Source organism: Chenopodium quinoa, unplaced genomic scaffold, assembly GCF_001683475.1.
Source record: "Chenopodium quinoa cultivar QQ74 unplaced genomic scaffold, ASM168347v1, whole genome shotgun sequence".
In the NCBI taxonomy this organism is placed as follows: domain Eukaryota; kingdom Viridiplantae; phylum Streptophyta; class Magnoliopsida; order Caryophyllales; family Amaranthaceae; genus Chenopodium; species Chenopodium quinoa.
The window spans coordinates 3748867-3892620 of NW_018742418.1; the positions used below are offsets into that span (position 1 = coordinate 3748867).

Sequence of the window (143754 nt, forward strand, 5' to 3'; positions counted from 1 at the left end):
CCATCTCTCTGAAGTACTCCCCCCACAGACGGCGCCAAATGTTTCGGGGTTTTCTGATGTCCTGCGGGAGAGTTACAATTCCGAGACTGGAACCGGACGCCTGTACCTGCAAAATAACGGAGACTCCTGTGAGCTCCGCCTCCAACAGTCAAGTTAGTACCTGATTAAGGAGTAATTAATGCGGAAATTAAAGTAATAAGGTCTCTCTAGGTGAGAGTGTTTAATGTAGGTAATCTGCTTTGTTAGCGAGATCAGCCGGTTATTAATGTGTTCCGTAATGTTTTTCGCGTGTCCCCTTAATGAGGATTAAGGGAGGTATTTATAACCTTGGGAAACGTGTCCATCCTAGATTTAGGTAAACCTAGGGCTGATTGGGCTTCCCTCGGAAGTTGGGCCTGGGTGGCCGGGTTCTCCATTAGGCATGGAGTATGCCACATGTCGTGACATAACAGGTCCAAGGTGGACGAATAAGCGCGTGCCACGTGGCAAGCCCTGACAGTTCCAACTAGGAGACACTTGGCAGGACCTGATTGGTCCACGTGGCGCACTCCGATTGGTAGGAGCAAAATCCCCTAATCATTAGTCAAACTGAAATTGATATAAATTAAATCTTTACATTTATATAAAATAAATCAATATATTTACCAATAAATGAAAAATTGTTGCGATAAAAAATCAAATCTATGCATTGGAATTTTTTCATCATCTCCAAAAATAACCAAAGCCATCCATATATTAAGTATACAACATCTAATCATATGTCATTACATAAACAAATAATTGTTAATTATCCTAAATAAATACAATGTAACAAATAAAATTTAAATATAAGATTTTAAGAATTACCCCGAACATTAATGACCTAAAACTAACACAAAATTACTAACACAAAATTCGCTTGATGGGGTTTTGTACTGATACGAAATTTTATTTGTGTCGTATGATGTGTTAGATCTGGATGTAAAAACATTTAGTAAATAAAACATAAACATATAATCGTTGAGTATCCCAAATTAATACAATGTAAGTAATAATTAAAAATACTAATTTAAACATAGGATTTTAAAAATTAAGCTAAAAATTACCCGGCCATTGATGACCAAAAATTAACACAAAATTCGTTTGATGGGGTTTTTTATTGATACAAAATTTTGTTTGTGTCGTATGATGTGTCAATTTATAATGGCAGGTATCAAAAATTTTAATTTAATTATAATTAACGAACAATTTGTATTTTTTATGATAAATACTATCAAAATTTATCTTATAATGATAGGTATCAAACTTTATTATAAGCGTTTATCATTTAAATATTTTTTAGTATATTTTTTTTGGATTTCTTATACTCGTAGTATTGAATTAATAAATTTATCTTTTCCTATATTTTTACTTTATAAGCGTTTATGCACGATTTTTTATACATAAAATATTGAAATCACACAAAAAAATAATTTTTGAAATTAGATCATACTCATAACATTTTGATTAATTCGCTATTGTTTGTTAAGGATAATTTTTTTTATTAATTTATGTAATTTATTCCCCATAATAAATATTTTGATAAGAACATTAAAAAAAATAACAAAAAATATTAGATACACATAATATAGATAAGAATCATTATTAAAAAATAATAAAAACATGTATTCCATTATTTATCTTCTATTTCGATTGAATCACCAATTTCATTCACAACCATATCTACTCCATATAATAAAAGTGGATAAATTGAACACAGAAATGTTAGCAAATATAAAATTGATATAAACTTAATCTTTACAATTTTATAAAATAAATCAATATATTTACCCAGAAGTGAAAAATTGTTGCGAAATTGATCTAACAATTGTAATTATTACAAAATCAAATCTATGCATTGAAAGTTTTTTTAAGGAGTAAACTTTTCGTTCAATAAATTTTGGACCTAGCGAATTAGGTCCTCCTATCTTTAAGATCAGCTTATGGATCTCAAAGGAAGCAAGCCCTATCGACAAATGAGATAAGATTGATTCCATTATGGAACACCTAAAAGGAAAAATAATCAACAATTGAAATAAGATCGATTTTATATCGAATATTCAAAAAGAAAATCATATCATATATACTCAATACAAGAGTAGGGTAGGATGCAAGGAAGTGACAAAAACACAGTTTTTGATAAACTTATTACTTATATAAGCTCAAACGAAGTATAAATTGTCTTTCAAGCATGAAATTGTAACAATTTTACATATTTGAGCTGATTGTATCTACAAAATGATAATGCATTCAAACTATTTTTTTTTATTATTAAGTTAATTGAATGACTTGATAAGCTACCTCAATCACAAAAATTTTGTTTTAATCATAAAATTAATTAATAAAAACTAAAAAGGTAAATTTAATAAATGTAAACAATTTATAAAGATATAATACGTCATCGTTTAATAGGACCATATCCAAACTTATTAAGCTATCTTGTTTGCGAAAGGTAAGTACGTCAAACAGGCGAGCGAGAAACTCGTATTTTGATTTTTCAATCATTTTTGCTCGAATTTAATACTCTAATTAAATTAGATCTGCATAAACAATATTCAGTAAACAAAACATAAATATATAATCGTTAATTATCCCAAATAAACACAATGTAAGCAATAGTTACAAATATAAATTTAAACATGGATTTTAAAAATTAAGCTAAGAATTACTCAACCATTGATGACCTAAAACTGACACAAATTACTAACACAAAATTAAGCTAACATTTGGTTTTGTATTTTGACACGAAGTTTTGTTGGTGTCATATGATGCGTCAATTTAAAATGGTACGTATCACAAATTTTAATTTCATTATAATTAAGGAATAAATTTTACTTTATTATCATAAACACTATTAAAATTTATCTTATAATGATAGGTATCAAACTTTATTGTATTCGTTTATCATTTAATTTTTTTTTTTTTGGATTTGTTTTACTTGTAGTAATGATTTAATAAATTTCTCTTTTCCTACATTTTTTTACCATTAATTTATAAAATAATTTTATTCTTAGTTTTTAATCTACTTGGCACTAATATTTTAGATATATCAAATCTAATTTGTTACTTTTATGACGACATAATTTTGTAATTCAAAAATAAAATACAAATCTTTCTTCTTATTGGTTGAAATAAGTATATTTCTTACGTGGCGCTCCGAATGCTATCCAAAAATGCATATTTTATCTGTTTTCCTTAAAAAAAAGTAAAAAAACAAATAAAAATAAGGTGAATGAAACATAGCCGTTTCCTCAAGAGGGTTTAAGAACACTCTTTGAAAACCCTGGGAAAACACTTCAATTCCTAACTTTTGGCTTTTCACTCTCAACTTTCTGGCAAAAAACCACAAAAAAAAAAAAAAAAAAAAATCCCAAACACTGAAACAATCTCGCCTTCCTTTCTCTCTCCTACTCGAGAGTAATGGAGGCGACGCAACAGCAACGAAGATTGCGAGTAAATTTCCAGGATCGTGGAATTCTAACCAAAACCCAGAAAAAATCTGGTCTCAAGCATTCATGGGTTCTTCTCAAACCCCAATTTCAGACCATTTCCGACGTCATTGCATATCTTCTTCACTCCTTTGACCTCCATCATTCCTGCCCTAATGGCATAGTTCTCTATGTATACTTTCTCTCTCCTCTTGCATGTCTTTTTTTTCCCTTAATTTTTGATGTTTTTGTGGGTTTTCTCCAATTCTTTATGTTAATTTTGAGTTGGGTATTTGATTAATTTCTTAAAGTTCATGACTTTCGTTCTTTTATCATATAATTTAATCAATGTGGTTTGATTTTTCAACTTTCCCCTTCTTGCTAATTGTCAACTACTTCGTATTTCACATTTTAGCTGAACTGAGAATCGAAAAGAATTTTTTTTTCTCAATTTTTGTACCATTGTAAATTGTATTCGTGAATTAATACTATACCATTGTATAATCAAATTTCCTTTGTTTAGGCAATTATTTATTTATTTATTATATTGACCGAAATTTTTTTGCATTATACTTTTGTTTTATGCTGAAAATGATATAAAGACAACTTTATGTAAGCCTTGTAAAGGCAAATTCAGTAATATCGTATTGTAAATCAATATGCACATTTACCATTTAACAATTGAAGTTGAAATTATACAAAAGTGAAATGTGACTTCATGTTTTGACCTTAATGAAGGTGATTCTTTGAACTTAGCTTAAATTTTGATGACCATTGGGAAATAGAAGCTCCGTGGGTACTGGGTAGCATTAATGTCGTTTTGCTAAGCTAGTGATTTGTTTATAAATGAGCTCCATTCTAACATTACAAGACTTGGATGCGGGGTGCACTAAAGTTATGAGAAATTGAAGATCAGATGTGATGTGATGTTTCCTTTTAAACCTACGGAGTTGCGTGTGTAACATGAATGATATGTTACCATATGATACTTATATGACTATCTTTTTTGTTGGGTGGTGGTTATTATTATTTCTAATGATTTCGGATAAATACTTGTCAAATTATTGGATATGGTACAAAGGTATTAAAGATGTGGTTTTTTTCCTTTCAGTTATGTTTTGTGCTACTTTCCTCATTGTAAAATGAAGGTAGTTAATAGTGATAGTTAAAGTGCACGTCTGATATGGAAAGATAGTTTTACTATTTATCTATAATCAATCATCAACAGGTAAAATTGGAGAAAATAAGTGATTAGAAGGGTTAGGCTCTTTGGCGTTGTTGCCAATGGTCGTTAATTTCAAGTAAGCTGAATTTTTGAGGGGGAGTGGAGTTGGAGGGGGGGGGGGGAGGCTGCTTGCTTGGTGTATTGTGCCCGCATAATAATTTAGATGGGATAATATGGTATGATGTTGTCAGAGTACATATTATGTTTCAAATGCATTTCGTGAAAGGCAAAGCTATAGGGTTTACCTTTCTAACTTTCTTGGTGGCATGGATTACAGTCACGATTGGGCACATGCCTTCTGTTGTTAATTTCAGGGCTGACCTTTCCTTTTCAGCTTTCATTTTTTTGTCGTATCTGCCTAAGATTTTCTGATTTCTCTTTTGAAAGTTTATAATTCTTTCTCTTTGGAATGTTTCTTATAGATTTTCTGATTTCTCTTTTGAAAGTTTATATTTTTCTCTTTGGAATTTTTCTTATACTTCTTCCTTTTCTAAAATATTCAGATTAAACTCTCTTGATCATGTTTATTTTGACATATAAAATGAAATGGATAAAAAAAAAGAGCCCAAAAAATTTCTGCTAACTTAAATAATTCATGGATGTTGTATGGCCCTGCCATTGCATGTGATGATTTTCCAATTATGTTAACTGTGGGAGTTAATAATTTGTAAAGTTGTTACGGTCTTATGAACTACAGCTCTGTTTTTGTCTTATGAGTGTCAATGTGCACATGTCTGTTATGTTTTACCTGGGATATTGCACTGATCAGATTTCAATTGCTTGTAGATGGATGGCTTTGCTCTTCCACCATTTGAGTCAACTACCATTTTGAAGGATAAAGATGTAATAAGGTTTGTTTCACAATACTTCTGTTGCCTTGTGTCTTTTCATGTTAGCATGAGAGTGTAGATTGAGGCTACTTCTTTTCCCTCTTCTTGATGTAACTGTTGCATCTGAAACATGTAAATGATTGTTCCTGAATCAGTGTGAAAAGGCTAGGGTTGGGCATTTCTGGCACGATGAAGGCAATTGAAGAGGCCAGGCCTTTCATTGAAGATGAAATAGTATTGAGGCAACCATTACCTTCTGCTGTCAGGCTTTTGGCAAACGAGGAATTCGATAAAGAGACTGGAGGCTACCTAAGCGAAATTGATAAGGATGAAGATGAAGCAGAGGAGCCTGTGCAAATTGCTCGAGGTGGAGATGTAGCTTCCAAAAAGAGAAAAGCATCCAGTAGTATTGAGAACTCTAAGTATGGCCTTGTAATTCTTTTGTTTCTATACAATATTATCTTTCTATCTTGCAACTTTTTCTTTCAATTCTATGATGTCATCCCTCTATTCCTCTCCTTTACAAACCATGTCAGTCTGTTGGGAGTCAGTGCTGTACAGATTTGATTCTCCTACCTGAAGTGGATACTGGTACCTAATATCATGACCTGCTGGTTCTTTTGGATTTTTTGTCATATGAACTTCTGTGATTGGCATTAATTCTTGTAAAGGGGGACACTGGGATATTGATAAAGGTAAATTGGTGGTTGATAAAAAGTAGCCTAAGATAAGAAATAGGTTTATACTTGGAAGTGCATTTTAATATCACTTGTATATAACTATCCGTTTATGTGCTAATTATCTGTCCAAAAATGGAGTTAAACTAATAAATTCACAATATTTAATTCGTTCTTGATTTTTCAAGCATAATTTGATATGCATTTAAGACCCGTAATGTCACCTTTAAAATCAATGTTTATACTTATGTAGTAACATGGACTCATATATATGATCTTGTAAGCCTTTTGTGGAAATTGCTGTCTTGTTATATAGATTCGTTAGTTTGTTGGAGACAAGGTAAACTTTCTTTAAAAAAAGAATGCCATTTTGGATATACTGTTTTCCACTGAATTTAACTTGGTAATTACGTACGGGTGTTTCTTGCCTGGTCCTGGTATACATGCTGGTCTACTGCTTAACTTTGAGTGATGTGCTTTAAATTTTTCAGTATTGATGCACATCTCTTCACTTTTTCTTCCCCCACCTTTTATATTTCTTTCTCTTTTACTATTGATTGTCTTATAGTAAATTCAATTATGATTCATGAAATACTTCTGTGCTGTTGCCTTACAGGAAAAAAAGACAGCGCCAGGTAACCCCCAAACGTGTTGAGAAGAAGGTTGTTGATCAGCTTACCAAAACATTACAGAAGAAAAGAAAACTTGCTAATGGGAGTAAGCATGATGGAACTGTAGATTGTGCCAAAAATTCAGATCCAATATCTAAGTCTGATGGAACTGTGAATTGCGCCAAAAATTCGGATCAAATATCCAAGTCTGATGGAACTATTAATTGCGCCAAAAATTCTGATCCAATATCTAAGTCTAAGTACGTTTTTGATCTTGCATCTTTTAGTTTGCTTCTTCCATAGGTTGTTGTCAGAAGTATCATGAGGGTCGTGCTGGATTTGTAGTTGGGTGGAAAGGATATCATTTCCTAGGAATAAGCTACTTATACTAATTTATGGGACTGATTCAACTTTTGTTATGAATCGCTCTGCTGTAGATATCCTTGGGTTTTCTTTCTTAGTTTTGAAACTGATTGGCTTGCTCTGTTGAGCTTAAGAATAATTTTTTTATTTATTCTGCTAAAGGTAGTAAAACCCATCTTTAAATGAATTGTGTGTAGTGAATATGCTAAATATCATTGATAGCACCTGTTTAAGCAGTCTGGTTAGCTTTCATTCTTTTGACTTCTATTTGGAGCAACAGCCATTCAGAGGAGTGTATATCACCTATTGTATATTTCTCTAAGAATTGTCTCATTTTGCCCCCCAACCCCCTCCCCCACCCCCAACCCATGCAGTTTGGTGTAGTGAATGAGGATCTTCCGTTGTATTGTATAATGTTTACATAATAGCTAACTTTTAGTTTTACCTTGGTATACTATGTTTCCGTATTATTATTCAATCGTTTAAAATTTTGCTTTTGCTATTGTAGCATTTTTTAATGGACATCTTGGTTTTATTGGTGCAGTGTACATGAAGAGAAAAAAGAAGAGACTGTACAAGCGTCTGGTGTGCCTAATGGAGCTAAAAAGGTAGCCTAGAACGGAATAAATATGCTTGAACGCTTGTCTATTATCCTTTGGTAACTAATGAATAACTCATAAAAATCCCTTAGTATTCTTTAAACTAAGGTTCAAATTTTCTGTAAGGAAATCAAATCTCCTTCTTAATCATATCTACTTGTCTAGGATTTCTTTACGAGATTGGGTTTTGATATGCAATGTGTTTGTGTGAAGTTTTGAGGCTTTGGACTGGAATTGATTTTCACTCAGTGTAGGCTTTCTTGTATGCTGTTTGATTCCTTGATGTTTGCGATTTTCAAGTTCGTCTTGGATGAAGATTTAATAACCTAGTCTATTTTTTCCATGCGTGCAAATTCTTTGGACATTGTTAGTTGCCTGTTTTTGTATTATGTCCCCATGATTGTGTCCCTTAAAAATATTGGAAGACATTATTTTTTTGGTTTGCAGTGGTTGTACTGTGTATCTGATAATAGGAAAGGTTAGTATGGATCATGGTTTATAAAATCCCGATTCAATCCTACAATTCTAAGATCCAAAATTGTGAGATCGATCCGGATTGTAGGTAGGATCTTAAGATCTTACTTGAATTAAAATAATGAGGGGTAGCCGGGTAGGATCTTACTATGATCCTACGATTTTTTGATCCTACATTTAAAGATAATTTGAGAAATTGTTTTATTCTTACACATTTTTTTTTTCATAAATACAGTATTCTGCATTTTATAAGCACATTTGTTAAGTATTCAATCATAGTTACTAAATAAACACAATTCAGCAAAGAAATTTACATAATTTTGTCAATTGATTACTTGGACATTAATCATAGTTATAAAGTCATCTTGACAGTGGTGAACATTATGTATCATTTAATTATTGCAGTTAAATAAATATCGAACTTAATGGAGCAAAGTAATTGATTTTAGTATTAAAATTAGTTGAAATACTTAAATTTAAGTCAAAATGTAGCATAATGTATACATTTTTTGCTTGTAACGATCCTACGATCCGATTCTATCGATTCGATCCCACCCCCTTAAAGATCCTAGTTAGGATTCTGATTCAACCTTGATGTGGATCAATTGATAACATGTTTATGCTTCTGTATGGTATATATTCAATATTCTATTCCACTTGTTGCCGTCCCATGATTGCTACTGGTCTCTTGTTGGCTGCTGAGGGTTTGTATATCAGGTACCCTATCCTTTTTTGTTATAATTATTTGTTATTGTTGTGGTCTGTCTTATCATGAAGATCAATTTTCACATGGATGTTATGCAACAGTTTTTAGTTATATAATTTTGCGTTCTTGGAATAAGACTTTTGTCCCCTTCTTTTCAGGTATCCAGAGGCACTCGGCGTAAGAGGTTGCAGAGGCAGTGGAAAAAAGTACACCCTGACAAAGCTAAAGTCGATGAGGTATGAAATCAATTGGGATAGATCTACCTGTGAGCTCTACTGCTGGGAGTGGGAAGTAGATTCCTTATTGCCTAGGTTTACATATACTATAGCCTTTAAACCCTAGTGATGCACGTAGCTAAAAAATGAAAAATAAGAAAACTATAAAAATATATGAAAATACAAATTATACTAGCCTTTCTCGATTTGGTATTAGTATGTGGCACATGGATCTTATAAAGCATATTTTGAGATTGTTTCAATGGTATGATGACTATAAAATATGAAAATACAAGTTATATATCAAGAGTAACTTTTTTTAACCCCTTTTTTTTTGTTCTGTTATGTGCTGCAGATATGTAGTATTGTGAAAGGTGGGTGAGTGTAACTGTGTAAGTAAAAGATGGAGATAGTAAGATTGAGTAAATAATTGAGGGGTGTAAGAAAAAAGTAGAAAAAGTAAGAGGGGGAGAGTGGAAAGGTGTTGATAATGTGGGGTAAGATAGTGAAGTTAGTTTGCCACAAATGAGATGAACTAGAAGTGAAAACTACAACAACAACAACCAAAAAAAAAAAAAAAAAAAAAAACTAATTAAGGTATCACTTTATATCTTGATGAATTTAGTTGTTGATGATTTTAATCAAATTATAGTAGGATTATGTCATTAAAAAGCCTACTTTAATTAACAAGGAAGGATCTAATAAAATATACTGCCTTTGTTACTTTAGAGACATAATCTAGAAAATTTAGGTGTAAGAACAAGGTGGATAAAGAGAGATGTAGAAAATTGGTTGGTGTTAAAAAAAAAAAAAGGCAGATAAAGTAAGCGATTTAGAGAGAGTGAAAAGGTGCAATATTTTAAGGCAATAACGGTATATAGTAGAAATGATTAAAAATGAAATAACGTAGAATTGAGTAAAACTAAATAAAGGTACCAAAGCAGATAGTGAGTAGAAAAAAAAAAAAAAAAAAAGATGGGGTAGTATATATGGTGAATGGGTTTTCAAAAAATGTTCTAGTAATAATACTGCTACCTTTTTTTTTACCCCTTAGAGATATTGTGGCCTTGTGGGGTAATACCTAGGATTGCTTCTATGTACTCTCTTTCCCTTTCTTTCTTTGGCAGGTGCAGAGGGAAATGTTTTGCAATTTTTTTTGGGAGGGTTGAGATATATTTTTGTTATTTTTTATGGGAGTAGAGAGATATACTTTGCATTTTTTTTTTTTTTTTTTTATTTAAGAAGATATATTATGCATTTAATTAATAGGAGAGACAGAGACAAAAGGGAAGATTCCGAGCAAGGAAAACAAATAGAAACGGATGTAAGGGCTAAGGAAATTGGAGTATAGCTGTATTACATAATTCCCTATATGCCGCTCTTATTTTCTATTTCTATTTATTAATTTCATTAATTAAACTGTGACTGGAATTATCATATATTTCCTGCATGTATTGTAAAAGTCTCCCTTTACTTCTGTATTGTGGCACCAGGGTGAGAAGCAATTGCCGGCGAAAGATTTGAATAAAGATTCAGGATCTAAAAAAGATGCAAGTACAAACATTGAACAGCTAGCTGAGGAAGATAGTGACGCAGATGGTGATCTTGTCCCTGTAGAGATTCGGCCCGGACACATACGCTTCACTCCTACTGGGAAAGGTCCGGCTACCATTATCTTTGCTTTATAGAAAAAATTTCTTTTCGACAACAAGAATTTGATTGCCATGCCCACAATCATTAAAGCATGGTGCATGCTACAAGAATTAAGATATATCCTGGATAAATTAAGTGGATTATTCTCCCCAACTCAATCCATCCAATGCAACACGAACTTGGGGACCTAGCTTTTTCTGTCCTTAGCCATTCATTCTCAGTCCTCCTTGGCCTTCTAAGACTTGTTTCTATATCGTTATCATTCCATTCTCTTCATCTTGATGTTAATAATGTGTCTGAACCAGCAAGGTTTTTTTGTCTTCATCTTATCCTTCACAGCTGCCACCTGCCACTCTACACTACTGCTAATATTATCATTGTGGATTTTATCTTCTCTAGATTTACCACCCGTCTGCCTCGACATTCACATCTCAGCCAAATTCGTCTTCCAAACTTCATTTACTTGACAATACAGTTCTGAATTTATATCATAGTTGTCTAAACAACAGTGCCGCAATACTCACTTCATCTTTAGGGGAACTTTGCAAATCACTCAGTATTGTAGATGATCCTCTATTTGAGTCAGCTGTATACATTATATGTTATGAAGTAGGGTGCTCCTATAAAAATTTCGTTTCTGATTATATATGTTAGGATACAGGATTGAAATTATGAGACTATAAAAATATTATACCTACCTAATAAAAGGTATTGCTAAATTTGTTGTAGACAATGTGCAAGTTTAGATCCCAATGATGTATTGCAAGTTGCCTTCATTAATATGAAATATCATGAATTCATGCTTCTCAGTTTTGAAAAGCTCTCCTGGAAACTCAGTTGAAAACTGTTTTTCAGATTTCAAATCTCAACCTTTAGGTGTTCTATTATTTTGGACCTCTATACTGTTGAAGATGTAATTTTTTGTTGATAATTCCTTTGATTTCTGTGCTATGTGGAAGGCCTTATACCTTGAGATTTCAATGTTCATATATATTGGCTGTAGCGCTTATTCATAAATCCACCTTATTAAACAACATTTTATTTTGTTCTTATGCTCATTGACTCACAAACGAGAATATAATGATTGTGGGCCAAAACAATAATTACCCGTACATACTTGGCCTATTGGTAAGGCATTAATTTCTCCTAAAAAAATCCCATGCATTAGTGCTCCCACATTAATTTTGCTATGTCTTGTATATTAATTTGGAAGGAAAGGGGAAAAAATTACTTGAGAAGTTGGCCTTTCCATTGTTGTCTGTATCATCTGGGATAAAGTCCTATATAAATGACAAAATCTCTAGTACATTTCTGTAAAAGATGGTCTGGAAAAGAATCTTTATAATTCTTTTATCATATGGGGGGAAGGATGTAGACATATAGTGACCTAAAATATTAGTTACAATTTTTTCCTCCGTATCTCATCTCTATGTTAAGTGGCCCTTCTGATAGGGTCTTCAGGATTTACCGTCTTTGAGAAAATGGGTTGACCGACTAAAGAAAATGGATTTACGCGTGATGGAAACCTTCCCGAATGGTTCAATCTATTAAATAATAACTTTGTGTTTCTTAATTTGAAATTTGTGGATACAACCTGTATAGTGGTGGTGGTGATTCAAGTATGGATCTTTAATTTGAGGTGCAAAATCTGTACGGTACCAACTCTCCCATTTGAGGGGGGAGGGATGGTGGGGTGCTTTGAAATTAGTTTGTCTTTATTCCCTTTCATGTATAATGGATATATCAATCTGTTTTCAATATATTTGCCATTCACGATTCAATGAAAATGTGTTGTTTCGCGCCCGTGGTCGAAGATGTTGGGGAACCTCAACACTAACCCAACCCGTTTTATTAAACGTGTCGTGTTGTATCGTTTAAACGTGTCGGAAACACTCGACACTTGTCTGCTTTTTCAATGTCCGGTTCGTGTTGTACGATGGAGTTATATTATAAATAGTTAGCCTCTTTCAAAAGATTTATCATCAATTCCAAAAACTAATTTGTTATTTTTTTTGGTGGGTTGAGTCGTGTTGGTTACGTGTTGGGAATCTCTACCCTAACCTGAACCTTTCTTGTTTAATTAAACGTGTCTTGTTGTGTTGACTCCTTTATTGAAAGGGGTTGTAAATCCTTGACACCAACCCGTTTCCTGTGTCTATTTTGTGTCATATTGCCGTGTTGTTCAGCTTTTGCCCATTCTAGAAGGGCTAGAACTTCTGTACTCATATGTGTTTTTTTAATTTATTTTTGAATCTATCATAGGGTTAAATTATGTGCAATATATAAAAAGGCTCAAGGTGCACCAAGATGATAAGGTTTTCCTTGCGCTGTAGATCCATTGAAGTGTGGTGGACTTAATAAAAGTTGAAATATATCTGAATAAAGAAGTTGTGCACCTCACTGAAATCGCCTTGCCCAGACCGAAAAGGCGCAAGGCGATGTCACCTTGCGCCTCAACACTCAGAGACACCTTTTTATACACCAATCTTGTACCCCTAACCTATACCCACATGGCCACATATAGGCTGGAGCTTTTTGATTTGTGAGCAGTTTTGGTTAATGTTTGTTGATGTCTTACTTGGTATTATGGTAATGTATGCCTTTTCTGCATTTCATTAATGGTGATAATTTCTGGCTTACAAAAGTATCCTTTGGTTGCAGCAACTGATATTCAAAAATTTCATGAAGCAAGTGGGGGGAATGTTCCATCAGTCCAAAAAAGTGCTTGGGAAGATGACACTGCCCAGAAGAATGTTTGTGATGTAAACAATAAAGTAGCGAAGGTATGGTGTGCAACTGTCTGATTCTTATTTACCTGATTTCCAATCTCGTTTCGTTGCATGTATTTATTCCAGATCATCTATTTGTTTTGGAAGTGATAGTTACTCGCGCGTGTGTGTGTGTGCGTGCAAATGGAAATTTTGTGAGTGTTGTCTGCAAATGGAAAATTTTGAGGGCTTGATTTTCTAAGTGATACATTATCAGCCGGGTGGTGGTGAGCACCAAATGAGTGGATAAACCTTAGCATTATATTTCAATACCAAATTTTACTCTGCCTTATCATGGTGATTTGCCAAATTGACCAAGGATTTTCATCATCTGCTGAACCAACATACATAGGCCTTGTTTGTTTCACCTAATAATTATAGTTTTAGGAAGACTAAGCTCAGGTAAGGGCTACCAAATTCAATTTACAACAAAAGACAAGTTTAGATTGGGTCTAGAAGTTCAATTGAGTTCAGATAAGGTCTAATAACTTAAAAAAGGGGTGCTTAGAAAGAAGAGTCAAGCCTTATGCTGATTACCACTTTGTGCTTGACATTAAAGGTGCATATATTTGCTGTTGATCCCTCCTCCCCTTTTCCAATTTCAGTGCTGTATACCTATGTTTTTAGGTGATACAAAGAAAACGCAGCAAAGAGGGTACCAATCCAGCCTCTGTACTAGGATTTTTTTTTTTTGCAATTAAGTTAAGAGAGAGAGAAAGAAAGGGGGAGGGGGGCGCACAACTAAGGGAAGAGCCATCCATGATTATCTGCGTTGTCTTTAGAAAGTGTTGCCAGTTGTGAGCTGATAATTTTCTACTTGCAAGTCTATTACAGTCACCTGGATCATGCCTTAAAGCAACATTCTGAAGACTGCCTTTCCTTTTCCTTTTATTTCCAGAAGTAAGGCTTATTAGCCGAAAAACAATTATAACCAAGTGGGAGTATATATCCAGGGACTAAAGAGGTTCAAGGGGAGGGCAGGGGGTACTGTTGGATCAGAAGTAATACTTGTTTGCTGACGTTGTGCTTTTTTTTATTTTATTTGGAAGGTGATCAGTTTTCACTTGGGCCCTTTTTGGTTGGGAGGAATTGGGAGGAAAAGAAAAGAAAAGAACGGAAAAATATGGATTCCTTTGTTTGGTTCTAAAAATTAAATGGAATTTGATTGGAAATGAAGGGAAATGGAAGGAAAGCTCCCTTCACAAAATCTTCCCTTTCCTTTCCTCCGAAAATGGAATTTGGGAGGAAAGAAACAAGTTAAATATATCAGGCTTAAAATTAGTTTTCTCTTCCCTTTCCTTCCTTTACTAATATCATACTAAACAATAGATTCCTCTCCTTTCCCTTCCTTTACTAATATCAAACCAAACATTGGATGATATATTTTCTTTCCTTTCCCTTCTTTTCCTTTTTTTTTTCCCCTTCCCTTCCTTTCCCTTTCTTTCCTTTACTAATATTGAACCAAACAAAGCCAATGCTGCTTGAAGAAAGGGTCAAGCACATGAGATTATCAAATAAACAATCAAATTTATGCATTGTCATTTGGTTTCTTGTACTGATGCAGATATAGTATTTAACTGATCATAGCATCGATTGTCCTGAATGTAGAAAGAATGCTGTAGATGGCATTTCAGTTTTTATTTGTCGGCCTTGTGGCATGTGGCTAACACAGCTATGCTTGGTTTGTTTCAATTTATGCATGTGGCATGTAGATGTCTGTTTCAATGAGACTGACTCACAGCTCAAATGGGTTGTTTATTTTGCTACTCATATATCTGGCATATTTGAGGGTTTAGGTGCATGATTGCTTTCTTGTTATGTTCTTGTTAGATGTTGGTTGGACCATAATCGACATCCTCTACAGCCGAAATATAGCTGATGATGCTTCATGTCATTATAGTAGCTAGTTTAGTTACAACTTTGTGGACTTCATTGTTATTTGAGTGATACCATAGCTATGGGACAGGTACATTTAATTACAGGCATTTAGTTAATGACATTATCCTGATGAAAATGGAGTTTTTTTTTTGAATTTTAGGCAGGTCCAATTGAATATTTTCTGCTATATGTTGGTTATTGGTTGGTATATAGAAGCTGTACAAGTTTATGGTTTTCTAGTTTCTACAACATTTAGTTCTTATGCATCTTTGCAATTTGCAAAAATAATTATGTCTGGGGCAAACAGTCTGCCTCATGTTGAACACTTGCAGGATTAGAGAAAGAGGAAGTTGGAATCACTTGCATTAAAAAAAATACCCAGTGTAGTCATCTTTCTTGAGCTATTTTAAAAGAAGATATAAGTGATCTGTTTTCATGAATACAGCCACAATTAAGTTGTTAACAGGCCAACAGGTCTCAGGACATTGTATTTTACCCCCTTTCTCCTCTTCTCTTTCAGTTCAGCTGCTTTTATCATACATTATTAACTTGTATGTTTTTTATTATGATAAATTATAAGTTAAAACAATTAGTTTCTTGCAGAGGTTATATGATTTATATCGCATCACAGCTTCTGTGCTTCCCACTATTGCTTTTGGTGTAATATTCTGATAATATGAAAAGGTGTTTATGAATTGTTACCCCCTTTCTCTTTGACAAGATTGTATTTCACAACATAGCGTCAAATGCAGGAACCATATTCCTGGAACGGAATCACAAACAAAAGGGAAGGTCAGAAATGGGGCACAGAGAACCAGCCAAACTCCTGTAAGGAATACAGAGATTATAATGGCTATTCTTCTAGTTCAAGAGCTAACAGAAACCAGCGAACCTACTCCTGGAAGGAACCAAGAGATCGTAACACATGGACTTCTAGAAAACAGCGGGCCAACGATTCGTCTATGATTTTTGAGAAGCTCGTTCCTCTAACTGACTTGCCTGAGGTTTGTTTGTTTGTTTATTATTATTATTATTATTATTATTATTATTATTATTATTATTATTATTATTATTATTATTATTATTATTATTATTATTATTATTATTATTATTATTATTATTATTATTATTATTATTATTATTATTATTATTATTATTATTATATTTATTATTATTATTTTTTTTTTTTTTTTCATATTATCTATTATCTTTGGATATCACTATACAGGCTGCCAATTCTGAAGTTTCTTCCTTCACCAAGAAAACACAGTACTCCTGCATCCATATATCAAACTTATAACATAAATTTCCTTCCACAACTATGAACATGGACAGAAATTGTAGAAGGGTTATAATTTTCTACCCGTTGCCAGCTTATCATCCAATATAAATCTGGATTACAAATTAATGTTGTATATTGTTCATTTTAACTTCAAATATAATATGGGAGAGGTAATGATCATGACATTCATAAGTCTGAAAAATTGCATGAGGGTAATGTCTACTGTATTGCAATATTTTGCCTTATTGGAAACAAAACTGGCTCTAATATTTCTTGTTTGTAGACCTGTTAATTTGTTGTTTGCTTCTCTGCTTCTGTTTATTTGTACATTGAGAACATTAATTTTTAACATTACTATGAAACTGACCTGTAGAACAAGAGTGATAGTTAAATTGATATGGGATTAAGCAATACATGTTCTGTCTTTTGTTTTCTGAGTTGTATTGCTTTCATTATATACTTGTTCTGTCTTTCTTTTTTTGAGTTGTATAACGTGTATTTCTTTCACATGGCAGGTCGGCGACGTCCTTGCATATCGTTTATTGGAGCTGTCATCAACTTGGTGCCCTGAGCTGACATCTTTTCGGGTAGGAATCCATGTATTTTCTAGCAATTCCCTAGTACTTGTTCATGCCATTTTTCTGATGAGTGCAATCGATTTCTGATGTATCATTCCCTTTTTTAGGTAGGAAGAATTACATGTTTTGATAAAGAGTCAAATAAAATCATAATGGTTCCAGAACCAGAATACCCACTTAATCTTAAAAAGGAAGAAGGTGATCACGACGATGACGATGACTCTGGACAACCTCCACAACCTTCCCTCTATAATGAAGATGGATCCTTGGAGGTATGAAATGCTGTAAAATATAAGTTATTTTTATTTCCTCCAAAGTTTCAGATCAGTGTTTCCTTTGCTGGAATGTCATATGCATAGTAACTTGGTATCAAAGCTGTGCCATCCCCTCACCCCCCTCACCTCAGTTGGCTTTCTTGTTGTGTGCACTTTGTGGCTGGGATTGGCATCACTTGAGGATCTTGCTTGAGCACATGAGATGGTCCAAGACTTATGTGAAGTTTGTTTATGATTTTCTGTCCATCCTGTCTAAATGTTCCTAGTGGATTTTCGACAGTCTTCAAACTTTTGTTTAAGTCACTATTTAATTTTTTTGTGAAAGTCAATGCTAGTATTTTAAAATAAGATTTTTACCTCAATTTCATAATATAAGGTCCCCATGCTTTTTGAGATTGAACTTAGACCTTTAGTTTTTCATGGTAAAATAATAATAAAAAAATAATTAAAAAAAAAAAAAAACACACTTTAAAACTTACTCCCTCCAATCCTAAATGTTCTTCCCTTTTGATTGTGCACATTTGCTATTTTTGACCATAAATTTCTTCAGTTCCTTGTTGATAAAAAAAATATAACTGTTTAATATTAATAAACTACTCATTGAGACAAATCAAATAAGACCCAACATGACTATGTTATGTTTTGTATTTTAAGAAAAATTAGGAAGATTCCCTCATCTTATAAATAATGTACCAAAATTCCAAATGGGAAGAACCAAAAGAATTGGAGGGAGTAGGAAAATACCATAGTAAAGCACCTTTTTAGACAATGGAATAGTTTAAATAAGACTCGTAACATATATTAAATATACAAACTCAAAAGGCATGGGGGTGCCTAATATTATGAGATAGACTGATAGAGAGAATATGTCTGTTTTGATTTGATTTTGGGTTATTGACTCTGGTTGTTTGGCTATTTCATTTAGTAAAAAGGCTTTGGTGGTTTGAAGAATTTGTAGTGTAAACAAGTTTTGTCTAGCTCCCAAACTAGACATGTTGAAATAATGTACTATGTAATAAATTATCAAAATTAAAGGGGAATTTATGGAGAGAGGGGCAACTAGAAGACAAATTGGACCAATTATTATGGTATTTTCCATGTTTTTCAACTGCTAAATTTAAGTTTGATGCTAAGTTTTGGGTGCTGGCTATGAATCTATGATGTAAAAGGAGCTGCCGCCTCTTACCAACCTGTAGCATACTCTATACTATATTTACAGATTGGACCAGCACATAGCAAAAGGCAAATTTTGTTCAAGTATCCAACAACTTGGCAGATATTATTATTATCTATTGTCTTAATTCTCTGAATGATGATGTGAATTAGTGGTATTTTGAGGGGTGATTGAGTCATTGAAAATGTTAATCCTGGAGAATGTCTACTCTTAACCAAATTCCCCTTGCAAACTGGCTAGAAAACCTAAAAATAAAAATCTTGTGTAATGGATGAACTTAATTTGCATTATTTTCTGGCCTAGTGAGTTTCTAGAATGTCATTTTCTTTCATTCATGAACCTGTTACGATTTCTAGGATTTCACTAGGGTTTATTCACCAACCACCATGATGAAAAAAAGAAAAAAAAAAAAATTGATTTCTATTCCACCTTGTTCATTTTATTAGTCTATAGTTGAATATTTTTCTGCCATGACAGATTTCACTAAAGTTGCTACTGCTAGATGTTTGATTCTTGGACTTGAGACTATTTTAGTCTCATCCTTGATATTCCATACTAGCCTGTAGCCACACTGTATCATTAGTGTATTGTATATGTGAATACCTTATCTTGCAATTAGATTCTATCTTTCTAACAGAATATACTTTTTTTTTTTTTCAATCTTTTGCAGATAGATTTCCCTTCTCTTGTTGATGTACGTATTCTAAAGCGTGGAGACCCTAGTCAATCAAAAGCCACTGGAGTCCCAGCAGTTGCTATTGGTACCTCTGCCCCTTCAGGATGGAGCAAGGGCAACAATATAGATGGTAGTAGTAATGGTGCATCAGATGTTGGCAATCAAGAACTTGGTACACCTGGTGCTTCTGGTATGATTAATTGATTACACTTTTTGATTATTTGGTTTATGGTATTCTAGATTATTAGGTTTGTGAAAGTTATTTATAAAAACCACCATTGTAATTGATGCCATTTTATCTTACCTTTTTTTTTTTTTTACTCAGGAGTGAGCGAGAGCAACAAAAAAGATGGAAGTAATGGTGCATTAGATACTAGCAATCAAGAACTACAGAAACCTGCTGCTACTCCTGGTATTGTAAACTTTTGGATTGTTTAGTTTTTGATTTTGTGGATTATTAGGATCATGAAAATCAAGTAATCCGTATCAAAGTCATTGTAATTGATTGCATGATTTTGTCCGACAGCAAACGGGAAAAAAGATGTGTGGGAAGAGATAAGTGATGCCTTGTTAGCAAAGAAATCACAGCTTTCTCAAGAGGATAGATGGAACAAGAAAGAGCCTTCGGCTAAACGGTCATGGTCATACAGAACTTTAAGAGGGAGTGCTCTTGGCCCTACTATGGCGAGGTTAAGGGCACAAAATGGTTTATGAACCATGAAAAGGTGACCATTATATTTTGGTACATAGTCTCGAAGCGTGAGCCTTGATCCTCTAATCACTTGTCACATTATTGTGGTTATTTTTCTGGCGTGTTTAAATGTATAGCCTCTTTGCACTGGTCTATTATTGTTCAGTGCAATTATCTCTTGTGGCCTTTTTAACTTTATGGTTTCATGCTACAAATTTTCGAGGTTATTATGTTCACCTTAATGTAATCTACAATCAATCAATGATATGTACAGCTAATAGATCTTGGGCACAACATTATATATGAATTTCTGCCCTGCACTGTTTGATTGAAGTATATTTTTAAATCATAATGCATGTTTTGTTTAACTTTTGACCAGAAAATTATTCGATGCATACTTATTTGAAGGTGATAATGTGAAGCTAAATTCAAAGTAATGTTGCCAACTTCGGCATTGCTATAAAATGTGCATTTCCCCTATTCTTGAGCTATTGCAATAATGTGAGTTTTCAGCACCTCAATGCTTATATGTAACCGTTAATACAATTTATCGTCAAATAAAATTAAGGATGGTTTCAAAAAAAGAAAAAAACATTAAGTATTATATTAAATTTACCTTCCAAAAATAACCCATTTTTTGAATTAATAAGTACATCCATATAAATTTTTTCTTTAAAATATCACTAAAAAGAAAAAGAAAAAGAAAAAGAAAAAGATTTTACCATCATTTACCACTCTCCGTCAAGAAAATTGTTAAATTTAATGTTTTTAATAACAAAAATCCGATTTCCATCCAAAAGCAATTTCTTTAGAAATTTTTCTTCAAATAAAATTAAGAATTAATCACCCATATAAATTGATATTTTAAAATGCCATCAAAAACAGAAAAAAAAAAAAAAAAATTACGTAAATTTCACCGCCATTTAACATTTTCCGTCAAGAAAACCTTTAAATCTAACGTTTTTAATAAAAATAATAAAATTGGGTGATAAATTAACAACAAAAGGCATTAACCAAGATACACACTATTAATTCAATAAATAATTAAATATCATCAATAATTTCTTATGAGGTTATAAGATTATGTTGGCCGACCATAGATGCACATGGCTTAAACTTAATAACATGAAAATGATAACAATCTATTTCGAACTGAGAGGTAATGATTTAGTATTACAATTGAAACTACATGTCTACATGCTGTGATTTTATCTCTCTACCAAAGCAAAAAGGGTTCTCTTATTGTACTTCATATGGCTCTAATATGCTAGTCATTAGAGTGTACAACATGGAGGTATATTTATGTACATATATATGTTCTCCAGGACCGATATGATTAGGAGCAAATATAATTCAAATTTCCCCTAACATCTCACAAGCAGAGAGAGTAAGGTCTTGGCACTGCCCGGGATGCCCAAACTTCTATTATTCCATAGTTGGTGAAGCATGAGCTTCAGGTTATAATTCAAGTTTAGACGTTCTGTGAATATTTTCTTCTCCGGTTTCTCTACTGATCTGCAACAATGAATGACACACGTTAAGTGTCCAATATCAATGTGTCGAAACAGAAAACAGTGGGTTTATGTAAACAGTAGACTAAACAAGCGGAACTTTTACAAGTAATGCATCAATTTCACAAAAGTTCTCCAAGTATATAGTAAAAGCACAACAAACTTCCTAATTAGTATACAACTAAACCTTCTCAACCACCCTCATTTAACTAGATAGCAATTCTCTAACCACTCCAAATCCAATCATGAAGACAATTGAACGATTCAAACATAAGATTTCTAACAATGATAACAACTTGGCTATTATTTACCAAAAAAAAAAAAAATATTGGCTTATATTTAAAACAACTTGATGCTTTGAAGAACACACCCAAGAGCTTTTCTATAGATATTAAAGACGATAGGTAATTGACTATTGTATGAGATAAACAATACTTAATATTTTAAAGACAAAGTATAACAAGAATCTATTGTTGCAGTCATTGACATCATATCACCAATTATCCACAAACTTTAATCTACCTCTAGTTTTAAGCTTGAAAACTAAAGAAATCTGTGATAATGCAACCATTCAACTTTTGTCATCTTACAAAATTGCCATACCCACAAAAAAATAAACGAATCACGTAATTTCATTAAATAACAGTAATTAATATTGGAAATTTACCTGCATCTAACATCAGGTCATCTGTACATACTTCACTGACCTCACCATGTTTTGGCTCGTAATGATTTTCACATTTTATCTCCTCACCCAAGTTAGGAAGAGAAAAGGACCATGATCTAACCAAGGTGCTGGAAACATGAGCTGGTGCTGAATCAGCCGTTGCCAGTAGCATCAGTGTAGGTGGATTACTGCCCCGGCGTTCAGCAATTGAAGGAGAAGTACCTTTACATGACGAACAGAAATTTGATGATTTCCAGCCATTTATAGCAGAAAATGCATCCACACATGATCTTGTATCCCCTTCTTTAAATAGACAATCTGTTTCACCCGAAGCTGAATTTCTAGTACACAGATGATCAGATAATTCCAACCCCGAAGGTGAAGGTTGTGAAGAAAGGTTAGATGAGTCTGACCAATTTGAAGAGGATGGTGAAAAGGTAAAAGGGCTGGAATAATCTGAAGTGGACGGGGAAAGAGAAGGGGACATAGAATTGAATGGAGGACTGTTGTTTGGATAAGGAGAGAAAGAGTCTGGCGAGCTACAAGGACTAGGTAATGGGAATGATGAATCAGCATGATGAGCATGCTGTTCAAACCCTTCACTAATACAATCTGTATTGGGTAAGATAGATTCTGATAAGCTATGTTTAAGGGTAGACTGCAATAAGTAGGCAGTGGGGGAAACAGGTTCTTCTCCAATATGTTGGGAGTCAGTTCCACTTTCAAGAACAGGTGGAGTATTCTGGCAAGCAATAGGTGACAAGAAAAATCCCTTCAGGATACCATTAGCGAATTTCTTCCTCAATCTACCCCATCCATTTTCCCGAGCAGGAAGATGAGTTTCACTCACAGAACTCGACAAAGTAAAGGGAGGAACAACTCCACCGGCAAGTGCCTTGTTGAAGATCTCAAAATCTTGATCGTACTCATCAACTTTCCTATTGCTAACATCACTATTGGCCATGTCTTCATCAACTATTCCACTACATAAAGTCCCGCCTTCTATAGACTCTATCACTTCAGTACCATCTTTCAAGATTTCTCCACTGGACAGAGTATCCCAAAATTCAGATGGCTCTTCACCCTCCTTTATTGGCAGAAGAGGTCCTTGTGCCCTCTCATATTTAATGACCTGCTGAGCAGCCTTCCTCGCATTATTAGACATCATTGAGCTACAATACCTCCCAATCCAAACATATATGGCAGAAGGAACATGGACAATAAATGCCCCACGGGAGTCAAGACTACGTTTACTAGGATGACGCACTAATTTGGGTACAAGATGAAGGGGAGCATATGGAGAATGTGGAGCCATCCTATACATCCTCAAAATAGAATTAGGACTAATGGGCATGGCATGAACTCTCTTCTGACATTGAAGAAGCTGACAAGCAAACCCCATGTTAGGATTAGTTACTCCTCGAGCTGCCTTCACATACTGGAAAGCATCCTCAAAGCTTTGCCCTTCTTTCCACATAAGATATGCGATGACCAAAGAGGTAGATCGAGACACCCCTTGGCAACAATGGACCAAAACCCGCCCACTTTGCTCCCTAACATCCTCAAAATAATCAAACACATCATAGAGGATACTTGTTATATCTTCTGATGGTCTGTCCTGCAACCAAAGTGTCTTGTACACAAGATCACCCTTGAAAAACTCGGGGCAAACAAAACCAACACAATTGAGCACATGAGTGATCCCATTCTGCCTCAAAACCTCGCGATTCTTAGCCACAGCTTCACTTCCTAAATATATATGCTCCACTATCCTTGAGCATTCCTTCTCATAGAAAGCAAGCTTATCCTTATTGGATTCAAACTCTCTCCCAGTAACCTCAATTTTCGAGCTCCCACTCGAATTTACACCCAACCCACTTCCAATTCTCCCTCCAGGGGTAGTAGGCAGAGGCCAAACCCCCAGATCATCCGACCCCGCCTTAGGCCACTCCACAATTCGCCTAGAAATCGAAAGGGGTTGGAGTGGCGGCAAGCAAGACCGAGCTTTATTGCTCGGTTGCGCTCTAGGGTATACAGGATTAGGCTTATTAGGTGATCTATCAGACCATGAAACTGACCTAAGATAAGTTCTCCGGGCATTAGCTTGCCCCTCTTCATCCCCTGCACCTAACATCTCACTAACCCCCTTCCCCCCTAAAATAAATCAACAAATTTCAAACTAATTGATACAAACCCATCTCAGGATTCTTCCTAGAAAGAACATACAATAACTGGGTCCTATCATAAATACTTAAAAAACATTTAAAGAAAATCAAATTATATTTTTTTTGGGGAAAATTCTAAAAAAAATCCCACCTTTTTCTAACCTAAAACCCTAGACTTGGAATTCCACAATTCAAAGGAAGAAAAATCTAATTCAGACACGAAAGACGACCCAGTAAAAGGAAAATTAAACATAAAAAAACATTGAACAAGTAAAATCAATTTCTGGGTAAGACGAAAATGTTGAAGAAAGACTTACTTACTTGTAAACAAGTCTACGAAGAATCTGGCAACAAGAAAGAGACGTTTTAGGTAAGATATAATATGAAAATTGAAATGGGTTTTTGTTATTTAATACCAAATTCACTGAAAATTGAAGAATTTAAGGAAAGAGAAAATAGAAAGTGCTGTATTTTGCTGACCACCAATCTTTTTCCCAGAAAGTGAGAGAGAGTGTGTAAGTAGTGTGCGAAATTGATGAAATGAATTGAAGCAATTGGATTTGGGAAAATGGGGAAATTGAATTATAAAAGTATTTATTTATTTAATGATAGTTGGTTGGATTATATTGATATTTTGGTGATTGAACATTGGATTTATTGACTGGTCAACTTTCAACATCTTTCCAATTTCCATGATCTGACGGTGCTTCTCATCCTAGTTTTGATCCGAATTGTAGCCGCACGTTCATTCTTAATGTTATGTACTACCGCTTACACAAGCAACCATTTCCATTTATGAGTTATATCTTGCCAAAAATCGAAATTAATCTGGCTCCTGATGATTGGATTTGATTCCAATTTAGATTCTGTTTTCTTCGCTTTAAAAAATAAAATAATAATATGTAGTAAACATTATTTTAAATCATTAAAAAATAATTTATTTTAGTAATTAAGAAATTTAAAGATTCCTTAAAATCCATGATTGAGAAATACAGATATACATATGGGGTTAGACAGAGATATAGAGAAAGAAAAGATAGTTGGTAATTATTGAAGAAATGGAGAGAAAAAATGTTGGAAAATGATGTCAAAAGTACAAAAAAATAAAATAAAAGAAAAATGATGACAACTCATAAAAAAGAGGGAATGTTGTAAAAAAAAAAGTACATTCTTTAAATAGAAATAGACATGTAATTTTGGTTTCCCAAAAAAGGAATACAGACTTGTAACAAAGGGACTGGGGGAGTAAAATTAAGTTTAGTTCAATGAAAATAATCTCATTTCATAATCAATAAATCAGTAATTTAAAAAGCAAATATAATCTAGATTCTATAATAACAAAAATAAGTTTTGATCGGTTAAAATAATTTCAATTCAGCAAAAAAATTAAATTCAACAAAAGTAATTTTAGGTGAGTAAAAAAATATCGGTTCAACAAAAACAAGGTGAAGAAAACATGACTTTAACCTTTAGGTAGTGTTCAATTCACCCGCGTTTTTATTTGATGCTATCTAAACATACAAATTATGGAGTGTTAATTTAGAATTAATCTTAATTGAACTTATTAGCAATAAATTATTTTATTTGACCTTATCATCTTGAATTTTTTACTCAAAGTAGTCCTAACTTATGAGTAATATTGATGAACATCTTTGACTAGGCTCAGCATAACTTGCTTAGCACTTAGGATTGATTGCACACATTATGATTGATGATCTAAATTGAACTGAAATTTAGAGACCTACAATTGGTTGTAACAAATTACTATTGATTGACCGAATAAATAACTCACTCTTTCTATTCTTGAAAGATGACTCTTACCATTATGTGTGTTCCCCTTTATTAGTTACATTTTAATTATTTATCAGACTAAAATAATTTTTCTTTTACACATTTTTTCGTACATATATATTTTAAATGCAGCTCTGCTCATTTATCAAAATATTTATCAACTCCCAAAACAACTAATCCTATTTACATTTTTTTTTTCTAACGTTAATTTATTGTCTTAATACTTGATATATGTGTGACATAGTGACATCTAATCATTGTTTTTTATTACCTTACTTTTCTTAATAAAAGCGTAAAATTAAGATTTTCTTAATAACAAGTAAAACTTTTAGCTTTTAACATTTCTCTCAATAATTTTTATTTTTATTTTTACTTTTTTTATTTTTTTGGTGAAAGAAAGGGGCAAGCTCTAAAACAAACAAACAAACTAAGCAAAACACAAAAATAAAAACAAACGCACAAGGCCCTCTAATAAAAAGGGCCTATGTTTAACTATTAACATTTTAAGAAAAAATAGTAATAATTAAAAAAAAAATAAAAAAAATCCCTTACTCTATCTCACTCTGTAATCTGCATTACTAGGCTCATTCAATTGTATAATGTTTTTTTAAGGGTAGTAAGTCAAGGCACAAACGCACAAGGCCCTCTAAAAAAGGGCCCATGTTTCATGTTGGGTCATGCGCTTTATGTTAAACTCTAGCCCAGCCGAACATGGCTTTTGTTGTTTGCAAAGATGAGAAAAAAGGATGAGCTACTTTGGACTTTGGGGTAAAGAGAAAGTGTAGGGGTTCACCTACACTGCTAGCATGTACTCGTACCAACTAAAATATGGGAGGAAAGGAAGGTATATTGGACATGCTATCTATAGAAGAGTATACTCCGTACTTTAGTTTTTTATGTTGCAACGTTTGCACTTTTGATTTGTACTTTAGTTGTGATGTTTTGTATATGAGATTGTGCAATAGACAATCTTCCATTTGTTCCTAACCTAAAAAAACAATCCATTTACCTTCAATATCATTAGAGTTATTCACATTTATTTCCTCTCTGTAATTTTTCACTTTTGATTCAATAAGTAATTAAGAAGTATGAATTTGAATTAAAATGGCGAATACACACGAGAGTAGCCAACAAAAAGGGAGTACCAAGGTCAATATTTTAGGTGAAAACTAAGGTTTATTTTGGTGAAGGGACACATCGATCAACTTAATTTTTACATTTTTTTTTTCAGAACAAACAGGAGGAGGGGCAATTTTTTACATTTGAGGTGTATGTTCATGCATTTAGCAATTACTTAATGTAAACATATTTTAATCTCCAAAATCATAATAGAAGAATATTTTCTATTTATTTAGTTATTTTTTTAAAGGCAATATTCATCTATCCATGGAGAGGATAGAAAACTTTTCCATCTACAAAGTTTACACTCTTCAACATAGAATTAAGATAAGCATATTAAGGCACACCAACAGTAGCAAAAAGGGAGCCAAAGAAAGATTGCTTGCCTCCCTTGCTGAACTATTATGTGATACTTTACCTTTCTATCAATCTTCTTCCTCACTTTCAGCTGTTATTCTAAGTGACAATTCTTTTTCTTTCCTTCACCACCTTCAAACACTATCTCCTTTTCTTACATTATTTAGCTCTTTACTGCCACTGCTTCGCTATTTTCTTTCACCCCTCTCTCACCATCTATATTCATGTCTCGGTATGGAGACACCAACCCTCATTTCTGGCCCGACCAGCCTGATTTTCCGGCACCACAGCATATTCAGCCAGAACCAAGGCAACCTTGGGACGGTCATCTTCATCATCCTGATAATGTTCAACAGCCTGATATGATACATGTAAGGCCTCGGCAAAGGCAGTCATCCCCTCATCCACCACCCCCCATTGCACGCCCTCCGAGAAGCCCTCCTGAACATGCCCATCAACTGCCCTCAAGCCTGCCACAGCGTCATCGCCCCCCAAGTCCACAGCGGCAACACCCCATACCACTTTCCCGCCCTGTTGAGGGGCCACCTTTGGGAAGCACCCAAGTACGGCCCAAGCCCCATTCACAGCACCCTCGCCCACACCATGTGAGCTTTGAACATGGTGCTCCCCCGCCCCGGGAGAACTTGGTGTACCCTACACCAACCAGGACCAAGCCACTAACATGGTTTGGAGCAGTCTTCTGTGTGATCCTATGGTTAGTCATAATACTGGGAGGCCTCCTGGTGCTCATAATATACCTCGTATACCACCCGCGGACCCCACACTTCGAGATATCAAGTGCATCCCTCAATGCTGCATATCTCGACATGGGCTACCTCCTCAACTCTGACATCACAGTGCTTGCCAATTTCACAAATCCAAATAAGAAGGTGAACGTAGATTTCAACTATGTGGTCTTACAGCTTTACTTTGACAAGCACCTCATTGCTAATCAGTACATCGAGCCATTCTCAGCTTTTAACACAGAATCCAAGCTTGCCAATGTGGAGTTTGTAAGCAGCCAGGTTAGGCTTCCATTGAGTGTCACACAGCAGCTCATTGCACAGATACAGAGAAATAGGATTTCACTTGAAGTTGATGGAATTTTTCATGTAAGATCGAATTTCGGAAGCCTATTAAGATACTCTTATTGGTTGTATGGCCACTGTCAAATTGAATTGACAGGCCCCCCTAGTGGTGTTATGTTAACCAGCCATTGTAGGACAAAGGACTGAAGCATTCTTAGGCAGACAGGACCAGATTTTTTAAAAATTTGTTTTTGTAAATTTTTGAGTTTGAGATTTATTAATTTTATCATTCAACCATTAATACAAATTTCCATCAATGGATAGATCTAGATTTCTGTAACAAATGATGCATTTGATTTAAATATCTAATTGTCATAACCTCATATTCACTAATTTCAGAAAAATTAAGCTAAAGTCTTCCACATATTGAAAAATAATTGTACAAGACATGCAGAAAATAATACCAGAAAGGTTTCAGGTATATTAGCACAACAAAATAGAGGGAGGAAAACAAAACCAGAAGAGGGGGGGGGGGGGGGTGGGAGGAGGAGAATAGACTAATCACATCGGCAAAAATTCAAAAGCGGCAGACTGATGCTGAAAGAAAGGTATCAGAATTTTTCTAAATCTTTGGTACTTTCCAGGATTTGCAAGATTCAGCTTAATAAGCTTCAAGATGAATTCCACTCAAAACATCCTTTTATTTACAGCTCGCAATGAAGAAGCAACTGCGCTAGAGGTATCAATCTAATGTTTTCCCACTTTTTAGGGAACAAGAGGATAAATATGCCTAATCTACTACAAACAGAAGAGGATTAGTACAAACGACAACAGTGAGAAACCATTCAGAACCTGTAGCGGTTTCTTGTAAGGAAGGGATGCCTGAGGGCTTCTCTAGCTGTCATTCTCAAGGTAGGGTCATAATGAAGAAGCCCTTGCAAGAGGTCAATGAGATCTCCAGCAGAATGATCCACATGTTGCATCACTAAGTTCTGAAAAAGGAGTTCAATTCCCACTTCAGATATGTTTTATCACACACTCTTATTCTTGCAGAGGCAGGGGAAGAAGATAAGGAGGGTATACACACCTGAAGACGAGGCAGTTTCAGAACAGCTTTGATGCTTTCCCTGGAAGTAGCACCTTCAGGCCAGTTCAATCTTCCCCGTCTAATGTATTTCTCTGCATGTCGACTGCTAAAGGAAACAAAAAGGTCCAAATATCAGTTAAAGGTCAAAAAAAATGTGTTTCCATTCAAAGGTCAAAGGAAAAAAAAAAAAAAAAAGGGGAATAGAAAGAAAAAAGTCCATTCCTAGCTATCTCTTTAACGTAACTAATGCTAGTTTAATCTGCATATCATCCCAAATAGATTTCCTAATTTCATATATCAGCTACAACCTAACGAGCTATTTACAACCAGGCTATAGTCAAACCACCTAATACAATAAGTTAGTCGAACCAATAAATAAAACCAGCTATATCAATCAGTTACCAACTAGTCCCCCTTTCTGGGACAAAAGAGACATTTACACATGTCTTGGGATTATCCATTCTTGTGATGATTTCCTGACACTTTCATACACTGTATGATTTTATCAAGTTTCTTAAAACAATTCAACCACCAAAGTTCAGGCATTTATAATAGCTGTTCAAGCATTTATAATAGCTTTTTTTAATCAAAAGGTGAAATTATTTTAAAATATGATAACCTGGCAACTGTAGCAATTCTATAATACTAGTAGTTGTCAATTATATAGGACTTTTCATGTAACCAGAATTTACAGCTTAGGACCCATCAACATAGGGCATAGACATGACAATTGATGACAGAAGTTTCTAAACTGGGCACATACTCAGCTCTTCTTAACAAGTGGTCTGGCAAGGGGCCCAAAACCCTCTCCATCATGGCTAAATGTTCCAGATTCTCATGTGTTTGGAACAATGCCTCTCCCTGCCAAAAATTTAACAAAGAATAAAAGGGCCAGTTCAGAATTTTGAAGTGTGTATACAAAAGCTATCTCAATAACATTAGTAGTAGCATGGCATACCGAGCAAAGTTCTGCCAAGATACAGCCAACACTCCATAAATCACATGGGTAACTCCATCCAAGCCCTTCATAAGGAAAAACAAGAAAAGAAAAGAAAGAGAGAAGGGAAATTTCAATACCAATGACAATTTCCTAAATGCTTACAGCAAAGAAATTATGATAATCAGCATACCAAGAATGACCTCAGGTGCACGATAATGTCTAGTAGAAACAATATAATTATGCACTTGGGTACCATGAGCTGTACTGCCAAAATCAATAACCTTTATTGCACAAGACTTAGGCAGCCTCTTTCCCTCTCTCATAGTACCCTGCAAAGGAAAACAATCAAGACACAATTATTAGTCCACATCCATCTGCAAGGGCGGAGAAACAGTCAAAATAGAAATCTAGATGAGGAAAACACAGATTAAATCTAAATGGAAAGATTAAGCAAAAACCCAATATTTATAAATACCTTATTATCTGGTATTTTTACATATTCAGAAGAAATAAAAAGTATATTTTCTGGCTTCAAATCAGTGTGGACAAGGCGCAAATCATGCATGACTGCAAGAGGAAACCAAACTAAACGTAAGGTACCGTAACAATCCCACCTGCTTAAAGACTATAAATTCCAACTGAACAAGTAAATATATAACTACACAATAGAAGACAAAACTTGGAGAAGTAAAAAAGATAGATCATCAAGTACAAGAGGTCAATGTAAACACTCGATGTAGAGAGAGACAGTGCATGAATTCATCAAAATCGTACCGATTTATAACTATAATTGCTTTAATTAAGAAAAATTACAAAATAAAAAGAGAATTAAGGTCAATAACCACAGACATGCTACACATTCCAAGAGTTGTCTCCCGATCTCGCGAACTAGGTCAACTGGAAATGATCGATAATTGTTTTTCCGAAGAAAATCAAATAAGCTTGGTCCAAGCATCTCAAACACCTGTTGAACCAATCATATTCATCCAGATGTCTTAATCCCCATTTAATATTTAAGCTGGGGAAATCATAATATCACAGACAGTTGTATACTTACAATACATATATGGTTACGATAGTCAAACCAGTTTCGTATTTGAACACAACTGCATAGATGAATTCATTTAACCCATTATCAACACGTTCACCTCAGATAAGCTAAACCTGACAACACCAAAAAAAATAAAAATGGAGAACAAAATGGAATAATATATAGAAAGGCATGTACCCATTTGCATTTCTGTTGTGTCTCCCAAGCTGCTCGAGCACCTCAATTTCTATCATTGCAGCATCACGATATTTCTTGATACTTCGGACAATCTTTATGGCAACAACCTCTCTCAATTCTCTATCCCAGCATTCTAGGACTTGACCAAAGGTGCCTGGACATAAATTACACAAAACAAATATGAGACAAGGATAGGGATATTATTATAATCATAAATTCTCCTATATGGATATTATAGGACAAACCTTCTCCGATCTTTTTAAGAATCTTATCTGCACATACAAGTAAAACAAAAAGAGTTAGTATCCATAACACTTTTAGCTTTAGCAAAATGTATCAGAAAGCCAACCAACTAGAATGCATCATTGTAGTACTAAAAGCTCTAAGTTCTAACAATGACATTGTTTCATTTGACTCATAATAATCTGATAATGTTCATAAATTTAAGGAGGAAGATATGCCAAGAACAAAAGAAAAATGTAGTTTATAAAAGGTAGTATGATTTTCAAAAGGCTATTCAATTTAAAAGCAGAAGCAAATTTTAAAATACAACAATTATTGATGTACAGACAACTTTTGAAATTTTCTGCCGCCAAGTAAATTGAAAAAGGGTCAACGAATACACAAGCTTGACAGCATATTTTCCTATCAAAGGGAGACAGGTGATGAAAGTAATGCAAATTCCACATGCAAAAAAGAGAAAAAAAAAAAAAAAAAAAAAAAAAAAAAAAAAAAAAGAAGAAGAAGAAGAAGAATGAAAGGTATGCTTGATAGCAATGCAGTATATTACAGCGAGGTGTTAAATTTTCTCCAAGCTCAAATATGTAATGCCCATCTTTGTCATCATCGCGCCATGGTGGAGAGCCTTTATGAACATTCAATCCCTTCACAAAATGACTAGGATGCTCCAAATGTACTCTTGTTGGTCCAAAGCTTGTGATATTGCCAACCTCTTGGCCACTATATAATCCTGACTGAGCCTACACACCAGTCATCGATTCATTTCTAACTTACAGAAAATCAATCTATGTTCACACTATGCCAATTCATTTATCCCTCTCAAACCACACTCATGAAGAAATCACAAGAAGATATGAAAAACCATGGTTCAAAATGATCAATCAGTAAAAATACAAAGAAACTAAACACAATGCTGCAGAAAAACTTTACAAATTTATAAACAACAAGAACTCACACTCACTACACAAAGTCAATCGATAATCAAACCCAACATAGCATCACTACCAGCTCATTATCGTACCCGAATTCACGCAAAATAAACACTATAACCTCCTCCCCCAAGGCATCAACTACTTGGCCAAAACTATAACCTCCTCCCCCAAGGCATTAGCAAAGAATAAATTGCAACTACATAATCAACACTGGGCAATTGATGATAATAGATGAACCCGTGAACCTCCAAACCAACCCACCAAGCTTGCTTAAGACCCCCTCCTCCCCCAACAAAAACCCCATCAAAAAAAAAAAAAAAAAATCTCTACTTTCAGCTGAAACCCACTTTTCAAGACTAAATTGCATCAAAATCATCAAATTCAACCTTAATCAAGAAAACCCTAATTCCATACAAACAGAAGCAGCAGCTATCAAAAATAGATGAAATTTCAACACAAATCACATACACAGTAATAATTAAACTTAGAATTAGAAGAAAAAACCAAATTAGATGAGAGAGAAAGAGGACTCACCTTGGAAGATTGTGGGGTTTCCCAGGTCGAAATTCTGGGTCTTTTTCTCGGGCGACGATCCATTTGACTATTAGGGATTTCTCGCATATACTCCATTTCCATCATCCAACAGAAAAATAGAGAAGAATTAGATCAGATCAGTGTTAAGATGATGTGAATTCATTGCGTTTTTTTTGCTAAAATTGAATTGAAAACCCTAATTTTGCGACTCTACTGTCTGTATAAATCTGGATGTTCTAAAAGTTCATATCTGGGGACGCTACCGTCATGTGCGGCGGTTCACTGGATTCACTCTGTCTCACTTCATCTCAACCGTTGATTTTCATCACAAGATGATGAGGGAGCAAGATCTTTGATATATACCGTTTGATTTTGATGAATTAATCGTGTGCTTTTGTTCTACTCTTATTAGGTTTGACGACAAATGCATTAAATAAAAACACTAAAAAAATTAAACAAAATTTTAAAAAGCGGTAAGCTAACACACACCAAAACACAAATCGGGTAAATTTTGACTGACCGTAACCCATGGCCGAGTAATCCCGGCCTGGCCAGCCACACCGTGTGGCTGGCTGACACACCACACACATCAAAACACTGACCGAGTAACTCCTGACTGACCGAATAACCCCTGACCAAGTAACCCCTGATCGATCGAGTAACTCCAGCCATACCGTGTGGTCAGCCACATATTTAAAAATGTATTGTTTTGTAAATGTAAGAATATAACATATTTTACTTTAAAAATTAAATAGGAAAAATGGAAACTAATAATCACACCTTTTGGTGGTTTTCTCTAAACAATCTCACCTTTAATTGATCTCAAAATAATCTCACCTTTGAACTTCATCTGCTGTCCTTGATGGATTGTTAACCGGTTTAATAGGTTAACTTAACACTTGTCACATTTCTATTGGTTTAGCATTTTTAATATTAATTCTAATTATTAGAAAAGCTTTCTCTCTCATACCTCCCCCATCCTATTACCCCTGCCTACTCAAAACCACCGTCGACAGCGTCTGCGCCCCCTCCGCCGTCCTTTCTTTCACCTCTCCTTCACCACTCTCGTCGTCATTAACAAACACCCCTGCACCACCAGCCTGTCTGTATCAGTGGGACGGGTTTAGAGTGACTTGGGTGGGGTTTTTATGTTGTGGGTTTTTAGTGTGAGGTAGATTTTGGTGGTGGAGGGAGGGTTGGATTTTGGGTGTTGGGGTGGGTTTTCGGGTTGGGTACGGTCTGGTTTCGGGGTGTTGGGATTCAGTGGGGTAGGTACCGTAGGACTTTGGGTGGTCCTGGTGGTGGGTTCAAGTGGCAGGAACAATCCGGTTTGGGGTTTTTAGTTTGGGTTAAGAACTTGTAAGATTCCCGAGTGGGTTTTGATGGCTGGCAAGGGGCGAAGAAGGAGGTGGCTTTGCCGGTGATGGTTGCTTGGTTGGTGAGCCCTTGAAGTCTTGGTATTGTTGGTGATGGTGGTAGTGGTAAATCTGGTAATGGTGGTAGAAGGCCCTTAAAAAAATAAAAAATAAAAAAATAAAAAAAAAAGAAAAGAAGATGATTTTAACCTTTTTAATAAGTAACCGGTAAAAAGGACCATTTTAAGAAGATAAGGTGTAAAAGTGGGATAATTTTGAGATTAATTGAAGGTGGGACTATTTAGAGAAGACCACCAAAAGGTGGGATTATTAATTTTCATTTTTCCAATTAAATATAGGTTTAAGTACCAAGTATAACAAGTTTCAATAATATATACTTCCTCCTTTTTTTTATTATTGCACCATACAACTTGGACATAATAATTTTGGTGGTGGGAAAAAAGAAGATAGAAAAAGGTTAAAAAAAATACAAAAGTGTTCATGTGTTGTAAACATAAACTAAAGAATAAGTGTGAAAAAGTAAAAGTATGTTTGGTATTTGCAGTGTGAACAGAGATAATTTTTGTCCTAAAATGAAAATAGTGCAATATTTGTGAAATTTTCTTAAAAAACTAAGTGGTGCAATATTAAAATAACAAAGGAGGTATATATCTTCAACATATAAAATTAGACTTAAACAAAAAAACAAACAAAACAAAAGATAAGTATGTGAAATTGTAAATACACTTATACACCTAGAGTATAACATGAAAAATACAAGTAAAAATTCTAAAAATAAAAAATAATGCTTTGTATAATCATTATCCTTCAATTGTTTTGTAAAAAATCTTGAAGATATAATAAATGATCTCTAAAATCGGGAGGGAAGTTCTAATTACCAGAACCATCCCTCACTCTTATGAAAAGTTTCTATATAAGTTTTAATTTATATAAAATATAAAGATTACGAGGGGTATATTAAGGCATGAATGAGATGGTTATGACTTTCGAGCACCAAGCATGTCTCCCGGGGCCTTTTTCACAACCCTAAAAAAATCACCTCAATGCATAATCTTATCGGGTCCAAAAATTTACACCGGATATAGATCTATAATACGAAGTACATGAAATTGGAGCAGTTTAATAGATTTTTGGATCGGTGTCTAAAGCTCTGAGTGATGGTAGGGGATGCATATCGGGGTCATATAATGTTATTTGGAATCATATACATTCTCTTATTGGTCATATAAAAGTCTGTGGTGACTTTATGTTAATGAAGGAAGACATGTACATAATTGATAGCTTAAACTTTAAAGATAAAACGGATGGTTTAAACCACTCAAATAGCTTCTCATGGTCTCATGGAGTCTATGGGAAGCATCACAACCACTTACCGTTTTATGCCCAAAAAAGTTCAACATTGTTAAAAAATGAATATATATTTAATGTTTCAGGGCCAATTTTAGCAATTTTTTCAAAGTAAAGTGAATGTTAAGGATTTATAACATGCCTTGGTTTGGATTTATAACATGCCTAACAATAGGTTTATTCCAAAATCATGTTATATTGGTAGTCAAATGCTGCACAAGATGGTTTCAATTACTAACTTGACATTCCGAGGCCCTATAAACATGTCAAGAATTCTTTATTTGGTTATCAAACCCAAACTCACCCCATTCATTACTCACCATAAGTCCATAACATTGTTGACGTATGCATTACATGGGTGGTTTATATTTTACTAGCACCATTATTTTCATTGTCGATTTTGACTGTTTACAAGTGTTCATCCTTATTGTACAAACTATGGCTTAGCGCACCCGACAACACCACCTTTTAACACCGATGACCCCTTCTCTGATGTAATATTGGGTCGCCATTAGTTAGAGGTAATGCTGATGTGAGCACCCAAACTATAAATTGTGTTGTTAAGGCTAGTTTTGCCTATTTTTTATAATGAGTACTATTTTCCTATGAAAAATAGAATATTACTCTTATGAGGCATTTGGTATGTGGGAATGGGAATTTGAGAAATATAAGTAGAAGTGGGAATGAGAATTGGTAAGTGGGAATTTATCGAATATTCCCAATCTCTTGTTTGGCATATAAGTGGGAATTAAATTAGAATTAAATGCCAAATTTACTATTTTATTCTTATTGTTTTGAATCTCAAGGACTCAAAATTGATATGCATTATTAAGTTGAGGGCAATCATATCTTTTATTTAGCTAGAGAATTCCCACCATTTTATTACCTACTCCTCCTAGGTAATAAAATGGTGGAAATATAGGGTATATATTCCTAAGCTTATTTCCACTCCCTAATCTAATTCCCATCAAACAAACATGGATTTATGAAGACTTCGGATTAATAATCCTATTCCCACCTCATAATCCCACATACCAAACACCCCACTATTGTTTTATAAAGCTGAAAATATACAGGGTATAAAAAAAAATAAAAAATAAAAAAAAAAAAAAAAAAAACTGATAAGAGGATGAATTTGTTTACAATTACCAACAAATTTTAAGATTATAATTGGACATCTCAAAAACATGAGACTTTATTACAGAGTACTTCTTAAGCCAAGCAGCACAGGAAAGAAATCTACCCGTGGAACTAAGGAAGACATCCTGCGCCACCCTTGAGCACTTAGCTAATCCAAGACTCAGCAAATCAAAATTGCGAGCGGGATCAAAGAGTAGCAAGAATATAGTCAAGAAGACAACAACCCATCGCTTGCCATAGATGTCATAAACAAGGAGCATACATACATTATACAAGACACCTTGTAGAAAAGAAAGTTGCAGAAAGACCTTCACTTGTTACTCAAATCTATCTGGTTACAATGCAATTATCATTTTGTTTCAAAGTAGAATCACCTGCTTCCTAGAACCTAAGTGCTGATCAGTAAACACGCTCGTTTAACTTTGATGTGTTCTATGGACAAAAACTATGAAGAATTTCAATACTATGAAGCTACAATTTCTTTTTTATACAAAGAAAATAGCCAGAAGAGATCAATAAATTGACTATAAATGTAACTCCCCAAAAAAAGAAAAATCACAAAAGTGGTTCCGACAGTTCCATTTCGTTTGGACTTTGCTGCTCTGGCATATCAATTTGCCGTCGTGTACCAACAAAGTCAATTCCAAGCCACTCCCATGGCCAGCATACATATCTCGGACGAGTGCTATTCCTGTTATCATCTTTATTGTCCAAGTTCTCAAGCTGACGAGTCAGTTCTTCCACTCTATCCCTTAATCTAGAGGCTCTATTGTCTGCCAACCTCAATGATTTTTCAGCTGCTTCTCTTGCAGCCATTGCTGCAGCAGCTGTCTCTTCCTTGAATTTGAGCTTTTTCTCCAACTCTAACATTGCTTGCTTTGTATCCTCAACTTCTTTTTTGAGGGAAGATATCTGCAGCAATAGAATAAAGGCCATTTTTATTTTTGAAGGAGAATAAAGGCCATTTAGTTGCACGCCTAAGATCACAAAATCACAAAAAAAAAATAAAAAGAGCAGAACGGCTGGCTGAAGGTAGAGGCGTATGAAAGCAATTAGGGAAAACCAAAAACCTAAATCCTTAAACCTATATCCATGCATCCACATTTTTAAGCTTATCCAAGTGCATTTAGCAAAACGAAAGAAACTAATTTATCACCGTCAAAATAGAACGAGAAGATCTAACAACCTCCATAGCAAGAAGCCTTTCAATTTATCCGATGAGAAGGCTTTCAGGCAATAAGCAATTTTCCCATCTAAAAGCCATTAGTTTAGAGTTTTGACAGAAATCTGCAAAGAAGCCTCAATTTTGTCTAAAGTCACATTTGAAGGCTCTATAAGTCATGATTTCTGCAGATATAAGATGGCCCTTACATAACAGATATAAATAGCTCCCTAAAATGAACATATGTGAGAAATGTGTCTCCAAACACCCCTGAAACAGCATTCAGAGAGCAAAGAGATAGGAGCACCCCCGTGGCATTCAAAACCTCAAGAATACGGAGTATAAAATAGTCCTTTCATAAAAAGAAATACATAGCCCCCTAACATGACCATGGATGTAAGAAAGTATCTCCAAACACCCCTAAAACAGCATATTAGACAGGATTATGACCCTAGAACACTGCCAATAATGATCATAAGTATGAGATGTTTGATGTACACCCAATTTGTCACTAGTTACCCCCCTTCCTCCGTTTTGAGGATTAAGGCCAGGGCAAATAAAAAAAAAAAAAAAAAAAAAAAACCACAAAACCCCCCTCCTGTCTCTCCTCCCACTAACATCACCTTAGCAATGCCTGTTTTGAGGATTAAGGTCAGGGGAAAAAGAAGTAGGCTAGCCCTTACAAATAGTCATAAATAACCACTAAAAGTTACCCCTGCCTTTCACTAAAAGATTGATCTCAAAAGAATTGAACTCTAACTTCTCAAGTAGTCTCAATACTCTCAACATTAAAGGCTTTGTTGTCTTCACCTTATTCTTATTGTTATTCTTGCTATCTAATTTTGTCTCGCATGGTCTGAATTTTTCTAGTCTAGTGGCGATAAAAGGTACACAGTCTAATTGTCTAACTATCAGGATTCTGCTTAATAATAGAGATTATATGAAGACAACAATTTAAACCATATCAGACCAAACCAGATATTATAACGTCTGACCATAACACCTTAAATAAGGTGAAGAGAACATTACGAAGTACTAGATAATTAAGTTCCAATAGAGTATCAAAGCATACTTCAGCATGGAACTCCTGCTCAACAGCTCCTCCAGCTGCAGCTTCTTGCTCTGCTGCCAGTTTCCATCTTGTAATTTCCTCTTCAGCAGCAGCAATATCGATCATAAGCCCTTCAATCTAAAACATGATAAGTCAGTTGAAAAGAAGGGTTCCATATAATAGTCTATACCAAAAGATTGAAGATTGGACAAATTAATGATAAAGAGAAGCTTAAATCCCTCAGATAAGGTTTCTTGAATAAAATTCGAACAATGTACCAATCACATCAAGTAAGAAAAAAATTACGTTTTCATTCGCTTGTCGTTCCTTCTCTTCAAGTTCCTCTATACGATGCTTTCTTTGGCTGAGCTCCTTGGATTGGGTCTCCAGATGTTCTTTAAGTAAACTTGACTCTGCCCTTAAGCCAATAAAAGAGAAGGCAAATCAGTAAACTAATTCAGCATTAAACAAACAAAACTCCTTTCAGAAACCACCTAATACCAACAATAGCAGTACAATCACAATTACTTTGGAGATGACAAACCCCAAATTTTGAGAAACAACCAAATTCAACACCTTTAAATTCATGTTCTGTGAAAAATTCAGTGATCTCAAAACAGAAATGGGTATAGTCATGTTAACCTAATTTTTTTCGAAACTTTGTCAATTTATGTTATAAATTAGTAGAAGAATTCTTTCTAACAATTCTATGTATTCAAGATATTTCATTTCAAACACTCACTCAAAGTTGAGAGAACAAAATAATACAACTCTGTTACTCTAACAATTAGGAGGTTTTCAACTTGTTAAAAGTATCCTAAATGGATTTGTTAGGTTTTTCTATCTTAACTAGTCAATTTCCAAAGACTCATTCTAGAATGAATATGCAATTAGAGGTTGATTTGATCTTACCTACCAAGTGGGTTTGCTTGCTACAGAATACATATTAATAAAATCACCCTACATCCTCCACCCTGCTCACAACCCACCTTCAGATAAACACTAAGGACATTAATCAAATAAATTCAGATTGAATCTAGAGCAACAATAATATTCCATGACACAAAACCTATTGAAACACCTATACCCAGGCTTCCAGCAATACCTCATGAAACAACCAAATCCATGGGCTATGGCACACGTGAAGCACCCAAATCCCAGCAACTACTAAGTCGACGAACACCAATGCAGAGGTTGCTGGTGTATATGATGATTGTAAAGTGTAATCAGCTGGCGGATTCCATTAATAAGTGAAATCCTGGTAACTCGAATAAATTTTGGTGACACGGCTTCTTCTTATGGAAAGGGGTAGTGTTCGCTGGTAATATTGGAAGTGGCAGAGTAACTGGTGACGGCCGTAATTATGAAATTGATGTGGCGGCAGTAGATATATCTATGATGGTGGTGACTGGAGAGAACCTGACCTATAAGAAATATTAGTTTCAAGAGTGGGGGTATCTGCTCAAACCCATATGGCCATATTCTTCTTGTGTTTAAGCATTAAGGTATAGGTGTTAAAAGGATTTGATGTATGGGTTTGGGATGTCATTATTGGTTACCAAACAAGACTTTTGAATTCCCAAACTCACATCAGGTTTCAAAAACTGGTGAACCTTCTTCCTTAAGGCGTTGGATATCAGTGTCAGACTTAGGTATAACAAGTTTTTATTTCCCAGAAGGTGAACAATATAAAAGGTCCCATTGATACTGTTCCATACAATGACCATGATGATCACTCTGATTAGTACAACAAAGAAAGTGGGATAATCCAGCAATATGTATCACAATGAACCCATACACCAAAAGGCAGGAACCTTATTCAAGACACTAAGTTAGCAATAATGATTTACTTCCTCCGTTACAGTAAAATTGCAAAACTTTTCATTTCACGGTTGCCAGTGCATTATTTAATAAGTAAAACTTATAAAATTTTCATATTTTGAAAGTATAAATCAAGATGAATCTAACAAGATCCCACATGACTATATTTTTCTTAACTATAAATTATAAAAGCTAGTCAAAGCAGAGTGTGTGAATAGTGCATTAACCCAAAAGTGTAGCAATTTTAGTGAATCAGAGAGTATAAAAATAAAGCCCGCAACAACTGATTGATAACACTGAGGGGAAAAATGATCCAAAGCACTCTCGACTAGCAGACCACACAAATAAGACAAAATCGTTGTACCAGATAGGTAGAGACAACAACTAGAAAGTTTATAGTGTTAAAGCAATGCAAGAATCACGCAACATGAAGTCTGAAGCCACATCCCCAACCCCCCCCCCCCCCCCCTCTCCCTCTCTCACCCCACCAGAAGAAGAAGAGAAAACCACCAATATTCCCTTCTACCATTAAAGTGTAATATGACAGTGTACTTCAGGCGTGATAATATATGTATGGAAGGAAGATAAAAAAAAAAAAAAAAAAAGATTGCTATAAGGCCTAAAACTGGCACGAAATTGGTACAGCCAAACTGAAGCTTAATTTAAGCCCTAATGATCAAATGTTTTGACTAGAAGCCAAGAATCATAGATTCCAGATCACACGAATCTCTAGCAGTGTGATTAAATGAAATTTTTTGGAGGAAAGGATGAGTGAGGGATCTATTGTCCTCTGTTTGGATACAGAAATGGAGAAGGGGAAGGGGAAGGGGATGGGAAGGATCCATCCCCTCTTTATAAACCAGAACCTTATATCGTTGAAAAGATCTAGAAGGAAACTGCAAGCCCCTTTCCTCCTTCCCATCCCTCCCCTCTTTTCTTACCTTCCCATTCTCTCTAAGATTGCCAACCAAACACAATGTCAAGGAGTAGCTAATACGAACACTAGACAGATATATGAAATGCATATTACTACCAATGGTTCAAATTCAATATTGCCTGCAAGAAGTACAAGATACAAATCAGTCTTAGATTCTCGGAAATTAAGGATGTACCTTAGCTCCTCCACTGTATGTTGAAGCTCAATAATCTGCAATTGTGATTCCTTAATAATACCCTCTAATGCGCCAGCCTAGACAGCGTCAAACAGATAATTTCACCATGAGGATGGCAGTATTATGAACACAAAAAAACAGATGAAATTGAGTATTTTTTACCAAGGCATATATTTCATCATCTTTTGTCTCCTGTGAACCTTCTTTACTCGCATCTTCAAGAACACGGCCAAACTTAAACTCAATCCCTGATTCTCTTAAACCGTTTTCTGCAACTTGGAACACAGTATTTGTTTCAGATGTTGAAACTGAGGCTAACCTCTTGGACAGAGCACTTCTTAGCAACACCCCTACATGCTCCTTCTCCCTAAATAATCGAGCAACTGTTTCATTTAGGTTTTTAACCACACGACTCTTTTCTTCCATAATGTCCCTCGTCTTTGCAATAACAATTCTACTCAATTCATATATTGATTCCAACCCAGCTAACGAAGCCCGTATATTCTCCTCCAATCCCGTCTCCTGAGGAAGAAACAAAGACTCTGACAGCTCCGACTGATCCCCATTATTAGCATCCACAATCTTGATCACATTATACAGCTGATCATGAATCTTTGACACAAAACCTAACTGCTCTAAAAGCAAAGGCCTTTGCTTCTCCATCTCCAACTCCAACTCCCTTATCCTACCGTCATACTCATCCACTAACTTCCTCAACTCCTCCCTCTCATCCTCAACAGAGCCTATCCTCTCTGACATCCCACTCTCAATCTCCTCCAATTTCTCATCCTTTTCAGCAATACTCTTCTCCAAATACTCAATTTGACCACTCTTCTCAGTCACCTCATCCCTCAACTGACTAATCGATGCCTCGAGCTCAGAAACCTCAATAGCAATCTCATAATTCCTTTGCTCCATCATTCCACGAGCCTCATCCCTCGACTTGGCAATCGAATCAATCTGTTTAACCACCTCCTCGACTATCTCATTCGTCCTCTTGATCACCCCATAAGCAACAGCAGGCAAACCAGTATACTTCTGTGATCTGGGCAAACCCCCAGCAGTAAAATTCTTAATATGATTAACTTTCCCTGAAATTTTCTCAATCCCAGTCACTAACATTTGAGCAGCAGCCTCAATTTCCGCCCTCGAAGATTCCTTCCCCTTCAATGCTTCCTCCAACTGCTTCGAAACCTCGTCTTTCGCCTTATTCACCTCCGACAACTCATTACTCAGTTTCTCATTTGCCCTAATCGCATCATCTCTCTCCTTAATCACCTCATCTCTTTGAATCGCACTCTCATCTCGCTTCTTAATCGCCTCACGAGCGAGTACTTTAAGCCGATTAAATTGAACTTCAAGCTCCGATTTCGAGTTTTCAGCAGCGATTCTTGCTTGCTTCTCACGATCAAATTCAGTGAGTAATTCATTGAATTTCTCAACGGAAATTTCCGATTCTGGTGAATTCACGGCTAGTTTAATCTCTTCCTGTTGATTATCCTCCTCCTCTAAGTCACTTAATTTGGCGTCAGATTCATCCTCGCCGGCGTTAGCCATGGTTGTAGGAATTCGATAATTAAGCAAATAATTCTTATTGATTGTGATGATTTGATTGTTACTTTTGATCAAAGATTGTGAATTTTGATCTTTGATTTGTGAATTATAGGATCAATAGTTGGCAAATAATCGAAATTCAGAGGTGAAATTCGAAAACCCTAGGAAAAAAAGAGGGAAAATTTAGTAAAAAATAGGGATGAGATCATACCTTAAGACGCAGGTTAGGAGGAGAGAGCAGAGAAGACGACAATAGGCAACAAGCCAACAACCAGTCCACCTTGTTCCTCTCCTAGTTTCTAAAAAGGATGATAAGTTTGCATGTAACGACCTAAGGAAGTAAGTCTTTAAAAAAAATTAAAAAAAAAAATGACCTAAGGAATTAACATAATTTGTTGCTTGATTGCCCTCTCTTATAAAAAAAACTCGTATCCAAACCCGCTATTTTGGGTTAATCGGGTCGAACCGAAGTTTTAACTAAAAATATAAATTTGGGCTACTCAAAACCCAAAATTTATAAAAAAAAATCAAGTCTAAATTCGACATTTTTTCGAGCCGGACCAAATTTGATCAGGTCTATTTCTGGAGCTATACATGAACAACTACAAAGTACGAGTATGAAGTTTCTTTTAATTTGAGTAAATTCAAGTTTATAACATTGTTAAACAATGGAAGTTTATCAAGGGGTAAAATGGTACAATTATGTGTGCATTGAGGGGTATATGTGTAATTTAATTTAGACAATCTAACTAATGGCGTTAACTTTCCCTTCGATGTTAACAATGAGAAACCAGAAACCCACCTAGCTTTATCATCTCTCTTCATTGGCCCATCCACCAACGGCGACGAGTCATCTGAGTCGTCACTCGGAGGAACAGGTGGCAAGTTGATGGAGAAATCATCACTTGAAGTCTCAAAGGAGCAAACAACAAGTTAATGGAGAAATCATCACTCAAAGTCTTGAAGTAGCAGGCGGCGTGTTATCACTTGAAGAGCGTCAATGGAGGGATTGAAGCTCACAAGTAGCTTTAATGGAGGAGGACGGTAAACACTACAAGAAAATTACCTTTTCGTAGCGATTATTCCAACCTTTGGTATCGATTGTATTTGTTACAAAAAGCTTTCCCAACGAATGGTTATTTGATACAATATGCGTCGTTACCATAGCCTTTAGTAGTGTTTTTCAATATCGTTGGTGTTGTCCTCAATAATCGATACGAAAAACTACTTCCAATCGTGGTGATTACTGTAGCGATTATAATCGCTATAAAATGTTGAACTCATTTTCTTCCAAAAAAAAAAAAAAAAAAATCACACATATGATCTTTACAATATCCGAACATGCAACCTTAAGCTCTAATATTAAATATTTTACTAATAAGCTATGACATATTTTATGTATTATTGTCAAACAATATTTGTATATCTAGTGTGAAAAAGGTTTTCCGTATCGATTTTTGGGTTTTAGTGGCGATTGTAAACGACACGATTTCCAATAATTTTATAAATGTGCAAAAAAAGGGTGGATATGTATTATTATGTTTTTCATATCGATTTTATATAGGATTACCATAGCGATTGTAAAATGATACGATTTCCTCTACAATTTCACAAACATACATGCATATTGTAGCGAATGTATAATCACTACAATATAATCGCTGCGAAAATGCATTTTTCTTGTAGTGAAAACCCTACCCTTTAGGGTTAACCATGCCCTTGATTAGTTGATTTCTCCATTTTTCTTAAGGTTTTAGTTTAATTTGGCAGCGAAGCCGTGGGAATCCAGTGGAGAAATGGTGATTGTCCATTGAAGCTAATTTATTCCTCCATTGAAGCTCACGATTGATTGAGCTTAGAGGTACGTCATTGTACTAATTTCTATTGCACCTCCTTACTTCAATGGAGAAAGCTCTCTAACTCCGTCAATTTTCATCCGTCATTGCCAGTTGTCCAAGTGGGTTGGAAAATATTTTTTTATTGTATAGCGCTGAAACCAAGGCTTTTTATTTACAAAAATGTCATTTGATAAACATCTCATGTTTATTAATGTGATAAACCTGGGCTTTCTTGTTTCTTTTGTTGAGTATTTAGAGAGTTGATGGTTGCGCGATCGCGACCATGAAGGAGCGCCCGCACAAGTTTGGTGCGGCCGCGCAGAGAGCGCGCCTAAACCGCGTACCTCTCTGGAATTTGGCAAATTGGAAGGGTGAGGATGGTGCGCCCGCACGTCCTGGGTGGCGCGCCCGCGCTGTTGGTTGCGCCTAAACCGCGCCCCTCACTGCCTTTTTGTGAATTTTCGCAGTTTATGGGAGGAGCGCCCGCTCCAACTGGTGGCGCGCCCGCGCCTCCCTGTTTTGCGGTTTTTTCTTGACGGTTGAGTCTTTTATTAAAAGACATATTCGTGAAAGGAAAAAGATACAAAAGATTCTTCATCTCCCTAAACTTTATTCTCCACATTTTTCTCTCAAATTTCTTGCAAACTTTTGTGAGAAAACTCTTTCAATAATTCCAAATTTTGTGAACTTATCATCTTGATTTCGATTCTAGTACTAAGAACGAAATTGCTGTCAATTGTATCTCAAGAGGATTTCCGGTTTAACCCAAGTACCGTGTGGGGGAAATAAACCTCTTTAGGAAAGTGTTCACACGCCTTTGACAGTGTATCAAGGATCTAGTCTTACGGGACATCGGGTTTTCTCATGTTCATGCTTGGTTGTTACGGCTTGGAGTTAAGGCAAGTTTAATTCTTCACACTAGTGTAGTCTTTGTAATTTTCAGTAATTACTTAGATATATAATACTTGATTGTAATACTATTGTTGTATTTGATTAATTACATTACTTTGTAATTGTAATCATATTATCTAGGTTTTGTTCCCACACATTATTTAAGTGTTTTCTTGTTTAAAATCACTGTAAAACCTAACATCTTTTGGCAATAGTGGAACAAATAGAAACCCTATGCGTTTTTGTCACAAAACCAGTCAAATTATGGACTCTAGATATGACACTTCTAGGGACATGATTACAACATTAGTATTATAAAGAGTTGCACAACAAAACTACATCTATTACTAGCCTCTATTTTCTTTATCTTCGACACCCTTGGCTCTCAAAAGCTCTCTAATTAATGCATTTACACAGTCTGTTTGTAAATCCATAGAAATTGTGTAGTTTCTTTCATGAACGTACGTATTATGATGCTAAAACCAAAGATTTCCTTAAAATGAAGTAGAATCAATCGACGCATAGTATTGAAACTATATGAAATGTGTGATCGATCAAATTTAATGATAAAAATTTTATGTGAATGTCATTAAGAGAATTAGAGGATTCCACTTTTTAGGAATCATGTAACATGCATTATTGCATTAAGATGTTGCTTGGTTGGAAGATAATTTCCTTGGAAATGGGATCTCCTAGGAAGTATTAAAATGAAGGTGTGTTTGTTGAAGGGAAATAAGCTAAACATGGGAAATAGCAATTTCAAGGGATATACAAATTCCCACAACCCATGGGAAATTACTCACCAACTCCCCCCTTGGTGAGTTGAATTTCCTAGGAAATGCAATTTCCTATAGTATCAACCAAACAATTTAGTTTAATTCCCATGAAATATAAATTCTCATGGGAAGTTAATTCCCATGTGAACCAAACGAGCACTAAGTATTGTAAGAACACCTAATGTCCCTAATACAGCTCATATAAAGGATGATTGATATACAAGTGTTGGTTGCTAAATTGTGGTTTATAATTGTCTTGATTTAGATTGACACGATCACCCTCTCTGTCGATGCTCTACTTTCCATTTTAAGACTTTCTACGATAAAAAAAACTTGTGTCTACCTGGTTCACAATAATATTATTGTGGACTTATACTCGCGCAAATAATGTTGTATTGAACATAATGACTCTAATTGTAACATAATGATCTTTATTTAAACTCGTGTTGTTGGAGTTAGTAGTGCAACCGGAAAGGTTTTATCTCAAACTTAAATGGGTTGGTTCGTCCGACCGATTAGGCGAGAGTTACTCCTTGGTTGAAAACTCATTGTTGTACAACTATCCACTACATGGCCGTGTACCTTGTACTACATGATCGTGTGATATACTTGGCCGTGTACCTTACTCTACACGGTCGTGTAGCTTTGCATACGAACTCATCTACACGGTCATGTACCTTTTTCTACACGACCGAGTGCGTCGGATATTATTTGAAGTGGCTATCAGTTGGGCCTAGTTGGGCACAACGTAAACCGATAGGTGGTTTAGATTTATTTTGTTTCCTTGTATTGGAACATTATAAATACAAACGAGAGTCTCTTCAATTATACAACTTTTGAAAAACCCTAAACACATAAACAAAAACCTACCCTTTGAGATCTGAACAGTTCTTGAATAATTCCACTCTTTGGGTTCAGGTACACGAATTACGAGGAGAGTTGTGTTAACGTTGGGGGGCGGTGCATCATCACAAAACCTGTACCGGTGGTGGCGTATTTCGCTTCTAATGCAATAGATTCTATTCTGCGGAACAACTATATTATTGAGATCATCTATATATCAAGTATTTTCCTTTTCATCTTCTTTATTTTGTTATTGGAATCGATAGGTATTTTACCAACATGTGTGAGTGTGTGACGACCTTTAATATCATTGTGAAGCTGAAGTACATATATGTCAACCAATGTTTTTTTTTTTTTTTTTTTTTTACAACGGACTAAAAAAGGAGAATAGCTCCCAACCGAATTAAGAGTACAAAGCGAAAATTTAACTCTCTTAGCTAAGCTAATACAAGAACTAAAGTGGGGATTGGGGGTACAAACGTTGTGAACTTCTTGGCAAAGCAAATTAAAGGATTGACGGGGTCTATCGCCGGTACTAGTCATAAGGTGTTCCAAGCTTGTTCCCTTGCGTTTCTTACTCCTGCAAAAGTAAAACATGTAATACCTTTTACCTTTCTTGTTCTTTGTCGTAGACCTGATTGGCCTTCCATGCTTCCTCGACTTAGTAGAGAACGTGAAGTTAGGGTGTAAAGGAACTGACTGTACCTGTTCAAGTTCAAAAATCATGGGGTCTTCCTCATTAGAACCTACGGATTTCGCTTCAGCAATGTCAGTGGTAGTTAAATCTCTCGTAGGAACTCTCCCTTCCTCGATATTTGAACCTTAATTACTGCTAGAAGCTAGGCCAGTAGATATATGATCATCTAGCTTCTCATCGGCACCGGTGTTGGGCTTGGGAAGTCCAATAATACGGTGGTGCCCAGAAATCGCTTAGCCTTTTTCTTTTGGATTTTCTTGACGCGATCCCTTTTTTTCGGCCCCACCATCATAGTGGGCATGAACAAGGTTTTAGAAACTTTGGAGTCCTTGGCTTTGTGAGAATCAGGATGCCCATCTTGGGTGGTCTGTTCCTTCACTCGTACGATTATCGATGAAACAACAGAATTTTTGAGGAAACTCAAGGTTTTCCCTTGACTTAGGTACGAGTAAGTCACTTCTGAAATCTTAAAGGACCGATTACATCTCAATCCATTAAGGAAAATATGGATTTTCCTTGGTCCCTTATCCTTAGCATGCCTAAAATCCTGGTTGTTTGGGGAGTTGGTAGGCTTATCGTCCCCTTTTTCCAAAGGAGGAGTTACAATTACTGTTGGGATAAAGTTCTCTACCACCATCTCACTAGCAGCATCCAAATTGGGTAATTCCGTAATATCACTCTGAACATCATTGCTAGACAACTTGTTAGATTCTAGGCTGACATCTGACTTGTGGATCTTCCCCTTTTTGTTGAAGATGGCATGTGGTAGGTCGGAATCTTAGTGCCTCTCTTGCCCTTGAGCTTGCTAGCTTTACTTCTTAGACCCCCCCACCTTCTTCATTTCACGGCGGATGTTCAGGTTGTTAGGCTCAGCCTTGGCTGCTTTGTCAAGGTCTTCCAAAGCCTCTTCAAGTTGGTAGAGCTTGATTTCGGCTAAAGCCCTTATGTAGGGGGCTTTAGTGTAGTAATCATCAAGCATAATGACTAGCGAGCAGAGCTCCTTAGTTTGTTCATAATCCCAAACTTTTAAAGCGCAAGCTGCGATGTTTAACTCAAGGGATATGGCAAGATTCCTTAGGAAAACTGTAGACATCTACTTTTGGTCCCCTGTCTCGACCCAGAAGTGCTATAATGATAAATAATTCCATCTTTGTCCTGGATTGGAGTAAGGAATGCTTATGGACTACTGATCAAGGCTTAAACACATAAAACTAGCTAGCTTGACCCAAATGAAATGAACTAAAACTCATTAACATTAAAGCCCGATAAGAAATTAGGCCTAATCCCGAGATTAAATCTAATTTCGAACGGATTTAAAGCGCTTAGATTAAAATCTAGGGCTGCTGCAGGAAAACCGCACGCAGCTCATGAAGTCTTGCTGGCCTGGCGTGCGCAACTCATAAGGTTGCATGCAGCAGCCAGCTCAATCTTCAAAGATGCGCTTACGGAAGATTCAGAATTTCAAAAAATATACTGAATCGAATCTTACCATAGAGCCACACGCAAGACTAAAGGTTGCGCTGTCCGGAGTAGCGCGACTCTTTCACGTGCGCGCGGATGCCACGCGCAACCTTCACATTTGCGCGCCACCTGCTGTGGTAGAATATCCGAAACTCTAATCTCACCCATTCCCTATAAATTGAGGTTCACTACAAGCTTTAAACACACAAAAAAATAGCTTAAATGTCAGCAGTAACATTTTATGAACTTATGCAATAATCAACCCTCTTGTCCTAAACACTCACCCATTTAATTACTTTGTTCTTACGTGGAGTTTCCCCAAGGTATCCATAAACTTTTTAAGCGAAGATCTAGCAAGGAAAAGTGGTAATTCCCGAGCGCTTAGATAAATCACATTACTTTCTTGTCCTAAATCACTTAAATTAATTAATTAGTGTTGTTTGCTCACGTTAAAATAAACATTTAATTAATTAATTAATTTGACATAGTATTCTTTCGTTAAAACAAGACTAGAATTGGAAAAATTAATTGATTATTTATCACTTAAGCCAAGGCAAATCTTGTTTATTTTTGTTCTTTCATAAATTTGGACTAAATAAGAATAACGACATTCGTTGTAATGTAATCCTTATGTGATTGACGTGTGTAAATAAAATCAACTAACTTAATTTTAGGTATCACATTGCATATATTGTTTGGTGATGAAATTGTGAAAAAGGAAGAGCTAGTAGATGCCGCACTAGGGCTAGGATAGCGATTCCCTCCTAAAGGGAACGTTATTTTAGTACTCTCGCTCCCGAACTCATTTCTGGCACAAGTAGACCAATTTGGTCATGGGTAAACTTAGGATTCATGATAAATATCCCTTGAACTCTACTTGAGAGAAAGGCATGAACGAGGTTTATGAGTTTTCCTAAAACTCATTGGCTACTCTCTATTTGTTTCTTACAAAAAAGTGTAATGATAGAATCAATTCTAATTTAAGGTCCCCCAAACAGTCAGGAATTCAAATCCTAACACACCTTTAAAAAAGTAAAGTCCTAGGCTTTTAAAGGGCCATGGGCATAGAGGAAGTGGGATCCCTAACGACGGGCTACCCTCCTCACAAAAACACAATCATCTTCATCTCTTGGCAGGATAAAGCACATAAGTTTCGGTCATCTATCATACTTAGCCCCAGTAAGAACGACTTCACCTTTTTTGAAGTGAACATTTCCCTCCTCTTTCAAAATCTTTGCTTGATTGAGGATATTTCGGGGGCCACTACTAGAAAACAGCCAATCAACGAAGGAAAAGATCCGTCGGAAAACCCTGAAATTCGGTCGGAATTGCCCATTTCCGACGGAATTCCGTCGGAAAGCACCGTCACATTACATTTTGTAGGAATTTCGCGATATTTCGAGGGAAATTCCGTCGGAAAGGTCCATTCCGACGGATTATGTTCTGTCGGAGTCAAGTTTGACTTAATTGGGAAGTCCGTCGCAAGTTTCCGACGGAACTGTTTCCGTCGGTATAAGTTAACTTCCGACAGAAAATTCCGTCGCAACAAGCCAAGCTTCCAACGGAATTTTCCTCGGAATATACCTCTTCCGACGGAAAATTCCGTCAGAATCTACTACCTTCCGACGGAAATTTCCGTCGGAAAATTTAATAGAAAAAAATAAAAATAAAAAAGCCCCACCCACCACCAGGCCACCTCTGCCCCCTTACCCACCCATACCCCTACCCTCAACCTCAGACCACCACCGCCATTATCCCCACAACCCAGATCCACCCACAAAACCCCCACAACCCAGATCCCCACCCACGAAACCCCCCTAACCCATAACTATCCACAACCCACCACCACTACAACCCACCACTGAATACCCAGATCTACCCACCTACCTAAATCACATTCCAAAAAAAAAAACAAATTCAAAATCAAAAACAAAATCAACCCACCAACGAACACAATATCAAAATCCAAAAAAAAAAAAAACAAAAACACGAAAAAAAACGAATTATACAAATCTAAAGTCAAAATCAGAAAAAAAAAATCGACCTAGAAATTCCATCCCAAAACGAAAAAAATCGAAGTAATTCTTTGATGTTTCAAGCAAAACCCGAAAAAAATAAGAGAAAGAGAATAGACAACTTACCTTGAATTCCATCAATACCCCTAATTTGGCTTGAATTTGGGTTTTAAAGGTCAAATTCGACCATGAAAACTCTAGTTCTAGGGTTTTCATGGTCGAATTTGACATGAAAAACCTTATTTTGTTCTTTGAAAAACCTCTAGAAGGCGGTGTTGGTGTGTTGGTTGCGCAGCGGCGGTGGTTCATGGCTTTGTTGCGCAGCGGCGGTGGTGCATGGCTTTGTTGCGCAACGGCGGTCAGAGAAACGAAGGGGAAGGAGAAGGAGGAGAGAGAAACGAAGGGGAAGGAGAAGGAGGAAAGAGAAACGAAAGGAGAAGGAGGGAGGTCAGAGAAGGAGGAAAGAGAAACGAAAGGAGAAGGAGATCTGAGAGAATGAGGGAGGTCAGAGAAGGATGAGGGTTGGTTTTTTTTTTTATATAAGAACATTCCGACGGAAAATAATCCGTCGAAATATTTGGGATTTCCGAGGGAATATTCCGTAGGAAAATTCCGACGGATTTAAATTTCGTAGGAAAGATAACTTTCCGATGGAATATTCCGTCACAAGAATTCCGACGGATTTTCCGTCATAACGTACCTTTTCCGTCGGCATTTTCTGACAGACCCTAATTCCGTCGAAAAGTTCGAATTTTCCGACGGAATTTAGGTCCGTCGAAACGATTCCCTCGGAAAACGGTCTATTTCTAGTAGTGGGCAATTATTCTTAACAATGTTGACAATGCTTTCGTCATAATCATCATTCAAGTGAGTATGCATAAGGGCACTAAGTAATTTCTGGCAGTCCATAATGAAACTTCTAGTAACCGAAAGTGGAGTAAACTAACAAAACACAAATAAATACGCACAAATACTACCAACGAAACACAAATCCTTGAAGGGCATAGCACTACAGTAAGGGTCAAAACAGAAGGTGACAAGCAGGGTTGCAACAACCAAAGCACCGCCACAAAATCAACACTAAAAGGCAAACAGACGCCTCAAGTAAGAGGCAAGGATGAGAATTCGGTCAAGCGGTGACCAGAGCACCACCACCAAAACAGAGAGTACTGTCGAGAAAAAACGAGGCGGCCAGGGGCGACACCCACGCAAAGATGTCCGGCAGATCACGGCGAAGGAGGCGGGTAAAGTAGATCAGTCGACAAAGATCGGGTAGCCAGAACACGGGCCCCTTCATTAGCAAAAACCACTATATCAAACAGCGAGAGTGAAAGAACGCCCAATAAGGGCAGGATGGGCCGCAAAGGACTCGCCGACAATCGAGATGGAAGGCCGCCTACTTCGATTGTCGGCGGTCCACTTGAGAAACTAGTTAAGGTGCTGGTTTTGAGAAAACTAGGGGCTTAAAACTGGTTTTGGGTGGGTTTTGGTCTAGCGTGGAGCGCGTAACGCTAGGTGCTTGGTTGTTTTAATTCAACTCCTACTCCGATCGTCGGCGGTCAATCGATGTTGTGTTAAACATAGAGACCTTAATTCTAAAATAGTGACCTTTATTATTCATATTTGCTATTATAAAACAAATTCATTATAGAAAAAAATATATATATTAACCTCTCATGATCTTTATACTAACACAATGACTTTAATTTTAACATAATAATCTTTATTTTAACATATATAGTGACGTTTTTTAAAAATTAATATAGCGACCATAGTGTACCTAATAATAGTGATTCATAATAAATTAATGTGAACAAGTCTATTTAAGAATTTGTCTTTCTTCGATTATAAATAGTTATAGACTTCTTTGTCCAAGTAATGCTTTCATTCGTATAGCATAAAAAATTAGATTATGATGCTTCCTTTTACTTTTATTGCTTGACGAATTATTGGATATTTAAATTCTTCTTGAAAGGTGATATGTTCATTTTATATAGAGATTTACCCCCGTCCCTTGGTCATATTTAGGAGTATTATTGGCTCTTTGGAGCCACTTTTATTACTAATATGCGTTTTCTAGTGTTTTCGTAGTTTTGGTATTGTTTTATAGGAAATTGCAGATTTGAAGCATTTTCCTGGACTTATTTAAGCCACTACGAGCATTAAAGTAGGATCACATTCATATGACCATATTCCGTAGCCCAAGACCGCGTTGGAGTAATCAAACCGGTGATTAAGGGCTCGGTGAAGAAGAAGAGTTTGTCGCATTGGACCGAGTCTTTAGAGGAAATGCGAATTGGGCCAAGAACATAGCCCAAGTGAAAAGGTCCAGCTTGCCCGAGAGCTCACCCGACCCGGTAAGCCCTCGCCTTGAGGCACGCCCGGCCGGGCGAAGCATATAGAAGAAAGCACCCCTTGCCCTGTCTCGCGCCCTACCGGGCGCGAGTGAAGAAGATATGAACAAAAAGGCGTGCCCGGCCAAGCGAAGCTCCGCCCTACCGGGCGCGTGTTTTCTAAGAGGAATTTCGGCATTTTTTTTTTGTTGTTTTCTTTAATTAGGATTTTTAAGCCTAAGTATAAATACGTTTTTGTTTTAGGAAGTGATTACGTTTTTCATTAGTAAAATTCTTAGTTTTTAGTTTAGCTTTTAGTGAATACTCTTGTTTTTTCTCTACACTTTTGACTTATACAATTCATCATTTCCGTTTATTTTGGTAACGATTGCTTCCCCTTTTATTTTCAGTAATTTAATTGCTTCGATTTAATATGCTTTGTTTAATTGTTTTGCTTAGTTTAGATTTAATTATGCGTGAGTAGTTTTATACTAGGGTTTGTGGGGATCCATAAATATATGAAGGGGTAATTTATTATTGTTGATTGTTAATACATTGGTTGATTTCCTATTGATTAACTTACTGCTATGCAATTAGATTAGCGCAAGTTTAATTGTATGAGTTATGCAATATTGATTCGAGATTCGAGAGATGAGAATTGATGTTTAAGCTTAATTTCAATAGGCAGGTTAATTTATAAATGGTTAAGTCAAGATTCGAGAGATGTGATTTAATACCGGTAGATTAATTCTGTGATTGTAATACGTAGAGAAAGCCCTTTATGATCTAATTAATTGATGTATTGATGATTGATTGTTGTGTTTTACCCTGGAATATTATTTTTTGGTGAACCTATACCCTAGGCCTTTTATTATTGTTTTCCTCCCTTAATCAATTTGCTTTAGTTTAATTCTCATTAAAAACAACTTGGTTACTTGATAAGTTAGATTATTTTAATTAATTAGGAATAGAATGACTTGTTTCCCTGTGGATTCGACCCTACTTCCCTATCTATTTTAGTTAGTGGTTTAGGAATTACTTTTAATTAGGTGATACGACTTTAGCCTGTCAAAAGACTCAATCGATAAAAGTAACCGTGTATGATATTATTTCTATTAAGGTAGAATAAGAGATTCCTATTTCCACAAATCATATTACATCTCAATTCAAATTAAAGTATGGTTGCACTGCATTATAAGTTTATAACAATAGAGGATCTAGGAGTTGGAAGGATAGTTATTCCCTCCTTTTCCCCTCAAGTGATGGCCCTAATGGGGGTTCGATTCCTCATCCCCATTAAGCTTGTTAAGCTTATAGAAGAAATACAAGTTTATCACATTGATAAACAAGACATGTTAATCAAATGGCAATTATGTAAATATGCCTTGAGATTTGTGCTTATATAATAAAAAATTCAGTGTAGTGCCTATGTACAACTATCAAAATACTACTTCTTGTTAGAAAAATACCTGTTGATTCTAATAAAAAATGAAGAATTATAGCACTTCCCTGGAACAAATTTGCCATACTCGAAATCAAAAATCTGTCCTCCTTCAGTTGTGCCGTGGTTTGGTACCCACTAACTTAGAAGCGAAATACGCCACCACAGGTACATGTATCCTAGTGACGCACGCCCCCCAAGTTTTACGCAACGACCTCCGTAATTCGTGTACCCAAACTCAAAAGTTGGAATTGCTCAAGAACTGTTCAGACCTCAAAGGGTTGGTTTGTGTTTAATGTGTTTAGGGTTTTTTAAAAAGTTATCCCATTGAAGAGGCTCTAGTTTGTATTTATAAAGTTCCAATAAGGAAACAAATAAATTCAAACCACCTATCAGTTTATGTTGTGCCCAACTAGGCCCAACTGATAGCCACTTCAAATAATACTTGACGCACACGGTCATGTAGAAGACAGTACACGATCGTGTAGATAGGTTCATTTGCAAAGCCACACGACCGTGTAGATTAAGGTACACGACCATGTATATCACACAGTCATATAGTACAAGGTACACGACCATGTAGCGAATTATTGTACAATAATGAGTTTTCAACTAACCAAGAAGTTACTCTCGCCATCTCGGTCGGACGAACCAACCCGATTAAGTCTGAGATAAACCTTTCTGGTTGCATTACTAACTCCTACACTCTTCACAGCGTTATTTGACGAAAGTGAAACTCACAAACATTGAACTGTTCAGGAAGAAGGTAAGACCAACTTCAATGAAGATTTCAATGGGGGAAGGAAAGCTCACAAGCAATCGATAAACACCTACTCTTAAGGGTTAACCATACCCTTTATTTCTCTCTTTTATCTTTAGGAATTTCGTTTAATTTAGCGGCAAAGCCACCAAAAATGGTGGTGGTTGAGGTTGGCGAAATCTCCATTGAAGCAACTTGAAGAAGGAGGCAAAGTAGATGAAGGTGGGTGGGGAAGAGACAAAGTCTCCATGGTTGTGCAATGGCTGGAAGTATACGAAGAAGATGGAGATGAGAAACAAAAACAGCATCTAGTTAATTGTAATTATCAAATTACATACACCCTTCATTATCAACTGAAAATGACGCTTTTACCAATTATTTATCAAGGTGATAAACCTGGGCAGCCTCAAGCTTATAAGCTATAACTTATGATTGAATATTAAGGAAACACAAATTATTGGCCGAGTCCACCCACCCAAGAACCAATACTATAACTTCATTAACTTGTATGATAATTTTGAAAACGTATTTGAAATGTTTAAGAACTTATATTCTTGTATGTAAATTTCAAAGTTGAAATGTTCAAAAACTTTTATAAAATGTGTAATAACTTATATCCCTCTTATCGTGAGTCCTCACACAATATCTTTTAGATAAGGGTTACGATAAATTTAAGGTTTTTTTTTCTCTTTATTAGTATTAATGTACTTTTTTCTAATTCATTCTCATTGTAGAACTGTTCATGGACGGAACGGCCGCTAAGCCCGCCCTACCCGGCCCGTAAAATGGGCGGGCTTGGACAACAATTTTGAAAAAATTGAATATTTGGACGGGCTAGGCCCAGCCCGCTAATTTAAATGGGCGGATATGGACAAGACAATTTTGTACCGCAGGCTAGCCCGTCCGGTCTGTTTAGTAAAAAATAATTTAATAAATTTTTTTAGTTAGTTAAATTATATACATATTTATAGAAAAAATAAATACAAAGAAAGTATATTGGACTCTAAGTTTTTATTAGCTGCAATAACTATTTTTTCTTTTTTATATTTTATCATCGAAGACTTATTATATAACTTCTTTCATAATTTTCACAAATTACATATGCCACGATTTCAATTTTTTATTTTTTTTTTATTTCTTTATCATTTGTGATCAAGAAATTTTTAAAACAACTTAATCAAAATAATCGTAACCTAAATAAATAATAAAAAGATAGCTTAGTGTTTATAATAATTAGAACAAAGTCCTAAAAATAATAAAATAAGAACTAAGATTTTAAGCCCGTTAGCCCGCGAACAAGCTCAGCCCGTTTAATGGAGCGGGTATGTACAAATTGCCAAGCCCGCATAAAAGGGCTTGGGTTTGCTAGATTAAGCCCGTTGAACTAAGTAAGAACTATAAACCCGGCCCGTTTCCCGCCCAAGCCCGTAAATGATCACCTCTATCTGATTGGTAACAATTTTATTGTTAAGTTCTCTTAAGTAGCATTAGTTTTGTAAATGTTATCTAATCTAGCTTTTCGACTAATTTAGACATAATTAACCAATAAGACCCTTAATTAAACATGGTTTCGCCGGTGTGAGGTCAGGTGATGGTTGTGATGAGGTAGTTTTATGGAGTGGTGGTGGTCATGGTGTGCTGTCATGGAAGAGGGTGGGGAGGTGGGAAGAGAAAGATTATATATATATATATATATATATATATATATATATATATATATATATATATATATATATATCTTGGTAAATAAATTGTAGGTAAATGGGATTGTTTTGAGCAGATGAAGGTGAAAAGTGTGATTGTTTTCAGTTTATTTAAAAGAGAGATTGTTTTATTATTGGCAAAGAGGAAATTATTCTTTTCAATTTTAAATTTATAAAAGATACAGAAGATTTTAGATTATTTCTCTTGTGTCCAAAAAAAAAAAAAAAAAAAAGATTATTTCTCAAAATGAATTTGGAAGAAATACGACTAGGTAACTAATGTCAGTTATGTCACTCATCCCTGGATAAAACTATTTAATTATTGTTTGATTGCTTTCGGTAGATGTACAATATGTTTTTAGATTTAGCAAAATTAGTGCCAAAAATCGCATAATGTATTCCTAACAAAGTTGTTTCACTTTCAAAACTTAAAAAATGGACTGATTAGCTTTTGTTATACGCTTTCTACATCAAACAAACATGTATCATCTTAATCCCTAAACTCTGGCCCCCTACTTGAGAAATTTCAAAGTGTGGTTTTATGAGTTACGACTTGGCTCAATAATTGAGTCACGGTACAACTATTGCATTAAAATCGTGATTTAATTTTAAACTGGATCAACCTACACTTGTAGTAGAAAGGCCCAGCTATTTACGGAGATAAATAGTTTTTTTTTTTTTTTTTTTTTTTTTTTTTTTTTGGGTGTCTAGAGAGCTAAAAGGGCGAGTGATGAGAACCGATCCAAGGATCACTTGAAATCGGGAGAGAAGCTTTAACTACTTGAGTTATACCTCACTCTGAAAAACTCTTAATTATTAGTTCAGTTAGTATGACATGTTCGTAATAAAATCAAGGACAATTTCACTTTTGCTACTACCAAAACACATGCATCTCACTTTTGTACCCCTTAAATTATTTTTTAATTTTTTTAATTTTACTACCACCTAAAATCACATAATTTAAATTTCACTACCACTTAACAAAATCCGTTAGAGTTCCGTTAAGTTTATTCAAAAAATTAAAAAAATTTAAAAAGTAAAAATAAAAAAACCCAGCCACCCTCAACTGCCCAGCCTCCCCCCTCCCTCCGGCAGCGACCGGCGCCCAAAGCTTGGGCCAACGCTGGCGACCCCACCCCAATCCTTTTCACCCACCTACGCAGCCACCCCCTCCCTTTTCCCCTTCTTGCTGCCCTGACCCCCACCCCGAACCAGAAACCACCCCCTCCCCATTCTCCCACCGGAATCGCCCCCCTCCCTATTCCCCCAACGAAATCGACCCCCCTCCCCTTCCCCCACCCAAAAACCGGCATCTCTAACCTTAAACCACAAGCCCGAAACCAACCTAAATGGGTTTTAGGGTTTCGCTTATGGTGGTTTAGGGGTGGTGGGTTAGGGTTAGGGGTGGCCGAAAAGGGTAGGGGAAGGGGGGGAACGATTTTGGTGGAGGAATAGGGAGGGGGCCCGATTCCGGTGGGGCGAATGGGGAAGGGGGTGGTTTCCGGTTCGGAGTGGGGGTCGGGGCAGTAAGAAGGGGAAAAAGGAGGGGGGTAGGCTGCGAGGGGGGGGGGAAGGGAGTGGGGTAGGGTCGTCGGCAGGAGGGAGGCTGGCTGACGGGAAGGGGCTGGCTGGGCAATTGAAGGTGGTGGGCTGCGTAGGTGGAGGAAAGGGAGGGGGAAGGTGGCTGGCTGAGTTTTTTTTTTTTTTTTTTAATAAACCTAATAGAAGCCTAACCCATTCCGTTAAAAGGTAGCAGATTTTAACAAAGTTGTTTTTGTGTGGTAGTAATTTTTTTTTTAAGGGGTAGCAAAAATGAGATGCATGTGTTTTGATGGTAGCAAAAGTAAAATTGTCCTAAAATCAATAAATAAATATAGAGCACATATTTAATAAAATTATTTTATTTACAAATTTGACACTTAATTTGCATTTCCTTTTGCTTAACCCTTGGATTTTCTCCACATAGTGAATAATGAAAGTGACGCCCATTTACATGCAATTTCCAGTGCATTTCTTAGGCCAACTCCTTTTATCCGACAAATAACAATAACATGCATAAAGTGATAAAGCCACTAAGTTGGTGCGTCACTACTCACAAGTATAGTGTATACTGCTCATTACTCTCACTAAGCTACTTGTACAAAATTAAATAATTAAAATTAACCTTATTGTTTTGGGTCCCCTTCATGTTGGCAGGAATGGCAGGTAAGAGAGGGCCTAGCAAAGCTAAATAATGTTCCAAATAAAAATAGAATCCCAACAACTTATTTATAAAATAATTTGTTTTACTCCGTAACATATATATATATATATATTTTTGGTATAGTAAAGTAACTTACTAAATACAAACTATTGGGTGCATTAATGTTTCGTGTGGCTGCATTATTATTCCTCCTTTCTCCATTATTTCACTTTTCTTCTCTCTTAAAATTGCAGAACCCGAAAAACTCCACTTGAAAAACTGCATCGCACCACCAATGGCGTCAGATTGGCGATTGAATCACACCACTAATGACGTCGGATTTGTGATTCAATCGCACCACCAATGGCGTCGAATTTGCGATTGGGTACACAAACAACGATTATGATATCTGCGATTTGCAATTTGCGACCTCCAAAGACAAAAAAAAAAGTAAATACTTATCTACTTTCGTCCAATGACAAATGTGGATGATAGAGAGTATACACAAAATATTCTCTTACTAAGTTACCAGGATTAAGATATATTTCTATCAATAGATTATAGTCATTATACTCCGTATTATATCATTCTTTAGTATACATATACACTGTATAAAGAATACTCATATAATTATTTAAGATAAGATCGTTCAAAAAATCAAAACATAAACATGTCACACATGCAAACTAATTCATAGTATATCCAAAACACTTTATAACCCAATAAAAAACCAGAACACTTTTAGCACGTAACACAAATTTACCCCAAAAAAATCTAAAGTCATAAATATAGTTTCCAAGCTTCTTCCTCATCTACAACACAACAAAAAAAAATACAGCGGGAAACAAACTATATACGCTACACATTAAATTACGAATGTCTTTTTCTTATTTATTCCGTATTACTACTATAATCAATCAATCAAATTAACTTTCAAAAAATAGACAAACTAAAATTTTTTAAGTCTTTTTGGCATTCAGAATCCCATTGACTCTCTCTCCTCCTAAAAAAACCACTCCAACAACAATAACAACAACAGCAACAACAAAAATAATCATTTTCTCTCTCCTCTAATTTTTCTCTCTAATTTCTGCTTCAATTACACTGGATTAAGGTACGCTTTAATTTTCTACTTTTTTTTTTTTGAGGTTTAGTTTTCATAATTTGTTGTTTATAATTCGTGATTATTTAATTTATTTTTGATGTAATTAAACACTGTGTTGAATCTGTTGATTGCGAATCTATGATTATGACTGAATATTATTTTAATTTTTTGTTGTTGTTTTTATTATGTTATCCAATTATATTTCGACATTTTTATTTGTTAATTGCATTTTGATTTTCAGAATATTCTTGAGTTAAATTATTTTAATTCTAATCTAAGCGCATTGTAATTTTTTTTAATTTTTTGTACGATTAGTAGTAGCAGAGAGTAGATATGTTGACCAAGAAATTGAGATTACGTGCAAAAAACTAATTAACTTGAAATGTGAACATAAATTTTAAATTAAGGTTTAATTTGACTACCTTAGGTTTTGATTTTTATATACGTGTGTAAATTTCATTGAATTTGTAATTTCTTGGGAGTTTCTGATGTTACTAAGATTTTTATTGAATTTTTTAATTTGTTGTTGATTTGATTTTAAACTTTTAGGTGAGGAAGACAGACTTTTATGTTGAATTAAAAAAAGACCTAGAAAAGTGCTGGTTGAAGTTTGCTGTGTTGTGTTTATCTACCATTTCCGTCGCTTTCGAGGTTTTGGTCTATTTGATTGATTCTGAGATTATTGATTGATTGTTGTCATTCATCGTTGTTCAGGTTTAAATTAGGGTGCTCTGCGTCGTTGTGGTGGAAATTGTCGGGTTAAAAGATTTGAATTCCACGTGGAGTTCATTGTCATTCTCCTTTTTAGGAGTTATTTTACTGATTGAGGAAAGAGTCTTTGCTAAAAGTTGGTTTTTATGTTGCTTTGGTTTGCATTTTTGGTTGCTTTGGTGTATGTCATTTTGAGAAGTGGTATAATCGAAGTAAAAATGGGAAATAAAAGTTCGTCAAGGAGGAGGTCAATGTCATCATATGACCGGGCTTCTAGCCAAAACTATGGGTTTCCACCACCTTCTCCATATTCATCTCAGCCAGGTTACGCACCACAAACGCCTTATACATCTCATCATCCTCAGTACGCTCCTTCACCATTGCCTCAGACTTATGCTCCTCCTCCTAGTGCTACACGGCCTAAGAAGACGTTGGAAAGAAAGTATTCAAGGATTGCAGATAACTATAGTACCTTGGATGATGTTAGGCCTAGTGGTTTATTTTATGAAACTTTTGTTCAATTTCTACAAATAGTTATTGTTATTTTGGAATTGGCAGAAAAAATAATTCATGATAGATTAAATACCTCACTTAGAGATTTTATATTATTTTGTTAGACACACGTGCTTGAATTTTCAAAATTATTAGGTTTTCTTGGATGTTAAAACTTGGAAATGAACTACCATTGAAAATAAGAGGAAGATAAGAAATGATTGTTCATTGAGAATAATAGAGGTACTGGACTGTAGGTCTGTAGCGGTTGTTTCAACTTTGTTTGCTGACAAACCTGTTGTAAATTTCTTCAAAAAAAAAAAAAAACCTATTGTAAATTAGATTGACTTTTTTTTTTTTTTTTTTTTTTTTCAGGACATTAAACTTTTTGCTGAAGTGTTTGAGATAAATGACATCTTAACATCTTTGTAGGTTACGGCAGCACTTGCACAGGCAGGGCTTGAGTCTTCCAATCTAATTGTTGGCATTGACTTTACAAAGAGCAATGAATGGACAGGTTTAACTTCATCCTTTTTAGCTTAGATTTTTTCATCCTTATTGCACTATGCCTCATTCTTTTTTTTTTTTTTCCTTTTTTTTTTTGGCTGAAAACAGGTGCTAAGTCATTCAATAGGCGAAGTCTACATCACATTGGGAATGATCCGAATCCCTATGAGGAAGCAATATCAATTATTGGAAAAACTCTATCTGCATTCGATGAGGATAATTTGATCCCATGTTATGGATTTGGAGATGGTAATTATAATCACAAGCTGGGTGGCTAAGTATTTGGTGATATTTTATCTGGGTGCAATTAACTCACTTTTTAATTGTCTCTGCAGCATCTACCCATGACCAAGATGTCTTTAGTTTTTATGATGAAGATAGATGCTGCCAAGGATTTGAGGAAGTTCTCTCACGCTATAGAGAGTTGGTTCCCCAACTACGGCTAGCTGGTTAGTACTGTTTTTCCTCAATTGGTGATTAAAGGAAGCATCTATATCGAAGTTAGTAATAAATAGACTACCTAGTTTACATATTCCTTGATCTTGTATGGCAGGGCCAACCTCATTTGCTCCAGTTATTGAAATGGCCATGGCAATTGTCGAGCAAAGTGGTGGACAGTATCATGTTTTGCTGATTATTGCTGATGGACAGGTTATCCATGCTATTTCTTTTCTGTATATTCTTTTCATGAATGGTGATACCTTCTGAGGATCACAATGCTACTACATCTAGTTAAAGTAAAGCCAGATAAACATTGCCAGGCTACCAGCTCTTTACTTTTGTAGAGCCCAATTGACTACTTCCTTATGATTAATGCTAAGAATCTATGAATCTTTAGCCAATAAAGTCTTATAATTAGCTCATAATAAGCCAAATTTGATAAATGTATATGTCAAATTAATGTTTGATAATACAATGAATAGAGTTAGTACAAGTATGACAATTTAAATAAAAAAAATTAAACTAATTAGGTCTTATTAAGATTTGATTATTGATAAGGTTAGTTCATTTCTTACCCTCTTTGAAGAGGTCTTGATGTGGTCACGTGGATGCTTGTATTTATGTAAAAATTCGACATGGATGTTTATATCTAGACTACCAAACAATGATTATATCAAAGTATATTTTTCATCTACTATTAAAAAAAAAAAAAAAGAAATATGTTTTTCATCTTAATGTTATGCCTTTAACATTTTGAGAATGAAGCTGAATCTGTGTGGAGGATGGGAATGGAGCAGTTGTTCCAATCCCTAAATCTCTATCTAAGTTGGTGACATTATATTATATTTTAACTAAAGTCCATAATCACCCCTAGCAAAAATATTGTAGCCTCTTGTATTATGTTGCCACTTAGCTACCCCTGTACACTTTTCTGTTATTCAGCATTAGTTTTCACATTACCATTTGCACCTCCAGTTACATTTCGTCTATTTTCCTTGAAAAAGAACCCAAAGGTGGTGCTTCTCACTATGAGAAACTCTGTCTAGTCTAATACTTTGTAAGTTTGTATGTATTTCTTTTCTTTTTTTTTTTTGGAGCAAAACTTCGCATATATTTCTAAGACAAAGGCATTAACCACCTTTCAATGTTGATTGGTATATAGCTGTTAGAAAGTTCAATATTAATACCCCTAGATTTTGCTAGAAGCCTCATCACAAACACCTGTTGGGGAAGAAATTATCTGGTAGGCTGTAATTTTGTATCTACTCATCATATCTTGTGCCCATGGAACATTAAAGAAAATGGAAATCTGAATGAATCTTACCATTAGGGCCAGAGATTAATATTTTGCAAATGTAGGATAGGGTGAGGTTCCATATCGTTATATGCTCGTAAGGTATCAACGTAACTCACTAGGAAAATCAATCTGTCACGTCAGCTTCTTTATATAATCTTCTATTGGCAAAATTGTTACTCATTTTTATAATTTTTTTTATTTTTGTACTCTCCTTAGCTTGGTTCACTGTTTTTACTTTGTGACGTGTCATATATTAGGATTTAGGTAATTCTAGAGATTTTCCTGCCTTTTTGTAGAGCTACTTTCCATTGATAGTTATGAATTGGTGTACAACATCAGGTGACAAGGAGTGTTGACACGCAGCAAGGCAACCTTAGCCCACAAGAGCAAAAGACTATTGAGGCAATAGTTCAAGCAAGGTAGGTTTGGACAGATTGTTGTTTCTTCGCCTAACTATTCTCTTTTACTCTTTTCTTTTGCGGAAATCTGCCTAACTCTTTCTTATGTCTTTTTAATTTTAGTGCATATCCCCTGTCAATAGTTCTGGTGGGAGTGGGAGATGGCCCATGGGACATGATGAGAGAGTTTGATGATAACATTCCTGCTCGGGCATTTGATAATTTCCAAGTAAGCAATGGGTAATCCCGTGGTAAATTGATGATGCATTTCTTCTCTTATTTGGCATTGCAAGTAATTTTTAGAATATTTGCTGTGGATAGTTTGTGAATTTCATGCAAATCATGTCGAAGAATGTGGACCCATCGAAAAAGCAAACAGAATTTGCGCTCTCAGCCTTGATGGAAATACCTTCCCAATATAAAGCTACCCTTGAACACGGCATATTAGGGTAATAATCTTCCCTCCTCCCCCCCCCCCCCCTTTTTTTTTCTTTTCAAATATCATTTTATACCTTACAAAGTAGGATCGTTGACTGATTTTCTGCATACGGAGCAGCCGAAGAACTGGACATTGCCCGGAGAGGGTTTGCCTTCCTCCACCTCAATACAATGCTGCTGCTGGACGCAGTGGCTCAAAATCATATTCTCGCGCTAACAGTTTTCAGAAGAGCGCTCCAACTTATCCTTATCCAGGAGCTGGACTTGGCACAAGTTCATCTTCAACCCCTGCTTACAGTAGCACAGCACCACCCTCAGCTTCTCCTTATAGTAGCACCACTCCACCCTCAACTTCTGCTAATGAAAATCAGGTTAGCTTTTGTTTTGTTTTTTTTTTTTTTTTTTTTTTTTTTATTTTTTAATAATTTTTGTTATTTAAAATTTTTATTTTATAAAATTAGTAGTAACATAATTTTCGCCTTTCTGTCGCATAAGAAAAGATTGATCTTCTGTTTTCTTTTATTGGAACAGCTTTGTCCTATATGCATCACCAGTCCTAAGAATATGGCTTTTGGTTGTGGGCATCAGGTAATGTATCAAAAGCATATCTTGTCATGTTTTATTCAATCTATCCGTTGATATTTACTTATATCAGTCCTTAATCCTTTCATTCAGACATGCTGTGATTGTGGAGAGTTTCTGGATTCTTGCCCAATATGTCGTCGTTCTATTGAGACCAGAATAAGGCTGTACTAAAGATCTTCAGCATCTCTGAAGTCTTTTAGGTGGTATTACTAGCTTGAGTAGTTCATTAGATTTTAGAGGTGGTATCTTATTGGTTTTCAAAGCCATCCGAACTGTCATCGTTATGGAGGAAATCTGTTTCTGGCGATTCAGTTATGTGAGAGTGAAGAAACTGTCTGCAATTCGCCCCCAAGACCAAATGGGTTATGCTGATGCGCTGTGTGGCATTGAATTTGTAGGATTTGGGTTTTGGTGGGAAAATCAGCTGCAATTGATTGGCATGGTATTGAAAGTATTTTAAAGTATCTTTGTTATCTGTTCTTTATGGCAATTTTCTTCTCTCTGCAGATCCTAATAATTTTCATGCCCTGTTTGCAGTAAATTTTGCTGGTTGTTGACAAAAACCACATTGATGTAAATACCATTTTCTTTCATTATCTATCGTATAACAAAGAACTGATTCTTCTAAGTTTGGACTTTCAAATCAATCAGTAGATCAAGGAGTTTTTTTTTTTCACCTCCATCAACTGAACACAATTTTCTTACTATTTATTCACCCAACATGTATACAAAAAGCATATAAACTTTTGTTTGTAGATGAAGTGTGTTTAATTTTCAACATTTTAATATGAGAACTACATGTATGAAGAGTCAATCATAGAAGACCTATATAATTTAATGGGACATTTCTTTCACTAAAAAAGGGGTACTTCTAAGACATCTAAGTACAGAGTTTTACAACCCAATCTACCACATCCAACATAGAATGCAAATACAAAAAATTGAGACCACTAGACGTACCATTATTGCCTTCTATAATACACTATTATTTCAAAGCAACTGCTATACCATTAGAAGCTACCTATGATAGGTAAAGTGTCTGTTTGGAGCATGGTGATATTGCTCTTGTCTTCGATCTGCTTCTGGAACAGAAGTATGCAACAGCAAAGCACCCTGAAGACGCCATCCTGTTGGCTCCTGTAGAAACTTCTGTGATTCTATGTATTCCTGAATCCTACTTATCTTTGAACCAGCATTAGGGTCTCGAGCTCTCAGTTTAGGCACAAACTCCCTTGAAATGGAATTTAGTACCTTTATAAACTGGGACTTGTATTTTCTATGGAGAGCAAACCCTGCCATCTGTGTACATGACAAAATATATCAGGATATATCAAAGGCATCAAGATCAAGTATCCTGAATATACGACAACTTACTTCTAGAAAAGCCTCAAGAGCAACAGCAGTGTATCGATTAGGTGGGAGAACATTTAAGAACCGTGCAAGCCAAGCCCAACCTTCTTCCAAGCCATGCTTGTTCTGAACACCTTGAGTAACCGTCTATAAAAAGGAAAAAAAAAACACATGATTTAGTTGACTGTAATGTGAGGAATTGAAAGCAAAATCAACTTCTTGGAAAGCAATACAATTATGCAAACCTGAACTAGAGCCCCATATAGTTTCATCAGAGATTCGATCCGATCCAGATAGCTATCTGTTGTCTCTGTCTTCCCATTTTCTTCTCGATAGCCAATGGCTTTGTAATAAGATTCTTCCGTTTCAAATGCAGCCTAAATTGTGTACATAAGAGAGAAAGATATCAATTTAGACATTTCAGAGACTTGCATCACTGTTAAACCAATTAAAGATGGACAAACAAGTAATAACATCAACAAAACAAGGCCTTATCCCCAAATAGATGGAGTTGGTTGCACGAACCAATAATCTATCTCTTGTGGCTGTCCACATAAATCTTCTTCCTCCATTCGCTTCTAGCCATTACTAGCTCTTGCACAAATCATTTTAATCTTCCTCCAACCAAGTCTTATTAACATTTGAAATCTCCATTAACACCCCACCTTCCTTAATGGCAAATTTATCCTCAATATTGATTCTCTCTCATCTTATCCTCAGTATCTGCAACTCCAACTTCCCTCCAAACATCTACATTTTTTATTCTATACCCAAGGTGTTTCCACATTTCTATCTCAACACATCTTTGTTACAATCATCTTCTTAATATGCACCTTAAATGCTCAAATTTCTAGCCCATATAATAGTGCTGATCTAGTTGTTGTCCATTAATACTTGTATTCAATTATAACTTAAAAAGGCACACACCGATCACTTAATAACCATTTGTACTTGATACATACAATAACAGGTAGCTTCTTCACTTTTAATGTCACAATATCTTCACTTTGCCTCTCCCAATACAAAAATGGCATTCCGTGCACTCAGTTTTACTTTTTTTTTTTTTTTGAACAAACTCAGTTTTACTCCTTTGACTAAATTCTTGAGATTCCAGCTTTAGTCCCCATCATATAAACCTCCCATCTCTAGTTTCATCCACCAAAATGATATCATCAACAAAAACTAAACACCACAATATTTCTCATCTCTGACGAATTACTTCATCCAGACCTGTTGCAGAGTAATAGGACCACAGATCCTTGGTGTAAAACAATCGTTATAGGAAATTCCTCCATTCATCTTCTGCTAAGTCTCACACCTCCAGACATATCTATCTCCGACAGAGTTACTACAAGTCCTAGGCCAAATAAAGGAGACTGTAGGTAGATTTGTGACAGCCAGGGTAAAAGTAAACCTTCGTCAAATCTACGAGCATGAGCCTAGAAAGACCAGCTAAATAAATGCCTATAAAAGGAGGAGGGGGGGGGGGCATAGGCTTGTAGTCAATGCAGACAATTGATGCAGCGACTTTTCAAATCAAATGGGAAAAATGCACCAGTCAATGTAAATTGGTAAAGACATAAGATGGAATATTGGATATGTGGAAATTAATTCTTAATATGGTTGAAGTATTATAGAGCTAGGCAAGGAGCTCAGAAGGGAAAAACACAATAATAACAAAAAGACCGAAGAAAAGACAGAAGAGGCTAGTTTTACACTAAGAATCGAAACATAAATTAAGCTCAATGGTTACCTTAGAGTACATTTTATGCTTCGGAACAGTGTAAATACAAGCCTTGTGAAACTCAGCAAGCAGACAATCCATGACAGCTGGGACCTGATTTATTAGATAAACAAATACAAAATAAAGAAAAAATTGCATAATACAGATCAAGTCCTAGGAAAAAGGTTTAACCACCCTAATAATCCCTCTGCCTTACCCTAATATCCCAAACCAAATAAGCAACTTGATCCGCTTTGTTAAGTCAGCTGTAGGTCTGGCCATGTAATTCTAGTTATACCAGTTTGAGGGGTTTGTGAAGATTCACCTAGCCCCTCTAAGCAATAGCATGGTGATGTCGAAAAGACATATGACTCAGTTAAACCGTGTTTATTGAAGGTGATCCAAGATGAGAAAAGGCAATGTTTTTTCTCATAACTTAGTTTCCCATTTTCGGATGTATAATTTTCCAGAGAAGTGATCAGGTTCATTACACAGAAAATACCCAAAGAATATATACTTCCTCTGTTTTTTAATACTTGCAACACTTCCCCAAAATAGAAATGTCACAATACTTGCAACACACTATAATTGGAAAGTTATTTGGGGAAAAGTTGTACTATTTCCCTTATTTAAGCCTCATGGCCCACTAAATTATACTCCTAACAACCTCTCACCCCATTTTTAAGTGTATTAAATCATGTGAACCCCACTTTTCTTAAATACCGTGAAAAAGTGTGTTACAAGTATTAAAAAACGGAGGAAGTATCAACATAAGCAGCACCAGCAACCAAGCAGTACCTGTGAACTAACATAGACAATAACATGACCACATGCAAAAGCAGAGCTGTTGAACTTTGGGCTTGTTGTTTCAAAAATAGAGATGACCTGTACATCAACATAAGAAAGTGCATCAGCGTATGTACAAGATGACCATGGAGGGAGAATCGAAGAATTTTCAGATATGATGGATGCACATACATAATAAAGCTAACACATCAGAAAACAGAATTCTAACAATGGCCAAAGACTACTGATAGAGCAGGTTCAGTTCTATTACAAAATTGTTTTTTCAGAAGGATATAGACAAGTTACACTAGGAATACCTCTGAAAGTTTAGTAATTCACTGTTAGATATCTCTAAGGCTTAAAATTCATGAATTAATAGTTATTTAGTAGCTGTGTCTGCCACTTGGTTAACGAGTATCAAACTATCAAAGGCCTATAACATCAATATAAATTGCTGCAAGGATGAGAAGGAAAACAAACAGATTCAGCTCAATTTTACACTTAATGCTCACTAGGATAAAGCAAATGGATTTAACAGCAAATATGCAACACATAGTTATTAGTTATGAGCTTAAAATCCAATCTTGTATTGTATTTGTCAGTTTTTTTAGTGACATAATACCCAAAGTGATAGCAAATATCATTCCAAAATTAGAGTTTTTGAATCAATACGATCAATAAACCACACTCATTATCACGGGCATCAAGGAATTATTTCTGTTAAATAGCTTATGACAGCATAAGGGGTTACCAGAAAAAAAGAAAAAAAGATGAGCAAGCTAGGGAGGAACTTTATGGAAGCAATTGTTTTAAAGGATCAAATTCTAGGTAGTACCTCCTTCGCAAACATCGCCACAGCAACAGACTGAGGACAAACTGGGTCGTTGAGAATCTCCACCAATTTATTTGCTTTGGATCTGCATAAAGTTAATTCTTAAGAGCATGTCCATTCATCAAATCGACACTATAAATGCCAACAGTTATTAAGTGCAACACTCAATACGATTACACATCATTTAAGAACAATAATTTTATATTGGATCCTGCGGTCAAGTCAAAAAACATTCATACAATGTGCCAATTCAAGCAAACAGGGTAACTGCCAGGATTACAGCAATTCATTATGAATACTACCATAGCCCATGGAAGTCCCAGGGGATTAATGAACCCCAGTCCCCACACACCTCTAATCAACCCAGAGAAGTAAAAATTATTATGAAACTAATCTTTCAAAAACCAAATCAACGAAACCTGCATGGTATTTCACAACACATCTCATGATAATTACAGGTAACAGCCTTAAGTCTAAAGTTTCTCCACAGGAGTTTCCATATTATATATACACGTAACAGCCTTAAGGAAAGATAGTAATAGCTACTCACATAACGACCTCTGATGGATGTCATGGTGTTATTTAAATTACAGGTCAAAGAACAGCTTTTCGCGGCCGGGTAAGTTAAAAATCTTTTATAGAAGAGCTTTTCACTAACGGAATGACCTATGTTTCAATTCCAAGGCAGTAGCAGTAGCAAAGTAACTTAATTCTATTTTGATTGATTTCAAGTCCTCGCTAGCAGATAATTGTAAAGGGAAGAAACAAGGAGTCATATACTTAGGTGATACATCCTTAGTTTAACATAGAACCCAAGCATATTAAATTGAAAAAAAATAACTTTATCTTTCACAAACGTTATCTTTCAACCAAAGTAATCAAGTACAGCAAAAGTCACTAATATAATGTACCTCAAATCAAAGACTCAAAGGTAAGGAATTCTTTCAAACCAAACATACTTCATCCCTCCGCCTTTAAAAAAACTTAACATTTCCATTGTAAATACAAATGCTAATATTATCTCCTTCTATTCTCTCTAAATTCCCACACCATCTCTTACTTTATACCATCTCTAATCTCTATTCTTAACCTTCAAGCAAAACCCATATGTGAAGTTTATTGTGGGGTGAATGGAGTTACATCAAAAAGTCTTTAAAACATCAAAGTAACTATAACCATATTACTCCAAATTACCTATGGGACATAGTAGGGTTGATCAGGCAACTTACAATTATATTTCTCGGATTGTTTCATTCAGTAGCTAATTTGATTTCTAATCAGAAACCAACTCGCAAACTAGTAGTCATGTCCAAGAAATATAGATGCACATTCAAAATTATACACATAAATAATAATCACAATGTACAAAAGCACATATAAATTTTGTGCTCGGCTTCTACCACTTCAGCATACCAAAGTTAACAGCAATAACAGAGCAAGACATACCTTACGTTGTCTATTGTCCCAGTTATTTGTCTTATTGTCCTTTTAATATCCCGTTCTTTGGGGACGAAGTTCTGTAGAGGAACAACATATATTTCAATTAAATTGCATCATATATAGATGAGATATTTCTGGGTTAAATACTTGAAGTATAGCCTACGGTCAAACCATACATCTCAACCCCCCCCCCCCCCTCAACACACACACACAAGAAAAAAAGGAGCAACCCGATGAAAAGAGGGCAATAGCAAAAGTGCAGAACATGAAACAAAAAACTGATCTTCAACTGTTAGAAAATATCTTGGGTACAGGCATTACCGCATGAGAACCAGAGATGATTAACTGGTTCCTATCATTTAATTCTTTGTAAATCTGTAGCCTTCGCTCCTCAAGCTTCAAAGCATTTACTGCAGCCCTAACTAAATTACCTACAATCAGAAGGATCATTTGATTGGGTTAAAAGAAAATTTAGGTGACGAGTGTTGTTGAATGAAGAATCAATACAATGCAAGCTAGAAGTACAGAAAACAAAGTCATTCTCATGGAAGAGAATGAGTGAAAAAAATAGTTTGTAAAATTTCCACAGTAACCAAAAATTTTCTTCATCTCTCTAACAGGTGTTAACACATTCTACATATCCAGCAATGAAACCCTGAGATACTGATGCCTACAGCCTTGAACATGGAAGAGTGAATTCCTTTATTAAATGTCTACAACATTTCACTTCTTTAGTTACACTTGGATACTTCAAGGTTGTTTTCTAAAGCTTGCTGACAACGTAAGTAAAAAATATATAGAGGAATTATACAGGTTTTTACACCATGAGGATATAACCACACAGTGTTGAAAGATGAGCCAACCAATACAAGACACATAAGGGTCAGTCATGCGAGAGCTTTGAACATAATCATTGAACCTCCTTGTGGCCTTTGCCCTTCTAAACTAGGCGGCCAGCAGATAATTTCAACTATCAAAGTAAATGCTTAAGTAGTTAAGTTTATCAAGACAGAAACAATGAAAGAGAGTACGCTTTATACCCCAACAAGACAAAGACATGTAAGATTGTTAAAAAAAAACTAAACAAGTGGTAATACCTGATGACTTCATTTCCTTAGAAACATTTGCAGCAGATGTGGTTGATGCAGCCTTTTGTGCATTAACATAATCCTTCCTCGAATTTTCCTCTTTCAGTTTATCTGCAGCTTCTTTAGCCAACTTTTCAGCTTCTTGTGCAGCTTTTCTTTCCTCTTCAGCTCTTTTAGCAGCCTCAAGTCTAGCCTGCACCAAACAAGGAAAGAGGGTGTAAATAAATAGATAAATAAATAAATAAACCAATCAAATGTAGACAGAACTAAGAGTACATTATATGCTTCAAGGGCAGCTATCTCTATTGAACGTTATGATATACTCCAAAGTCCAAAGTACCTACTTTAGGTGAAAGAATACTTGATGAACATTAGAATGCAGCAGGCATCATAAGACGACCAGAATTCCGTCAAATTTGACGGAAAAAGTTTGTACTCAGGGTGCAACACATCATTAGAAGCCAACCCAGGTTGACTGACTTGATTCCCAATTTCCCATAGGAACATCCAACAAGTGATGCATGGAACTGCACTGAGATTTGGAAGTCCTTCACAATATAAAATCAGAAATTGCAATATGTGGCTTACAGTGAAGTAATTAAAAAAAACAGCAAGAGTTGTTTGTTTGGGTTTCAGAAGCCCAAAAACAGAAAAGAAGGTGACAATGGTCCATTCAATTACCAAAGTGAAACAGAAATCCCCTTAATCTAATTTAGTACTTCACTAATTGTAATAAATAATAAATCCATTCTCTAGTATCTCCCAACTTTTACCCCCACTTTTCTGACCTTTCTTGCTTCTTTTTAGGCTATTGTATATATGACAGTGTTAAGTTTACAAACCTCTTGATCTTCCTTGGCCTTCTGTTGGCGCAACTTTTCTTCTTGTAAAGCCTTCTCTTTTCTTTTGGCTTCTTCAACAGCAGCATCATCTCTTATTTTTCTTTCTTCTAACTGTGATCTGTGCTCATGATCCCTTTGAATGGCTGTCAAATGATCATCAAGAGCTTCAGCACTGCAATGGTTGCCAAAAAAAAAAAAAAAAAAACCAGTCAAACAAGAGAAAGCTAAGTAGACTAGTCGACATATGTAAATGAGTAAAAAAACAGATTTGGGGGGCGCACGCGGGGGGGAAGGGGGGGGGGGGGCTTCATCTACTCCTTGAACCATAACAACCTCAGAGGTGGGTTCAAATACAGCCAATGCTAAAGCATCTAAAAGGGATGAACCTACAAGGTCCACAACACTCGAGAAAAAGTACAAATGAATCTAAATGGCATCTTACATCTTGCGTTGGTAATGCAAATCCAGTTTTCTGTCCATTTGCCGTCTAACGTCAATGTTTTTCTCAACTTGAACAAGGGCTGATGTAGATTTCTCCTTTTCAGCCACCAACTGCGTCTCCAATGCTGCTAATTGGTTCCTGATTTCCTCCTGTCAGATTTTTTTGAACCATTTATTTCTGCCCCCAAAAAGAATCTTAATCCCTCTTTCCCAAAAAAGGAAATTTACAAATGAACCTAAGTGGCATCTTTACTATCTTATGGAGCACATTAATTTCCTTAAAAAGCAACATTTATAAGTTCTCTATCTAATGAAAGGGGAGTCTGCTTTGAAATCGTTCCCCCTGCACCCCCCCCCCCCCCAAAGTATATGCTTCAGCAGGAATCGCACAAGGGCAGACTGATACCACACCTTTCAAGGCTGCGTTTGAAAACTTGCATTCTTTTATACTGGAAGGTGTGAAGTTCCAGAAAATGAATCTTTATTCATATATTGAGCACACACCCACAAGACGAAAATAGAGTATTTATTAAGATTCTAAACAAAAAATATATGCTCCTTATGTTCTTAAATAAATGTTATATTAGGCTTAAGTCCATGAATGTAAGAAACAAAGAAATTGATTTTTTTTTTTTAAAAAAAAACACAAAGAAATTGACTAAAATTGCCTTTATAATATTATATAACATTGTACGAATTTTGAACAAGGACAGAGTACTTGTTTGGTTGACATCAAAATACATGGGAAGTGAAAATCCTAGGGAGTGGAAAGAATATGAAGTTAGTTGGTTGCTTGCTAAGGTCCCCCTAGGTTAGTGGAGCTATTGATACTCAACCAAACACCATCTATCATTTCCTAAGAAATTAATCTTTATGAGAGAAACAGCTTCTTAGCCTATATAACTATATTACACAATAAGATATTCAACATATATTTTGCATTTAAATTTTCTTTTTTTTAAAAAAAAAAAAAAAAAAAAAAAAAAAATTTGGGAACTACATAAAATGCTTTGCTTCATCATTTTTTCACCTTCTGATGTGCTTTCAGAAGATTATATATGACTTTTGACTTAACATAGCTTGCAACCCAGAGAATTTGACAGAGATAAAAATCAGGTAACTAAGAAATTTGGAGGGCATGTGGCGGATATCAGCTGCAACAATGCAACATTCCTTGAATGTAGGGAGTAAAATAAATTTCCGAGAGAGTCCAACGAATTGAAAAGAAATGCTAAATGACTTTAAAATGAAGCTTCATGGTTTATGAACACTAGACATGAGTAAATTGCATTTTAAAAATGGAAGCAAGCACATTACATAAATTGATCTAAGAGCACATTTAATACATGTGAGATTTTAAAAAATTTTTGATGCTATATATAACATATTAGGCATTTTAGCAAAATTTCTAGGGGTACAAAGTCAAACCAGATATAAGCAAGAACAAACCTTAACGCCGAGCTGGTGTTCATGCGTCACCTCAAGGAACTTGCATTTGGTGCATTTGTTCGTTGTCTGAATCGTCACTTTCACTAGAAGAATTAAGCATCTTAGTAAATATTGCACTAGAACACTATCTTTGCAATCTGTTGTCCAAAGAAGATTTAAATATTTTCTAATAAAACAATAGTTTAACATATTAATCTTCCAATATTATTCTTGATCAACAATTGCCTCAACTCATACCATCGATTTCTAATTGTCACTGATCACTAACCTGAAAAAGATTACAAAATTGATACATATTTCTCAAATTCAACCATCAACACCAACATAACAATCAACATCTCTGTAACTAATCATGGAATGATCCTAGCAAACGAAAACGGGCACACACACAACTACATTACATATACTTTATTTAAAATTTGGAAACAATACCCGAGATACATATCAGTAAACGTAAATCGACTGGATGGTACCAAGCTTCCAGCTTCAGTTCCATCATCATCGAATTCATTCATCTCGACATCGTCTATTCGCATTACGAATGCCTTCGATTTCTCCACATTATTTTCTCTTCTTCCAATCTTGCGAAAATCGCTACAATCACACGCACACACAAAAAAAATTCCACAAACTAACTCAATTCACCAAAAACAAACACAAAAGTCTAATTAAAATATTATAAATCGAAGAACAGCATTAACTATTACCGAGCTGGTGATTTGATGAAAGGTTTAGGGTTTAACGAAGAATCAGTGCCATTATTGTAAAGCTTAGACTCTAATGAACTCAATTCCGACATAAGATTGTTGAAGTTCCAGCTAGGGTTAGGATCGATTGAAATTACGGTAACATTCTTCGGACATCGTACTTCCAGATTAATCATCCCCCTTGAATGTAAGCAAACAAAATAAATGTGAAGAAATTGAACAAGAAACTTAGAATTAGGGGGGAAGATGAAATTGAACTTACATAAATTATTAATTAGGGATTCGAAATTCGATGAAGATCGTTGAAATGATTAAGAATTAAAACCCTAATTTTTTCTGGAAGTGGTGCAATGGTACTGGAGAGTTGAGTGTTGAAGAGAGAGAAAGTGAAGACAGGACAGAGGAGGAGGGAAAGTGCGAGAGGGAGTTTTATAGTTTAAGATGCAAGAGCGCAGCGTCTTTAAAACGCAGCGATTAACTGACGTCAATATTACGCCATCTTAGAGCTATTCACATCTAAATCACCCTTATTCTCAAACGAACCCTATCTATAACAATTCACTTTCGTTTCTCAATTATATACGGAGTATTCAGCACTGCACAGCACAAAACTACTTATACCAAAAATAATGAAAGGTAAAAGTTTTTTACAAAATAATTGTAGTCTAAATATCATTTTTTTTTTTTTTTACAAAAGTAATTTAAATTGATAATTTCAATACCCTATTTTCAACGATTTTACCAAACGAATCATCTACTTTAAATGTGATTAATAAAATTACATAGTAAAATCTTCTATATTAGGTTTCTACAACAATTTACATATGATCGATTTTAAAGATATGAAACAAACATCCCCTTATAGTGTACCATGCCAATTGTCAATATGTTATATACCTTATTTGATTCTTGACATTCTTCATTATTTAGGTTCAATTAATAATGATGTGATGGTTCTTTCAAAAAAAAAAAATGATTTGATGGTGCTATATTTTGTTCAAAATTACATGATTTATATTTAGAACCAATTCAATGTTAAAATTCCCTTATTAGTCCGTAAGTGACATACTATTTCAATTCCATCAAAGATTACATTAAAAGTCAATAAGATAACACATGCAATGAGTCAAGGAACAGAAATATCCCATCAAATAAACAAAACTAATTATGAGTATTGTCAAAAAAATTCTATATTACTTATCATGGTATTAAAATTGTCTTACGCTACACCCCTACATATTTCTTGCCTTTCACAACTCAAATTAAAACACAATCCCAAATCTTCTCATCCTATAAATATCCAACTAACTTCTTATCCTATGTGATCATAAACCATCCAATATCAATATTCTCAACAAACAACCAAATATGAAGAAATTCTTGCTTAGTATAAACTCCTCCCCACTCTTCCTCCTCCTCCTCCTCCTCCTCAGCCTCCTCGAAGCGTCACACTCGCTGCCTCTCTCGACGAATTCACGATGGATCATAAACGAGGAGGGGCAGCGAGTAAAGTTGGCGTGCGTGAACTGGGCATCACACCTCGAGTTGGTGGTGGCCGAAGGGCTAACCCATCAGCCAGTAGATGTTATATCAAAGAATATAAGAGACATGGGATTTAATTGTGTTAGGCTAACTTGGCCTCTTTATTTAGCTACTAATGATTCCTTGGCTTCTCTTACTGTAAGACAATCTTTTGTTAATGCTGGACTTTTGGATTCCATTTCTGGGTTACAAGCTAATAATCCCTCCATTGTTGACCTTTCACTAATCAATGCTTTCCAGGTAAACTTTATGGTAAACTTTACATACTCCATTATTATATTTTATTTGTTCATATATCTGGTAAACTTTATGTGATTATCTTTTAGTATTTTATATTATTATAAGTTTATAATGATAAGTTGGTACTGCTAGAACTTGCTAACCACTACTTTAAGTCTTTAACCTCTAAGTGTTATTTATTACTTCATATTAATGTACTATTGCTCAATTTATGTACTTCATATAAATTTGGTAAAAATGGTCCAATGCGATTTCTTAAAATTAGCCTAAATAAAATGTGATCAATAATTTAAAAATGACAGGTCAACGATAATATTCCCTTAAATTTTATTTTATTTTTTTTTAAATTGAAAACCTTTTTCAATTTGCTTTATCAACATTAGCCAAATGGTGCACATATACTTCACGGCCCCACAGTGGGTAAGTAGTTGATTAACCACCTATCTCTAAATAACACTTTCAAGTACTATGTTATCTTCATTTGTTCTCATAGAGTTGGTATTGTTTTTATCTTTTCCTCATTGCTAAATTCTCTTAAATTATGTCTTACTTTGATAACTATATATAAGTATTATCAAAAACACGTGAGAAAGACTCTCATAAATATTTTTATATATATGTATAAATCCTTCACCTTAAATCACGTCAATAATGTAACTAAACTTACTAATGTGATAACTATAAAATTCAACCTGATAGTCCAGCATAATATAAATTTATGTAGAGAATTAGTGCACCCAAAATAAATTAGCAAAAACATAATGAGGCAGGTAGATGGTCCCTTTCAACTTTTAAGCAAAAAAGGAATATGTGAATGAAAATCATGAAAATTCTCCGTATAAATTAAGTATAGTATTGCGTGCAATTAATTAAATTGTGCTTAAGATAAGTTAAATCGTATGTTTGTGGGATCAGACTCATCAGAGTATATGCAAATTATGCATAAAAGGTGTTCTTAAAAATGAGCAATTCCTACATTCAATTTCTTATGTTATACTCTCAAATATAGGCTAGATGATATGATGATATCCCACCATGAAAAAGTTTGATTAAAAATGAAAGGGACAACAATGACTTATCTTTAATTAATGACATTGATGACTTTTGTCCATTATTCTTCCACTTGTCAATATTTATGGATAAGGTAGTAGAAATAAGAATTAATGCAATATGATAATGTATGTCAAATATCTTAATTAGTTAGTTAAAATTTTAGGCATAATATTTGAGATCAAATTTCATTGACATAAGTACTCTTTGTGGTTTTTTTAGTAATCTCGATCTATTTATAATTGGTTGTACTTTGTGTATGATATAATCAAGACTATTTCTTTGTAATGTATTTGTAACTTATGAGCACACGGACAAATAAATAATATTGATTGTATCTTGCAAGATACAACTGGTTATGGTGAAAATTCTCGAATCTCTCTACAATAAAAGAAAAAATTAAATAATTAAATAGATTTTTGGATCTTCCGTTGCATATATTTTGTATTTTTTTTATCTTTAAATTGGTTGTGTATATTAATACAGACGGTGGTGGCAAGCCTAACAAGTAACAATGTGATGATAATTTTGGACAACCATTTAAGCAAGCCAGGGTGGTGTTGCAGTAGCTCAGATGGCAATGGCTTTTTTGGTGACCAATACTTCAATCCTGACCTTTGGATAAGTGGCTTGACTAAAATGGCAACCCTTTTTCAAGACAATCCAAATGTTATTGGTATGAGTTTAAGGAATGAACTTCGTGGGCCTAAGCAAAATGCCAACGATTGGTATAGGTATGAACTCTAGACTAGAACAACATACATGCATCTTTGCTTTTGCTATTTTTATTATTACTTCTAGAGGTGGCAAGTAGGCCGGCCTGGAATCTAACATGGACCACCCGCATTCTTAAGTGGTTTATATTCGATTTCATTTCAACTAGCCTAGTCTTACACTGGTTAAAGTATACCGTAGTAACCTTTGAGCATTCTTAAGTGGTTCGTATTCGATTCCATTTTAACTAGCCTAGTCTCCGGCCAAAATGTACTGTAGTAACCTTTGAGCATTCTTAAGTGGTCCATATTTGATTCCATTTTGACTAGCCTAGTCTTACATCGGCCAAAATATAATGTAGACTGTAGTAACCTTTGATGTACGTTAAACAAATGAGTTAGTTACTTACGTATACATACATGGCTACATAGGCTAGGTCTCTTGTGTTACTTGTGTACTATCGCTACTCCGTATCATTGTTTAGCATAATGGTAGAGTTGTACTTGTTACTTAATTATCAAATTTAAGATCAAAGAGTTAATTAATGTTGATTATTCCAAATCATCATTTGAGCTTAATCCGGTCCATAATCAACTCTAAACCACCAAAATTGTAGTATACATCTTATAATTACTATTCATTCCTTATAATGTTTGTTGTACACATGAAGGTACATGCAAAGAGGAGCAGAAGCAGTACATGGAGCCAACCCAAATGTACTAGTCATCCTCTCCGGCCTAAGCTACGACAAAGACTTCACCTTCCTTCGGAAACAACCGGTGTCTCTCAGTTTCACCGGGAAGTTAGTTTTCGAGACACATTGGTACGCCTTCACAGATGGGCAATCATGGAAAGATGGCAACCCAAACCAAGTTTGTAGTAGGGTGAGGAACAACATGATGGGATTATCTGGGTTTTTGCTTGATAAAGGCTATCCTTTGTTTGTGAGTGAGTGGGGAATAGACTTAAGGGGCATAAATGACAATGACAATAGGTACTTGAATTGTTTTCTTGCTTGGGTGGTTGAACATGACTTAGATTATGCATTTTGGACTTTGGTTGGGAGTTATTATTTGAGAGAAGGGGTGGTTGGGATGAATGAGTATTACGGATTGCTAAATTCGGATTGGTCTCAAGTTCGAAACTCGAGCTTCTTGGAAAGGATTTCTATTACCCTAACTCCTCTTCAAGGTAATTTATTCTTATCCCTGAACTCGGAAAAAAATCTCCAACATAAATTAATTATAGTATAGAGTAATAAGTAAAAAAATTAATTCAACTTTTGATCTATGATATAGTATTTTGACTAGTAATAACAATTCAATTCGATAAAGAATAGAGCATAATAATAAGCTTTATTGTCACATAATAGTAGGCCTATAATAAATGCATACATCTGAAACTTTTCAAATCCTACACTCGTGCGATTAAAATTGGTTTGTATTTGTTATAAAATTTATTGAACAAAAATTACTGAAATGCAGGGCCAGGTATTCAAGATCGTAACAAGCACAAGATCATATTTAATCCACTAACAGGACTTTGCATCCAAAGAACCCCAATGACACCAATAGGGGTGCAACTTGGAGATTGTTCACAATCCAACCATTGGACTTACACACCTCAACAAATCCTCGGTATAAAGGGTTCATACTTTTGTTTACAAGCACAGGGTTTGAACCGCCCTGCAAGACTAAGTCTCAATTGTCCTGGGACAGGAACGCGATGGGCAACGATCTCAGACTCGAAGCTGCATCTCTCAACTTCATTGAGCAAGAGTAGTAATGTTTGTTTAGATGTAGATTCTAGTAACAATCTCATTACTACTACTTGCAAGTGCTTAAGTAATGATAATAAGTGTGATCCTGGTAGTCAGTGGTTCAAAATTGTTGATGCTGCTGATACTATTACTACTAGTGTACAAACACAACAGCCTCAGATAATGTAACATAATACTAACTTTTTAACATAATGTATATAGTCAAATTATCATTTGCCCTTTGTAAATGCATGCACTTTTTTATTTATGAAAGAGGCATGGTATAATCTTACAATTCTTACTAGGATTCCTTTTTTATATAACTTTCTAGGCATTTTATCGACCATTTGTATTATTGATCGGGTCAATTTGGATAATTTCAGGTATATATTGTAAGGGCATTTCATTTTTTCTATTTATTAAGATTAAACTATTCACATATATCTAGCTTGTTGAACCTTGTTGCAATATAACACATAATAATAACTCGCATAGTGATAAAATTATAAATTATTAGCGCTTAATATAATTACAACTATTCCAAGGAGTCAAGGACTCAGTTATTATAGTAACTACACAACAATAATAGCTTACATCAAAAAGTTTTAGGATAACTTTTAAACAATTTTATATAACCTTTTTTTTTTTTTTTTTTTTTTTGGTGCACATGAATAAACCTTTAATTGCTTTGAAATTAATTTTAAACTTGACATGATATGGTTCTAATGTAAACAGGTCATGGATAAGTTTTTTTTTTTTTTCAATCACTTTTCATATTTTCATTATTTTTTTATTTAATCCATTTTTTTTTCTTAAATATCAAATGAACGTTTTCATTTTTTAAGTTTAATAATTATTTTTTTTATACACGCGAAATAAAATAAATTGTTTCTTTTTACTTAGATAAAATTTCCAATTTAAAAAGATAGTATTTTATTTTTATAATAAATTTAAACCTTTAATTTTAATCTTACGTGGCGCTTTAAAATAATAATCCTACGTGGCATAATCTTACACGTAACGCTCTAAAAATACTAATTCTACATGCGCTCTAATAATTTTAAAAAAATCAAAATCCTATGAGGCTATCTAAAATCTTGGAAAAAAAACTCCCCTTTATATATATATACTAGTTTTATGTTCGGGCGATGCCTAGATTGTTGATAAAATTTAAGAATAAACTCTTGGCTTGAATGTTAAATATGGACATATAATCCTTTTGATAATGCTAGATATTTAAACATACGATATCATATAATAGTTTACTTTTTGTAGTTTTGTTTGTAAATGGATATCTATGTTATAATTGACTTGAAATTATTGTTGTTGAACTTAAATTATTTTTACTGAACCGAAAGTATTTTAACCAAACCAAAATTATTTTTACTGATTATCTATTATTTTTTTTATAAATTAAATATATTATAAAATGGATCTTATTTTAAAGAACTTTTTGAAACGAATTTATGATGAAAATAAAATCAAGTTATACGATATTTATTTAAAGTTATGATTAATTTTGTATTTATGAAATATTAGAAGTATAGTGATAATAAAACTCTATACAACAATTTTATCTTTAAAAAATCTATCCAAGAATTCACTTACTTACTATCATACGTGTCACAATAATATCTATTTTTTTGCCTACGTGGCGTGACACTTGTCGAAAAACTGGAGTGCCAAGTTTTGTGCCCGGGCGATGCCCAAAAGGTTGATAAGATAACATTTTTACTTGAATGTTAAATACGGTCAAATAATTCGTTCTGATAATGTAGGATATTTAGACATACGATATCATATGGCTTATATTTATATAATAGTATGCTTTTTGTAGTTTTGTTTTTAAATAAATGTCTATGTTATTATCGACTTGAAATTATTTTTATTAAACTTAAATTAATTTCACTTAACTGAAAGTATTTTTACCAAACTAAAATCATTTTTACTGATTAAAACTTATTTTTACTGATTCTCTAATATATTTTTTAAATAAATTAAATAACAATGCATCTTGTATGCGGCTAGCCACACTATTAAAGTAACTCCTATAAAAATGACCAAGTAACCCCTGTAATGTGTCACAATAATACCTATTTGTCGCCTACATGGCGCGACATTTGGCGAAAAAATGGAATGCCAAATGTCGCTGTCTCGTGGCCTGGCTAGACCGACTTTATTTATTAGTGACTAGTTTTGTGTCCGGGCGATGCCCAGATGGTTGATAAAATTTTAAGACAACATTTTTACTTGAATGTTAAATACAAAATTATTTGTTATGGTAATGTAGGATATTTAGACATACGATATCATATGGAGTGTACTTTGTGTAGTCTAGTTTATAAATAATAAATATCCATGTTATTATTGACTTGAAATTGTTCTTATTGAACTTAAAATATTTTCACAGAACTGAAAGTATTTTACTAGACTAAAAATATTTTTGATTAAAACTTATTTTACTAATTCTCTATTTTTTTTAAATAAATTAAATAACAATGCATTTTGTATGCGACTAACCACACCATCTGGCATGACAAAGTAACCCCTATAAAACCAATCGAGTAACCCCTATAATACTAACTGAGTAACCTCTAACACTGACTAAGTAACCCTTGTCTATAACACTGATTAAGTAACCACTATAACACTGACCAAGTAACCCCTATAACACTAATGAAGTAACTCTGATCTTGTAATAGTGGTGACATGGTTTGGCCAGTTACGTATAAAAGTTTGTGATTAAATAGTTTATAAATGGATCTTATTTTAAAGAACTTTTTAATACGAATTTAATGATGGAATTAGAATTGAGTTATAGGATATTTATTGAAAGTGATGATTAATTTTGTATATATGAAATATTAGAATTTTATCGATAATAAAACTCTATGCAACAATTTTATCTTAAAAAATCTATCCAAAAATTGCTTACTTAGAATCATATGTGTCACAATAATATCTATTTGTCGCCTATGTGGCTCGACACTTAACAAAAAACTGGAATGCCAAGTATGAGGTTGTGTATTGATTATCGAGAGTTGAATAAAGTGACAGTGAAGAATAAGTATCCATTACCAAGGATCGATGATTTGTTTGACCAGTTGAAAGGGGCTAGATCGAGTATTTTCTAAGATAGACTTGAGATCAGGTTATCACTAGTTGAGAACTGCGGAGCAAGATATTGCAAAGAGTGCTTTCAGGACTCGTTATGGTCATTATAAGTTCACAGTTATGCCGTTTGGTTTGACCAATGCACCAGCAGTGTTCATGGATTTGCTGCATAGGATTTTTAGGCCATACTTGGACAAGTTTGTAGTGGTGTTTATTGATGATATCTTGATTTATTCAAAGGATGAATAGGACCATAAGGAGCATTTGAGACAAGTGTTGTCATGTTTAAGAAAGCACCAGTTGTATGCCAAGCTGTCAAAGTGTGAGTTTTGGTTGGAAAAAGTGGCATTTTTGGGCCATGTGATTTCCAAGGAAGGAGTCTCAGTGGACCCAAGTAAGATTCGAGCTGTTAGTGATTGGCCAACCCCAAAGAAAAAGTCGGATGTGAGAAGTTTCTTGGGTTTGACAGGCTATTACCGAAGGTTTGTGAATGATTTTTCAAGGATTGTGAAGCCCATGACAAGTTTGATGAAAAAGGAGCATAAGTTTTCATGGACTAAAGAGTGTGAGGAGGCGTTTCAGACCTTGAAAGAAAGGTTAACCACATCACCTATGCTGGCTTTTCCTGATGGAAGTAATTTATATGAAGTGTATAGTGATGCATTGAGGTTTGGACTGGGATGTGTTTTGATGCAAAGTCAAAGAGTGATTGTGTATGCTTCAAGGCAGTTGAAACCTCACGAAGGGAATTATCCAACCCATGATTTGGAGTTAGCTGCAATAGTGTTTGCTTTGAAGATTTGGAGGCATTATTTGTATGGGGTGGCTTGTAGGATTTTCACGGATCATAAGAGTTTAAAGTACATTTTCACCCAAAAGCATTTGAATGGAAGGCAGAGAAGATGGTTGGAGTTTCTAAGTGATTATACGTTGGATATTCAATGCCATGAGGGAAAAGCTAATGTGGTGGCAGATGCTTTAAGCAAGAAGTCAGAACATTCAATGAATGTAATGGTAGTGCCAGACCAGTTGTGTGTAGAATTTCAGAAGTTGAATTTGGAAGTGATGGAACTTGGAGAAGTGACTAGGATGTTGAATGCATTGGTGATTCAACCATCCATTTATGATGAGATAAGGGAAAGTCAACTGGAAGATGAGAAGTTAAAGGTGATAAATAAAAAGATCGATGAAGGTAAGGTGTTGGACTTCACCATTGGTGATGAAGGAAGTATTCGTTTTAAGGGAAGATGGTGCGTACCGCAGAGTCGTGGAGATTTGAAGCAGAAATTAATGGAGGAAGCCCATAATTCTCCTTATTCAATGCATCCTGAAGGGGATAAGTTATATAAGGACATGAAGAAGACTTTTTGGTGGCCCAATAAGAAAAGAGAAGTAGCTGAATTTGTGGCCAAGTGTTTGACATGTCAGAAAGTGAAGATTGAGCATCGTAGGCCTCAAGAAAAGGTCCCATCCTTGGAAGTGCCAAAGTGGAAGTGGGATTCGATTTCTATGAATTTTGCTGGAGCGTTGCCTAAGACCAAGGCAGGGAATGACACTATTTGGGTAATAGTGGGCAGGTTGACGAAATCAGTAGCATTTATACCCATGAGAAGTACTTGGACTATGGATCAATTGGGAAGAGCTTATGTGAAGTTTGTGGTGAAATACCATGGGGTACCCACGGATATCATTTCGGATAGAGATTCAAGATTCCTGTCTAACTTTTGGCAAAGTTTGCAAAAGGCGATGGAAACGAAGTTGTTAATGAGCACAACATTTCACCCTGCGACGGATGGTCAAACTGAAGACCATTCAGACATTGGAGGATATGTTAAGAGCATGTGTGATGGATTCGTATCAAGGGTCTTGGGAAGATCACTTGAATTTGATAGAGTTTTCTTACAACAACAGCTATCATGCAAGCATTTGAATGGCACCATTTAAAGCTTTGTATGGTCGGAAGTGTAGAAGCCTAGTTTGTTGGAGTAATATAAGTGAGACAATGGTAATTGGGCCTAAAATGATTGAAGATATGGTGAAACAAGTGAAATTGATCCAAGAGAAGATAAAGGAAGCCCAAGATCGACAAAAAAGCTATGTTGATTTAGAAAGGAGGGAGGAGGAATATGAAGTAGGAGAAAAAGTTTTGTTGAAAATTTCACCCATGAAAGGAGTGATGAGGTTTGGGAAGAAGGGAAATCTAAGCCCAAAGTACAAAGGGCCATATAAGATCATTCAGAAAGTGGGAAAAGTGGCATATAAGTTGGATTTGCCCAATGAGCTGGAAAGGGTTCACAATGTGTTCCATGTGAGTCAAATTCAAAAGTATATATAATACCTGATGTGACACATGTGTGCTACCGAAAACCATTGAGATGGATAAGAATTTGACCTAAGAGGAAAAGCCAGTGAAGATTCTGGACACTAAAGTGAGAAGTACAAGGAACAAGAATGTGAGTATTGTAATTGTGTTGTGGTCGAACCAGAAAACTAAGGAGGCTACAGGGGAAGTTGAGGTTGATATGAGGAAACGTTACCCAGAGCTGTTTGCCAAAGGTTAGTGGTCGAGTTACAGGGGCGTAACTCCTTTTAAGGGGGGTAAAGGGCGATAGAGTTTCGCGCGTTGCTTTTCGAGCCATTTTGAGTGATTTTGAGTCTTTCTTGAGTTAGTTGGAGTCTTGAACCGAGTTAGGATGTGCATGAACCAATAATTTAAAATGATTTTCGTATCTCTTTTAGCTAAGTTTCAGGACGAAACTTCTTTTAAGGGGGGTAGACTGTAATACCCTGTATTTTTGAAACGTATTTTCTAATTAATTAATTAATTATTATTTTCTAAAAAGGGTATTTAAGTAATTTATTTTAATATTTGAATTTTGGAGCCAAAATGATATTTGAATTTTGGCACCAAAAGTATTTTTAAACTTAATTATTATTTTTAGATTTTAAATAAGATTCATTATCCATTAATTTATTTTAAAAATCGGACTATTTATATATATTTCGGATTTCTTAATTAAGCAAAATTTTATCTTATTATTTAATTAAGTGGTCCAAAAATTCCTAATGATTAGCTAGGGATTTCGGATTTTCCTAGTGTGGAAAATCTGATTTTCTTAGTTAATTTATTTAGTGAATGATTGGTATTCTCTTAATTAATTATTTTATACAATATATATTATTTACACAATTATTTTTAATCCCTTAAATCTAGCAAAATAATTCCCTAAATACTACATGAGGGGTCCGAAAATTTGAGCTATGGGAGATCAAAATTTTCGGCCACCTTGGTTGGATTTTGGGTGATTTATTTTGGTAATTTGTATTTTTAATTACTCCCTTAAATCTATTGTTTTTCCTTAAATCTTATTTCCCATCTCCTAAATATTTGATCATCTTATTTCCCTATCTTATATCATCCTTGATTATTCCCCAAACAAAACCTTTTTGCCATATTATTTTTCATGACAACACACTCTTCTTAAATTAATTATTCCTTAGTCACCTTAATATTAAACTTTCCATAATTCTTTAGCTCTCTTCTCCGACTAATCTCCTTAATCCTTTTTACCATAATTCTTCCTACATTCTCCTACCATAATTTTTACATGAGCTAGCCTATAAATACCCCTTGATTCATGGCTAAACACTCACACCAAATTCTCTATTTCTCTCTAATTCTCTTCTCTTTTTCTCACCTTTTCTTGCGCCAACCACCACCGATCACCATCCTCCTCCACTACCACCGCCGGTTACCACTAGCCGCCCCCACCAACCACTTGCCGGAAGGCTGCTGCCCCCTTGCCGCCACCTCTTCTTCCTCTTTTTCCTTGGTTTTCTACCTCTTCTTCTTCTCTTCTCTTATTTAATTAATTATTATTATTATCGGGGATTTATAAAAATTATTATGAGTAGTTTTAATTAAATAAAAATCAGATTTTTATTCAAGTATATGGAAAAATAATTTATAAGGTTCATGTACATATAGTTGGGGGTTTTTAATTTAATTGTTGTGATTATTTGTTAACCTTATATTAATTAAGGTTATATTTATTTATAGGGTGTGTTTGACCAAAGTTCTTGAAGTTCTTTGTGTGTTGCTAGCAAGGATCAAAGGTACGTTAGGTAGCTAGATACTTTTGAAATTAATTGGATTGAATAATGAGCATGTTTTATATGATTTTTATGATGATTGAATTGAATTATGATTTATGAAATAAAAGTATGTTTAAAGAATTGGTTTTGATAAATAAATTGGAGGATTGATTTAATATCAAGTTTTGAATGATTAAAATTATTTATCGTGTTTTAAAGGTTTGATTTTGAAAGGATGTTGAATTTAAATAAAAAGGAGTTTGAGTTATTTATTGGAATTATTGAATTAAAGAGGTTTATTGAATTATTTATTATCAAAGCTTTACAAGCATGATTATTATACTAATCCCACTATGCGGATTCATTGAAGACTATGGACTTTGTATGACCTAGTCTTTCCTCAAGAATAGCATCGAAAAATTAGGAGGCTAGCTTGGGGGTGTGCACTTATAGAGAAAATTGGGTTTTTGAAAAGAATTGATTTATTCATCATTATTATTGAATTATTGAGTTATTGGAGTTATATTTCAGAATTGATTTTGAATCACGAGTTTTGGAATTTATTGGATTAATTATTGGAATTGGTTTTAAAAGCATGTTTGCTAATAAATTGAATTTCTTATCTTGCACTTATCGTACTTAGCATATTTTGCTAATCCGTATTTCCTATTTGTTTTGGTTCGCCCTTTTTACCTTAATGGTAAGCAGTGTTGACTATTTTCAGGTGGAGTCAATAATTGAGCATATGGGAGTCTCAAGATGTTCTTCACCTAGAATTAGGAATGTTGGTCTTTGTTGGTATTATGAGTACTCATGACAATGGTTTCTATTTATAGTTATTATTAATAAAGAAATAATTTGAGTTTCTGCTGCAAAGTATTGGTTTTGGTTAGTAGTTTGAGTAGCCTTGCGTAATCAAGCGGCAGTAATACGCCTAAGTCTATATCTACAGCATAATTATACGTATTATACTGCTATTTCCATAGTGAGAGATTTGAGGGTGTTACAGTAACCTCTAACAATGACTAAGTAACCCCTATCTATAACACTGATTAAGTTATCACTAACATTGACCAAGTAATCCCTATAGCACTAACGATGTAACTCTTGTAATAGTTGGTGACACAGTTTGACTAGCTACGTATAAAAGTTTGATTAAATATATTATAAATGGATCTTATTTTAAAGAAATTTTTAAAACGAATTTGATGATGAAAATAGCTTTGAGTTATAGGATATTTATTTAAAGTTAGGATTAATTTTGTACATATGAAATATTAGAATTCTATCGATAATAAAGCTCTATACAACAATCTTATCTTAAAAAATCTATCCAAAAATCGCTTAGTTAGCATCATATGTGTCACGATAATACATATTTATCTCCTACGTGGCTTGACACTTGGCGAAAAAATGGAATGGCAAGTGTCGCTGTCTCGTGGTCTGGATGCGAGACCGGCTTTATTTATTAGTGATATGATAGTGTACTTTCTTAAAAAATATATTTAATTTATCAAAAAGGATTATTCAAATAGTATTATTTTTTTGAACGGGTTATTCAAATACTATAAAATAAGATATCTATGTTATTATTGACTTGAAATTATTTTTATTGAATTTAAACTAAAATTATTTTTACTAATTAAAACTTAATTTTACAAATTCTCTATTAATTTTTTAAATAAATTAAATATATTATAAATGGATCTTATTTTAAAGAAGTTTTTTAAACGAATTTTATGATGGAAATAGATATGAGTTGTAGGATATTATTAAAAGTTATAATTAATTTGTATATATGAAATATTAGAAGTATATCGATAATAAAACTCTATACAACAATTTTTTCTTAAAAAAGTTATCCAAAATTCGCTTAGTTAGCATCATATGTTTCACAATAAAACCCATTTGTCGTCTACGTGGCACGACACTTGGCGAAATCCTGGAATGCCAAGTGTCGTTGTCTCGTGGCCTGGTTGCGAGACCGACTTTATTTATTAGTGATGATATGATATGATATTAGATTTATCAAACAATTTAGGATATATTCCCTTCAAAAAAACAATATTCGAACCAATTTTGAATAAGTTTTAACCTTCTATAACACCTATCCTGTTATCAAAAATAAAACACATTGCTCCTAATAGATAATTAGATATTTAGATACCATCCTTAAGCATGATCACACATCTTGTGTAATATAGAGTAGTAAAGATTAAAGAAGGCAGCGACGACTAATTGGAGTCTTCTTTCCTAAATTTGCTCTTAGCTTTGTTTAGAGGTGGCCAGTGGGCCGGGTTCGGCCCACCCTAACCCGCACGGCTGGTGGGTCACGTGGGTCCAGCCCGGTTTCAACCCGGCACAGCTCGGATTTAACTCGGGTTGTGTCGTGGGTCCAAAATTTTCGACACAACCAATTTCAACCCAGCTCGGTTTAACTCGTTTGATTCGACCCAACTCACACAACCCGTTTTGACCCATTTAATTCGACACACCTAGCCCGTGAACCCACCTAACCCGACCCACCTCGCACGACCCAGCCCGCATGCATGACCCACCCAACCTGCCCCACCTAACCCTCCCGACCCGCTCGGCCCGCCTAGCCTAACATCCATTTTTTTAAAAAAAAACGTCTAGTTTTTTGTATGTACCGACTAGTTTTTTGAGTGTATGATCATCCCTTCAATTTTCCCTATAAATACCAATTCCATTTCACTCAAATTTCCACACAACTCAAGCTTTCTTTCTCTCTTACTCAAAAGTTTTTAACAATTCTCAAATTCTCAAGTGTTATATAGAGTTTTATTTTTGTTAAAAAAAATCTCCTTAATGTTATTATTAGTATTCTTAAGATTCTAAAAAAAAAAAAAAAGTTCTTCTCCATATTATAATTAGTAATCATAAAAAAAATAAAAAAATAAAAAAAAAAAGGGCTCAAGAGGAGGAATGAGAAGGAATCAAAGTGGTGGCCAAAGGAGTGGTGGTGCAAATTTTTCGTATGAAATTAATACGGAAAATTTAAACCAATTTGTCAATGAATATGAAGATTATGGTTTAAGAGATAGGCAAAATATTCAAACGTCTCCACCACAACATTTCTCCCACCAATCATCGAGTTCAACTATGCCACCTCCATCGCAACCAACATCACAACCTTCATCTCAAGGTAATTTCTAATTAAATTTTTATTGTTATGAATATTTTTAAAAACTATTATTAATGATTATAAAGTTAGTTTAGTTTCCAATTTTCTATGATTTACAATTAGTTAATTACCATGAAAAATGCTTTTAAATTATTATAATTATAATATTTAAAATTTAAAAGCTTATTTTCATGAATAGCGTTTAAAATTAATTTCAATAATTTGATTTATGAAAGGTGGTGGCGGTGAAAGTAGAGGTCGAGCACAATTTTCTTAGGTGTGGAAATATTTTGAACGAGTTGAGGTCACACCCCCGGGATGGCAACCCGGTTAACCAAAGAGGTTCACGTGTACATGCCTAGTTTGCAAGGCGCTAGGTGCAAATGTCATAGTTGGAAAACGGGAGATGGAACCGGAACCTTGAGTCGGCATTTTGCAAAATAAACACAAGTCGGCATTTGCAAAATAAACACGACTTGTTCGAAAATGGCCCCAGTCCTTCGGTGGGTGGCGTCCAAACACAATTGGGTGGATACATGAACCAACCCGACGGAGGTATACCTTTCATTTATAATAAATATAGAATGATTGATGAAATGAGTACTTTAGTTATTGCTAATGAATACCCTTTTAGTTACGGTGAAAATGCAAACATTGAGCATTTTAATAAAGTTGCATTACAACCTGCATTTACTCGTGTCCCCCGAAATACCCTAAGATGTTATACACAAACTTCTTATTATAAGTATAGGAGTGGTTTGATTGAATTATTTCGTACTTTTGATGGTCGTGTTAGTTTTACAAGTGATACATGGACTTCTAGTTTTGGCGAACCTTTTCTTTGCATTACTGCTCATTGGGTGGATGATGATTGGTTTATTCAAAAACGTATACTATGTTTTCAAGCTATGGAAGAAAGGCATACCAGTTTTAACATCAAAGTTCGTATTTTGGATTGTTTAAAAGAATTTCACTTGAATAATAAAGTTTTTTCTTTGTCTCTTGATAATGCAACTGCAAACACAAAGTGTATTGACTATTTGAAAAATGACTCCGAGTTGCATTTGTTGTTGGGTGGTAGTCTCTTGCATGTCAGATGTTGTGCTCATATTTTGAATTTGAACCATTTCTAAACCCAATTAGAACAGTTATAAAATGGATTAGGATTACTCAGTCAGTTAGAAGAGAGTACATAGCTATGTGTAAAGAGAGAGGTCTTAAGAAAAGACAATGGTCTATTGATACCCCTACCCGTTGGAATTCTACTTTCAAGTTGTTGAGTGATGCTATAAAGTATCGTGACATTTTGACCCAACTTTACAATGAGATTTGGACTAATGCTATAAAGTATCGTGTTGATCCTACTGAGTTAATAACCGAAAGTCATTGGACTAATGCTTCTTTTGTTCGTGATGTTTTAAATGTTTTTGATAATGCAACTCATATTTTCTCTTATATTTATGAGCCTAACATTCATTTAGTCATAATTGAGTGTGTTAAAGTTGTTCACACCATCGAAGAGCATATGATGATTGATGGACTTCGTCCCGTTCTTGATAGAATGAAACGTAAGTGGCATACTTATTTTAGAGAATTTCCAATCATTTATGGAATTGCTGCTATTCTTGACCCCGATGTCAAAGCTGAAGGTTTGGAAAATCTTTTAGAATTTTATTATACAAGTTTAAGTATCGATTATGATGTTAGTGAATATATTAACAAATGCAAATCTGTTGGGAGACCTTAATGATCATTATGCATCTATTTATGGTTTTGATTTGGCAACACCAACTACTACTAGCACTTCCGATTCTAGATTTGGTTTTCTTGATAAGTTATGAAAAAAAAATACAAAGCATCTACATCATTCTCATCATCATCTTCTTCAACACTTGCTATTAATGATTATTCGTCATATCAACATGAGACCAACAACAACTTTCAAATTATAAAATGGTGGCAAGAACATAAAAAAAGTTTTCCTATATTGGCGAGAATTGCAAAAGATATACATGCAGTTCCCACTTCATCCGTTGCTTCCGAGTCTGCTTTTAGTGCAGGTTGAAGAGTGTTAGATGAAAAAAGATCTCGCTTAACTCCGGAAAGCATTCAAATTTGTGTTTGTAAGAAAGATTGGGATCAAGCTGAAAGAAGAACTCAAGATTTAAAGGAAGACGAAGACGATGAAGATGATCATGTGATGAGATTGGAGTCGTCAACGGATGATGCAGCTTTCGAGGATGATGATGCAACAAACATGGGTGGCTAGAAAAGTCTAAATCAGGTACACGCTAAGAACTACGTGGGCTTTGATTCTTTCGGGATACGTAAGCAACTTATTTTTCGAAAATTACAATTTAATTGCAAAATTAAATTTTAGTTTTCTAAAGATATGTCCAAGCCCCCCTTCCCCCCAAATTCCAAAAGAAGTACAATGTAAGAACTACGTTGGCTTTGATTCCTTATTTTATAATATAAGGATATGTAGGCATCTCAATTAAGAGCAACTGAGCAAGCCATCAAATTGTTAATTTTGTAAAAATTTAAACACCACACAACCCACCCGACCCTAACCCACGAACCCACCCGACCCTAACCCACTAACCCACCCTTCGACCCACCCTAACCCACCCTTCGACCCACCCTAACCCACTAACCCACCTTGACCCGTCTAACCCACGAACCCAGCTCGACCCACCCACGACCCGTCTAACCCACTCACCCAGCTCGACCCACTCACGACTCGTCTAACCCACGAACTTAACCCTGGTGTGTCCAACTTCTCCGACCCAACCCACGACCCGGCCCACCCTACCCTACGTGTGTCGTGCCGTGTGTTATAAAACCCCAACCCGCGACCCACCTAACCCTAACCCAGCTCGCACGACTCGCACGGTGAACACCTCTAGCTTTGTTGTATCAAAGATCCGAATTTTTGGATCCTATTTTATTTATAAAATCTATTTGGTTTTATTAGTAAAAGTGGTATTATAACTTTTAATATAGGTTAAACAGTAATGTACAAGTAGGTGATGGGTGATTACTTCTCTCAATAAATAAATAAATAAATAGAAAAAATAATAATATTGGTGATTCCTTGATTAGCTAGCAAGTTGAATTGATCACGGACTTTGATTTTGAGATTGTATTTTAACTATCATTCTTGTATTTTGAAAAAATTGTATCATAATCTTTTTTTTAAAACTATCATTCTTGTATTTTAAAAAAAATTTATCATTATCTTTTTTTAAAAAAAAAAAAAAAAAAAAAGAAAAACTATCATTCTTGTATTTTGAAAAAATACTATCATTCTTGTATTTTGAAAAAATTGTATCATTATCCTTATTAAAACTTAATTTATTTAGTTGTAATTTGTACTTGATAATCCTTTTCAGGACTTATTTACATGAACTTAATTATCTTATCTAAACTAATTTGTACTTAACTATTATAAGGTGTACATAACAGACTCTTAATGTTATCTTATCGATCACATTAGTCTTGAACTAATATGAACTCGTTAATTATTTGAATTTATCAAGTTTCATATTATACAAAAGTTTTATCTAATTGAACTTCTTATCGAATTATTAAACCTTATATAAGGTGTATAAGACTGACGAGGAATACAGAGCCTATAAAAAGAAGATTATACCATACATAATTATTAATATATACCCTCGCAACTTGTTACAAACCAAAAATTCAACCAACATTCAACAAACATGGGGAAGAGACTCTTGCACACAATATCCTCATTCCTCTGCATCGTTTCACTCCTTTCCTTCCTCCTACCCACATTACACGCGCTGCCCTTATCGACGAATTCACGATGGATTGTGGACAGCAACACGGGGCAGCGCGTAAAGCTGTCGTGCATAAACTGGTCATCACACCTAGAGTTGATGGTGGCCGAAGGGCTAACAAAACAACCAGCTGATGTAATATCAAAGAAAATAAAAGACATGGGATTTAACTGTGTTAGGCTAACTTATCCAATATATTTGCCAACCAATGAAACCTTGGCTTCTATGACTGTAAGACAGTCTTATCTAAATAATGGTCTTTCAAAGTGCATGGTTGCTGATTTACAAGCTCATAATCCCTCCATTGTTGACCTCCCCCTCATTGATGCCATCCAGGTAAATTACTTTAATTTATTTTCTTCATTGTTTAACCTAATCCGATTTCTTGTTTGTATTCAATTTTTGCTTCAAATTTCGAGTTTATTGGTCTTTCCCTGAGATATATATGCAATTGTGTCGTACCTTATAAAATATCACTAAATATTAACAATAAGTAAATTTAAGCTTAATGTGATACGAAGTAATATTTTAAAAATAATAACACGGATTGGAGTACATCTTTGTAATTATAATTGGATGGAATTGAATGTGAATAATGGCATTATATATCTAATAACCTTAGCTTCAAGTCAAAACTATACATCACATGCATGAATTAAATGTCTCCCACGAAGCTGAATTACTATACAGGCAAAGAACATCTACACATGCATAATATTCTAAATTTGTTGATTAAATTATGTTAGTATTTAGGAAAGAAATACAAGTATATTCTAGTGATACCATAGACAAAATTATGGTGAGCATTGATATTAGAATATTATCTAATTAGAGTGCTATGTTGTTGTTTTTGCCACTTGAAATTAGAATATCACTAAGATTTGTATAAGACATATTTGAGTTCATGTACTACTAGAAATTTACTGCTGAAAGATTTTTTTTTTAAAAGAGATTATTTGGGATTTTTTTTTTTATCCATAAAAACACAATAATAATAGGTATAAATCTGTCAAAAGTTATAATAAAAAAAGTGAGAGAATCAAAAATAGAAAGTGGTCCTAATCCAATAGTTATTGCCAAAAACATATAAGTAAATGGTCCTATAGTGTACTACTACAAATATCTATAAGAGTGTTTATTCTACTCAGAACAGAAATAATGCACACTAGTACATTTAAATCATGTGAGCATTATCTTACAATAATTGGGGATTATTAGAGACATAAATAGACAATATTCTTTTGAAATTAAAGCGTGATTATTTTATTAATTACGAATAAAGAGAGTACCTTGTACACGTATGTAACGTATCTGCTTATAATTAATGCAGGCAGTGGTGGCAAGCCTAGCGAAGAACAAGGTTATGGTGATTTTGGATAATCATGTAAGTAAGCCACAGTGGTGTTGTGCTATGACAGATGGCAATGGCTTCTTTGGTGATAAATACTTCGACCCTGAGGTTTGGATCAAAGGCTTGACTAGAATGGCCACAATTTTCCGTGATAATCCATATGTTATTGGTATGAGTTTAAGGAATGAACTCCGTGGACCAAGGCAAAATGCTGACGATTGGTATAGGTATAGTAACAAATCTACAATATTTATGCTTTTACATATATTACTTCGCCAACATGAAAATTTAGGCTTAAGATCAACTTTTATTTACATCTTAATGACAATGATATAATAAAAAAAGAAAAATAATATATAGATAGGTATGAATGTGAGATTTAAACTAATGAAATTCAAATAATTGTACAAAACCTAATTATAAATTTTTGGCCCTTTAAGTCGTTTGACAATATACGTAGTTGCTTTCATTGTCAATTATGTATGAATTATACACATAATTGTTTTCATGGACAAATATATATGAATTATACGCATAATTGTTTTAATGGACAATCATACATCTACTTTTATTCTACAAGTAGATGAATTATACACACGATTGCTTTCAAAGACATTCACAGATTTCATCATAGAATTCTAGATGAATTAATATTCTAGAAATTATACACATATACTGAAATAAGATAAGACAATTACTTTCACACTTGTTTGTAGAATTAATTGAAGTAATTATATACTATATGCTGATTTGAAAGTGAATTAAACATCTGCTAATAACCTATCAACTAAATGAAGGTACATGCAAAGAGGAGCAGAGGCAATACACAAAGCCAACCCAAATGTACTAGTCATTCTTTCAGGGCTAAGCTACGACTCAGATTTAACCTTCCTGAAGACAAAGCCGGTATCACTAAGTTTCACAGGAAAGCTAGCTTTTGAGGTACATCAGTACTCGTTCTCAGCAGGGCTAGATTGGAGGGATAATAGCGCGAACCAAGTTTGTGGAAATATGACAGAGAGCCTGATGAACAATGCCGGATTTTTACTTGAACAAGGCTATCCTGTATACGTTGGAGAATGGGGTTTGCCCTTGAGTGGCACATCTAAGGACGACAGGAAATTCTTTAACTGTTTTCTTGCTTTAGCAGTTGAACATGACTTAGATTGGGCATTATGGACATTGGCTGGGAGCTATAATCTTCGAGAAGGAATTATCGGAGATAATGAAGCTTTTGGATTGCTAACCTGGAATTGGACTGATGTTCGTAACACAACTTTCTTGCAGAAGATCTCTGTTATTCAATCCCCTCATCGAGGTAACAGTCCTGCTTTTTTAAATATCATCTTTACTGGTTTATTTTGGCCGTGCTCTCTTTGGTAAGGAGCTTTTAACTTATCCAGGTATATTGTGAAACTAATTTATTGCACAGTATGTCTTGTGTGCAACTTACCATACCATGAGTCCGGTTGTAAAAAAAACAAAGTAACCCCTATACAATTGACCGAGTCATCCCTGACCAAGTAACCCCTGTAATACTGATTGAGTAGCTCCTATAACACTAACAAAGTAACCCCAATAATGGCTGGCCATAGCCACATATCACATTGAAGGAGTTTTTATAAGCTCAAAAGTCCATTTTTGAAAAAGCTCATAATAGTATTTAGTTTTTAGCTAACGGATATATATACAGTATATTTACCAAACACTTTTACACGACAAACTATTTGTTGATATGCAGGTCCATATCCTTCATACCGCCACACACACAAGATTATATTTCACCCATCAACAGGACAATGCATCGTAAAAGATCCAGTGAAAGGCATTAAGCTTGGAAATTGCTTTGAATCCGACCATTGGATCTACACACCCGAGTTGACCATTGGCATCAAGGATTCATTCCACTGCTTGAAGGCAAAAGGTTTGAATCATCGCGCTAGGCTTGCCACCGACTGTCAAGGAGGAGGAACGAGATGGCTTCCGATCTCAGCCTCGAAGCTCCATCTTGCAACTGAATTGAGCTACAACTCTATTGCTTGCTTGGATGTGGATTCCAATAACACTCTCATTACAACCACTTGCAAGTGCTTAAGCATCGATGACAACTCGTGTGACCCTGGAAGCCAGTGGTTTAAGATTGCTGATGCTAATGCTGTTACTACTAGCTAGGTTAAAAGTACAATTTCGGATGTAATATAATTCCCTAGAATAATAGCCAGTATATTGGAAACCAAGTCATGGGCTTTCACTAGAGCGATCGTGACTTGTAGAGATTATTATTTTAGTCTAGATTTGGCTTACACGTTTTTACCATTCACTTGAGTGGATTTTTCGTGTTTTAAACATATTAGGTATCATTAATTTTTTATATTTGTTTTTAAGATTAATTTTATTTATTTTACAAATCTTAGTAGTATTCTTATGTTTTAGGAATCTTTTTGTTTTGTTATCTACTAGTTTGTAATGACTTTTTAAGCCCAAACATATAAGAAGTTTTTAATAAAGTTTAGAGTAATTTGAGTTCAAGAAATTGATGACCATTAGCTATAAAGGAGATAGCCAAATATACAGGTGATTCCTTGACTAGCTAGCACGTAGATCACGGACTTTAACATTTGAGATTGGTCAAGTTTATAAAAATTAAAAGGACGGAGCTTAATTATTGGGCACTGCCCGTCCAAAATACTTCTTGGCATTGGTTTACTCAAGCTTATTTAAAATTTCGCTTAGTAAGCCTATCGTGTTACATGACTACTTAAGTAAAAAAAATTGTACTCTTTAATATATATAACTGTCTCTTAGTGACTTACTTCCTCCGTTTCGCATTAGTTGCAACAATAGGCTTGGCTCATAATTTAAGAAAATTATAGACTAGGCTTATAATATACTACCTCCGTTAAATATTAGTTGCAACTTTGGATATTATATGTGAGATATAAAATATTCCAAAGTTGCAACTAATATGTAACGGAGGTAGTAAAGTACTGTTAGTAAGAGATAGAAATAATAAGAAAAGTAGCGTAGGTGAGATTGGTAGGAAAAAAAATAATAAAATATTTGTGAAAGTGGGGTTAGTGGGAGAGAGAAATTATAAAATAATGGTGGGTCATTTCTAAGTATAGAAGTGTTGCAACTAATATGAAACAATCGAAAATAGAAAGTGTTGCAACTAATGCGAAATGGACGAAGTACTATTTTTAATTCGTACCTCCATTTTCTTTTGTTTGTAGTTCTATCTGAAATGAAAATGATTATCATATCATACTCTAGCAAACATAATATTTGCGGGATCTTGTTCGATTTGTCTTGATTTTTAATTTTCAATAAATATTAAATTTATAAAAAAAATTGTAATGCGTAGTTTGATATATTTAAATTACAATATTATTGTATTATTGGAAATTATGTGAGTTGAATACCAAATGGGACAAACATATAGAAATAGAGGGAGTACAGGCCTTATATAAAGTGTTCAAAGAGAGCCTAAGAAGGATATATATACCCTCACAACTTGTTACAAACCAAGCATTCAACAAACATGGGGAGGAGACTCTTGCTCACAAACTCCTTCCTCTTCATCATTTCACTCCTATCTTTCCTCCTACCCTCATTGCACGCGCTGCCCTTATCGACAAATTCACGATGGATTGTCAACAACACGGGGCAGCACGTAAAGCTGGCGTGCATAAACTGGTCATCACACCTAGAGTTGATGGTGGCAGAAGGGCTAACAAAACAGCCAGTTGATGTAATATCAAAGAAAATAAAAGACATGAAATTTAACTGTGTTAGGCTAACTTATCCTATTTATTTGGCAACCAATAAAACCTTGGCTTCTCAAACTGTAAGACAGTCTTTTCTAAATGCTGGTCTTTCCAAATTCATTCTTGCTGATTTACAAGCTAATAATCCCTCCATTATTGACCTCTCCCTCAATGATGCTTTTCAGGTAAATTTCTTTCCTCCTTAATTATTTTATCTAGATCTCATTTTATTTCTTATTTGTATTAAAAAAAAAAAAAAAAAAAAAATTGCCACTTTTTTCTTTTCTTCTTCTTGTTAGCATTTACAATTATTTCTTTCAATTTTATGAATCTTGTTGTTTGATTTCCTTATGTTGCTTCCCTGAGATAGGGAGATCTTTATGTTTGTATACCTTTCGTTTTAAAATCTAAGTAAATATAAAATTATAAAAATACGAAAATTTAAGCTTAAATAGCTTAAAATACATAATAAATAATAATAAATTTACATAATAGTAGATCTTAATAATCATAGCTTCAAGTCAACATTATACATAACATCACATGCATTAGTTATGTCTCCCACTGTACAAAGCTAAATGACTAAACAGGCAAAAGATCATCTACACATGCATAAAGGACGCATGATACGGAGTATCTAATGTTTTTCCTATTAAATACTGATCCGAATTAGGAATATAGGAGAATATATTTTTGTGATAATGGTAGTATTTAGGAAAGAAATACTTCATCTTATTGATATTTCAAAATAGAATTATACTAATTACTAAACATTGATATTATATTATTATCTTATTATGAGAGTGAGTTGACGGATAGCTCAAGTGGTTAGAATTTCCCTCCTGGTTTCAGAATATCCTAGAATCGATTTTCACCCCCCTTGTGGCTCTCTAAACACCAAAAAAAAAAAAAAAAAAAAAAAAAATCTTATTATGACCTTCTTTTAAGATGATTATGAAATCTTGTTTCTTACGCCTATTGGCTAGAAGCCTAGAACGCGTAGGAGGGTTATGATGCTATGTTGCTATATTATACCAATAACCTATTGATTTATCTTAGAAATTAGAATATCACTAAGATATAGTTGTACGTAGTATTATTATTTAGTAGACAATCTAGACATATTTGAGTTCATATACTAGTAGAAGTGTAGAACACTTAGCTTTCAGCTGAAAGAAAACGGTAACATCTGGGATTTGTATTTATGTTTCCATAAAAACAGTTGTATAGGTAGGTAGATTTTTATATAAAAGGATTATAAGTCATCTATCAAAAGTATATGAAGTAAGAAAGAAATTAAAGCGAGAGAACGCAAACAAAAGATAATGGTCCTAATCATGTAGTTTTTGCCAAAATTATACAAGTACTTATAAATAAATGGTCCTGCAGTATACTACGAATATCTACTAGAGTGTTAATTTTCCAGATATGAAAATAAAGCATACGTCTAATTTGATCATGTTTATTTTTGAACCTTTGTTTTTTTATTCAATGCATCACTTTGACTTATGCATTATTCACATACTATTTTTGACTCGATTTTTTTTACAATTGTAAATGAATACAAGTAATGGGATTAGTCACAATGATTATTTTCATAACAAAGGGAGTACTTGCTTATAATTACTTGATGCAGGCCGTTGTGGCAAGCCTAGCGAAGAATAATATTATGGTAATTTTGGATAATCATGTAAGTAAACCGGCGTGGTGTTGTGGTTATGACGATGGCAATGGCTTCTTTGGTGATCAATACTTCAACCCTAAGCTTTGGATCAAGGGCTTGACTAAAATGGCCGCACTTTTCCAAGAAAATCCATACGTTGTTGGTATGAGTCTAAGGAATGAACTCCGAGGACCAAGCCAAAATACGAAAGATTGGTATAGGTACGATATATCTAATCTAGGTGAACTATATATAGACATAATTGGTACTTGCTTTTTCTTATGAAACTGAAATAAGATGTGCATGAATTGAAGTATGTAACAGTTTTTTCTTTTCCTTAACGTTTCATAGACAATTACTTTCAACATAGAATTAATTATGGATAAATGAATGGCTAATTAATTACCTATCAACTAAATGAAGGTACATGCAAAGAGGAGCGGAGGCAGTGCATAAAGCCAACCCGAATGTACTAGTAATTCTTTCCGGTCTAAGCTATGACACAGATTTAAGCTTCCTCAGGACAAAGCCGGTATCTCTAAGTTTCACAGGAAAGTTAGCATTTGAGGTGCATCAGTATTCCTTCTCAGCAGGGCTAGATTGGAAGACTAAGAACGCAAACCAAGTTTGTGGGAATATGACCAACAACCTGATGAAAAATGCTGGATTTCTACTTGATCAAGGCTATCCTTTGTTTGTAGGAGAGTGGAGTGTAGCCTTGAGTAGTATATCTCAGAGTGACACAAAATACTTGAATTGTTTGCTTGCGTTGGCAGTTGAACACGACTTAGATTGGGCGTTATGGACATTGGCTGGAAGCTATAATTTCAAAGATGGAATTCTAGGCAAAAATGAGCGCTTTGGATTGCTAACTCAGAATTGGACTGATGTTCGTAACAAAAGTTTCTTGCAGAAGATATCTGTTATCCAATCCCCTCTTCAAGGTAACCTGTTTTTCTATTACTCGTAATAGACGTGTCGCGTGTGTAGTGTGCATTACTAATCTGCACAGCTTCTGAATGTCTGATATGCAGGTCCAGAAACTTCATATCGCCAGTCACACAAGATTATATATCACCCATCAACAGGACTCTGCATCCTAAAAAAACCAGTAATGGGAATAAAGCTTGGAAATTGCTCTGAATCCGACCATTGGACCTACACACCCCAATATACCCTAGACATAGAGGGTTCATACCTCTGCTTAAAGGCAAAAGGTTTGAACCGTCGTGCTAAGCTTACCATTGACTGCCAGAGAAGAGGAACGACATGGGCTCCTATCTCAGCCTCGAAGCTCCATCTTGCAACTAGATTGAGCAAGAACACTACTGCTTGCTTGGATGTGGATTCTGATTACAATCTCGTTACCGCCACATGCAAGTGTTTGAGAAGCAACGATACGTGTGATCCTGGAAGCCAGTGGTTTAAGATTGCTGATGCTAATGATTTTTACTACTAGCTAGTTGAAAAAATACATTTTCGGATGTAATCTAATTCCCTAGAATAATGGCTAGTATATTGTCCTTAGCAAAGTCATTAGAAACCAAGCAATGGTCTTTCACTAGATTTAACTTTTCAATAGTGAAACATATACAAGAGGAAAGATTCACCCTTTGAAATGTTATAATCATGGTAGCTATAATACAGTAAGCAGGACTGCAAGAGCACATACAATCTTCATCCTTCCGAAGAACAATTTAACCGCGCTATATGTCCTCCGTATTTTCTAAATTGCAGCACTTTTAGTTTAGAATGACAAACTTTTAATAACAGGGGAAGGGACTCGAGGGAGAGAACGCTTCTTCTACTTTAATATTTATTTACTTCCGAAGACAATTTTGGTTAAAATTTACCAAATGTTAATCGTCGCGAATTTTGAATTGGACAAGAATTGCAATTTGTCAATTAATTATAATCACAAACAGGCTCTAACTCGAGAACTTTACACACAAGGACAAGCTTGAAATACAAAACTCAAACTAGGCAAAAAGTTTTAAATAATTTTGATCCATCTAAAATACTAGTCCCCCAAAGATATTGATCCATGACTGCCCCAGTGACCTAAGGGATAGGCTGCATTACCTTCAGAGTGTAATATCTAACATCAGAGAAACGCGCTAGGAGCCTAAGAAGTGTAAGATGAGGAGTGTTAGAATTCCTTTACGAGTTTAACAAGCCTGACGTTTTACGTTTTCATAGTATGATGTCTTTGCTTCATAATTGTCTGAAGACAAAAAATCACTAGCATTTACCATCAAAGTTGTTACCATGTACTACTAGAGAGCAAGGAGAACGTAAAACCCAAGAGATATGGCCAGCCAACTTCTACTGTTCTACACGTGAATAAATTATTTGTTGAAAAGAGCAACATGAAGTCTATCAATGCTGCCTAAACTACCAAACCACTGAGAGACATGAGAAAGATAGACAGACAGAGAAAGAAAAGGGAAATAAAGTAATCCATTATCATCTATTTAGCGGGCATAGGAGTGACCAAGTTTCACAGAACACAACAATTCCGAATACAGAATCTGCATTTAGAATTTGATGAGACATGTTGCAATAACAAGTACGAATACAAGGATTACAATCACCATCATCACTCTTCTTCCATTGCATCACCTCCCTCAGTCACCTCGGCACTCAATCTCAGTGATGTGATCTTTGTTGAAAGGACCTCTGCAAAGTGCAAACACAATAGTAACAGAATGTACTTTAGCAAATACTATAGATACGGAGACAATGCAACTGAGATGCAGCATATGTGCTCAAATAATAGGTCAATAATTATAAACACAAATCAATGTTAAAATTTCAGAATCCGTGAAATCCTAATAAGTACAGAGTAATAATTCTACATATACATCAACATCACAAACAAGCATACAGTAACAATGGAAGGCGGATATCTATTTCTAAATCATCCTATTTCTTAAATAGGTGAAATCTTTTTATATATAAAACTTTATAACAATGAAAGGCGGATAGCTATTTCTGTGTGGTATGAACTACAAGATACCTATTTATTACATGCGACCAGAAATAAAAAATCATCAGTTAAGAATGAGCTGGAAGTTGGCACAATAAAAGAATTCATGGAATTTGGGTACTTCACCTGTAGGCTTGGAAAATGTATAGCCCTTAGCACTTGTGTAGGTACGGGGATTTGGCTGCACATGATTTCTTAGATACTCTACATTTCCCTGTGAAAGCAACACAAGACAAAATAAAAATATAAGCTGATACTATAGCAAAAGCAGAGGGTGTGTCACAAGATGCATTGAGATAATACAACAGATGTGAGTTAAGATTTACAGACCTTTGTTATGACACATACGTCCACATTGCTTCCACTTCCCAAGTCATTAAAGATACCAGAAGAGATTGCCTCACAGACTATTTTAACACCTTCCTCCCTCTGCATGCACAAGAAGAAATGAGGCATGCTGCTTTAAATACATCGCAGGCAAGGCATATTAAACAGTTATGCCACTTTGTTTTAACCACAACTGCCCAATATCTGATTTAATAAAAAATGGAGTTCCACAGACATCACATGTCAAAGACAATAAGACAAACCCACTAATCATAATGCTAAATTTTAAGGACTGTCAACTTACAGAGAGTCCTTCACGGTATTTTGACTCGAAGACAGCCATTGCAGCAAGGGAACCTGATCCCATTGTAGCAAAGGGAAGTGTGTCTGTTGATCCATGAGGGTATATCTGTGCATGAAATTAATCAGCATATGCATAGCCATGTTTTTCAGTTAAATAGCTAAAAGGTTCTCACAGTGTGTAGATGAGGTCCAGTCACATCAACTCCACCTAGCACCAGTGCTGCGGAGACATGTCCTTGATACCTTGAACATAGAATAAATAGAATTGGGTGATCAGTCTTGTTCTAGTTGCATGAGCATTAAAACATATTCATCCTATTAAGGGAGATTTCTTAGAAATCACAAGATTACCTAAAAAGATGGGACTTCAGGAGAGTAAGAGCTGTAACAACCCTTGACTCGCGACCAGTGTGATACCTGTGAAGTTTTAGCTGGGAACTAACCATGTCTGCATACACAATCACCAGACCAACATAGAGCAGAATTAGTCAATATCAATAAGCAAGTAATCAGACAATAACATATATGGAATTTTAGGTGCACTATAAGTCAGGTTAACCTATCTATGGATCAAAGAAACAGTTAATCATATGCTGAGAGCAAAGGGCAAAACAGAAACAAACTTGTGTACCAACCCACAATCAGATGAAGGCCATCTATTTTAGTTTACAGTAAGATGTTTTAGCAAAAGATCAATAATCCTCAAAAATGAGAAGACCATACAGTGGCAACAAACATTTGTGTCACCTACAGGAGGTACTAATCCTACCATAGTTAAAGCATCTCCAACATAAACAACACATGGTAGGACATCAATTGTTGGCCAAAATAACTATCCACAAACAATTTCAAAGCCATTGAGATTAAAGCTTTAATTAGAAGTTGGATAATCAAGGAAATTGTTTTGTTAGGTCAATCAATTTGACTGTTTGCAAAGTGCCAAAACTAGTCTTATACTCTTTATCCACTTACAACGTTAACACAAAGAACATACTACCTCGATTTCATATTATGAGCAACATTTAACCAGAATGAATGCTACACATTAAACAAAATCATTCTTTCCTTTATTGGTAAGTATTTTATCACCACAATACCCCAATTAAATATAAGTAGCATTAGTTAAGTCACTAACCCAAAAGTCATTAAACTACTAATCACCCCCCCCCCCTCTCTCTCCTGCTTATACCTTCTGCTACCCCCCTCTCTCTTCTTCTACCTACAACCACCATCACCATGATCAACGATCACCACCAGACACAAATACCACTTCGACCACCTCCACCACCACTAGACCTGGTTATTGGTTGGGTCAAGTCAGGGTTGGTTGTGGGGTGAGTCAAAGATGGTCAAATTTTAAGGAGCCAATGGCGTGACAGGCCATTGCAAGTCACGAGTCGATAGCGGGACGATAATGGATGGGCAATTAAAATGAATATAAGACAAAGCCATAATCAAGTATATATGAATATGAAAATATACATGTAATTAATTTTACATTATCTATTAAATTGAAAAAATATTTTAGCCCTATATTGACTCTACCTAATAAAAGCCCTGTCCATCAAAAGCCTTGTCCATTAAGGGCCCTTTAAACTTGGTCCACCCTAATATCATTGGTCTACCCTACCCAATAACCAGGTCTAACCACCACCACTTTGACCACCAACACCATCTTTCACTTTGATCTTGAACTACCACTCCCCATCTCTCTATTGTACTTCTACTTAGAACATCTTCACCAACTTCATGTTCTTTCAATCTACAACTTCTTCTTCTTCAATCTTTTTTTTTTTCCTTGATTACTGTTTGTTTGGGTTCAAACATTATGATTTTTAGTTTCAATCATTTTTTTAAGGTTTCGATGGTGGTTGTCGGTGTAGATAGTGGTGGCAGTGGCGGAAATTATGTCGACAGCGGTGGGTGGCAGAAATGGTGTCGGCAATGTGTGGTTTTTGGTGGGATATTGGTGTTTACGCCCTCATAATTATTTGCCTCTTATCTTAATTAATACCCCCTTTAAAAGTTATCTAAGAAAACATGCAACTAAGTTTGTTGCACATAATAAGAAACACAAGGTAGTATATTTTAAGCCAATAACATGCAACCTAATACCATCCCCCCCCCCCCCCCTCTCTATAAAAATATGATGTAATCTTCATTCAATGTCTCTTAACAATCACCTTGATCAACTAAATTCTCATATATACATATAAGAAAATCCCACACACCTCTACATCAAACCGAACAATTCCTAGCATCAACATAATACTTATGTAGAAACCAGAAAAATCCATAATAACAAGAAACAACAAAGCATGAGCTCGTGCCTAAAATGAGAATCCACATTAAGATCAAAGTTTTAAAGGGCTAAAGGGGGAAAAATTATAAATAAATAAAACATACTTGTGGTACAAAACTTATTTGCTTCCCAAACAATTTCTACAAGAGTATTGAAATTAACTAGCCTAAGGGAAGGGATAGACTAGGCAATGCAGAATTAGTTGTTAAAAAATTAAGTTAGAAGTAGCTTAAGCAACAAGATGAGGGAACTTAGTTAGGAGTATTGGGAAAGGAGAAAGTATGTTGAATATTGTGATAACAGATAAGTGACTGGTTTGTAGCTTTGAGAGGGTGCCATTCCTCTCAAAATATTGGCAAAGCTGTAACTGGCATTAATTCAGTCATATATAGCTTGTTCTTCACTAATTTCCTTCATCTTCCCTTGATGCATCTTTAAAATCCATAATCCTCTCTGTTTTGGTCACTAATCTGAGCTGAGTCATAGCAATTTCTTACTCTTACCCAACTGCAACAAAACCCTAAAGTTATAACTGAAACTTCAGCATGATTCCCATTCAGTTTTCTATGAAATTCATTCTCTCACATAATTGGCTACACCATTTGAGGAATCTCAAGCTTTCCAAATTTATCCTTTCCACAACTTTCTCTGATATAGTCATAGCTACTACGGATTTTTACCCATTGCAAATTACCTAGAACTCTCCTTTGTACAAATCATACAACCCTATCAAGCAATTCCCCTTCAACATGTATGCTGATTGCCAAATTCCGTGTATCCTGAGCATACCAAAATCATCTCTTCCATTCACAAACTATAGTTTTATCACCAATGGTGGAAAACATATGGTACTTGCTAAATATTCAAGGTTCTATATCATGTAGCAAAGCTGGCCTTAATCCTTTCACTGGATTTCTTAATCAAACACATCCTGAATTTCATAGAGAAGAGCAATAGGTGCACTTCAGAGTCACAGCACAGGGCTCTAAACCTGGCTCTAAACCAACTTTACATTACCAATCAAGCAGATAACATTACTGGAAATCGACAACCTTTACATCTTATATAAATCTACAGATGAAAAAAAAAAAAAACTACCTATGGAATAATTAAAAAGGCAATATTCTCAGTTCCAAGAAAAATTTAATCAAGCACGAGCATGTAGATAGATGGACCTTCAGCAGTATTTATTAATTAACAATAATAGGAAAAAGATTTTAAGACACACAACAAGCAAGACCCAAGAGGAACATAATGTAATCCACACAGCCACACAAAAAAAAAATAAAAAAAAATCTGTGCTTACCAGTTACAGCCTCTGTATCAGCTGCAGTCCCTGCACCACAGCAGTAAATGTTTGGTGCCATGTAATGAATTTTTTCACAGTTCTTGTCAGCGACAATGGGGCCTTCTGTTGCTCTAGTATCAGCTCCGAGAATGACACCATCCTAAAATGATTGGCCATACTTCATCAAATTTTAGCATGGGGTACTAAAGCAACAACAGAGCATATTTCAACAGGAAAATAGCATGGTTTATGTTTGATGACTTAATTTTACAAAGACATGAGAGTACATAAAACCAGAAAGACTTTCTTCCTACTAAAATAATTAGTTTAAAGAATCGTTACACGTTAGCACTAGCAGACATTTTCCCATCCAGATGTGAGAAATACAAGTAGCTATCAGAACCAAAGTACAAGCTCAAAAGGTCAAGACCAATAAAATGATAAATGAATACTATTTTCCAGGCAAGTCAGTCAGGCAGAAGAACAAAGTACTTGACATTAACGGCCTTTTTGGTTGGAGGAAAAGAAAAGAAATGAAGGGAAATTATTGGTACCCTAATATCCACTCTCCCTTCCTCCCAAAATTGGAGGAATTTGGGGGGTAAGAGAAAAATAATGTGTTGACTTATAATTTTTAAATTCCTTTCACAACCTTTCCATCAAACCAAACATTGGAAAATATAGTTTCTTTCCTTTCTCTTCCCTTTCCTTCCTCTACTATTATTGAACCAAACACATCCTAAGCCAAAGGCTTATGTTCTCTAACTCAAGGTCGTATGACTACTGCATGATTGCTCAGTCCATTGAGGTCAATCACATTCCATATATTGGTGCATCATTTGATCACTCTAAATCATATATCTAATCCAAACAGCTTCTTCATTTTCAACAAGCACTTTCTAATGCTTTAGCTTACTCTCATCTAAATCCACTAGCCACTAGATGCCTAGAGCTACACCCTGTATCACCATTCACCAAGATACATCCAATCGACGGATTAACTAACCAAATTTACTTGATAATTTCCATATTTAAAAGTAAACTCCCAATTATCAAGCTTTGTTCTCTCCAAAATTGAGCATCTACAATAGAATCATTTCTTATACCATCCCATTCTACTAATCATAGCTAGTGAAAATGAACCGGCTTACAAAATCATAACATTTACAAGATCAACAACAAATAAAAACCCTAATCACATATAATCAAAACAAACTAATAATGCAAAAATCAACAAAATTAAAGCGTATATTAATCAAATGATGAAAAAAAATTAAACCTGGTAAACAAGACCGACGATAGTGGTACCAGTTTTGAGGAATCCAGGAGCTGTAAGACCCTTGCTCATCAGCATTTCATTCCTTTTGCAATTATCGAAGCTAAATCCACCTTTTGCAGGTACTTCAAATGCTCCATTCGTCATTTTAAAAAATTTCTCTCTCCTCTAACAATTTCCCAATTTGCTAAAACCCTAAATCAAACAACATCAACAAAAATCAAAAATCAAATCGAATTAAATCTGATAAAATCCGCCATTAATAATGAAAACCTTGAAATGAAGCGTGAATTCATTGCTTACCGAAAGAGAAGATGAAGAGATGAAGATCTAGTGAAGAGTAGAGAGAGAGAGAGAGGATTTGACAGAAAAAAAAGTGAGGAATTATTATTTGATTTTTGTTAATTTTAATGTTTGGCGAAATGAAAAAGCGACTTGGAGAAGAAGAAATCCAGATTCATTGCTTTTTGTAAATTTTTAATTTTTGTTGAGGAGCATAATTGCTGGCCCAACTTTATGTAAGGCCCACAGTTTTTATTGGGTGATCTATTTGGGCCAAAATTAAAGCTCACGTGAATGTTATGTTCAACTTATCCGGTTTGATCTATACCTGTATTTTTTCTTGGAAAAATTGGTAAAAATAATCTCAACTTTGATCGGTTCACTTTATTAAATAATCTCAACTTTGATCATTTCGCATTAAATAATTCCAATTTTAAGGGTTATTGCTTTATTAGTCTGTAGTGACCGGTAACCTATTAAATAGGTAGATTTTTTTTGTTTAATGAACATATGTTTAGCATATGATTAGTAAAAAAAAATATTTATAAATACAAAAAAAAAAGAAAGAAAAAAAAAGAAGAAAAGTACATCACAAGGTTGAAGCTTCTCGTTACTTTTTTTTTTTTTTTTTTTTTTTTTGTTTTGTTTTGTTTTGGCTCTTTATTATTTCCCTCAATAATGTTACACATGGAGTGAGTTGTGCATAACCTAAATTCATTGACACACGATAGACAAATCGAAGCCCTCTTTGTATACATTTAAGATTTATAAACAAAACCCTCTTTATATAATTACTAGTTTTGTGCCCAGGCGATGTCCAATTGGTTGATAAAATTTTAAGATAACATTTTTACTTGAATGTTAAATAACATCATATAATCCGTTATGATAATGTAGGATATTTAGACATACTATATCATATGGCCTATATTTATATAATAGTATACTTTTTGTAGTTTTGTTTGTAAATAGATATCTATGTTATTATTGACTTGAAATTACTTATATTGAACTTAAATTATTTTCACTGAACTCAAAATTTTTTTACCAAATTAAAATTATTTTTACAAATTAAAACTTATTTTTACTGATTATGATCTCTATTACTTTATTAAAAAAATACGAAGTAAATTAAATAACAATGCATTTTGTATGCGGCTAGCCACACGGACAAAATAACCCCTATAAAACTGTCCGAGTAACTCTTATAATACTAACTAAGTAACCTCTAACACTGATTAAATAACCCCTATCTATAACACTGATTGAGTAACCACTATAACACCGACCAAGTAACCCCTATAGCACTAACGAAGTAACTCTTAAAATAGTTGGTGACACGGTTTGACCAGCTACAAATAAAAGTTTGTGATTAAATATATTATAAATGGATCTTATTTTAAAGAACTTTTTAGAACGAATTTGATGATGGAAATAGAATTGAGTTATAGGATACTTATAAAATATTATGATTAATTTTGTATATATGAAATATTAGAATTTTATCTTAAAAAATCTATCCAAAAATCGCTTACTTAGCATCATACGTGTGACAATAATGCCTATTATCGCCTACGTGGCATGACACTTGGCGAAAAATTGGAATGCCAAGTGTCGTTGTCTCGTGACATGACTGCGAAACCGGCTTTATTTATTAGTGACTAGTATGTACCCCGGGCTCCCTCCAAAGATAGAACCAGCGGTGGAAAAAGAGATATATATCCTTGTGTTTTAAAAATCGTTACATTAATTGGCTACTTATAAAATAATTTTAAGGAATTTTTTTTTTAGAAAATAAGGAATAATTATTTTCTCAAAGGCATCATCACTAATGTCTAAATCTACCCACGTTTGAAATATTAGTTGCTTTAAATGTTCAAATTGGATAAGTAATTTAATTTTCGGTTCCATGACGTTTAATAATTTGAATACTCCTAGACTTTATTCAAAACCCACAGTTTGAAAGTAAGTCATTGGCTCCTAGACTTTTAGAATTTTTTTTCTTTAAAAGACGATTGCCTATTTGAAATTTTAATTCTGGTGGCGATGCCTAGTTTGTTAATTGAATTTTAAAATAATTTTTTTAATTTATGTGCCAAATTTTAAGACACATCATTGACACAAACATTGTTATGTAAGAGGTGTATATCTCTTTTGATTTAGGATACTTTGACGTAGGATATATATTATAGAAATATACACTATATATGAGAAAAATTTTTATGTTATTCGAATTTTCTACTTATGGATTAATAATCACTTGACTATCATACTTATAGTACTATCGATCATAAATAGATTTATTTTAAAATACTCTTTAACACGAATAGTATGATATAAAATTAATAAATATGATATAAAAATAATAAATTATTAAGATAATAATTATTGAAAGTTATAATTTAATTTTTTAAAAATAGGATTATAATTTAAATTGTACATATAAAATATTGGTATTTTAACGAAATTAAAACTCTAAACCAGTAATTTTATCCTAAAATCTATCTGAATTTCATTGAAAATAAAAACTCTAAACTAACTTTTTTATCTTACAAAATCTATCTAAATTTATACAACATTTTTACCCTACATGTCAACCTAATAATTAATTGTTGCCTACGTGGCGTGACACTGCACCTAGCGAAAAGTTGAAACGCTAAGTGTCGTTGTCTCGTGGCCTGACTAAAAGTTTAGCTTTATATATTAGTTACTAGTTTTGTGCCTGAGCGATGCCCAATTGTTGGTAAAATTTTAGAATAAACTTTTTGGCTTGAATGTTAAATACAGTCATATAATCCCTTTTAAAAATGAAAAATATATATTCATATGATATAATATTGCTTATTTATATAATAGTGTAGTTTTTGTGATTTTGTTTGTAAATAGAAATCTATTCATGTTATTATTAATTTGATATTATTTTTATGAGCTTAAATTATTTTTATTGATTATATATATATATATATATATATATATATATATATATATATATGAATATTGAGACATAAATAGAATCAAGTTATGGGATATTTATTAAAAATTATGATTAATTTTGTATATATGAAATATTAGAACTTTAGAAGTATATCAATAATAAAACATTATACAATATTTTTATCTTGAAAAAAATTATCCAAAATTCGCTTACTTATCATCATATGTGTCATAATAATATCTATTTGTCGCCTATGTGGCTCGACACTTGGCGAAAATCTGGAATGCCAAGTGTCACTGTCTCGTGGCATAGCGCCCGAGCGATGCACAGGTAGTTGATAAAATTTTAAGATAACATTTTTACTTGAATGTAAATAAGGTCAACTAATTCGTTCTGATAATATAGAATATTTAGACATAAGATATCATATGGCTTATATTTATATAATAGTGTACTTTTTGTAGTTTTGTTTTCAAATAAATATCTATGTTATTATTGACTTGAAATTATTTTTATTAAACTTAAATTATTTTCACTTAACTAAAGTATTTTTTTACCAAACTATAATTGTTTTTACTGATTAAAACTTATTTTTACTGATTCTCTAACATATTTTTTGAATAAATTAAATAAAAATGCATTTTGTATGCAGCTAGCCACACCATCAAAGTAACCCCTATAAAAATGACGATTAACCCATGTAATACTAACTAAGTCACCTCTAACACTGACTATGTAACCCCTATCTATAACACTGATTGACTAACCACTATAACTGTAATACTCCGTATATTTATAACATTTTTAAATATATAAATTATTTATTTTATTTATTTTTATAGATTAAAATGATTCATTTCATTTTAAAAGAATTAATTACTTAAATATTATGTAAGTGTGCATAAAATAATATGGGTCATTAATTGAGGCAATAAAAGTGTTTTGAATTGGGTCATCTTTATTTAATTGATTGGATCAACATGTTGGGAAAATAAGGACACTTAGGAGCCCAACAAGTTGGCCCCAAAAGAAGAAGTCAAGGGGGAGTAGGATTTAGTAATGACAGTTTTGTAATTATGAGTTTTTGTTTTAAAAGGAGAGTATAAATACTTTAAAACCTCAAGATTTTTCACTCTAAAATCATAATTGTCAGATTTTACAAAAATTCCACAGGTTTTCTCTTTATTTTCTCTCTTTTTTTTTCTCCTTATTTTTCCTTTCTTTTTCCTCTTCTTTTTCTCTCTTCCCCACGCCTCTCTCCCTCTTCTTCTCCCCTCATGCCGGCAGCCACCGGCGATCACTGGCGGCCAGCAGCAGCAGCCGGTGCACCGCCATGCGCCACCCCCTCCTTCTCTCTCCTTTTTGTTTTGTGTTTTGGTATTATTATTATTAAAAAATAATAATAAATAAATAAATAAATAAAACCCTCTTTTTTCTTCCTAATTTAATTATATTGTTTTCATTAATTTAAAGCATGATTTTGATTATGTTTTGGTATTGATTTTGGGTATTTGATGTTGTTAAATTATTTATATAATTTTCAGATTTTTATTCAATCAAAAACCCCAATTTACAAACCCTATAATTTGGGAATTTAATGTTTATGGTTAGGGTTTGATCCTAGGTTGTTGTTGTTTAATTAATTGTTTAAACATGTTATTAATGAGTTTAAAGCCCTCAAACTAATGCTAAAATTTATCTACGCACACTACTTTTTAATTATTGTGTTAGGGTTTGATTACCCATAAAAGGGGAAAAGGTTTTAATGATTTATATATGATTTTCTAGTCTATTGGTGATGTTTTATATGAAATAAGTATGCTGGAATTTTATTTAAGTCATAAAAATTAAGTCTTTTTGAAAGGATTTGAAGTACCCACTTAAAGAAAAGGTTTTATGGCTTTTATGTCATTAAATTGGGTTAATTAGTAAGGTTTAAAGTGTATTATAGTTGCTGGAAATTTGTGAGTATAGTAGATTAATTATAGTTATGTATTCTTATTTGTAGGAAGCTTCGAGCTAGGTGATTTCTAGCGAGTGTGGCCGAGTTTACACATTATTCAAGGTACGTATGTGCACAAGAATATTTGTGTATACGTAGTATCATGCTAGGATTTGTAAAGTATGGTTTAAGTGATGAAGTAGTAGCATGTTTGGTTGATTATATGCTTGGAATTGATGTTGGTTGATCATGAATTGTTATGTAAGCATGTGAATATGTTATTTGAGGCATGATACAGTTGAATATGTATGAATCATGGAAGTATGATTTATTTTCAAGTATCAAGAAGGCATGTATTTAATTAAGCAACACTTATATATGAATTAAAGAGCTAAAGTTAGAATTATTGAGCATGATTCATGAATTTATTTCTCACCCATTTATTATTGGTGTTGAGTCAATAAGTTAGTTTATTTATTTACTCGCTCATGTTAGTTGAGCTTGAGTCAAGGAAGGTTAGTAGTGCGTCTTATGCACCAAGGTAGTAATCGTGCAATTTTGTGCACAAAATTAGGCAAGGAACCTTAATTAAAATAAATAGCATGTGCTCACTAATTAATTCAAGAATGAATTAGAAGTATGCGTTGAGTGTTGCTATGTTTATTCTTGAATGATTGGTTTGAGTCATCACGAGTTCAATTGGTAAATCACGTAAAGTATACGAGGATACGCACCAAAACTCTTGGAACATATATACCTTGAGTATGAACATAAGGGGGGAGTTATGGGGTTTTATATTTAAACATAGCTTCTACAGGGGTATAAGACATTGTACTTTCTTTTATTATTAATACGCTGGAATTCTGTCACAAGGTGACATAGTAGGTGTCAATTGGGGTAGCTCCCTAATTGGAAGGTCAATATTTAAATGGGCTATTTTCAAGGAAGGAGATCCATTCGATGCGTAATCCAAAATTTTTATTAACAATTAATATTGCTAGTTATGAGTCAAAGGTAAGTTGACTTGTGATTGTATGACGAGCATGTTTTAATTATTATTTTTATTTTGATGCTAGGATATTCATGTTAGTGTGGTGCATATGTACTCAGCTTTGCTGATTCGTACTTTTGTGTTTGTATTTGGCTTTTCTTTGGATTGACCTTACTATGATCCATTTTTATGGTGAGTAGAGAGTTGAATAAAGAGGAAGTAACAGGTACTTGAAGCGTGAAGAGCATGATGGGATAGAGTGCAGAGGGTTACTTGTTATGTTTCTTAGTTTTAATATTTTTGAATTATTGGTTATTGTTATGGACTAACATTATTATGTTTGTTTTTAATTGGTTTTTAAGAAGGGTCATGTTTGAATTGGTTCCAACTTGTGAATGTCTTATTCTACTTTTGTTTTGAGATTGTGAACTCAAGTTTTATTTTTAAAAGTTTTTTTTTTTTAATAATGTTTTAAACTTCCGCTATGAGACTTTGAAAATTAGCCTTAGCCATTATCGCGGTGGCGGTAATATTTTGGTTATTTCCTAAAAAACAGGTTTTATTTAGAGTAAAATGAGTATTTTAGAGGAAGAAAATTTCCAGGGTATTACAATAACACCGACCAAGTAACCCCTATAGCACTAACGAAGTAACTCTTGTAACAGTTGGTGACGTGGTTTGGGTAGCTACATATAAAATTTTGTGATTAAATATACTATTATAAATGGATCTTATTTTAAAGAACTTTTTAAAACGAATTTGATGATGAAAATGGAATTGAGAGATGGGATATTTATTAAAAGTTATGCTTAATTTTGTATATATGAAATATTAGAATTTAATCGATAATAAAACTTTATACAACAATTTTATCTTAAAAAATCTATCCAAAATTCGCTTAATTAGCATCATATGTGTCACAATAATACCTATTCATCTCCTACGTGGTGCGACACTTAGCAAAAAATTAGAATGCTAAGTGTCGTTGTCTCGATCGTGGCCTGGCTGCGAGACCAACTTTATTTATAGGTGATATGATATGATATACATTTAAGATTTATAAACAAAGCCCTCTTTATACACATTTAAGATTTAACCATAAATTAGGGAAAAAAAATTACAGTAGTTATTGTGCATACTACTAATCAAAGTTGAGTTAAAGAGTAGAATTTTAAAGGGGCTTCCATCGGATTTCATCGGTGGAAAGCCCCAATTTTTGTTTCTTTTACGTTTTTCTGTTTAATAGGTTATAATGATAAATGTCTCCCTCGAAAGAAAATGTTTATTTTCTTCGAAAGACAAGGTTTTTTCGATCTCCTTCGAAAGACAAGGTTTTTCGAACTCCTTCGCAAGACAAGGTTTTATTTGCGCTTAATTTGGTCTCCAGTTGTGCGAGGCAACGATTGATTATTGCTCAGATTCGGGTTACGGAATCAGCACGAGAATTTTCTTTCTCACAAATTTATGAAGTAGCGACGGATCCACTCAAAAAGTTGTATGAGACAACGAATCGAGAATGTGCCGAATTGTTATATTTGTGTATTTGGATTCTTAGTCCTTCCCCAGTTAGTTCTTGTTTGATTTGTTAAATTGTTTTCATTATCGTTGATTGTCAATTATAGATGCCGTATGCCTTTTATTTATGAAATATAATGTCCTTTAAGACTTTTATCCAAAATAAAAAAAAAGTTTAGTTAAAGAGTAAAGTATTGAGGAATAGAGCTATCATCTTTGTGAACTGTGATAAACTATTAAACTGATAATTAACAAAGAGGCACTTGAAATTATAAAAGAGGTAGCCAAATTGCATTTGTCAAGGTAATTGTAATGTTGGCTGTCCAAAAAAACTCAAAAAAAAAACTTGATTAGAAATTAGATCAGACTTGAGTAACTCTTCAAACCAAATTGCCGGTCTGACAAAAGTTTTATTAAAATTTTAAAATATTTAAGGACGAATGTTATAGAAAATTCTGGGGTTTACAAATTCAATGTAAAGGATAATTATGACTATGATCATCATTACCATTATTAGTTACGAGTACTGCTTATAGTTTTGTCTTAATTCCTTGATTTACTCCTTTAAAATTGATAGTTAAAATTATCCCTAATTCTTAACTAATATAATTAATTATATATCTAGTCGTATTTCATTGCTCACTCATGTACGTAGTACTATATACTCGTGAAATCACATAATGTAATTCAAGTTTTCCAACATTCTCTTTATCATTATTCTATTATTTAATATTTTTAATTTTTAATTCTTAATGATTTTGACCTTTTGAGGAAATATGTATACTTTATTATTTTTTCAATATGCTCTTATGATTCAACTTTATTTTGATGATTTGTTATTTTATGCTTCATCAAAATTTATTTTTTGCACTTCACTTTCCTTTGTGTTTTGACTATTTCTATTTGTGTTTTATGATTCGTACGTAATAACAATCATAATTACGTGGGATCATGTTGAAATCATTTTAATTTTTTTTAAGGAAAATTATTTTAATAAATGCTATCATTATCTATTTTTTCTATTACTTATTACTTGTAGCAATTAGAGATATTAATAATGAATAAGGTTATCATATCTGATTAGGGGATTTTGCTCCCACCAATCGGAATGCGCCACGTGGACCAATCAGGTCCTGCCAAGTGTCCCCCAGTTGGACCTCTCAGTGCTTGCCACGTGGCACACGCTTATTCGTCCACCCTGGACCTATTATGTCATGACACGTGGCATACTTCATGCCTAATGGAGAAGTCGGCCACCTAGGCCCAACTTCCGAGGGAAGCCCAATCAGCCCAAGGTTAACCTAAACCTAGATTGGCACGTTTCCCGAGGTTATAAATACCTCCCTTAATCCTCATTAAGGGGGATGACGCAGATTACGCACATTAAACACTCTCACCTAGAGAGACCCAATCACTTTAATTTCCGCATTAATTACTCCTTAATCAAGTACTAACTTGACCGTCGGAGGCGGATCTCCAATCATCCGGAGCATCCGTTTGTTTTGCAGGTATAAGCGTCCGGTTCCAGTCTCGGAATTGTAACTCTCCCGCAGGACATCAGAAAACCCCGAAACATTTTGGCGCCGTCTGTGGGGAGAGTACTTCTGAGATGGCATCCACGTTTGTACCGGCTCCTGAAGAGAGACGTCCCCTGGACGACCCTCTAGTTCAGTCGGACCACGATACTGAGAATGAATTTGAAGTTGAAGCTCACACAGCTTTAGACGGGACCCTAAGGGCCCGACGTACCCGTCATACCGAAAGGAGGGAACGGGAACATCTTCAAACTGTAAGCGAGCCAGCAGGCGCACCGCCTGTTCGGCAGCAGCCAACTGATGGGTCTGCTCCCATCACAAGGAACGAACTCATGACCTTCATGAGGGACTTCAAGGGAGAAATTCAAGAGTTGATCAACAAGAAGCCGCCTGCTCTGGACAAGGAGCAGTCGGCTAAGAAACCCTCCACTTCACGGAAGAGGAAGTCAGTTCAAGGGCGAGAGGCGACCCCTCATCCTAAATCTAGGAAGTGGGAGCCACCTGCCCTTGATTTCACAAAATACCGTTTTCCTTCTCCAGGAAATAGGAAACCTGTTCGTCATATTCAGGCGGACGGGTCGAGGAAAACATACACAGACGCTCGGCTACTGCTAGAGCAGAAGAAGAGTGACCGATTGTCAGGGTCGGCCTATACTTCAAACTTCCAAGACAGTCTGCGAAATACCTCGATGAGGCATACTCAGTCGTATCATGAGAGTCAGTCAGGCGGCACCTCCCGTCAGTCCGGCTTTCATAGCGACCATGCGGTACCAAACTTACCGTTTGTACCGCAACAACAGTATTTTTTGCAGCCACCTCCGTTTGGTGGACATGCAGCAAAAAATGTCCAACCTATGGACTGACAGCTACGGTTGCTTAGACTTGGCGAACAGCCGTCGGCCTTCTCCAAGGAAATTACTGAAGCCGCTCAGCCGGCCAAAGTGAAAAATGTATTAGTAGGCGCCTATGACGGCACTACTAACCCAGAAGACCATCTGATGGCAGTCACCAACCTGATTTACCTTCAAGGGTTGGATGATCCAACTTGGTGCAAGTGTTTCCCAGCGACTCTCAAAGGAATCGCACAACAATGGTTCGGCAACCTGCCGACTGGTTGTGTAAATAACTTCAAAACGCTTGCTTACTTGTTCACCTCCAACTTCGCCATGAACATCCCTGCGAAGAAGACGACCCTTGACTTAGGAACAATTCAGCAAGGCGAGAAGGAGGGGCTTCGTTCTTACATCAGGCGGTTTAACCTGATGAGAATACAGATTCAAGGGTTACCGGATGAAGTAGCCTATACTGACTTTTTCAGAGGTCTCAAAGACGGGTCGACCTTCAAATTTGATTTGGTCCGAAAGAGGGTGACGACTCTTCAAGAGGCCTTGATTGAAGCGCAAGCCTATATACATGCGACTGATCTTTGCAGTACGGTAAAACAGTCAGACGGGAAAAGGTCCGACAAAAGAGAAGGACGACAGAAACAGTCGTCAAACAAAGACGAGAAGAGAAAAGAGGTCTGGGCAACTGATTCCTCTAAACAGCTGTCCCAGAAGAAGAAAAAAGAATTCAAACCATACTCCCCAAAGTATGCGTTTAACAAGGATAGCCAATTTATCCTAAAGGAAATCAAGGGACGGATCTCAATTGAGAAGCCAGTCCCCATGAAGGGTTCTGCAAACAATCGGAACCAAGAAAAATTATGTAATTATCATGAAGATGTTGGTCATCACACCAATGAATGCATCAGTCTCATGCGGTATCTGGACCGCCTAGCTGAGCAAGGTGATCTTGACACTTATGTCAAGAAATCTACGGGGAACACTTCCTCGAAAAAGCAGTCGGCCAAAAAGAATCAACAGGCCGACAGCTCTGATACAGATGATGCAGTCATCTACACCATTGCAGGCGGCTTCTCAGGAGGCGGCCCCACTATTAGGGGCAACAAAGACAATATCAGACGGCTAGATGTAAATTCCGTTCACCAAGAACGGCCCTCCTAATATTCATTTCCTGAGATTGTCATCACTGAAGAAGATCTAGGAGGGGTAAGAGGGCCGCATGACGACCCTATCGTTATTGAATGTAAAGTGGCCAACCAGAGAGTTGGCCGAATCCTCATAGATACCGGAAGCTCCTCAGATCTCATCAGTAGCAAATGTCTGTCGAAACTTAAATATCAGACTGATTGCATACATCCGGCATCTCACCCTTTAGTAGGGTTTGGAGGAGGAGTCGTCCACCCAGTGGGACGAGTGGATTTACCCATCCGCCTGGGTGAAAAAGGGGAAGGACGACACATGGTAGTCCGGTTCCTGGTAGTAGAAGAACTCTCGGCCTACAACATGATTTTGAGACGACCAACCCTGAATAATTCCAAGGCTGTTATAATCCCATCTCTTATGTTGCTCAAGTTTGAGAGGGATAATGGAACAGTCGGGTCCCTAAGGGGAGATCAGAGGATGGCCCGAGAGTGCTATCTCTCGGATGTCAAGCCCACTGTTATGGCCGCTGGGTCGAGTGGGGGAAAAATAGACCTTGACAATGTCAAGGAGAGTGCGCCTGTTTAAGAAGCAGGCGACAAGAAGAGAAAGGCATCCCAGGCGGGGGCCGCAAGAAAAGACAGAAAATAGCAATCATTGGCAGAGGAGCGGTCGGATGAATTCCGCCCTCAGCCGGCTGGTGAGCATACGGACCTGATCTTAGATGACTCGCGTCCTGACAGAACAGTTAAAGTTGGGACGACTGCTCTAAAGGTCCTGGGGGACGATTTTCACAAACTATTGAAAGAATACAAGGACATCTTTGCATTCGAAGTCCATGAAATGCCAGGCATCAGTCCTGATCTGGCGTTACATAAACTGGTCGTGGATCCGAAAAAGAAGCCGGTAAGGCAGAAGAAGCGGAACCATGGCGAAGAAAGAAGTCAGGCGGCAGCCGCCGAAGTTAAAAAATTACTTGATGCAGGGTTCATCCGGCAATGTTACTTCCTAGACTGGGTTGCAAATGTGGTGCTTGTTAAAAGGTCGAATGGCACCTGGCGAATGTGTGTAGACTACACAGACTTAAACAAGGCGTGCCCCAAAGACAGTTACCCTCTGCCTAAAATTGATAACCTGGTCGAATCAATAGCCGGCCATGCTTTGATGAGCTTTATGGACGCCTACTCTGGTTTCCATCAAATTCCTTTATGGAAGAAAGATCAGGAGAAGACGGCCTTCGTCATTGATCAAGGGTTATACAGTTACACGGTCATGCCGTTTGGTCTTAAGAATGCCCCGGCCACTTTCCAGCGAATGATAAACAATGTGTTCTTTGATCAGATTGGGAGAAATGTCGAGGCATATATTGATGATATGATTGTCAAGTCTAAACTTCAGAAAGATCATCTGTCGGACCTCCGAGAAACTTTCGCCACACTCAGGTGGCACCATGTCATGCTCAATCCTAAGAAATGTGTCTTTGGAGTTGAGTCTGTGAAATTTCTCGGATTCCTTATCAATCAGAGAGGAATAGAGGCGAACCCTGAGAAGGTGCAGGCGGTCATCGACATGCAGTCGCCTCGTACCATCCGAGAGGTTCAGAAGTTAACAGGTTGTCTGGCGGCCTTGGGAAGATTTCTAAGCCGATCAGGCGACAAATGCCTATACTTTTTCCAGGCAATTAAGAAAAAGGCAAGGTTTGAATGGGGGCCGGATGCTGAGGCGGCCTTCCAGAAATTGAAAGTTCACTTGCATTCCTTGCCGAGGCTGGTCAGCCCTTTGCCCAAAGAAGTACTCTACATGTACCTGGCCGTCTCTGATCATGCGTTAAGCGCTATTCTCCTTGCTGAAAGAGACGGCTGTCAGCTCCCGGTCTACTTTGTCAGTCATGTACTGAAAAATGCCGAGTTAAGGTATCCCTTAGTGGAGAAATTTGGTCTTGCACTCTTCATGGCTGTTAAAAAATTGAAGCCCTACTTTTTGGCACATGCAGTCGTCGTGTATACAGACCAACCTATCAAGCGGCACTGACCGTCATGGAGTCGTCAGGCCGAATGATCAAATGGGTCATAGAAATACAGAGCCTCGAAGTTACTTTCGAGCCTAGAAAAGCAGTGAAGGGGCAAGCCTTTGCTGACTTTATTGTTGAGATGACTCGTCCTCTTGACTCTCAAGTTCCAAACCAAGTCTGGAAGGTATATGTGGATGGAAGCTCTACTTCAAATGGTTGTGGAGCAGGCGTCATATGTCAGTCGCCAGAGGGCGACAAGTACAAGTATGCTTTACGCTTCAGTTTTCAGGCCTCAAACAATGAGGCAGAATATGAAGCCTTACTAGCCGGAATCTGCATGTGCAAGGCGGCAGGGGCAAGAAAAATAGACGCCTGTTCCGATTCACAATTGATAGTGAGTCAGTACAATGGTGAATACGAAGCAACCCATCCGGCCATGATCAAGTATTTACAGGCGGTCCGACAAGCAGTCGGCTCCCTTGAGGATTTCCATCTGACCCAAGTGCCGAGATCAGAAAACAACCAGGTGGATGCACTTTCAAAATTAGCATCATCCGCCTCCTGTGATACTCCTCGAACTGTTTTTTGGGAAGTAATGGAGAGGAGAAGCATTGAGGAAGACCCTATTGGAATCTTAGACAGAAGCTCAACCTGGATGGATCCAATCAGGGCATATCTGACAAACGGTACCCTGCCGGATGATCATCAACAGGCGGCAGCACTGAAAAAACGAGCAACCAGTTTTGAAATGATAAAGGGAGAACTTCACAAAAGGGGGTACCTTCTACCCTTCTTGAAGTGTGTTACTCCAGAAAAGGGGCGAGAGATACTAGATGATCTTCACTCTGGTTACTGTGCTTCCCATATAGGCGGTAGGACGCTTGCTCAACGGGCAAGGCGGCAGGGCTACTTTTGGCCTACTTTAGAAGCAGATGCAATGGAGATGGTGAAAAAATGTGACAAGTGCCAAAGGTTTGGCAAGCTAATTCACCGTCCGGCTACTGACCTCACTACAATTCATAGCCCACTACCGTTTGCTAAGTGGGGCATGGATATTCTAGGTCCATATACGCCTTCTACAGGCGGAAGGAGGTACATACTTTTTGCAGTCGACTACTTCACTAAATGGGTAGAGGCGGAGGCTGTAAAGGGAATCAAGACGAAGGATGTAATTTCATTCATTTGGAAAAATGTCATCACTCGGTTCGGGGTTCCCATGTCTATGGTCTTTGATAATGGTCCCCAATTTGAGACGCCTGTTCTCAAAAGCTAGTTGGGTGACCAAGGAATTGCACACTACTTTGCACCTGTCGGCCGTCCACAAGCAAACGACCAGGTAGAAGCCTTTAATAAAATCATCTCAGACGGTCTCAAGAAAAAGATTGAACGAGTAGGCAGCCTATGGGCGGATGAATTACCACATGTTCTCTGGGCCATTAGGACGACTGAAAAAGGGGCGACTGGAGAAACTCCATTCCTCCTAACTTATGGTGCGGAAGCTGTTCTTCCAATAGAACACTACGAGCCGACTCTTCGAGTAATGTTATATGACGAAGAGGCAAACTGGGAAGCCATGCGCCTGGCATTAGACTCACTCCCTGAAAGTACACAGGCGTCCACTCAAAGTGGGGGACTTTGTACTTAGAAAAATGGAAGTAGTTGGTAGGGCTAATGAGCCTGGCAAACTAACTCCCAACTGGGAAGGACCCTACCGAATCTGTGAAGAGGTCAGGGACGGTACCTACCGTCTGGAAACACCAGACGGCCAACCGTTGCCTCGAACTTGGAATGTAGATAATCTTAAGAAATATTTCTTTTGAATGATGTAAATAGTCAAGGGCTACTTTATAAAAGTTTGTTGTTTCATTCAATTTTGTACTAAGAGGGGCATGCCTACTAACAAACAGTCGGCTACTCTCCATACTTAGTTTTCATTTTTACTTAAGAGGGGCATGCCTACTGACAAACAGTCGGCTACTCTCCATGTTTAATTTTTATTCTTACTTAAGAGGGGCACGCCGCTTGTTTCACTCAACCGGCTACTCTCCCATAATACAGTTCACCAAGAACTATCAAAGGCTCATGGCTAAAATGATCAGACCAGGCGTCAAGCCAACTGATCAAAATATAAAAATTCAATTCGACCTGTCCCAACGTTATAGCAGGCGTCCGACGGCATCCATCAGGATGAAATTCGTCGCAGAGAGCAGCTCCCTTTTGGGTGGAACATTGTTCTATAAAATCATTACACGGCCCCTATACGACTGTCTAAACAAGACAACCACGTAGCCGTTTCCCGGACAAGGATATCTCTCACTTAAACTGACTAAACACGTCAAGCAAGTGTTCGCAGTAACCATCCGGGTCAACCGACCGACTGAACTACTTGGGATAAGAACAGTTGGTATTTTATGAGTTAATAGCCAACAAACATTGGCGAATAAAGAGGCAACCGGTACCAACCGCTTGATACCTCTACTACTCAGTGACTAGGTAACAATCATGTTTACCTGGTCACTCCTTAAAAATTTAGTATGAAACAAAAAGGTGTCCATACAGCATCTGTTCACACTAGATTAAATGTGGCGGGGAACAGTCGGCCAAGACGGCCTAAAGTCTCTAGCCTAAAAACATGACAAGTAGGAAACCACTTTCCTACTTGGTTAATTTTACAAATGACAGGACCGCCTGCCTAAAGGGGATCCAGTCTTTAAAATGGTTCGAATACCGATTGGATAAATGGCCAACTGATCGTCTAGCCTGGAAACAGACAACCAGTCGTCCAGGGGCATAGGCGGCGTGACTAACTATCCGTACCTGTCTGCAACTATCGGCCATGTAAAACAGTCGGTATAGTGTACAATTGGATATCAGAATATTCAATACTTAAACAAATTTGAAGCAAAACAAAAATATTCATTAAAAGGAAGCCGGTCATTAAAGACCGGCAAAATATTCAGAGCCCCGCCCCCCTGGCCGGGTAAATACAAACAAACGGCACACAAGCCGTGGAAAGAAGACATAAAGATTATGAAGGGGGCAGATCTTCAATATTAGCAGTTGCCGCCTGGTCAACACTCTTTTTGCTGGACTCGGCTTCAGCTGCATCCTTCTTCGATGCATTACCCCCAAGCGACACAAGCGCCACTACCGGCTGCTCCTCCTCCTCCAACGCCTCTTCCTCAGCAGCCGCCAGGATCTCTTGATTATATCTATCAGAACACTGGCGGTACGTTTTTTCCCAGGAGGCAAAGTCGGCATTGGGGAAGAGGCGGCCCCAAGTCATGCGCTGGATTTGAGCAGAGTCTTCCATCATCTCCCGGACCAGCTCTTTCTTTTCTTGCTCGGCCTTTTCCGAGAGCTCCTGAGTAAGACTCTTCTCCTGGGTCACCAGGCGTTCCTTTACGCTCGCCAAGGATTTCTCCAAGGTTTCGTATGAGGACATCTTTTGGCGAAGAGGTCTCAGCTCGGCCTTGAGGTTGTTGATGGTCGCCTCCAGCTTGCTATTCCTCTTCTGGGCCGCCTCTAACTAAGCCCAGATAGCGGCGGTAGCCTACGCCTGATAATAAAGAATATCAATTGTCAGAACTTCATTTTGGGAAATTTGAAACATCGCCTTATCACAGTCAGAGGCGGCCATAGCTTTGGCAGCCTTTACCTCTTTGTTCTTCCGGTCAAGCGGCTTGCAAAGGCCGTTCACTCGGAGCAGGGCCTAAGTAAAAAGGGAACAGGCGTCAGTTTCCAAACAAAAAAGAAAACAGGTGTCCTGGAATTCAAATACTCAAAAATATGCTAAGTATACCTCAGCAAGGACCCCTACAATCCCGTCTAGGTCAAGGGTGCCGACACCCCTGACCGCCTCCCTTTCAGCTGGAGGAACGACCTTGATCATAGACTTGGCCACCTCGACCAAGTCAGGCTCTTGAGGGCCGGCTGCATCAAGCATAAACAAACGGATTAGACCTAGTAAAGAAGGGAGCAAGTCTAAAATTTACAAGGACGATTTCATACTTCTAGGTGGTCCAGTTGGAGTTTTAGATGGAGTGGCCGGCTGTTTCTCAGCCGCCGCATATTTCCTGGCAGAACCAGGAGAGCTCGCAACAGTCGTCCTCCGGGCCTTGGGGTCCGGCTGTTGGGAAGAAGAAGCTCTTGGAGCGCCCGTCTAAAAAAGAAGAAAAGAGTCAGTATATGCATAAACACAACTCCAAAAAGAGTGAAAGGTTCGAAGCCCACCAAGGGTGCCCCCTTGTTGGGGGAGTCGGTTGAAGACTGTTGCATAATGGAGGCCCGCAACATGGCCGCCGCAGTCTTGGAGGCGGTAATTTTGCTCATGGCGTCCGCTGCAAAAACAAATAGCAAAGTTAATAAAAGTCATAACAAGAAATGCACGGAACAACAGAGTATTCGACAGGCCGGCTACCTCTTGAGCACCGACTGCTGAGGCCACAGGCGGCCAAAAAGTACTCGTCGTAGAGCCATTTGAAGCTCGGGACGCAGTGCAGGGGTACTTGCTCTCGTACCCCTGAAGTAGAGTTCACCTTCGACTCTACTTTGAAGAGTCCTTTATCTAGGATCTCTTTCTTAGCCTTGGGGGGAACAGGCGGCATGCTGCGGCCGCCTGCAAGAAGGGGCGGATTCTTGTTCCACCTGTTGAAGCGCTTGTTCAGCTCTGTATCTGAACTCTCAATGATAAGGAAGGTGCTCCGCCAGTCCTTCCATTTGTTTGCTTTACCTCTTGTCATGAGGTAGCCCCTGTGGCTCGTCAATTGATACCAGCCGGTACCACCTGCCTTAGGGGTCCGGCTGAGGTAGTTCATGTGGGCGAAAGCCTCGAAGTTCGGCTCCACCCCGTGCAGTTCGCACCCGGCCACATAGCCGAGTACGTTGACCCAGGAGTTTGGGGCTAACTGCCATAACCCCAACTCATACCCATCCAAGATCCGCTGAACAGCCGGATGTAGTGGGAAGCGCAGCCCAGCCTTGATGGCCGCCTCGTAGCAGCCAAAGCAGGCGCCATCATAACTGGTACCAGCCGGCCAGACGACTGTGTCTTCTGGATCCGGCACGAACACTAAAAAGCCGGGGCCCATTGTGTGGTTTGCGATAAAGCTCCCCACTTTCTCTTGCATGGCCGTGATCCGGCCCCGAGGTACCGTGCAGTAGTAGGGGGTATTTTGCTCTCGGTGAGAGGCGGATGGCTCCGCCCAATCGTCCCCCTTCTCAACTACGTGAGAAAGCCTCGCCTCTTGTAGACGACTGTTTTTCTCTTCTGTGTCCAGAGAAGCATGGCCAGAAGAGCTAGACTCGGATTCGTCCTCTAACGAGTCCGAAGAGGACGACTCCTCCCCTCTCCCGGAGGGGCCCGCCTCCTCTCCTTTAAAAGGAGCAGGAGAGAATGTAGAATTGTCAACTGTAAAATGGGAAGGGGTCACTTTGACTCCTCCCTCATAACTGCCGGCTTTCAAGCCGATTTGTTTCACTTCCACATCTGGCGCCTGGTCAGATGTTTCACTAATCGGCACCCTGTGGGAGAAGCCGTCTGAGTTTGAGATCCTGGCAGTCTTTTTTGTTCTGGCCATCATGTTATACATAGACACAGATACAGTCGGACTTTGTATAAAGGGCAAAGATGGGTCCAGAAAAGGGCAGGCGGCACTCCTAGTCCTAGATTCAGCCGTCCCCGGTGACCGGCTGATCACTAACCTAGGTCGTGTCGTGTGCTTCCGTGGTGCCATTTCAAAAAAGAATAAAGTAAAGAGAAAATTAAGAGTAAGAGAACCGACGGTTACCTGAACGAGTGACGATTGATGAAGTTCTGAAAATCCTTTGCAGTCGGCTTGTCAGAGCGGGCGGTAGGCGGAAAAGGTCCAAAATGTCAGAGCAAGTTCAGGGGTCCGAATGTTCTCTCACAAAGTTCTCAAGTGTGAAAATGACCGAAGTCAACACTCCTTTATATAGGCGAAGTGAGAAGGCGAAGGGTCACTTCCAGAATTCAAGATTTTGGCGGGAGAATCTCTCGGCCTTTCGCCGAGTGACACCTGTAGCAGGCCGTCGCCTGTTACAGGGCGACACCTGTCACAGGTAACACGTGACCAGTCACGTGCCACCTGTGAGGGGCAAATGATTAGGGGATTTTGCTCCCACCAATCGGAATGCGCCACGTGGGCCAATCAGGTCCTGCCAAGTGTCCCCCAGTTGGACCTCTCAGGGCTTGCCACGTGGCACACGCTTATTCGTCCACCCTGGACCTATTATGTCATGACACGTGGCATACTTCATGCCTAATGGAGAAGTCGGCCACCTAGGCCCAACTTCCGAGGGAAGCCCAATCAGCCCAAGGTTAACCTAAACCTAGATTGGCACGTTTCCCGAGGTTATAAATACCTCCCTTAATCTTCATTAAGGGGGATGACGCAGATTACGCACATTAAATACTCTCACCTAGAGAGACCCAATCACTTTAATTTCCGCATTAATTACTCCTTAATCAAGTACTAACTTGACCGTCGGAGGCGGATCTCCAATCATCCGGAGCATCCGTTTGTTTTGCAGGTACAGACGTCCGGTTCCAGTCTCAGAATTGTAACTCTCCCGCAGGACATCAGAAAACCCCGAAACAATATCCATTAAAAATCATGATAACTGAAAACTGTCAAGTAAAATTGTAAAAAAGAACAAAGGAAGTAGTTCTTTGAAAAAAAGAACAAAAGAAGTATGAAGAATAATACCGATTGAGTTTTAGGCGTAATATTTCTAATATATAAGAAAACATTCTTACTAATCTTATATGCATTGGAGTGTACATATTGGTATGTGTATTTTTTGCCCAACTTTGTTATTGTTATTTTGTATTACTTTTTTTTTACTCTTTGAAAGTAGTGTGATTGATATTTTTGCTTATTTGGAGATTGCTTATTTTTGCACTCACGGGTTCATGCACTATATATCTAGTAGATGTTGCATAGGATTTTGCAGCAACTTTTGGTTTGAATATAGCTCTCTACTATGCAATAGATCGACCTGAAAAGTGATAATAGGATTGTAATTAATAAATTGAGATCAAGGATAGATGGTTGATGGGTTTTACTTGGGTGTCACACTTAGAAATATTATATTTTTAGGTGATTGTTGTGATTTTTTCAGCTTTAGGCATGCTTATAGAGAAGCCAATGTGTTTTGCTCATATCATGAGCATTTGCAACTAATAGATTATACCACGAAAGTATGGGTTGGAAGTGGACAAATGTTATTACGAATGCAATTGCAACAAACTTATGCCCTGCTTCTAATGAAAATAAATGCCTCTTTTGCCACCCACTTGCTACGTGTCATGTCGAAATTATTAAGAGTGACCCAAGCATGACTCAAACTCATGCGTCAGGTGTCACTTGTCATACATAAGCCAAGTTTAGCATGTAGTAGCGACTCGTTTCATATCATGCTTCTCCGTCCTAACCCAATCTACTATTCGACATATACAGTCTTATGTTATGTCAATGGTGTTGTACCACGAACCCCATATGGTGCTTCTTCAAGAAAATTGAGACCCCGACTAATCTACTACCCAACATACACAGTTGTGCTACAAACTAATACAGTGCCATCTTTAGATATATCTACCTCTAGAGTCTAGAGCACCCGCGTAACCGAGTGGCGCATATAAGAATTTTCAGCAAAGAAGAGGAGTAGAGGGAAGAAAGAGTCATTAAATTATTTTGGTTTTTCATAAACATGGGAGTCGTCAATCAATCAAACACGCCAAAAACACATTATTAAATCGTACTCCTATTAACATTTAACAATACTATAATATGGACCCCAATTTCCATGCTTCTCTCCCTCCAATTCCATGTATGACTACCCACTAATTCCCTATTCTACTCCTACTCCTAACTCTGTCATCTCTCTGTCACTCCTCTTTCTCTCTCCTTCTTCTTCATCTGCTTCGCACGTCTTTCTTCTTTCTCTCTCTTATATTCTTCATAATTTTGTTATAATATGGGATCATGTGTATCATCTTTCCACAAAAATTCTGGGTCTTCTAAAGTTGATCAAATTTCTGTTGTTCCTGATTCTTCGATGCCACCCACTCCAATCAAAGATAAACCCACCAATGTTGACCCTCAATTTGTCTCCTTTAATCGTAAATCCCGTATTTCTCCCTTTAATTCTATTTCAAGTCTTCGCAGTATTGGTGGTAATTCATCTCTTACTTTCTTATTTTGCCTTATCAATTGTTTTTTTTTATGTTCTATGAATCATGTTCGATGATTATAGAAGGTAAACGAACAAATTAACTGACTGTACCCATTAAACCTCGGGAAAAGAGAAGGTTTAGTTACTGGGGTTATAAGTAAATTTAATAACTTTGTCCGTTTACCTTTTCTAATCACTTTAAAGGGTACTAGCGAGTTAAAAAAAAAGAGTACTTGTATAATTTATGGGTTTTATTTTATGTTTTTTAGTTTGTGGTAGCTGTTGATGATCTGGGAGTTGAGATTGATCGTTTATTCGTTTTGATATGAGGACGAACACTTGATTGAATTATGTCCGCTATTATTTTTAATTATTGCTTTCTTTTTGTTTCTTAATGATAGTACTTTTTATTATTTAGTGCTATTAATAACTTTTAGTGACAATAGATTTTTTCTGCTTTTTGGCTTCTTAGTATTGGGCTAATTATACTTGATTGATCATGATAATTGTATTGATTATGTTAGAGTTCTGTCATATCAAGCCAGACTTGATCAAATGGTGGATTAGTAATTAGTTGGTGGTGGAGATTCACTTATCCTTCCTTCACCCCTCCATGGCTATGACTTGTGAAGGTCGGATTGGTAGTTGTGGAGGGGTTGAGTCATTTATCTTATACTTACCCAAGAAAAAATTACTATTAAAAATATACGAAGTATTAAATTTTTCTGTTACTATAGGCGTAACATATAAGTTGTTCGCTTGTTTGTACATGTTTGACGGGTAAGGTGATGTATGGTAGACTCATTGACTCTGTGTTCTAATATGGCCCTCCATATTTGTTTAGCATTGAAGTGTAGAAATGGGGAATTGTTACCTCCATTTCGGGTCGATCTATTACCCTATAAGAGGGGCGGGGAAGAACCTTATTTTTTTTCGAACATCTATTACCCAATTCGAGTCAATATATTACCCTATGTTACGGGTGAATAATCTAATTATAAATTCCTATTACCCTTTTAGTATGTTGCTACTTGCTAGTAGTCGATTTTTCTTGGAACTCTATGTTTTGGTGTGTGTGAATTGTTGTGTTTAAGATGTTGAGCTCCCTCTTCCCATGTGCTATGACCTTGGTTGTTTCATGAGCATATAGTTTTTAATGGCTTCGGTCTAAATTCAACCTGCTTTTAATATTGTGGCTTACACAGTCTTCTAACATGAAACCAATATAATAAAGTTGCGAAAATTGTGATTTGTGACGACTGTATTTCTTCTTTTCAAGGATCAATGGAATTTTTATCACGCTTGCTTTCCTAGGAAAATCAGCATTACTTACTATTCCGTACTTGCTACTCATATTTAGTAGGGCAGTACAGGCACATGTTTTGACATAGAAAGGAGAATGAATCAAGGTTACTACAACTAGTTTATTAATGTGTGGCAATTGTTTTCTTCATTATGCAACACAAACTATTTTCATAACTAATGTTATACATAGTACATTGACCTGTAGTTAATATTATCTGATAAGAGTGCTTAAAAATTCTCTGTTCTAGATGAGGATGAGAATTTTTTCCGTGCTAATGATTTTTCTCAGAATATAGAACTCACTATTTCCTTCCATTAACAGGCAGCAAAGATGAAACCTTTTATGACACTCAAGGTTGGCTAGACTCGGATTGTGATGATGATTTTCATAGTGTGAATGGAGGTAATGAGAAGAGTTACTATCATATTTTCTGCAGTTGTGTTCTCTGCCAATTTCCATGAGTTTCAGTTGTATGTTGTTTCTACAGATATATAGATCAGCTTCATGACCTTCTTTACAATAGTAGGGGGAAATACCAAATGTTAAGACGTCCCATATTCTATTATTTTGTGCTCATAGTCTCAACATCTGCCATCAAGATTGATTTCTTTCCCTCAAATTGAATTTTATATCCTTATGTGTCCTGCAATCCTATATCAAGTTAATCAGCTCACTAGAATGAATATAATCTCCCAACTCCATAAACCATCTGAATTCTATCTTCCACTCTAAAGCGTAGGAATGAAATGACATTTGTCCTGCTCTATAAGTATTTCTGACCAAGATGCATCGACTTTGGTTACCAAAGAGAACAAGGGTGTAGGGGACCTTTTGGAAGGCCTGGGGGCTAGGGTGGTTTAGTTGAGAAATAAATTTCCATGCTGCAAACTTTGCCCGGGAAATCCATTGAGCAGTATAAAACCTCGAGACCTTCTTTCTTTTATGAGAACAAAACCAAAAATAGTATTAAAAAACACATCTGAGTTAAAAATTGATAGTTATTGACCCAGAGCTAGATAAAAGAAACATGAGCTAAGACTTACATCTAGGAAAGAAAGAAGGATAATACATTAATATCTTAATGTTAGTTAAAAGTTAACAATATTATGGTTTGGTGCTTGAACATTGGTTGATAGCCATGACTGGTATGCAAAAAGTTATGGGGATAGATTAATAGAAACCCAGTTACACTTATGGTTCTTGAAGTGGTTGTCAATTTGCATATTTTTAGCGGTTTTGAGTTTAATTCTTGTACTTGTATGATAAATATGCAGATTTCACTCCTTCTCGGGGCAGTACTCCTGCCCATCATGATGGAACTCCTCGACTTAGCAGAGTATTCTCCCCACAAGTTAGTAGGGCTGTTTTTGAAGGCAAAAAACATATGCGTAGTGGTAAGTGTGACAATATCAGGATGTGTTTCTCATTCTTTGTCTGCTCATGTCATACTATTAAAACTACTCTCTTTTATTTTAGCATGCGAATACTATTTTTATTAGTGGCATTTTAATATCATTTTTGATGTTCATCATTTCACTTTTGAGATACTACTTAATATTGTTCTCTATTGAGTATGAGTTTCTACATGCGAGTAATAATCTGAAGGTTCGATTTTAAAAGACAGTATTTTTGAGGGTTATTTTCCCTGATGCAGCATCATACCAATCTCGAAGCAGTCCCTTAGCTCGCCGGAGCTTTTCATCTACCACTCAAGCAACTGGATCCTTTTCTGAAGAAGTGGTTGGTCCTAATTCAGTTACATCCTCAACAACTAACCCACCAACTAAGAGCAAGAAACTTCTTGATCTTTTTAAAGAAAGCATGAGAGAGCGTGGAGATGTAGGCCTAACTCCATTTCTAGATTTGCCACCAAAACCACCAACTAGAGCCCCATCTGGTTTGCGCTATGTATCTAGCAGTGATCCTGTTGATGATCATGTGCACGTAAAAGAAAAACAAGGGAGATTTTCACATGGCTGCTTTCCAAGATTGGCTTATGTCCGTAGCTTAAGTGGAAGAAAGAAGACATCTTATCCTCCTATGGATGACCTAAAAGCCTGAAAAGAGCCAGACTGCTGTGATTCTCAGGTCAGCTGTAATTCTCATTTTACCCGGTGTAGGAAGATTACACTGCTTGTGCAATCTTCAAGGATCGATCTTAGTACAATGTACAAAGTAAGTGATAAGGCAGCTTTCAATAATTGAGGTGCTAAGTCTGGTCATTTTCGAGCCTTGTATACTTCCATTTTTCTTGGCTTCTTGCCTTGCTATGTAAATAGGTACCGTGTAGAAAATGAGGTTACGTCGAAAGATGTTTACTAAAGTATTTGGAAACAATTAGTGGCTATTCTACCTTGCCTGCCATCATGTCATGTGTGTACTTAAATCGTTACGGGGCTAATTTATAACCTTGTATATGGTTTTAAACTTATCAATGCTTGTAAAAAGCCTAAGCTTCTTGCTAATAGGTCTTAAATTGTTCATCTCTCCGGCTGAAACTTGGCTTATAGAAGTAAGTTATTCGGAGTAACAAGCTATGCGAAGAACCCCGGCGTTGAACTATAAGATGTTGCATTCGTACGAACTTCTTAAATTATAAAGTAATTATAGTACATAGTACATTATACTACGTAAATGATGTAAATAGGGTAATATGTTCAATTGGTCATCTAAGAAAGAACAAAATATTAACATCTATGATTTCTAGGACACATACACAGCTACAAAAGTATATCCTCATACACCTCCTCAAATTGGAACATGTAAATTACGAATGTCCGATGGTGTAACAAAATTCTAAATTTTTTGTTGACAACCAAGAACTCAACATTGTCAGAATATCTCCCAATTGATAACTAGTAGGAACATATACTAACATTTACCGGGGAAATATTTTCTACTAACACGCAACTCATCACGAATAAAGCAACAATCAACTTTTATATGGTTCATACATTCATAAAAATAAGATTCTCACCATACAAACAGATACAAGTAATGATACCAATTGGTTGTTGGTGTAGTGGTGATTGAGACTACACTTAGTAGGGAGGATTAGTGTTCGATCCTACGCAACAACAATCGGAAGGGAACTGCAACCTAATCACCCGAAACTGATCCCCGAACTCGAATTAGCCTAAAGGGTAAACCGGGTAGAACACCAAAAAATACAAGTAATGATCAATGTTTTAACTTGAGTTTTTTTAACAAATTTAAAAGTCAAAACTATACAAATAAAAAGAATGGGATTCGTATATTTATACGCCGTTTTCACACCTTGGTGTTGAAGTTACACAACGAGCTAGCTACTATCCAACATAATTTTTAATAGTGTAATTGTATGAAAAAGTAATTTTGTTTTTATTAATTGTGACTTAGTATTGAATTCAAAAACGTGTATTATCTAATATGAGTGTGGTGCGCGTCACTTTTAATTTGACTTAGATTGATTCATTTGTAAACGTGTAAATGTGTAATAATGCATCCTCTCTAATTATTTTTAATCTTCTCTTTTATTTAATTTCGCCATTTGTCAAACTTTTAGATTAAGTGAGGTTGTTTAATCAACGACGTTAGATATTATAGGAGCAATATTAGATCCTATTAGAGTATTAGAGCTCCTTAGCTGGTGGCCGTATCTGTTGGCCAGCTTAACATATTCTAACATAGTCGCATACAAATTATTAATGTGTTCCAAATATCTTCTACACTTTGACTTTTATCATAATTTTGATTATCAATATCTTTAATTATGTATTACGAGTAATAAAAATTTCAAAAACTTTTACCGCTAATCTTTTAAAAAATTCTAAGGAAATATTAAATCTATATTATACAACTCGAGGTAAAGAGGTGGTGCCCATTACCAAAAAAAAAAAAAAAGAAAAAAAAACCTTGACATATACTCGATCTGTATAAATTAGAAAATAAGAATTTCAACTATGATAGATTATGGAGCAAATAATGGACATAATAAGCAAACAAATAAAAAAAAAAATTTGTTGTAATAATTTCCATTTCAAACAAAATTATACTCAAAGTAATCTAGTTAAATAATCTAAACTTCTTCTCCTCTCTCCTCTCTAAAACCCTAATCTACATTATTGACTTTTAGAGGGACTTCCATCGGTTTTTATTGGTGAAAAATCCCAACCTTTGTTTCTTGCGTGATTTTCTCTTTTACTTTTGTTTGTTTTTAGGTTTATAATATACATTCCTCTTCCAAGATGAACTTTCTCCTCCCTCGAAAGACAAAGTTTTTCACTTTCAAGGATTTTTTCTCCTTTCAAAGATACAAATTATAGTTTTCTTCTCTTTTGAGGGAAGTTTTGCTGATTTCTTGCATTGATAGATTGTTGTGGAATTGTTTCATTGGTAAATAATAATACGGGATCGCAAAATTTATCAATTTCTTGTCTGATTAATTAGATGTAAATCATCCTCACAGTTACAACAAATCATTATTTTGTCTCTCCTAAAAAGTTGTATATTTATGTGATGTAAGCGGGAGATGTTTCACAATGCAAAGTCTACTTAATGATCGTAGTTTATATGATGCCTTTATTTGATTCTATATGTTATGTATCTGCTAAATTCAAATATATACAAATTTTCATATGTGGCTAGCCACTCGGTGTGGTTGGGATTACTCGGTCAGGGGTTACTCGGTCGGTCAGAGGTTACTTAGTTAGGGATTACTTGGTCAAGAATTACTTGGCTAGAGATTACTCAGTTAGGGGTTATTCGGTCGGTCAAGGATTACCCGGTTACTGTCTTGGTGTGTGTCAGCTTGCTAGCTAGCCATACCAAAAAAGTGCAGATTTTGTAAATTTTCTATGACTTTTTATTAATAAACTACTTTTACTATTAAAAAAAAGGTTTAAATAATCTAAACAAAATAAATAAGCAAGAGGCTTTAAAAAAAAAAATAATAGTAAATAAGCAAGATGTTGAGCAACATTCATCTTAGGCCCATACAACTATACCAGTGAAGCCCAACCGCAGAAGCCCCAACTTAAAGTTGTTGTAACTGACTCCACAAGTCCACATTAATATTTCTCTCTTTTTATTTATTTATTTATTTATTTTTTATTTTATTATTATTATTATTATTATTATTATTATAACTTTTTTTTAGTATTTTTTTAAATAGAGTAAAAATAATTAAATTTAATAAATATGGAAGATCATGTAAAAACCTTATCCATCCTCTAACCAAAATCCTATACGAGTATGGGCCAACCTTAAACCAAAAACAAAAAGGATCCATTATAAATTGATATATAAATAAAAAATGGATTATCGGTTTAGAAGAAATAAAGCATGAACACATCATATGGCCCACCTTTGGACTCACAAAAAGGGATTTCGAATATTCAATTGATAAAAAGATTCTTTATTATTGCTTATGTCGACGGTCGACATTAGTGTACAAAGCCACCACGATGCATATTTTTACATATTATAACAACAATGCATATTATTTGGGTATTATTATATACTTCCTTCAATTAAATATTATTGTAATAATTGAACTTTTATATTATTTATCGGTCTTACTTGATCATATAATATGATTTATATGTTAAGTAAAATATAGTCATTTGAGATCATGTTAGATTCGTCTTATAAAATACATTCATAATATCAGCCTTTTTTTAAAAAAAATTTTTTTTACTCTTATACAATTATAGATATTTAAAATGTAAAATAAGCTTTGAGATGTTTAATTTTATCCTTGTTGCAATATTATTAAAACAAAGGAAGTATGAGATTATATACTTAAATTTGGACAATCGACATAGTATAACGTCACATCCAAACTATTCAAGCTCCATGGTTCTTGATAGGAAACGAACTGAGTCTAAAGTAAAAAGTGAATTATATGTAAATAAAGTAGTCAATGAAAAGTTTTGTACATTTTTTTTTTTTTTATTGAAAGTCTTTTTTATACGTGAAGTATTATCTGACACTCGTTTAACGTATACGTATATTATACTCGTATGATTAGTATATATTCTTAAAAGGTAACCAATTATAGAACGTATGGACCCGAAAGATCGATGTCCATCTTCGTGTTGTGGGATGAAGTGTGAGACGTAACATTGTAACATATAAAGTAGTAGGTGAAGCTTTGTTGTGTATTTGGACTTTGCACTGTTGAGCTAGGTAGTAGACTGGTAGTTGGTTCTCAAAATTTTGAGAACTAACAAGAACTCTTCCAAATAAGCTACTGTAATATTTACTACATGTATAAAGGATAAATTTGTAACCATCTTTTTTCTAGATTTCATATACATTAATAAAAACATCACAATTGGACATATCATACATTTACCATTATAAGAAAGGCATTTTTCACACAAGTTTTCACCTACAAGCCAAAGGTTCAAGCCTCGGCTCACCTCCACTGTTGTCTGAGTTTATCCGATCTCCTAGTGAATCTTTAGATCTCAATTCTTTAAAAAAAAAAAAACAAAAAAACAAAAAAACAAAAAAAAAACAATAGTATCATACTATTATAATGCTTTACATTTAAGAGCAACTTTAAAATAATAAACTTTGAGCTCAAAGTACTAGTCTCATTTACCTACAAGTTGCCTAGGCTCAAAGGTAACTGATAAACCATGCTTCATATAAAGAGTAGTAGTAACCTTAGGAGTTATAACTTGACCTTTAACAACCTTGACTTTATATCTTAGAAGAATTGAAGCAGCCACCATTTTCATCTGTGTATAAGCAAATTTCTTCCCAACACAAAGCCGCGGACCAGCATTGAACACAACATATCTGAACTGATTTTCACTTGCATATTCTCCGTCTTTGAACCATCTTTCCGGCTTAAATTCCGAGCTATCTTCACCCCAAATCGACTTCAGCCTCCCCATCGCGTACACATGATACAAGACTCTATGACCCTTTGGAATTTTCATACCATCCGGAAAAACATCATCTTCCTTAGCTTGTTTAAAGTCAATTGGTACCGAAGGGTAAAGTCTAAGAGACTCGGATAATGCAGCTTGTAAGTACACCATTTTGTCCAATTCCTCAGCTTGGAAAACAACATCATTTAGTCCATCTTTCGTCTCCCTTTGAGATAAAATCGCGGTAATTTCATGCAAGATTTTAGCCTCAACATTCGGGTGTTCATGTACTAGCCAAAAGAACCAGACTAATGCCACGGAACTTGTGTCACGCCCTGCTAGGATAAAACTTATACAAAAATCCTTAAGAAACTTATCAGTAAAATTCTGGGTAGAGTTTTTACTAAGCTGATTTTCTTGCATTTTGATTAGCCTAGATAAAAGATCACAAGGATCGCGGTCTAATTTACCGGGCTTATTTAAATCAGCCTTGCGATTTTTTACTGTGGTTTCAGCAAATTCGTGCACAATTTGTACGGCATTTTTGAGCTTCTTTTCTTTGCTCACGTTAAACAATCTCATTGTCTTCCAAATAAAGGCTGGTACCAAGAACCTGAACAGAGAATACTCTGTTGCATCCTCGAATGCTTTCGCAAAGGGAATGTCCGGTAAATCGAGGCCTAAACAACCAGGATCGACACCAAAAGCCGCCACACACACGTTGTCGAACGTAAAACGAAGTAACAATTCTTGAAGGTCAATAGTATGGTCTCTTGATGAGTTAACTTGCTTCTCTATTACCTTCAATTAAGAAAATAAATAATCAATGTTATATGTCAAGATTATTAGATCTAATTTGATGGTAAACAAGACTATGCTTCATTCAATACGTTTAAAATCAATTAGTGCTAGAAAATTGTCAAATTTTGTACAATAATATTTGAGTTTTCACCATAATTTAGTACCCAATTTTAAATTTATACTCCATAACACTATATCTAGACTAGTAGACTACTAGTGTTAACCTAATTGCACTTGAATAATGGTCCAGAATGAAAGGCAGCCGGACCCGGCCCATAGACCATATATGTAATTTTTATAATTTTTCTAACAAAATTAGTTAATAAGTTGGCCTAAGTCGGTTAATTAAGTTGACCTTGATTAGGAGTTCGATAATATACGATCCACTTGGCCACTTCCTAGGAAGAACGGTCTGAGCCAAGACTGATAGCTATATATAAATCAAGTAACCTCAAACTAACCCGACCTACTAGTCATCTCTAATATTCCCTTTAACAAGGCTCTTGCTATCAATAAGCCAGGTAAAGTGCAATTTCATACCCCACCATCCAAGTGACCCAACAACTACATTAATAATACGAACTTATGAAGTAATAACAATAAATTAAACTATAATAATAATAATAATAATAATAATAATAATAATAATAATAATAATAATAATAATAATAATAATAATAATCGTACAAAAAAGGTTAAGAAGTACCATGCCTTAAGTAATTTATCATGCACAAGACTTTGCATGGTCCTCAAAGAGTACTGCACGAACCGACTAGTATGCATCTCAGACGTAGCAATCCGGCGTT

The 143754-nt window shown here is 35.5% G+C and overlaps 13 protein-coding genes across 15 annotated transcripts in view; 7 read left to right on the forward strand and 6 right to left on the reverse strand.

The window, feature by feature from the left end:
* Positions 1 to 3289: 3289 nt before the first annotated feature.
* LOC110709764 (coilin-like) lies at positions 3290 to 20823 on the forward strand. Its single transcript, XM_021888007.1, has 14 exons — positions 3290 to 3639; positions 5458 to 5522; positions 5657 to 5923; positions 6795 to 7049; positions 7697 to 7760; positions 9090 to 9167; positions 10640 to 10805; positions 13461 to 13582; positions 16198 to 16449; positions 17243 to 17314; positions 17413 to 17577; positions 19425 to 19620; positions 19756 to 19842; positions 19957 to 20823. The coding sequence occupies exons 1-14, from the start codon at positions 3439 to 3441 to the stop codon at positions 20142 to 20144; spliced, it is 2178 nt and encodes a 725-aa protein (XP_021743699.1). The 5' UTR covers positions 3290 to 3438; the 3' UTR covers positions 20145 to 20823.
* Positions 20824 to 21238: 415 nt separating this feature from the next.
* LOC110709771 (protein-tyrosine-phosphatase MKP1-like) lies at positions 21239 to 25056 on the reverse strand. Its single transcript, XM_021888019.1, has 2 exons — positions 22300 to 25056; positions 21239 to 21636 (listed from the first exon to the last, which is right to left on the reverse strand). The coding sequence occupies exons 1-2, from the start codon at positions 24431 to 24433 to the stop codon at positions 21629 to 21631; spliced, it is 2142 nt and encodes a 713-aa protein (XP_021743711.1). The 5' UTR covers positions 24434 to 25056; the 3' UTR covers positions 21239 to 21628.
* Positions 25057 to 27392: 2336 nt separating this feature from the next.
* LOC110709797 (NDR1/HIN1-like protein 6) lies at positions 27393 to 29082 on the forward strand. Its single transcript, XM_021888049.1, has one exon. It carries the CDS (start codon positions 27956 to 27958, stop codon positions 28964 to 28966), a length of 1011 nt encoding a protein of 336 aa, XP_021743741.1. The 5' UTR covers positions 27393 to 27955; the 3' UTR covers positions 28967 to 29082.
* Positions 29083 to 29351: 269 nt separating this feature from the next.
* LOC110709780 (serine/threonine-protein kinase AFC2-like) lies at positions 29352 to 33956 on the reverse strand. 2 transcript variants are annotated; one of them, XM_021888037.1, is made up of 12 exons: positions 33721 to 33956; positions 32805 to 32994; positions 32260 to 32286; positions 32015 to 32168; positions 31844 to 31892; positions 31636 to 31750; positions 31262 to 31353; positions 30977 to 31115; positions 30805 to 30869; positions 30610 to 30707; positions 29847 to 29949; positions 29352 to 29751 (listed from the first exon to the last, which is right to left on the reverse strand). In XM_021888037.1, exons 1-12 carry the CDS (start codon positions 33823 to 33825, stop codon positions 29605 to 29607), a joined length of 1284 nt encoding a protein of 427 aa, XP_021743729.1. In that variant the 5' UTR covers positions 33826 to 33956; the 3' UTR covers positions 29352 to 29604. The 2 variants fall into 2 exon arrangements, with proteins under 2 accessions (XP_021743729.1, XP_021743722.1); XM_021888030.1 differs by having other exon boundaries at positions 29847 to 29952.
* A 3911-nt stretch (positions 33957 to 37867) lies between these two features.
* Positions 37868 to 44806, reverse strand: LOC110709805 (uncharacterized protein At3g49055-like). The gene is made up of 5 exons (XM_021888059.1): positions 42892 to 44806; positions 42730 to 42806; positions 40103 to 40214; positions 39818 to 39934; positions 37868 to 38495 (listed from the first exon to the last, which is right to left on the reverse strand). Exons 1-5 carry the CDS (start codon positions 44284 to 44286, stop codon positions 38139 to 38141), a joined length of 2058 nt encoding a protein of 685 aa, XP_021743751.1. The 5' UTR covers positions 44287 to 44806; the 3' UTR covers positions 37868 to 38138.
* Positions 44807 to 61900: 17094 nt separating this feature from the next.
* Positions 61901 to 67793, forward strand: LOC110709863 (E3 ubiquitin-protein ligase RGLG2-like). The gene is made up of 12 exons (XM_021888134.1): positions 61901 to 62337; positions 63043 to 63521; positions 63964 to 64048; positions 64147 to 64287; positions 64374 to 64487; positions 64592 to 64689; positions 66116 to 66195; positions 66298 to 66403; positions 66496 to 66623; positions 66731 to 66983; positions 67144 to 67200; positions 67288 to 67793. Exons 2-12 carry the CDS (start codon positions 63186 to 63188, stop codon positions 67366 to 67368), a joined length of 1479 nt encoding a protein of 492 aa, XP_021743826.1. The 5' UTR covers positions 61901 to 62337; positions 63043 to 63185; the 3' UTR covers positions 67369 to 67793.
* A 59-nt stretch (positions 67794 to 67852) lies between these two features.
* Positions 67853 to 78344, reverse strand: LOC110709822 (protein GLE1-like). 2 transcript variants are annotated; one of them, XM_021888081.1, is made up of 15 exons: positions 78118 to 78344; positions 77856 to 78035; positions 77581 to 77742; positions 77149 to 77231; positions 75701 to 75849; positions 75259 to 75430; positions 74426 to 74615; positions 73650 to 73759; positions 73335 to 73405; positions 71892 to 71973; positions 71069 to 71155; positions 70301 to 70384; positions 68793 to 68924; positions 68572 to 68694; positions 67853 to 68496 (listed from the first exon to the last, which is right to left on the reverse strand). In XM_021888081.1, the coding sequence occupies exons 3-15, from the start codon at positions 77657 to 77659 to the stop codon at positions 68215 to 68217; spliced, it is 1644 nt and encodes a 547-aa protein (XP_021743773.1). In that variant the 5' UTR covers positions 77660 to 77742; positions 77856 to 78035; positions 78118 to 78344; the 3' UTR covers positions 67853 to 68214. The 2 variants fall into 2 exon arrangements, with proteins under 2 accessions (XP_021743773.1, XP_021743781.1); XM_021888089.1 differs by having other exon boundaries at positions 74426 to 74609; positions 78118 to 78338.
* Positions 78345 to 78755: 411 nt separating this feature from the next.
* Positions 78756 to 83393, forward strand: LOC110709812. Its single transcript, XM_021888071.1, has 4 exons — positions 78756 to 79637; positions 81174 to 81421; positions 82072 to 82592; positions 82886 to 83393. Exons 1-4 carry the CDS (start codon positions 79224 to 79226, stop codon positions 83347 to 83349), a joined length of 1647 nt encoding a protein of 548 aa, XP_021743763.1. The 5' UTR covers positions 78756 to 79223; the 3' UTR covers positions 83350 to 83393.
* Positions 83394 to 97085: 13692 nt separating this feature from the next.
* LOC110709836 lies at positions 97086 to 101147 on the forward strand. Its single transcript, XM_021888098.1, has 4 exons — positions 97086 to 97656; positions 98651 to 98898; positions 99469 to 99989; positions 100413 to 101147. Exons 1-4 carry the CDS (start codon positions 97240 to 97242, stop codon positions 100841 to 100843), a joined length of 1617 nt encoding a protein of 538 aa, XP_021743790.1. The 5' UTR covers positions 97086 to 97239; the 3' UTR covers positions 100844 to 101147.
* Positions 101148 to 102037: 890 nt separating this feature from the next.
* Positions 102038 to 105761, forward strand: LOC110709845. Its single transcript, XM_021888109.1, has 4 exons — positions 102038 to 102623; positions 104075 to 104322; positions 104525 to 105045; positions 105136 to 105761. Exons 1-4 carry the CDS (start codon positions 102213 to 102215, stop codon positions 105558 to 105560), a joined length of 1605 nt encoding a protein of 534 aa, XP_021743801.1. The 5' UTR covers positions 102038 to 102212; the 3' UTR covers positions 105561 to 105761.
* A 776-nt stretch (positions 105762 to 106537) lies between these two features.
* On the reverse strand, positions 106538 to 113045 carry LOC110709873 (proteasome subunit beta type-7-A-like). Its single transcript, XM_021888143.1, has 9 exons — positions 112890 to 113045; positions 112590 to 112781; positions 111329 to 111470; positions 108072 to 108168; positions 107894 to 107963; positions 107722 to 107826; positions 107421 to 107519; positions 107217 to 107304; positions 106538 to 106780 (listed from the first exon to the last, which is right to left on the reverse strand). The coding sequence occupies exons 2-9, from the start codon at positions 112731 to 112733 to the stop codon at positions 106701 to 106703; spliced, it is 825 nt and encodes a 274-aa protein (XP_021743835.1). The 5' UTR covers positions 112734 to 112781; positions 112890 to 113045; the 3' UTR covers positions 106538 to 106700.
* Positions 113046 to 133482: 20437 nt separating this feature from the next.
* Positions 133483 to 137767, forward strand: LOC110709886. The gene is made up of 4 exons (XM_021888149.1): positions 133483 to 133979; positions 135606 to 135686; positions 136559 to 136678; positions 136939 to 137767. Exons 1-4 carry the CDS (start codon positions 133781 to 133783, stop codon positions 137343 to 137345), a joined length of 807 nt encoding a protein of 268 aa, XP_021743841.1. The 5' UTR covers positions 133483 to 133780; the 3' UTR covers positions 137346 to 137767.
* A 3770-nt stretch (positions 137768 to 141537) lies between these two features.
* Positions 141538 to 143754, reverse strand: part of LOC110709856 (cytochrome P450 86B1-like) — a 2828-nt gene continuing 611 nt past the window's right edge. Inside the window, exons 1-2 of the mRNA XM_021888121.1 lie at positions 143660 to 143754; positions 141538 to 142948 (exon numbers count right to left, since the gene is read on the reverse strand). The exon at positions 143660 to 143754 is cut by the window's right edge and continues 611 nt beyond it. Of these exons, the coding sequence (XP_021743813.1) occupies positions 141866 to 142948; positions 143660 to 143754 (1178 nt within the window). The 3' untranslated portion in view covers positions 141538 to 141865. The remainder of the gene's footprint in view (positions 142949 to 143659) is intronic.

Coding starts and splice junctions, on each gene's coding strand:
- LOC110709764 (XM_021888007.1), top strand. CDS start 3,439: ATGGAGGCGACGCAACAGCAACGAAGATTGCGAGTAAATTTCCAGGAT. Junction 13,583..16,197: donor TAAACAATAAAGTAGCGAAG/GTATGGTGTGCA, acceptor CGTCAAATGCAG/GAACCATATTCCTGGAACGG. Junction 19,621..19,755: donor TGGTACACCTGGTGCTTCTG/GTATGATTAATT, acceptor TTTTTTACTCAG/GAGTGAGCGAGAGCAACAAA.
- LOC110709771 (XM_021888019.1), bottom strand. CDS start 24,433: ATGTTAGGTGCAGGGGATGAAGAGGGGCAAGCTAATGCCCGGAGAACT.
- LOC110709797 (XM_021888049.1), top strand. CDS start 27,956: ATGTCTCGGTATGGAGACACCAACCCTCATTTCTGGCCCGACCAGCCT.
- LOC110709780 (XM_021888030.1), bottom strand. CDS start 33,825: ATGATGGAAATGGAGTATATGCGAGAAATCCCTAATAGTCAAATGGAT. Junction 32,287..32,804: donor AGAAAATTTAACACCTCGCT/GTAATATACTGC, acceptor TTGTATGTGCAG/ATAAGATTCTTAAAAAGATC. Junction 30,708..30,804: donor TCTTGGCAGAACTTTGCTCG/GTATGCCATGCT, acceptor AATTTTTGGCAG/GGAGAGGCATTGTTCCAAAC.
- LOC110709805 (XM_021888059.1), bottom strand. CDS start 44,286: ATGGCTAACGCCGGCGAGGATGAATCTGACGCCAAATTAAGTGACTTA. Junction 40,215..42,729: donor CATACAGTGGAGGAGCTAAG/GTACATCCTTAA, acceptor TATTGGCTTAAG/GGCAGAGTCAAGTTTACTTA. Junction 38,496..39,817: donor AGCAGGAGTTCCATGCTGAA/GTATGCTTTGAT, acceptor CTATTGCTGCAG/ATATCTTCCCTCAAAAAAGA.
- LOC110709863 (XM_021888134.1), top strand. CDS start 63,186: ATGTTGCTTTGGTTTGCATTTTTGGTTGCTTTGGTGTATGTCATTTTG. Junction 64,690..66,115: donor TGATTATTGCTGATGGACAG/GTTATCCATGCT, acceptor GTACAACATCAG/GTGACAAGGAGTGTTGACAC. Junction 67,201..67,287: donor CTTTTGGTTGTGGGCATCAG/GTAATGTATCAA, acceptor CCTTTCATTCAG/ACATGCTGTGATTGTGGAGA.
- LOC110709822 (XM_021888081.1), bottom strand. CDS start 77,659: ATGAATTCGATGATGATGGAACTGAAGCTGGAAGCTTGGTACCATCCA. Junction 77,232..77,580: donor TTTACTGATATGTATCTCGG/GTATTGTTTCCA, acceptor TAATTCTTCTAG/TGAAAGTGACGATTCAGACA. Junction 68,695..68,792: donor TATATGGGGCTCTAGTTCAG/GTTTGCATAATT, acceptor TCCTTTTTATAG/ACGGTTACTCAAGGTGTTCA.
- LOC110709812 (XM_021888071.1), top strand. CDS start 79,224: ATGAAGAAATTCTTGCTTAGTATAAACTCCTCCCCACTCTTCCTCCTC. Junction 79,638..81,173: donor CACTAATCAATGCTTTCCAG/GTAAACTTTATG, acceptor ATATTAATACAG/ACGGTGGTGGCAAGCCTAAC. Junction 81,422..82,071: donor AATGCCAACGATTGGTATAG/GTATGAACTCTA, acceptor GTACACATGAAG/GTACATGCAAAGAGGAGCAG.
- LOC110709836 (XM_021888098.1), top strand. CDS start 97,240: ATGGGGAAGAGACTCTTGCACACAATATCCTCATTCCTCTGCATCGTT. Junction 97,657..98,650: donor CCCTCATTGATGCCATCCAG/GTAAATTACTTT, acceptor TAATTAATGCAG/GCAGTGGTGGCAAGCCTAGC. Junction 98,899..99,468: donor AATGCTGACGATTGGTATAG/GTATAGTAACAA, acceptor AACTAAATGAAG/GTACATGCAAAGAGGAGCAG.
- LOC110709845 (XM_021888109.1), top strand. CDS start 102,213: ATGGGGAGGAGACTCTTGCTCACAAACTCCTTCCTCTTCATCATTTCA. Junction 104,323..104,524: donor AATACGAAAGATTGGTATAG/GTACGATATATC, acceptor AACTAAATGAAG/GTACATGCAAAGAGGAGCGG. Junction 105,046..105,135: donor TATCCAATCCCCTCTTCAAG/GTAACCTGTTTT, acceptor TCTGATATGCAG/GTCCAGAAACTTCATATCGC.
- LOC110709873 (XM_021888143.1), bottom strand. CDS start 112,733: ATGACGAATGGAGCATTTGAAGTACCTGCAAAAGGTGGATTTAGCTTC. Junction 108,169..111,328: donor TGATACAGAGGCTGTAACTG/GTAAGCACAGAT, acceptor TTGTGTATGCAG/ACATGGTTAGTTCCCAGCTA. Junction 107,827..107,893: donor CTGGACCTCATCTACACACT/GTGAGAACCTTT, acceptor TTTCATGCACAG/ATATACCCTCATGGATCAAC.
- LOC110709886 (XM_021888149.1), top strand. CDS start 133,781: ATGGGATCATGTGTATCATCTTTCCACAAAAATTCTGGGTCTTCTAAA. Junction 133,980..135,605: donor AAGTCTTCGCAGTATTGGTG/GTAATTCATCTC, acceptor TTCCATTAACAG/GCAGCAAAGATGAAACCTTT. Junction 136,679..136,938: donor CAAAAAACATATGCGTAGTG/GTAAGTGTGACA, acceptor TCCCTGATGCAG/CATCATACCAATCTCGAAGC.